Consider the following 123,340-nt stretch of genomic DNA (forward strand, 5'->3'; position numbering starts at 1 on the left):
GACATACCCCAAGCGACTTGCAGCTGTAATCGCAGCAAAAGGTGGTGCAATAAAGTATTACGTTAAAGGGGCCAAATAATATTGCACGGCCCACTTTTCAGTTTTTGAATTTCCACAAAAATGTAAATAACCAATAAATTTAATTCAACTTCACAAGTGTGTTCCACCTGTTGTTCTGTTGTTGATTCTTCACCAAAAATTTACACTTGGTATCTTTATGTTTGAAGCATGATATGTGGGAAAAGGTTGAAAAGTTCCAGGGGGGCAAATACCTTCGCAAGGCACTGTATCAGCTACATTTTTAATGCAGGCACATACAGTCATGGCTGAAAGTGTTGGCACTAATGAAATTGTTCCAGAAAATAAAGTATTTCTCCCATAAAATTATTGCAATTGCATAATTTGTTATACACATGTTTATTTCCTTTGTGTGTATTGGAATAACTAAAAAAACAGCAAATCGACATAATTTCACACAAAAACCTAAAAATGGGTGGACAAAATTCTTGGCACCTTTCCAAAATTGTGGGTAAACAACTTTGTTTCAAGCATGTGATGTTCATTCACACTTTCCTGTTGCAAGGAACAGGTGAGAAATATTAAAATCGCACCTGCAACCAAATAAAAATGGGTAAATTTGACTTAATCTTTTCTTTTTGTGTTTCTGTGTGTGCAACACTAAGCATGGAGAACAGAAAGAGGAGAAGAAAACTGTCTGAGGACTTAAGAACCAAAATTGTTGAAAAATATCAACAATCTCAGGGTTACATGTCCATCTCCAAATATCTTGATGTTCTTTTGTCCATAGTGCACAACATAATCAAGAAGTTTACAACCCATAGCACTGTAGCCAGTCTCCCTGAATGTGGATGGCAAAGAAAAATTGATAAAAGGTTGCAATGAAGGATAGTCCAGATGGCGGATCAACAGCGCCGATCAACTTCCAAAGAAAGTCAAGCTGTCCTGCAGGCTCAGGGTGCATCAGTGTCAGCGTGAACTATCCGCCGACGTTTGAATGAAATTAAATGCTATGGCAAAAGACCCAGGAGTACCTCACTGCTGACACAGAGACATAAAAAAGCTACACACAGTTTGCCAAAATGTACATGTGTAAGCCAAAATCAGACCCAAACTACAATTCACGCTCAACCTCAGTAGCTATAGGCTCCCATTCCTGGATACACTAGTGTACATGGACCATCAAGGACACCTTTAAACAGATCTCTACTCTAAACCCACCGACCATAATAGTCTCCTCCTGTATTCTTTTTGCCATCCCAAATCCACTAGGAACAGCCTACCAAGGTCCCATTACCAAAGAGTAGCCAGGATCATCAGTGACAAAACCATCTTGCCTACCAGACTCCAAGAGATGTCAGACAAATTCCTGGAAAGGGACTACCCACTCGATCTACTCAAAACTGAGACACAGAGGGTATTGAATATACCACCCCACGGACCCTCCCACACACAAACCTGAGCGCTTTCTTTTTGTACATATTCATCACCGTTTTATGTCCAAAATTCACTCCACCATCCATAGACACTGGCCCCTCTTAACTAAGGCTTATCCTTCCATTTAAGCCTTTAAATCTCAGGCAATTAAGTGCAGCAGGAGACCTCAAAACATCAGGGCTGACCTTATCAGGGCTGACATTGGTGGCACTCTTAAAAAACCAACCCAACAATTCCTGAGTACACCAAGACTGTGTACATTTCCCTGCCTCAATTGTGCTGCCTGTTCAAATGTCATTAAATCTGAGATGGTCATTCACCCCAGGCTGGGTAAGTCCTATTGTCACGACTCCTGGTTATTACTGCTGCGGGTAGAGCTGCACACAGCAGCAAGGGAACTGAGTAAAGCGCCTGGTTACTAACCAGGTAACAAACAGGACTTGAACCATGTGACAAAGTGGGAGGTGGTCTGGGGAGAGCTAGATGCCGAGATGCAGAGGAGACGATACACACAGGAGAGTAGTCAAACAAGCTAAGAACAGAACCAGGAGATCACGAGGTATCAAAGGGGAGAGACAGGGGATTATTAGAATAGAAGCCAGAGGTCAGAAATCCAAAAGAACAAATGAGCAGGGTAAAGCACAGAGGGCAAGGAACACAATTGCAAACCGAGCACACTCCAGGGGTCAGGCACACAGACAAGACAAAAGTATAGCTGACAGTGAATCCTAATCTGGAGAGTGAGTATAAATACCCCTCCCAGATCCAAAGGGAGGCCAGCAAAATTAACCCTGAGAGAACAGGACATTAAACATGTCCTAACCATGACACCTATCCAATCAAGGGCTATTACACCTCCAAGTCCAATTTTGTGACTTATGTAGTGAAATGTCCATGTGGTCTATTATATGTGGGGAAGACAATCCAACACACCAGAGATAGAATTGCAAGTTACAAATCCACAATCAGATGTGGTAAGACATGGCTTCCCTTGCCATTCCATTTTCCTAATGCCAGACATACTGTCTCGCAACTCAGATTTCAAATCATTGAACAGGTACCAAGGCCATGACATGGTGGGAACCATATCAAGCTCCTTCAACAAAGAGAGTCCATTTGGATACATACTGTACCCTACAGACACTTTCCCCCAAAGGTCTGAACTGTGAACTCAATTTGTTGATCTAATTTCTCCTTTTCTTCACAGACAAAGTACCGAACTTCTACCCATATTACCTTGCACCCCTCCATTCAGGTGAGTTCCCCTTTCCAATTTTCCCTTCCCCTCTCCCCCTATTCCCTTCTCTCCTTGTTTTGTCTTTACCCCTTCCCTTTGGTGCCTTTGTTTCTACCCCATATCACCACATCACATTTCACAGATACTTGCAACTACATACTCTTATATTACTACCAACAACGTGGGCAATTGATGCCTTTATCTTATCCAACAGTTTTCCCTGAATACCTCTATTTGCCAGGACACTAGTATCCCTGCATTCTACTTTAATGGTTATACTACTGTTCATATGCCACGTTTCTTTTCATTCTTTTTTACAACTTTTTTTTTGTGTTCCAAGCCTCATTCTGGTTATTTCTCCACCCGCCGGCGACAATTTCCGGGAGCATGAACTCACCCGCACACTGCCAGTCAGGTGGCCTCGTCAGCACACTATTTACAGCCACCCTTGCGTCCATACTGCACATTGCAGCCTATAATCCAAGGCGCAGATGTGCCGGACCTCCCCTGGACCCGGGTAATCCACGGCCCCATGACTCTTTATACATATTACTCTGCTTATTTTTTCCTATGAGCACTAAATCCCCTTTCCTACAACAGGTGTCCTTTGCAATCTGAATATCCTATGTCCCGTTCAGTGAACCTTGCCAATAGGTAATATGGGTTACATCTTTCCCTACTCTGCATTAACTTGACATTGATTGGGCACATCTCAGCATATTGATATACTCCCTACCAAGTATTTATGACACTGTCAGTTGGAGCGAATTCCCCTATATTTAAACATATCCAGTCACTTTGATCCTGATAGTCTCTTTAACCTCTTTCCCTTTAAGGGATTGCAATTTTTTCCCTGTTTTGGTTTGCCATGCAATGTTATTTGATTGCTCCTATGGCTTATTCCAGACCTATAGGTGGCATATTCCAGACCTATACATGACTACAATTACGCTTTGAATCACGAGTACTTTGTTTCTTGTAATCTTGTAAGTCCATTGTTTTTACCATGTGTATATTTGTATTTTATTTATCTGTTTTATTGTTTGAAATTGTATTTGTAGTTTATTTGTAATTTTATTTGTAGTTTCTTTTATGTAATTGATCTGTCATACCTTGTTTTTTTCTTCTACAGCGACTATATGAATAAGACCCTGTGAGGGTTGAAACATTACAGTATGTCCTTGTCGCCTCACCACTTTCTCTATCCCTGCACCTGAATTGTGTTATCGCTGCATCTGTATCTGTGCAATAACATTCTCACAAGCATCTATCAAGAGTGTGTGATGACTGAACATTACTACGGGGATTGCAATCCCACATCACCAGCGGAGTTGGGGAAATCACTTTAAAGTATGCACTACATCTGATATATCTGTTATTAGTGGTTCGGATTGATGGAAAAAGAGTATGAGAATTCTAATTATGCCTGCGCTTCAGTTTGGAGAAGTTTATGGGCATCTCTTGTTGTACTTTTATGATCATTTTTGGTCAATGAGTCTTACTTTAATTGGAAATTTAGCTAATGACCAGCATTGCGCCTTTACTTTACCATCCGGAAATGGTTTGTATGTGATGGATCTGAACACTCCAAAAGTCTATATGGCGTCACTTAAACTCCTTTCATGAAACATTAGGTGACTGGGGACGGAAGCGGAATATGATTCTCTCAAATACGTAAAACACATGCGCAGATAATATGTCTTCAAGAACTCTACCTAACACCAGACATTATATCTAGAATGAGTAAACCTTGGATACAATGGCAGAAACATGCTACACACATCCTATTCTAGAGGGGTGGTCATTATGATACATAGGTCTTTGCGATGGTCGGTTCAAATGGTTAAGAGAGACCTTGAAGATAGATTTATTTTTATTTATGCATTTATAGATACGGTGCCTTATGTATTGCTTAATATTTATAACCTGCCTTTGGCTAAAATGGATGTACTTCAGCAGGCTGCGATCTTTGTATGTTATGCATGGGTGATTTTAATATGGTGCTTAACATCTATTTGGATAGATTGAGTGCTGCAAACTCTTGGCCTAGTAGCCAGGACACTAGTATATTGGAGGCTTTTATAACGGAGATGGGCTGGGGAGACAGCAACATCCTTTAAAGAAGGAGTTCTCCTGTTATACGCCAGCTGTTCGTTGTTTGTCCGGAATTGATCATGCATTTGGAAATAATACTGTACTATCGGATCTGCGTGAGATTGAATACCTCCCTAGGGGCGGTGTCAGACCATGCTCCATTGGTGATGTCCCTTCGTTTAGATGGCCCTAACAGATCCAAAAGGTTCCTCATACACCCATTTTGGTCATTCCTTATAGGGGAGCAAGATAGAATAGTAGACCAATTAGAGGTATTTATAACAGACCATGCTAATTTCCCCGATATATTGGTAGTGTGGGATACACTTAAACCATATTTAAGGGGATGTGTTAGGTCTACGATTTCATATATTAAAAGAGAATCCTGTATTGGGGAGCAGAGTTTTGCTGAGGAATGTAAATTGTTGGAAGTTGAATATATGAATAACCCCTCTGATGATTCATTGCATAAATGGCTTGGTGTGTGAAGACACATTTCAAATTACAAAAGCGGCTCAATCCTCATACTGTGATGGTGTGCTAAGCATACCAATAGTCCAGCTACGCGTTTCGATCTCTCACGATCTTTATCACAGCTGATATAATTAGACAGGTGCATAGGTCTTATACTTGCTACGGACCAATCATACTGCACATTTTCATCACATGATTATCTATCTCTAGGTCCTTTTGCTTTAATATATGAATGGGCAGATTCCCTACTACAGCCACTAGTGAAGAGTATGCCGGGATATTTAAAAGATTCAAGAGACGTGTTGGGAGCCATATCAAATAAAGTATGGAGGGATGAATATTCGTGGCTTAGTTGCGATGTCGTCTCATTATACACATGCATTCCGCATGAGATAGCTATGAAAGCATTAGAATATTTCCTGAAGGAGTTTAGTCAATATTCAGATGATTTAATACATTTTTGGTTGCAGGTAATTTTTTATCTATTAAAACATAACATATTTTTATTTGATGAAACAATACACCTGCAAAAGAAAGGAGTCCCTATGGGAGCCAAATATTCACCTTCCCTTGCAAATATTGCGATGGCATTTTGGGAGCATGAATTCATATTTTCACATGACAATCCGTATTTACAGTATATGATCTGGTATGGCAGATACATAGACGATACCCTCCTGTTTATATGTGAATTTTATATTATAATTATTATTGTTGATATAGTTGATGAATTCTGGTATGACAGATACATCCCCCTCACAAATCATAAGGGTATCGTCTATGTATCTGCCATACCAGATCATATACTGTAAATACGGATTGTCATGTGAAAATATGAATTCATGCTCCCAAAATGCCATCGCAATATTTGCAAGGGAAGGTGAATATTTGGCTCCCATAGGGACTCCTTTCTTTTGAAGGTATATTGTTTCATCAAATAAAAATATGTTATGTTTTAATAGATAAAAAATTACCTGTAACAAAAAATTTATTAAATCATCTGAATATTGACTAAACTCCTTCAGGAAATATTCTAATGCTTTCATAGCTATCTCATGCGGAATGCATGTGTATAATGAGACGACATCGCAACTAAGCCATGAATATTCATCCCTCCATACTTTATTTGATATGGCTCCCAACACGTCTCTTGAATCTTTTAAATATCCCGGCATACTCTTCACTAGTGGCTGTAGTAGGGAATCTGCCCATTCATACATTAAAGCAAAAGGACCTAGAGATAGATAATCATGTGATGAAAATGTGCAGTATGATTGGTCCGTAGCAAGTATAAGACCTATGCACCTGTCTAATTATGTCAGCTGTGATAAAGATCGTGAGAGATCGAAACGTGTAGCTGGACTATTGGTATGCTTAGCACACCATCACAGTATGAGGATTGAGCCGCTTTTGTAATTTTAAATGTGTCTTCAATAAAGAAATTCGTTTAAGGAGCTGGGACAACACCATTTTTTTTTCTTCAGTGCTCTTTCTGGATAATATAGAGCAATCTGTTCCAAGAGCAATTGACCTTAACAGTTTGGGGGAATTGTCTGGTCTTAAAATTAATTGGAGTAAATCTGTGATCATGCCGCTAGTAAATAACATAACTGTACCTGTGCTATGTGGTTTACAGGTAGTACAAAAATGTGGATATTAAGGCATCATAATTAATCAAAATCCGATTAGAGACCTTAGGGATAATATATACCCTATTGGAGATATGATGAGTTAAAAGTTTGAGATATGGTCCCCACTTCTCCTATTTGTGGCGGGCACAATTGGATTAAATAAAATGATAATTCTTCCCAATACCTGGCACTGCACCCGGCACTCAGGAGCGGAGCGTGAGGCTGCATGTATTGCTATGCGGTCGCACGCTCCGATCTGAGTGCCGGGTATTGACGTGTGAGACTCATCCGAGTTTCTCGCATGTGAGTATGAGCCCTTACCCTGGCGATAAGCTGCTGCAAGATATTGTGGCTATTCATTAAGGTGCTTATGCCAGAATTCTAGTGTAAACATTTTTAATAACGCGCAATATTTTTGTACAAAAATGATGTTACGTTTACACACCAGTCCCAGCCAGCTATGCCAATATGTATGTGGCATGTGCAGGACGGAGTGTGGTCACACTCGCCTATCAAATTCATCATAAGTTACACCACTAAAGTGCACTACACCAGTCTTAAAGGGGTTGTCCGGTCAAAACCGATAAGTCTGCAGTCACTCTGTGTGACAGCTGACTTATGAATCCCCCCAGTGCACACACTGTGCGCTGTGGGGATTCGCCGGTAAAGGCCTGGGAAAGGAGGGTATGTATGAGATATACATGCTCCCGGCCAGTGGATGCAGACTCACTCTCCATAAACTTGTATGGAGCGAGGCTGCGCCCTCCAGTTGCCCATGCCCACTAGTGGTTTATGACACTGATCAGGCCGTTGCCTCGGCTCATCACAAGTGTATGGATCGAGGCCATGCCCACTAGCCGGGAGTATGTATAGCGCTTACATATCCTCTGGGCCCAGGTCTGAAATACCCACAGTTCACAGTGCGTGCGCTGGGGGAATCATAGTCAGAGTGGCTGCAGACTTATCAGTTTTGACCACAGAATCCCTTTAATGAGTTGCCCCCATTCTCCTAGTATTTGTTAGTGCTCGGAAATTTAGCATTCGTCGCCTCAGCTGCATGATTTATGGCTGCTCGACAGAGTGCATACATGTGGGAATTCCATAACAAAACAGGCATTCCTCACATGTATTCAGCCTATCTAACAGCCGTAAATCATGACGCTGCGTAGAGGAAAACTAAATCTCCGAGCACTAACAAATACTCGGAGACCACTCGAGCATGCTCGGGAAAACCCGAGCAACAAGTACACTCGCTCATCATTAGTACTGATCCTTTCACTACCAGTATCTGTACATTCTGATATCAAAGTAACTCATGGTAGGCAAATAGTCTGAGGAAAAGCAGGGGTTTGGAAGCCACTTACTGTACATGCTGCTTTTTACAGGAGTGAAGACAGATTCCTGAATAAAGTGATTTGCAACATTTCAGAACTTTATATGCTGGACAATAAAATAAAAAAAAATAAAGTTTAGTTCCTCTTGAAATTGTTGAAAAAAATCTGTCCAAGAAAGGACCCAGAATGCTATGACAGGGCTGACCAATTCCGATTTATTACCAAGAGGATAAAGCACAGAGGTTTCCCTTGCAACTGAGACCCTGGGAGAGGGGAATAGAAAAGCTCAGGATGGATATTTTCTTGTTCCCATTGGTTTGTCAGGTTTTAAAGGGAACCTGTCACCCACAAAATCGAAGATGAGCTAAGCCCACCAGCATCAGGGGCTTATCTACATCATTCTGTAATGCTGTAGATAAGCCCCCAATGTATACTGAAAGATGAGAAAAAGAGGTTAGATTATACTCACCCAGGGGCGGCCGATCCAATGGGTGTCGTGGTCCGGTCTGGGGCCTCCCATCTTCAAAGGATGACATCCTCTTCTTGTCTTCACGCTGCGGCTCCGGCGCAGGCATACTTTGTCTGCCCTGTTGAGAGCAGATCAAAGTACTGCAGTGTGCAGGCGCCGGGCCTCTCTGACCTTTCCTGGCACCTGCACACTGCAGTACTGTGCTCTGCCCACAACAGGGCAGACAAAGTACGTCTGTGCCGGAGCCGCAGCGTAAATACAAGAAGAGGACGTCATCGTAAGAAGATAGGAGGCCCCGGACAGCGACGCCCATCGGACCGGACCGCAGCGGGACCGCCCCTGGGTGAGTATAATCTAACCTCTTTTTCTCATCTTTCAGGATACCTCGGGGGCTTATCTACACCCTTACAGAATGCTGTAGATAAGCCCCGGATGATGGTGGGCTTAGCTCATCTTCAATTTTGGGGGTGAGAGGTTCCCTTTAACGTTTGCACAGGTGGAAGACATGGCCACAGTCATTATCCTGCTTCCCTACAGGGGATTCCAAACTAAATGAGCATCAAGTCTTTCATTTCCTAAAAGTAACCCCCTAAAGCGCCCGAGTTAAAAGTCAAAAGTGCATCCAAAGGGGAAGTTGCATTCTGGTAAGTGAAAGACAATGTGGTGCTGAAGTCAAGGACCTATGCTAGCTGCCTTCCCATGTTAAAGGGAGTCTGTCACCACAAAAATCGGACCCGAAACGAACCGGGACCACCCCTGGGTGAGTATAATCTAACCTATTTTTCTTATGTTTCAGGTTACATCGGAGGCTTATCTGCAGCAGTACAGAATGCTGTAGATAAGCCCGATGCCGGTGGCCTTAGCTCATATACGATTTTTGGGGTGACAGATTCCCTTTAAGCGATGCCGAGATTTGTGGCATATCAGGACTTCTCTGCTGTCCCTCTTTGTACCATACTGTTCATGTTTTGGATGAGATACTGTTAGCTGTGCTCACTGATTTCTCCCTGGGGTCACAGCTATGCAAAAATCGCGATCATCACTAAGGCTTCTTTCACACTTCCGTCGGTACGGGGCCGTCACAAAGCGTTGGCGCGACGTACCGACGGACGTTGTTAAAATTCGGCACATTGTGGGCAGCGGATGCAGTTTTTCTACGCATCCGCTGCCCATTCTAAAGTCGCGGGGAGCAGCTAGAGATCTCCGCCCGGGCATGCGCACTCCAAAGTGCAGGATGCGACATACGAAAAAATGTTCCCTTGAACGTTTTTTCGTGACGACGGTCCGCCAAAACACGACGCATCCAGTGCACGACGGACGCGACATATGGCCATACGTCACGATCCATTGGCAATACAAGTCTATGGGAAAAAAAACGCATCCTGCGGGCACATTTGCAGGATGCGTTTTTTTTCCCAAAACGATGCATTGTGACGGATCTAAAAAGACAGAGGTGTTAAAGTAGCCTAACCTGCTCCTCTTATCACCTTGTCATTCCTTGTTTTCTACAGTTCATGGTTAATGTTAAGTAAATATTATCTTATTGGTGAACTTCTTTCTCAGATTACATATAAAGGTTGCATTCTTTACACCCAACATCTGACCTGAGCGCAGTCTAATAGAAGGATCAGAGAGGCTACCGGTGAGTGACATATTCACATCGATTTACTATGTGTGTTTGCGGAGGGCAATATCTGAGAAACAATCTAACATTTTATTGATTTTCTATTATCTATTGACCTATATTTGTTAAACAAAGAACATTCACAGAGATTTTAGTTGGTAAATATTCTCAGCGCTTCGTCCACACTTGCATGTAACCTTGGTAAGGTTTCCATAAAGATTTTACTTCTGTTACTTCATCTTTATTGTGCATATTTGTATTCATATTTTTATATTCCACATATCTTAGATGTCTCTGGGTGTTTTATGTACATATACAGTGCAAAAAAAATTCTTTACAAGTTCAACAAATCCACAAAATTTTAATATACAAGTGCTTTATTGTAGATATGTTGTTCCAATTAGTATGTCGTCATGTCACTCTAACATTTTATCACCTTCTCCAGCCATAGTCCAGTTTAATATTTTTGATCATCTCCCTCATTGTGTACAGTTTAAATAGTGAAATCATTGCGGTGGATTTTACATGTAAAGTTTTTTTGGGTTTTTTTTGCCACACAAGAATAAAGATTTACTTGGCTGGCACTATATATATATATATATATATATATATATATATATATACAGTGGGGCAAAAAAGTATTTAGTCAGTCAGCAATAGTGCAAGTTCCACCACTTAAAAAGATGAGAGGCGTCTGTAATTTACATAATAGGTAGACCTCAACTATGGGAGACAAACTGAGAAAAAAAAATCCAGAAAATCACATTGTCTGTTTTTTTAACATTTTATTTGCATGTTATGGTGGAAAATAAGTATTTGGTCAGAAACAAAATTTCATCTCAATACTTTGTAATATATCCTTTGTTGGCAATGACAGAGGTCAAACGTTTTCTGTAAGTCTTCACAAGGTTGCCACACACTGTTGTTGGTATGTTGGCCCATTCCTCCCTGCAGATCTCCTCTAGAGCAGTGATGTTTTTGGCTTTTCGCTTGGCAACACGGACTTTCAACTCCCTCCAAAGGTTTTCTATAGGGTTGAGATCTGGAGACTGGCTAGGCCACTCCAGGACCTTGAAATGCTTCTTATGAAGCCACTCCTTCGTTGCCCTGGCGGTGTGCTTTGGATCATTTTCATGTTGAAAGACCCAGCCACGTTTCATCTTCAATGCCCTTGCTGATGGAAGGAGGTTTGCACTCAAAATCTCACGATACATGGCCCCATTCATTCTTTCATGTACCCGGATCAGTCGTCCTGGCCTCTTTGCAGAGAAACAGCCCCAAAGCATGATGTTTCCACCACCATGCTTTACAGTAGGTATGGTGTTTGATGGATGCAACTCAGTATTCTTTTTCCTCCAAACACGACAAGTTGTGTTTCTGCCAAACAGTTCCAGTTTGGTTTCATCAGACCATAGGACATTCTCCCAAAACTCCTCTGGATCATCCAAATGCTCTCTAGCAAACTTCAGACGGGCCCGGACATGTACTGGCTTAAGCAGTTGGACACGTCTGGCACTGCAGGATCTGAGTCCATGGTGGCGTAGTGTGTTACTTACGGTAGGCCTTGTTACATTGGTCCCAGCTCTCTGCAGTTCATTCACTAGGTCCCCCCGCGTGGTTCTGGGATTTTTGCTCACCGTTCTTGTGATCATTCTGACCCCACGGGGTGGGATTTTGCGTGGAGCCCCAGATCGAGGGAGATTATCAGTGGTCTTGTATGTCTTCCATTTTCTAAATATTGCTCCCACTGTTGATTTCTTCACTCCAAGCTGGTTGGCTATTGCAGATTCAGTCTTCCCAGCCTGGTGCAGGGCTACAATTTTGTTTCTGGTGTCCTTTGACAGCTCTTTGGTCTTCACCATAGTGGAGTTTGGAGTCAGACTGTTTGAGGGGGTGCACAGGTGTCTTTTTATACTGATAACAAGTTTAAACAGGTGCCATTACTACAGGTAATGAGTGGAGGAAAGAGGAGACTCTTAAAGAAGAACGTACAGGTCTCTGAGAGCCAGAAATCTTGATTGTTTGTTTCTGACCAAATACTTATTTTCCACCATAATATGCAAAAAAAATGATAAAAAAACAGACAATGTGATTTTCTGGATTTTTTTTTCTCAGTTTGTCTCCCATAGTTGAGGTCTACCTATGATGTAAATTACAGACGCCTCTCATCTTTTTAAGTGGTGGAACTTGCACTATTGCTGACTGACTAAATACTTTTTTGGCCCACTGTATGCAAAATGTTCATTTTGTCTGATTTTTCTCTTTATAGGTATATTTTTGAGTAAAATGTAAATTGTTCTTTTATTCTATAAACTTATCATAACATGTCTCCGAATTTCCAAACAATAAATGTTGTATTTTTTTCTGACAAAGAAAAATGGTCAAAATTTAAAATAAAACAGTGCTTTCAGACCTCAAATAATGCAAAGAAATCACGTTCATAATCATTTTAGAAACAACAATACTAACGTTTTAACTCAGGAAGAGTTCAGAAATCAATATTTCAATCAAAAGTCTCTGGTAGACTTTTGATTTAACAGGCTTTAAAATAGATCTCTTTAAGAGTGTGAGAAAGCTCCATCTTCATAAGTTTTTTTCATAAAGATAAAAAACTAATTTCTAGTGTTTCTACCTTTATGACAGAGCTGGATACTCCCCCAATGTTAGAAAATAAGATAGGATCTTTGGGTTTTATGGCGTATCCAGCCCAGGATAATGCAGATAGAGATGATTCAATATTGTTACTAAGCTTAAATGATCCTTCTATGCTGCAATCCACTAGTACAGAAAATATACCCAATTCCCAGATAAAACCATTTAGAGGTGGCATTCAGTCGCGGTTTATGCCCACTGTTTCTCCTGGTAACGTTATCGACCTTTTTCAAGATTTGGTAATAAGGGATGTAGAGGCAATCCTTTATCAAACACCTAATAAAAATTTGAGTAATAAAGAATTACGAGATGAGTGGAGATTTGCAGAGATGGGACGATATTGTTATCAGGAGAGCAGATAAAGGAGGTAATATTGTGATATTGGACAGGGATTATTATATAAAGGAAGCTCTCACACAACTAAATGTTCAAACTACTTATTGTTTATTGCCTAATAACCCTACCCAAAACTACAAAATAAAACTGAGGACTTTGTTAAGAAAATATGTAGAGAAGGGAGTACTACCAAAGAAATGTGCAGAAAGACTTTCACCGGAATATCCGCAATTCCCATATTGGTACAGTATACCTAAGGTCCATAAATGTATGAAGGAACCACCAGGGCGACCTATAATCTCCGGGATTCATTCGGTTACAGAACCTTTATCCCAGTACATTGATTGGTTGCTGAAACCATTGTTACAATCAATTCATTCTTATATTAAAGATTCAGGAGATTTGGTATTAGCCCTAAAAGAGATTGATTGGCAACCCACATTTTCTTTGACATCTATTGATGTGGTAAACTTATATACCCGTATTCCGAAAGAAAAAGGTGTGCTAGCAATTCAAAGAATTCTCTTAAATAGAGATTTAGATTCTGACATAATTTCATTTATTGTAGAAACTTTAGATTTTATCTTATCTAATAATTCCTTCAAATTTATGGACAAATGGTATAAACAATTAATCGGGACTGCAATTGGTACGCCCACCTCCTGTACCTATGCAAATCTTTTTTTGGCAGTCTTTGAAGACACTTACATTAATAACATTAATAATCCTTTCTTGAAACATATTCGTTTCTTCACAAGATTTGTGGATGATATTATGATAATTTGGGATGGAAATGAAGCCGAATTGAATGAATTTATAGAGTATCTTAATGTCTCTAATACAGAGAATATGATGTTCACATCATGTTATGGAGTCAATAATCTTGAATATTTGGACGTAAAAATAGAAATTGCCGAAGGTGAAATAATAACTAAGGTTTTCAGAAAACAAACCGCAAGGAATAATTTGTTACATTTTGATAGCGATCACCCGATTCATACTAAGAGAGGGCTTCCTTATAGCCAAATTGTTAGATTACGAAAAAAATTAATATTAATAATAAAATTTTTGATGAACAAATTAGTGAGTTAAAATCACGCTTCATAAATAGAGGCTATCCGCAAAGTATTTTAAGAGAAGCTGAAAACCGCATTAATAAATTTTCACAAGGAGATTTCTTAAAAAGAAAAAGAAGAGTAAAAGAATCTCTTGTTAAAAGTGATATAGATAAATGTTCTTTTTGTTTTAAACACAGTAACCTAGATAGTACCATACATGCTTCTATTCGTAAAAATTGGCACGTGTTACAAACAGACAAAGATCTTATATCTATACATTCTAGCGCTCCTAAATTTGTATACAAACGTGCTCATAATTTGTCAGATCTGTAGGTACACAAGAGAATCTCAGTGCCTAGAAACACCTGGTTAACCAGTAATGCGCCGGTAGGAAATTATAGATGCGGTAATTGTAGATTCTGCCATCTCCACATAACGCATAACCCTATCCAAATCGCTTCTGTTACGCACAGCATTCGGGACTTTATTTTTTGTAACAGCAAATTTGTCGTGTATGTTCTGTTCTGCCCCTGCCGATATTTTTATATCGGAAAAACAATAAGACCGCTAATAACAAGGTTTAAAGAACATTATAATTCGATTACAACGGGCAAAGGTTGCTTAACCCCTTAGTGACAGAGCCAATTTGGTACTTAATGACCGAGCCAATTTTTGCAATTCTGACCACTGTCACTTTATGAGGTTATAAATCTGGAACGCTTCAACGGATCCCGCTGATTCTGAGATTGTTTTTTCATGACATATTGTACTTCATGTTAGTGGTAACATTTCTTCGATATTACTTGCGATTATTTATGAAAAAAACGGAAATATTGCGAAAAATTTTAAAATTTTGCAATTTTCAAATTTTGTATTTTTATGCCCTTAAATCAGAGAGATATGTCACAAAACAATAGTTAATAAATAACATTTCCCACATGTCGACTTTACATCAGCACAATTTTGGAAACAAAATTTTTTTTGTTAGGGAGTTATAAGGGTTAAAAGTTGACCAGCAATTTCTCATTTTTATAACACCTTTTTTTTAGGGACCACATCACATTTGAAGTCATTTTGAGGGGTCTATATGATAGAAAATAACAAAGTGTGACACCATTCTAAAAACTACACCCCTCAAGGTTCTCAAAACCACATTCAAGAAGTTTATTAACCCTTTACGTGCTTCACAGGAACTGAAACAATGTGGAAGGAAAAAATGAACATTTAACTTTTTTTTGCAAACATTTTAATTCAGAACCATTTTTTTTATTTTCACAAGTGTAAAAACAGAAATGTAACCATAAATTTTGTTATGCAATTTCTCCTGAATACGCCAATACCCCATATGTGGGGGTAAACCACTGTTTGGGCGCACTGCAGAACTTGGAAGTGAAGGAGCGGCGTTTGACTTTTTCAATGCAGAATTGGCTGGAATTGAGATCGGACGCCATGTCGCGTTTGCAGAGCCCCTGATGTGCCTAAACAGTGGAAACTCCCCACAAGTGACACCATTTTGGAAACTAGACCCCTTAAGGAACTTATCTAGATGTGTGGTGAGCACTTTGAACCCCCATGTGCTTAACAGAAGAAAAAACAAAGTCCAGCTCACCATATCGACATTCCCAAGGGCTCGGAGCACGGAACCGCTGTGTCAGGGCGTAGACAAACAGGAAAGAGAAGGAGATCCAGCTCAACGATATAGTGAAAAATCGATAGTTTTATTTCACTTCAAAATATAGTGTAAGGATAAAACATCAGCATACAAAAAAATTAAAAACCAAGGTCAACGCGTTTCCGGTGACTAAGCACCCTTAATCATGATACCTGGTACATGGCATGTCTTATACTTTTATACTAGTATCCGGTCGTCACACCGGTGTTACAATTAGTAAAATTGGTTAATCAAACCAAGTAGACACACATGGTAATAGAAGTAAGACATGCTTGATGGAAAGACTGAAACAAATGTTCTAACTGGACGAAAATATAAAAAAATGACAGAAATTGTATGAAGTATATAGATCACATGTATGTGAAAGGGTTACATGCAGGATGGAAAAATAAACAAAATTGCATTGTAATAATAATAATTAGATAGATCTGAGAATATATTGGCAATATGCAATGTCAAATATAATAAATTCTCATAGCAATATGAAAAAAAGACTATATTGATCCTTAATGGACATTAGATTAGTAAAAGAAAAAAATTTTCGGCCAGAAAGCATATAGCATATTGGGAGGAATGCTATTTCAAAAGGAAAACTATCCATGGTTGGGCACAAACTCGTATGAGTTCTTAATTCAGAAATGTGGCATACATGTGGATCTCGTAATGAGAAGAGCTACAAGCTTCTTCAATTCCAGAGACACCCTTAGAATGTTGCGAGCTCGCAAACAGCTATGGATGGAGGAACAGAACAATAAATGGCAAGTTAAGAGCTGTTAGGGCCAGAATAAATAAGATCAGATAAGAACACAGCTGCAGACGTCGTTACAATGTGCGTCCGGCAACCAAGGGGGAACAGAAGGGCATATCAATAGCTATTTGCCTTGAAAGAGAATATGCGAAATATGTGAACTACACATTCAGTTGCTAAATGTCGGGAAAACAACTTCACTATCCATAAACCAACAAGATACTAATAAAAGAGCATTAGATCTTTCCTTTTGTTTAAACCATGTGGAATTCTTGTTCCGAGTTTAAAGATCCACCATGATTCCCTATTTCTCAGGGTCACCTCAATGTCCCCTCCTCTGAATGGTTTATGAATTTTTTTCAATCGCATAAATTTTGAGTGACTCAAGATTAGATTGATGGTGATTAATGAAATGTTGTGAAACTTGTGATGTGTTTCTATTGGCACTGATGTTCTCAACATCGTAAATATGTTCACGAATACGTGTTTTTAAAGACCGTATAGTACTCCCAACATATTTGAGATGGCATGCCGTACATTCCATGATGTATACCACATTTTTGGTGTTGCAGTTCAGGAAAGTTTTAATGGAATAAACATTCTGGTCACTGACATCAGTAAAATTACAGCATTTTCCCGAATATTTGCAAGTTTTGCATGCCACCGCACCACATTTATAAAAGCCTTTTGTGCTAAGCAAATGGGAAGGCTGTACGGAATGGGCATGAAGAGAACTCGGTGATAAGCTAGAGCCTAAAGAGGGGGCTTTTCTAGACACAATTCTGTATCCGTTATTCAGGATTTCCGCTATGTCAGCATCCTCTTTGAGAATAGTCAAATTATTAGTTAGTATTTTCTTAATTGCATTAAATTGATTACTGTACTGGAAGACCACAGTGATTGGATTTTGAGGAGATAAACTTTGGTTTTGTTTGCTGTGAAAACGAGGTCGTCGTGCGACAATTTTTTCTGCTCTATTTAAATGCCAATCACTGTAGCCTCTCTGCACAAGTCTTTCCTTTATGCCCTCAATCTCTTGAAAATAATCCCTTGATGTACTGCAGTTACGTTTTGCTCTTACCATTTCCCCTACAGGGATACTTTTAATGGTGTGTTTAGGATGGTGACTATCTGCACGCAATATTGTGTTTCCTGCTGTGGTTTTTCGAAAAGTGGAAGTAACAATAGGAGTGTTAGGTATGACCTTTAGTTTTAAATCTAGGAACTCTATACACATGTGGTCTTGACGTGAAATAAATTTAAGATTGAATGGATTACAGTTGAAATAATTTGTTAAATCCTGTGCGGTAGATACATCGGAATTCCAGATAAATATCAAATCATCGATGTATCTACCGTACCATCGTATGCAATCTTTAAAGGGGTTCTCATCGTTATATATGTAAGATTCTTCCCACCAACTCATAACCAAATTGGCGATGGAAGGTGAGTATTTGGCACCCATTGAGACACCGCTAATTTGCATGAAATATATTTGATTAAAGCAAAAAAAGTTTGTGGTCATAAGGAAAGAAGTGACCTCTATGACATAGGACTGAAGGTCTGCCGAAAAATCGCTATATTTTTGCATGTGAAATTTAAGGGCGAATATCGCCACTTCATGTGGTATAGAAGTATATAACGAGGTGACATCTGAAGTGATCCATGAGAAATTCGACTGCCATATAAACCCCTCCATGAAATTAAGAACATCGGTGCTATCCCTTAGGTAACCAGGTGTTCTCTGGACGAGAGGCTGGAGGAGCAGATCCAACCACTCCCCCAGCCTCTCACCCAGAGACCCAATGCCCAATACAATCGGCCTCATAGGTGGTGGATATTTATTTTTGTGGGTTTTAGGTAGGGCATACAAGATTGGGGTCACTGGATTAGCAACCTTCAGATAATCACTTTCTTTTTTATTGAAAAATCCCATACTGAACCCCTCATCTATAAGATTATAGATTATGTTTTGTATTTGTGCAGTGGGGTTGGCAGGCAGACGCTTGTACACAGTCGGATCCAAAAGCATGTCATTAACCCAGGTGATGTAATTAGGCTTATCCATTGCAACAACGGACCCACCCTTGTCAGAGTTTTTAATGACAAGGTCATCATTGTGTTGTAGTTCCCGTAATGCTTTCTGTAACCTAGGTTTAAGATTACTGCTGTGCAAGCGTCTGTCCCGCACACCTTCAAAAAGGCTCCTCAACTGAGATTCTATCACATATAACGTTGAGCCGTGAAAATAAAAAAATCGCATTTTTTCTACAAAAATGATCTTTTTCCCCAAAATTTTTATTTTCACAAGGGTAACAGGAAAAATTAGACCACAAAAGTTGTAGTGCAATTTCTCCTGAGTACGTCGATACCCAATATGTGGGGGTAAACCACTGTTTGGGCGCACCGCAGAGCTTGGAAGAGAAGGAGTGCCGTTTTACTTTTTCAATGTAGAATTGTCTGGAATTGAGATTGGACGCCATGTCGCGTTTGGAGAGCCCCTGATGTGCCTAAACAGTGGAAACCCCCCACAAGTGACCACATTTTGGAAACTAGACCCCCCATGGAACTTATCTAGATGTGTGGTGAGAACTTTGAATGCCCAAGTGCTTCACAGAAGTTTAGAATGCAGAGTCGTAAAAATACAAAATATTTTTTTTTCCACAAAAAAGATTTTTTAGCCCCCAAGTTTTTATTTTCACAAGGGTAACAAGAGAAATCGGACCCCAAAAGTTGTTGTCCAATTTGTCCTGAGTATGCTGGTACCCCATATGTGGGAGTAAACCACTGTTTGGGCGCACGGCAGAGCTCGGAAGGAAGGAGCGCCGTTTTGGAATGCAGACTTTGATAGAATGGTCTGCGGGCGTTATGTTGCGTTTGCAGAGGCCCTGATGTATCTAAACAGTAGAAACCCTCCACAAGTGACCCCATTTTGGAAACTAGACCCCCCAAGGAACTTATCTAGATGTGTGGTGAGCACTTTGAATGCCCAAGTGCTTCACAGAAGTTTAGAATGCAGAGTCGTGAAAATAAAAAATATTTTTTTTCCACAAAAAAGATATTGTAGCCCCCAAGTTTTTATTTTCACAAGGGTAACAGGAGAAATTGGACCGCAATAGTTGTTGTCCAATTTATCCCGAGTACACTGATGTGCCATATGTGGGGGTAAACCACTGTTTGGGCGCACGGCAGAGCTCGGAAGGGAAGGAGCGCTGTTTTGGAATCCAGACTTTGATAGAATGGTCTGTGGGCGTTATGTTGCGATTGCAGAGCCCCTGATGTACCTAAACAGTAGTAACCCCCCACAAGTGACCCCATTTTGGAAACTAGACCCCCCATGGAACTTATCTAGATGTGTGGTGAGAACTTTGAATGCCCAAGTGCTTCACAGAAGTTTATGATGCAGTCGTGAAAATAAAAAAATATTTTTTTACCACAAAAAAGATTTTGTAGACCCCAAGTTTTTATTTTCACAAGGGTAACAGGAGAAATTGGACCCCAAAAGTTGTCCAATTTATCCCGAGTACGCTGATGCCCCATATGTGGGGGTAACCCACTGTTTGGGCGCACGGCAGAGCTCAGAAGGGAGGGAGCACCATTTGACTTTTTGAGCGCAAAATTGGCTGTCATTTTTGGAGACCCCCTGATGTAACTAAACAGTGGAAACCCCCCAATTCTAGCTCCAACCCTAACCCCAACACACCCCTAACCCTAATCCCAACCCGATCCATAATCCTAATCACTAACCCTAACGATAATCACAACCCTTACCCCAAAAAAACCCTAATGTCAACCCTAACCATAACCCTAATCAAAACCCTAAATCCAACACACCCCGAATCCTAATCTCAACCCTAACCTCAAACCTAACCCTAATCCCAATACACCCCTAATCACAACCCTAACCTTAACCCTAATCCCAAACCTAACCCTAATCCCAAGCGTAACCCTAATGCCAACCCTAACCCTAATACCAACTCTAATCCAAACCCTAACCCCAAATCTAACCCTAACTTTAGCCCCAACCCTAGCCCTAACTTTAGCCCCAACCCTAACCCTAGCCCTCGGGCTACTTTCACACTTGCGTCGTTTGGCATCTGTCGCAATCCGTCGTTTTGGACAAAAAACGGATCCTCCAAATGTGCCCGCAGGATGCGTTTTTTTGCCCATAGACTTTTATTGCCGACGGATCGTGACGGATGGCCACACGTCGCGTCCGTCGTGCACTGGATCAGTTGTGTTTTGGCGGACCGTCGGCACAAAAACGTTCAATATAACGTTTTTTTGTATGTCGCGTCCGCCATTTCTGACCGCGCATGCGTGGCCGTAACTCCGCCCCCTCCTCCCCAGGACATAGATTGGGCAGCGGATGCGTTGTGCACGTTGTGCACAATTTTCACAACGTGCGTCGGTATGTCGGGCCGACACATTGCGACGGCCCCGTACCGACGTAAGTGTGAAAGAACCCTAACCCTGAATTTAGCCCCAACCCTAACCCTAAATTTAGCCCCAACCCTAACCCTAGCCCTAACCCTAGCCCTAACCCTAACCCTAACCCTAGCCCTAACTCTAGCCCTAACCCTAGCCCTAACCCTAGCCCTAACCCTAACCCTAATTTTAGCCCCAACTGCTCTTCTCCTGTCGGCCGGCAGATGGCGATAGATGGCGGGCGCACTGCGCATGCGCCCGCCATTTTCTTTTCCCCTGCAGCCAGGAGGAGCAGCAGCAGGATCCAGGGACACCGGTGAGTATGATAGGGTCCCTGAATCCCCCTATTTCTCTGTCCTCTGATGTGCAATCACATCTGAGGACAGAGAATTACACTTTGATTTTTTTTTTTTTTTGCAGTCGCCGGTAAACAGTTAATTACCGGTGATCGCAAAACAGGGGTCGGTAAAACCGACCCCGATCATGTTCTTTGGGGTCTCGGCTACCCCCGGCAGCCAAGACCCCAAAGATTCTCCCGGTGCCGGCCGGCGGGCGCACTGCGCATGTGCCCGCCATTTTGAAGATGGCGGCACCCACCGGGAGCCACGAGGAGCACCGGGGGAGATAGGTGAGTATCGGGGGGCTATCTGGGACCCCTTTTCTCTGTCCTCTGATGTGCGATCACATCGGGGGACAGAGAAATTAAAAAGAGATCGCGTTTTTGTTTTTTTTTGCGATCGCCGGTAAATGGTTAATTACCGGCGATCGCAAATGCGGGGTCGGTAAAAAAAAACCCAAATCATGTTCTCTGGGGTCTTGGCTACCCCCGGCAGCCGAGACCCCGGAGAAAATCTGACTCTGGGGGGCGCTATTTACTTTTTCCACAGCGCCGTTAATTAACGGCGCTGTGGTTTAAGTACCCTTAGCGGCCGCCGTTAAAAGGCATATCGGCGGTCGCTAAGGGGTTAAGACTAATTCAGCACATGAAAGAAAAACATAATGCTAATCCTAATTTACTAAATTTCGCTGGTATAGAGATTGTGAAGCATCCCCCACAGGGAGGTGATCAAAATAGATTATTATTACAAAAAGAAGCCAGATGGATTTTAGATACCAATGCGCAAGGGCCAATCGGCTTAAACGATAAGTTTGATATGTCGGTATTCTTATAGTGAATAATAGAGGTCACAATAAAAGAAATAATGCTATGAAGTTAGTCCGTAATAACTTTTAGAGTTATAGTCTGTAAATTGATTACTATTTATTGCACATTCACTACTGTTTTCACTAATTATTCTTTTTTGTAAAATATGCACTCTTGCAACTTTATATAGGCGGCACGGTGGCTTAGTGGTTAGCTCAGTAGCCTTGCAGCGCTGGAGTCCTGGGTTCGAATCCCACCGAGGACAACATCTGCAAAGAGTTTGTATGTTCTCTCCATGTTTGCGTGGGTTTCCTCCGGGCACTCCGGTTTCCTCCCACATTCCAAAGACATACTGATAGGGAATTTAGATTGTGAGCCCCATCGGGGACAGTGGTGATAATGTGTGAAAAAAAATGTAAAGCGCTGCGGAATATGTTAGCGCTATATAAAAATAAAGATTATTATTTATTATATGCATGTCGGAAATCCTTTAAAAGGAAATGACGTAAGGTAATCTAGTACTTGGACCCGTCGAAGCACACACCGTGCGAAACGGCCGTCGTCCAGACTCCATTCCCGCACCCTCCTGTACACCTGATGTCCTAATGGATGTATTTATAGTGTATGACTATATTACTTCTACAGTTGTGGCCAAAAGTATTGACGCCCCTGCAATTCTGTCAGATAATACTCAGCTTTTTCTTGAAAATGATTGCAATTACAAATTCTTTGGTAATATTATCTTCATTTAATTTGTCTTAAATGAAATAACACAAAAGAGAATGAAGCAAAAAGCAAAACATTGATCATTTCACACAAAACTCCAAAAATGGGCCAGACAAAAGTATTGGCACCCTCAGCCTAATAATTGGTTGCACAACCTTTGGCCAAAATAAATGCGACCAACCGCTTCCAGTAACCATCAATGATTTTCGTACAATGCTCTGCTGGAATTTTAGACCATTCTTCTTTGGCAAACTGCTCCAGGTCCCTGATATTTGAAGGGTGCCTTCTCCAAACTGCCATTTTTAGATCTCTCCACAGGTGTTCTATGGGATTCAGGTCTGGACTCATTGCTGGCCACCTTAGAAGTCTCCAGTGCTTTCTCTCAAACCATTTTCTAGTGCTTTTTGAAGTGTGTCTTGGGTCATTTTCCTGCTGGAAGACCAATGACCTCTGAGGGAGACCCAGCTTTCTCACACTGGGCCCTACATTATGCTGCAAGATTTGTTGGTAGTCTTCAGACTTCAAAAAGCCATGCACATGGTCAAGCAGTCCAGTGCCTGAGGCAGCAAAGCAACCCCAAAACATCAGGGAATCTCCGCCATGTTTGACTGTAGGGACCGTGTTCTTTTCTTTGAATGCCTCTTTTTTTCTCCTGTAAACTCTTATGTTGATGCCTTTGTCCAAAAAGCTCTACTTTTGTCTCATCTGACCAGAGAACATTCTTCCAAAACGTTTTAGGCTTTTTCAGGTAAGTTTTGTCACACTCCAGCCTGGCTTTTTTATGGCTCGGGGTAAGAAGTGGGGTCTTCCTGGGACTCCTACCATACAGTCCCTTTTCATTCAGACGCCGACGGATAGTACGGGTTGACACTGTTGTACCCTCGGACTGCAGGGCAGCTTGAACTTGTTTGGATGTTAGTCGAGGTTCTTTATCCAACATCCGCACAATCTTGCGTTGAAATCTCTTGTCAATTTTTCTTTTCCGTCCACATCTAGGGAGGTTAGCCACAGTGCCATGGGCTTTAAACTTCTTGATGACACTGTGCACGGTAGACACAGGAACATTCAAGTCTTTGGAGATGGACTTGTAGCCTTGAGATTGCTCATGCTTCCTTACAATTTGGTTTCTCAAGTCCTCAGACAGTTCTTTGGTCTTCTTTCTTTTCTCCATGCTCAATGTGGTACACACAAAGACACAGGACAGAGGTTGAGTCAACTTTAATCCATGTCAACTGGCTGCAAGTGTGATTTAGTTATTGCCAACACCTGTTAGGTGCCACAGGTAAGTTACAGGTGCTGTTAATTACACAAATTAGAACAGTGCCAATACTTTTGTCCACCCCCTTTTTTATCTTTGGTGTGGAATTATATCCAATTTGGCTTTAGGACAATTCTTTTTGTGTTTTTTCATTTAAAGGGAACCTGTCACCCCGAAAATTGCGGGTGAGGTAAGCCCACCGGCATCAGGGCTTATCTGCAGCATTCTGTAATGCTGTAAATAAGCCCCCGATGTTACCTGAAAGAGGAGAAAAAGACGTTATATTCTACTCACCCAGGGGCGGTCCCGCTGCTGGTCCGGTCGGATGGGCGTCTCCGGTCCGCTGTGGCGCCTCCCATCTTCATTACAAGACGTCCTCTTCTGATCTTCAACCACGGCTCCGGCACAGGCGTACTTTGCTCTGCCCTGTTGAGGGCAGACAAAGTACTGCAGTGCGCAGGCACCGGGCCTCTGACCTTTCCGGCGCCTGCGCACTGCAGTACTTTGTCTGCCCTCAACAGGGCAGAGCAAAGTACGCCTGCGCCGGAGCCATGGCTGAAGATCAGAAGAGGACGTCTTGTAATGAAGATGGGAGGCGCCGCAGCGGACCGGAGACGCCCATCCGACCTGACCAGCAGCGGGACCGCCCCTGGGTGAGTAGAATATAACGTCTTTTTCTCCTCTTTCAGGTAACATCGGGGGCTTATCTACAGCATTACAGAATGCTTTAGTTAAGCCCCTGATGCCGGTGGGCTTACCTCACCCGTGATTTTCGAGGTGACAGGTTCCCTTTAAGATAAATTAAATGAAGATAATAATAACAAAGAATTTGTGTTTGCAATCATTTTAGGAAAAAAATGAGTATTATCTGACAGAATTGCAGGGGTGTCAATACTTTTGGCCAGAACTGTACTTAAAAAGAACCTATCAGCAGGATTTTAGAATATAAAGTAACGACATGGTACAGATATATCATTAGAAGAAGTCTTTAGAGGCTAATTAAACAATAACCACTAATTGGATTCCTTCACCGCATGTATCAATTTAATCAGCATAACGTCACCATTATGGCAATGCCTTTCCTTTATAGTGCTGAATCATGCTGACAGGTTATCTTTAAGGCCGGCATCACATTAGCGTTTGTGGGCTTTGCGGTACGTCCTCCACTAAGCCCCGCCTACTTCCGCCTACTTCTGCATGCATCCTGCGTACCTACCTTTAACATTGGGTATGCAGGACATGCGCACAGGAATGCAACTTCCCATTTGGTCGGCCGGCGCGTCAAAACAACGCATCCGCATACATCTGCATACATCCGCATGTCGTGCGTAACCAATGTTAAAGATAAAAAAAAGAAAAGATGGAGGCAGCACACCGTTTGTAGTGAAAAAGAGCTTATTTTATCAAGCTTGAGAAAGGTTCCTGTTGGGACCGAAACGTCGCTTTCTGGGCTGATTAAATAAGCTTTTTCACTACAAACGGTGTGCTGCCTCCATCTTTTCTTTTTTATATTGAGGTTTGGTATTTCCCTGGGGGGCTCTGCACCCGGACTTTTTCTTTGTGCTGCTCTAATTCTCTTTTTTCCAATGTTAAAGATAGGTACGCAGGACACATACAGAACTATGCGGAAGTAGGCGGGGCTTAGCGGAGGACGTACGCAGCCCTCTGCAAAGCCCCTGAATACTAATGTGAACTTGGCCTAAAGAAAATCTTTCACCAAATCACTCAATACAAACTACATATATCATGCATTATTAAATCTTTCAGACCTGATGAGGTTGGAGTACTTACTTTGAAAATCAAAGTCAGAGTTGCTATATAATACTGAAAGAAAAATGAGCATTTTATGAGTCAGACAAGGGAAATTTTTAAAAGGATTTTATAGCCATTCTGACATGGAATTTAAAGTAATCTCACAAGCCTCATCAGGTGTAAGAGATCCATTTAATATTCTATGAAGTTTGTATTGTGAAATCTGGTGACAGATGTTCTTTAAAAAGTAAATATTTGAAAAGAATAAAGGATTCCATGTCTGTCTCTTATACATTATCTCAGCAATCTTGTGCCACAATGGAAGATACTGTCATTACTGCCTTGGTCACTGATTGGCTGCAGCAGCCACGTTAGTATGGCGCCAACACTTTTCTGAAACAAAGCGGAGGAATATTTGACCAGAGGCATTGGGGAGGCACAGAAAAAGTAGATGGAATTGAAGTATACCAGGGCGATTATGCTGTTTAATAAGTCTGATGTATTTTTAGACTGTCTGCTCTAAAGGAGAATTTAGACTGCAAGATAATAATGAACGGGTGTTGTAAAAAACGCTTGTTTCACAATTATTTTGCAAGGCTTAAAAAGTATCTAATAATATACATAGTGTAAGTCAAAATCATGAAGGGCAAAATGTTGGTGCAATTTATATGATAATATGACACAATTTGCTTGATAGATATCTCCCACAGTGCATTAGAGAGTTGCAGAACTTTCCATTATGTGGGGATTAAGCTTTATTTACAGAAAATTAAAAGACTTCTTTAAGTACAAGGCTGAAGTGGATTTGTACCGACCATGACACTAATCTATGAGTTCTTTCAGTGTGTGTTTATTTCATATTACCAGTTTTGTTTGTGTTGGCTCACATACTATTGTACGCTATATCAGTTAGGCCAACAAAATATGGTCTCTAAAGAAAAATAGAAGGACATTAACAATATTGTAATGTTACGGTAAATTTGTGTGTGTCTCCACTTACACTCATGTAGCAACTTGTCACTAAGACATTAAAGACATGTCACTTGCGGGGATGGCGCTGGTCTCTGCAAGCTGGGTGTTCATGTTACAACGCACACTGACAGTGCGCTTTGTTGCGGCTCGTTGTTATTGATCTGAGTCAGAGAAAGAGCGCACTGTCTTTGTGCACAGTGACAGAGCAGGGACTAGCCCAGCCCCTGAAATGGGCATCACTGATTATACTACATTTCAGGGAGGGGGATAAAAAGCTTTTGCAGCCTCTGACCTCTGATGTCGTTTAAGTATCCCAGCAAGCACAGGGATTTTCCAAATTCATCAAAAGGGAAGTAGGAAAAAAGGAAGAGCAGTTAGTGCAGTTAGGGAAGGATAGGGAATTTTTAATTAAAGTATATTAGAAAATAGTTTAGATTATGGCATTAACTAAATAGGGATTTAGAATGAAAATTAATATGTATTTTAGATCACATCCTTAAAATAGGTGGCATTATTGGATGTCAATGGGCTTGGACTCCCCCAAATTACTAAAGTATAGAGGCCTGGGGTTCTCCTGAAATCACCAACAACTTGTGGTTGTTAGGACATCCTACTGTCTCTCAAACACCAGAGGCTCCGTCTGCTGACAATTACCATTTTAAAGAATGTCCATTATTAATATTATTGCCGCTCCATTCTTTTAACAAAATGCAAAATTTCAAACAGCATTTTTCTTGATACAGTGATCTTCATTAATAATAGGAATTATTAGTACTACTATCAATCTGAATGTTACTATCAATGGCAAATCCCCAATACAATGTTCTTTATTTCCTCATTTTGTTGTTTCATCTGAAGGAACATTCAAATTGCCATTAGTTTCTTTGCAGCACGTGATTATATATGATTAGTTATGACCTTCATTTAGCTGTCTACGTGTAAATGCGGCTATTTATGCACATAGCAAATGTGGAGTATTTTACGGGGTTGTCTACTTTGGGCAATACCATGAATTAGTACGGTCTTCTGAATAGAAGTTGGTCATAGGTAGTCCCTCTGCCTGGATTCCTAAACATCAGTTGTAATCTGTGCAGAGTCCTTGCAGCAAGTGTTTAGATATCTTATAATGTCACCATAGGGAAACTCAATCTTTACCTGCTAACCCAGGCAAAGAAATGGCACGACCTGTAGTGCTTTCATAGGTCAGGTCATCCCCCCAAAAAAGTATGGCCCTGATTCTCCAAAGTATTTGCGCCAAAATCGGGCTTAAAATACTTTGAAAACAGGCACATTTTTTGTGCATCACAAGGTTGCACAGAAATGTTGCCACTTTTGGCACTTTTTCACTGTAGTTTTGACCAGCTGGGGTAGGACTGGGGCGCAGTGATGCCCGTTTGTCTAATTTATGAAGAGTTATATTCAAGTCGGACGTGCCCCATTCCTTAAGAAGTGTACCCCTGTTAATGAATCAGTCATCTCTGACTCCACCATGTCCCCTCATTAACACTCGAATGAACTACGCTGGTCTTGATGAATCGGGACCTATCTTTTAAGCCACTCTATGTTCCAACTATGGTGTTGACTATGGGTTTCTATCAGACAACCCCTTTCATATTTTCTGTAACATTTCAGAATATTATACAATACTTTTGCAACGAAATTGAGTGGTGTGGTTCTAAATAAAAGCTGTCACTATTAAGTTCTAGAAAGAAAGAACGTCGCCTACTGTATTCTCAGCCGTTCCTTGTAGATTGTGAGCCCTCGTGGGCAGGGTCCTCTCTCCTTCTGTACCATTCATTGCTTCTATTGTTTAAGATTACTGTACTTGTTTTTTATTATGTATACCCCTCCCAACATGTAAAGCGCCATGGAATAAATGTCGCTATAATAATAATAATAATAATAATAATAATAATAATAATAATAATAATGTCATAGAGATACTCCCATGGGAAGTACCTAGGTCTCTGTTATAACTGTAGAAAAAATATTGGACCGTACATCTTACAAAACATTTTTACAAAACTGAACATGAGGACCCTGATTCATCAATGCTGACCTTGTTAACGCCAGTCTTGATTAGATGGCTTGATGGAGTCAGAGTCGCCTGATTCACAAATACAGAGACTGGTGTAAAATGCACCACAACTCATGATGCATTCGATGGATGGTCATCACCACACCATTTTGGAGGTAGCTAGCCAAAACTGGCATGAAAACACTAAAAATCTTGACCAGTGCCAAAGTGATACCGCATCAGCATGGGAGTGACCCGGATGCCCCACAGCACATGTGCTGCAAGGCAAATCCCTCATGGCTGTGACGTGTAAGTGGGTTTCACACCCACTTATATGTTAATTAATAATTTTGTTTTCAGTTTTGGACATTTTTGCTTAGCAATAGATCAATGTATGAGTTTTGGATGTGCGGTCCATGTCTTTTTTTCTGCAATAGTAGTTTTCTTTTACCAGACAACTTTCTAAAGAATATGCCATTCCAACAAAAGATGAGCGGATCGCCTCACACAACACTGGTCCATGGTCTAGGTCAGTGCTCTCTGGCCATGAACAGGAGATGTGCAAATTTCTTGACCTTCCGGGAAACCAGTTTCCTTTTTCGATATGCTATGCTGCTGTGCTGTCACCTCAGTGCACAGATGACATCACCCCAGCTGGGCAAATCAAATGCCGCATCAAGGACGTTCATTAAATTTGTGTAGCTCCTGTGCATGGCCAGAAACCACTGACCTGGACCATGGATCGGGGTTGCGGGAAGTATTCCGTTCATCTCTAATTCCAACCAACATCAGTGATTTCAGGATGTTGTCTCAGATAGGGCAGTGTTGTTAATATGAACCAATATCAAAGCGCATAGATTACACAATGAAGTATAAACCTCAAGGCACTTGGCATACTATTATATTCTCCCTAGAAGTAATGTTTCTAGATTATGGTATCTCTGTAATGTGACATCTTATGTGATTTTTCAAAGGCACAGAATCCTCAATATAAAACCTTCATGTGTCTTTAGTATCACAGCAAACAAAAGAACTAAAACTTTTAATATCACTTACAGTATGTAAAACATATTTTTCAAAAGAGTTCTTCCTTTTTGCTTCATGATATTGTGTATCTATAATATAACGCTGGGAGCGTCACTCTGTCCGAAGCCTTTATAGACTGCGCAAGCGCAAGCGCCGGCGCAGTCTGGCCCCCACAGAGTGACGCTCCCAGGAGATCGCGGTATGCGTAAACACTGAACGCACACCGCGATCTCCACCAGAGAGGCAGGGACCGTGGACGCGCCAGGAGGGTGAGTATATTCACCTGTCCCCCGTTCCAGCGCTGCGTGCCGCTCGGTCTCCCGGGTCCTCTGCTGTGACGTTCACAGTTCAAAGGGCGCGATGACGCGCTTAATGCGCGCCGGCGCAGCCCTCTGACTGACCAGTCACAGCCAGAGGAGCCGGAAGATGGCGGCGCGCAGCGCTGGAACGGGGGACAAGTGAATATAGCAAGTGCTGGGGAGCCCGAGCTAGCGGCGATACCGGCACCTGACCCCCACAGCGCGCCGGTGTCCCCGCCTGCTCAGGCCCCCAGCACTCGGCGCCCAGCGACGATAGGTGAGTATGTTTTTTTTTTTAATATATATCGCTGCAGCATACGGGGGCATACACACTGGAGCGTCTTATGGGGCCATAAACCATAATGGAGCAGTGTACGGGGGCATATATTATGGAGCATCTTATGGGGGCCATAAACCATAATGAAGCAGTGTACGGGGGCATATATTATGGAGCATCTTATGGGGGCCATAAACCATAATGAAGCAGTGTACGGGGGCATACACACTGGAGCGTCTTATGTGGGCCATAAACCTTTATGGAGCAGTGTACGGGGGCATACACACTGGAGCGTCTTATGGGGGCCATAAACCTTTATGGAGCAGTGTATGGGGGCATACACACTGGAGCGTCTTATGGGGGCCATAAACCTTTATGGACCAGTGTACAGGGGCATACACACTGGAGCGTCTTATGGGGGCCATAAACCTTTATGGAGCAGTGTACGGGGGCATACACACTGGAGCATCTTATGGGGGCCATAAACCTTTATGGAGCAGTGTACGGGGGCATACACACTGGAGCGTCTTATGGGGGCCATAAACCTTTATGGAGCAGTGTACGGGGCATACACACTGGAGCAACTTATGGGGGCCATAATCCTTTATGGAGCAGTGTACGGGGGCATACACACTGGAGCGTCTTATGGGCGCCATAAACCTTTATGGAGCAGTGTACGGGGGCATACACACTGGAGCGTCTTATGGGGGCCATAAACCTTTATGGAGCAGTGTACGGGGCATACACACTGGAGGGTCTTATGGGGGCCATAAACCTTTATGGAGCAGTGTACGGGGGGCATACACTATGGAGCATCTTATGAGGGCCATAAACCATAATGGAGCAGTGTACGGGGGCATATACTATGGAGCATCTTATGGGGGCCATCAACCATAATGGAGCAGCGTATGGGGCATATGGATGGGAGAAGCAAATTAAAGAATGGTGGCGCAGGATGGGAGCAGCACATGACAGAACGGAGGCGCAGGATGGGAGCAGCACATGACAGAACGGAGGCGCAGGATGGGAGCAGCACATGACAGAATAGGGCAGCACATGACAGAACGGGGGTGCAGGATGGAAGCAGCACATGACAGAACGGGCGCAGGATGGGAGCAGCACATGACAGAACAGGGGCACAGGATGGGAGCAGCACATGACAGGATGGGGGCGCAGGATGGGTGCAGAACATGTCAGAATGGAGGTGCAGGATGGGTGCAGCACATGTCAGAATGGGGGCGCAGGATGGGAGCAGCACATGTCACAATGGGGGCGCAGGATGGGAGCAGCACATGACAGAATGGGGGCGCAGGATGGGTGCAACACATGACTGAATGGGGGCGCAAGATGGGTGCAACATATGGCAGGATGGGGGCGCAGGATGGGTGCAGCACATGACAGGATGGGGACGCAGGATGGAGCAGCACATGTCAGAATGGGGTTGCAGAATGGGAGCAGCACATGTCAGAATGGGGGTGCAGGATGGGTGCAGGATGGGTGCAGCACATGACAGGATGGGGACGCAGGATGGAGCAGCTCATGACAGGATGGGGACGCAGGATGGAGCAGCACATACCAGGATGGAGACCATATACCAATATAAATGCTTGCCACCCGGGCGTAGAACGAGTTCAATAGCTAGTTTATAATATAATTGGAGGTAGCAGTCAAGATGTTTGAAAGAAGGTTTCCCTGTTATGCCCCTATCTGAAAACAGTATATACCTAATTTGGCCATATTCCTCATAGATAATACTCCACTTAGTAATTCCCAACATGTTTTCCTGTTTCCTAACATCATTGAAGGTACATTAGGGACTTCCATAGGTTGGTAAAGGTAGTGTTGCATAGCTGACCCCTTGGAAATTACATGTCTTTATGTTCTCAGAAGGAGGTCATGATTTCAGTAATTAGAACTGCGTCTTTGCTGAAACTGCATGAATTGTACCGCTGAAGTTCCTCACAGAGTGGAAAAGAAACTGCTATTGCAGATACTGATTATGGCTAGACATTTTCTTTTCCACAGTAATAATAAAGGAGATCATAATTCAGTTTTCTGCCATATTTACTATAATGTAGGGAGAATGACTATGACACTATTCCTGTCATGACTCCTGGGTATTACTGCTGGGGGAGAGCTGCACATAGCAGCAAGGGAGCTGAACAAAGAGACGGGTTACTAACCAGGTAACAAACAGGACCTGAACCATGTGACAGAGTGGGAGATGGTCGGGGGCGGAGCCATACTCCGGGGTGCAGAGGAGATGATACACACAGGAGAGTAGTCAAAAAAGCTAAGATCAGAACCAGGAGATCACAAGGTACCAAAGGGGAGAGACGGGATTGTCAGAAGAGAAGCCAGAAGTCAGAAATCCAAAAGAACAAAAGAGCAGAGTAAAGCACGGAGAGAAACACAATTGGAAACCGAGCACACACTCCAGGAGTCAGGCACACAGACAAGAGGAATGTATAGCTGACAGGGAATCCTAGTCTGGAGTGAGTATAAATACCCCTCCCAGATCCAAATGGAGGCCAACAAAATTAATCCTGAGAGAACAGGACATTAACCATGTCCTAACCATGACAGTTCCCACTTCCCACAGCTGGATGGACCAGGTCTATTTTTGTGAATTCCGCTCTTGGGCTCCCTCCAGTGGTTGTAAGTGGCACTTTTGTGAATTCTGATCTTGGGCTCCCTCTTGTGGTTACTAGTGGTATGGCTGCTCCTTGGAGTTAGCTGTCATCAGCTGCCTCCACTTATCGTCTCTTCTGCTCGGCTATTTAAGTCTGGCTCTATCTTCAGCCAGTGCCACTTGTAAATGGTTCCTGGTTGGATTCACATCTCTTTGGAGTTCCCTGTTAACCTGACCAGTTCAGCTAAGCTAAGTTTTTGCTTGCCCTTTTCTGTCCATAGATTGTGGACTTTCCATTCTGTGCTTTCTATGTTTGTCCAGCTTATCAGTGTTAATTGGTTCTGTCTTGCTGGAAGCTCTGGGAGGCAGATTTGCCCTCCTTTAGTAAGGTGTGGAGATTTTTTGTAAACTCTGCATGGATTTTTGTAGTGTTTTATACTGACCGCACAGTATTCCATCCTGTCCTATCTATTTAGTTAGACTGGCCTCCTGTGCTCATCCTGGTTTCATTCTGTGTATGTCTTTTCCCTCTCCACTCACAGTCATTATTTGTGGGGGTCTAATCTATCCTTTGGGGATTTTCTCTGAGGCAAGCTAGCTTTCCTGCTTCTATCTTTAGGGGTAGTTAGCTCTTAGGCTGTGACGAGATGCCTAGGGAGAGTTAGGAGCATTCCACGGCTACTTCTAGTGTTGTGTTGAGCTTAGGGACTGAGGTCAGTACAGTTACCATTTCCTTTAGAGCTCGTTCCATGTTGCTCCTAGACCACCGTATCATAACAATACAAGTGGCCAAAAATGAATTAAATGCATCTCAAAAGAAGGAAAAGAAAGTTCTGAACCATTTTTTTTTCTGTGCTCTAGTTTGTCTTTTTTTTTTCTCTTTTCCTCTAGATATCTGGGTGGTTCAGGATATATACTTTGGCATGGATGTTCAGGGTTTGTTTTCTCGTGTGGATCAACTTGCTGCAAGAGTACAGAGTATCCAGGACTATGTTGTCCAGACTCCGGCTTTAGAGCCCAGAATTCCTACTCCTGATTTGTTTTTTGGGGACAGATCCAAGTTTTTGAACTTTAAAAATAACTGCAAATTGTTTTTTGCTTTGAAACCCCGTTCTTCTGGTGATCCCATTCAGCAAGTAAAAATCATCATATCCTTGCTGCGTGGTGACCCTCAAGACTGGGCTTTTTCTCTTGAAACAGGGGATCCGGCATTATTGAATGTAGATGCATTTTTTCAAGCGCTCGGATTATTGTATGACGAACCTAATTCTGTGGATCATGCGGAAAAAACCCTGTTGGCCTTGTGTCAAGGTCAGGAAGCTGCAGAGTTATACTGCCAGAAATTTAGAAAATGGTCTGTGCTCACTAAATGGAATGAAGAGGCTCTGGCTGCTATTTTCAGAAAAGGTCTTTCTGAAACCCTTAAAGATGTTATGGTGGGCTTTCCTACGCTTGCCGGTTTGAGCGAATCTATGTCTCTAGCCATTCAGATTGATTGGCGTCTGCGCGAGCGCAAAGCTGTGCACCATATGGCAGTATCCTCTGAGCAAAGTCCTGAACCTATGCAATGTGATAGGATTTTGACTAGAATAGAACGGCAGGAATTCAGACGTCAGAATAGGCTGTGTTTTTACTGTGGTGATTCGGCTCATGTTATCTCTGATTGCCCTAAGCGTACTAAGAGAGTCGCTAGGTCTGTTACCATTAGTACTATACAGCCTAAATTTCTCTTATCTGTGACCCTGATTTGCTCATTGTCGTCCTTTTCTGTCATGGCATTTGTGGATTCAGGCGCTGCCCTGAACTTAATGGACTTAGAATTCGCCAGGCGCTGTGGTTTTTCCTTGCAGCCTTTGCAGAGCCCTATTCCTTTGAGGGGCATTGATGCTACACCCTTGGCCAAGGATAAACCTCAGTACTGGACACAGATGACTATGTACTTGGCTCCTGCACATCAGGAAGATTGCCGTTTTCTGGTGTTGCATAACCTGCATGATGTTGTTGTACTGGGATTTCCATGGTTACAGGAACATAATCCGGTGCTGGATTGGAAAACTATGTCAGTGACTAGTTGGGGTTGTCGAGGAGTACATAGTGACGTTCCTTTGATGTCAATTTCCTCTTCCCCCTCTTCTGAGGTCCCTGAGTTTTTGTCGGATTTCCAGGATGTATTTGATGAGCCCAAGTCCAGTTCCCTTCCTCCGCACAGGGACTGTAATTGTGCTATTAACTTGATTCCTGGTTGTAAGTTCCCTAAGGGCCGACTTTTCAATCTGTCTGTGCCAGAGCATGCTGCCATGCGGAGCTATGTTAAGGAATCTTTGGAGAAAGGGCATATTCGGCCCTCTTCGTCACCATTGGGAGCGGGTTTCTTTTTTGTTGCTAAGAAGGATGGCTCCTTGAGACCCTGTATTGATTATCGTCTTCTTAATAAGATCACGGTCAATTTCCAATACCCCTTGCCTTTGCTTACTGATTTGTTTGCTCAGATTAAGGGGGCTAGTTGGTTTACTAAGATTGACCTCCGAGGGGCATATAATCTTGTTCGTATTAAACAGGGTGACGAATGGAAAACTGCATTTAATACGCCCGAAGGCCATTTTGAATACCTTGTGATGCCATTCGGGCTCTCTAATGCTCCATCTGTGTTCCAGTCTTTCATGCATGATATTTTCCGCAATTATCTTGATAAATTCATGGTCGTATATTTGGATGATATTTTGATTTTTTCCGATGATTGGGAGTCTCATGTGAAGCAGGTCAGGATGGTGTTCCAGATCCTTCGTGTTAATGCTTTATTTGTGAAGGGGTCTAAGTGCCTATTCGGAGTTCAGAAGGTCTCTTTTTTGGGTTTTATTTTTTCTCCCTCGTCTATAGAAATGGATCCTGTTAAGGTCCAAGCTATTCATGACTGGATCCAACCCACATCTGTGAAGGGTCTTCAAAAATTTTTGGGCTTTGCTAATTTCTATCGCCGTTTCATTGCCAACTTTTCCAGTGTGGTTAAGCCCCTTACTGATTTGACAAAGAAAGGCGCTGATGTGACGAATTGGTCCTCTGAGGCTGTTGAGGCCTTTCAGGAGCTTAAACGCCGATTTACTTCTGCCCCTGTGTTGCGTCAACCGGATGTTTCCTTCCTTTTCAGGTTGAGGGCGACGCTTCTGAGATTGGGGCAGGGGCCGTTTTGTCTCAGAGGGAGTCTGATGGTTCTTTGATGAAACCGTGTGCTTTTTTTTCCAGAAAGTTTTCGCCTGCGGAACGCAATTATGATGTCGGCAATCGGGAGTTGTTGGCTATGAAGTGGGCGTTTGAGGAGTGGCGACCAGGGGCGTAACAACTGCGGTCGCAGGGGTCGCGACTGCGACGGGGCCCACAGTGTTTTCAGGGCCCGCCCAGTCCAGCAAACAAGTAGCAGGGGAAGGAGACAAGTCACGCACGCATCCTGCTGGCCACGCCCACAGCTTCCCCAGACTTTCAGCAGTGTGCGGCGAGTGGGCGTGTCCGTGAAGGACATGTGACCTAGCAGAAGGGCTGTGCGTGTCACTGACTGAAGCTGGAGAGATGGCAGGCATTAGCTGGTGAGTGATGTGCTGCTTACACCTGACACACACACACACACACACACACACACACACACACACACACCTACCTGTTCTATGCGCACAGGACCTGTGATGAGGTCACAGGAGGGGAGGAGTCAGGGGTCACATGATCAGTGGCCTCAGTGTATGCACTATGCAGGACTCTGCTGTGCTTGATTGTCATGGTGCTGAATGAGGGGATGTTTATGTAACAGAGCCGTGTGTGTACAAGGTGTACAGAGCGGAGCCGTGTATGTGTGTAGTGGAGCAAGGTGTACGGAGCGGAGTCAGGTGTGTACAAAGCTGAGCCGTGGGTGAAAGAGGTGAGCGGATTCGTGTATGTATGGGGTGTATGGAGCGGAGCCGCGTGTGTAAGAGGTGTATGGAGCGGAGCCGCGTGTGTAAGAGGTGTATGGAGCGGAGCCGCGTGTGTACAAGGTGTAAGGAGTGGAGCCGCATGTGTACAAGGTGTACGGTGCAGAGCCGCGTGTGTACAAGGTGTAAAGAGCGCAGCCGCATGTGTACAAGGTGTAGGGAGCGGAGCCGCGTGTGTACAAGGTGTAGGGAGCGGAGCCACGTGTGTACAAGGTGTACGGAGTTCTCGGAGCGAAGCCGTGTGTTCAAGGTGTAGGGATCGGAGCCGCGTGTGTACAAGGTGTAAGGAGTGGAGCCGCGTGTGTACAAGGTGTACGGTGCAGAGCCGCGTGTGTACAAGGTGTAGAGAGCGCAGCCGCATGTGTACAAGGTGTAGGGATCGGAGCCGCGTGTGTACGAGGTGTACGGAGCAGAGCCACGTGTGTACAAGGTGTAAGGAGTGGAGCCGCGTGTGTACAAGGTGTACGGAGCAGAGCCGCGTGTGTACAAGGTGTAAAGAGCGCAGCCGCATGTGTACAAGGTGTAGGGATCGGAGCCGCGTGTGTACAAGGTGTACGGAGCGGAGCCGTGTGTGTACAAGGTGTACGGAGCGGAGCCACGTGTGTACAAGGTGTACGGTGCAGAGCCGCGTGTGTACAAGGTGTAAAGAGCGCAGCCGCATGTGTACAAGGTGTAGGGAGCGGAGCCGCGTGTGTACAAGGTGTAGGGAGCGGAGCCACGTGTGTACAAGGTGTAGGGAGCGGAGCCGCGTGTGTACAAGGTGTACGGAGTTCTCGGAGCGAAGCCGTGTGTTCAAGGTGTAGGGATCGGAGCCGCGTGTGTACAAGGTGTAAGGAGTGGAGCCGCGTGTGTACAAGGTGTACGGTGCAGAGCCGCGTGTGTACAAGGTGTAAAGAGCGCAGCCGCATGTGTACAAGGTGTAGGGAGCGGAGCCGCGTGTGTACAAGGTGTAGGGAGCGGAGCCACGTGTGTACAAGGTGTAGGGAGCGGAGCCGCGTGTGTACAAGGTGTACGGAGTTCTCGGAGCGAAGCCGTGTGTTCAAGGTGTAGGGATCGGAGCCGCGTGTGTACAAGGTGTAAGGAGTGGAGCCGCGTGTGTACAAGGTGTACGGTGCAGAGCCGCGTGTGTACAAGGTGTAAAGAGCGCAGCCGCATGTGTACAAGGTGTAGGGATCGGAGCCGCGTGTGTACGAGGTGTATGGAGCAGAGCCACGTGTGTACAAGGTGTACAGAGCAGAGCCGCGTGTGTACAAGGTGTAAAGAGCGCAGCCGCATGTGTACAAGGTGTAGGGATCGGAGCCGCGTGTGTACAAGGTGTACGGAGCGGAGCCTTGTGTGTACAAGGTGTACGGAGCGGAGCCGTGTGTGTACAAGGTGTACGGAGCGGAGCCGTGTGTGTACGGGTTCTCGGAGCGAAGCCGTGTGTGTACGGGCTGTACACGGCTGTGGGCAGAGCCCAGCATGTGCACTGTGGGGGAGTATTGCGTGTACTTGCCAGTGTCAGAATGTGCAGTGCGTATGCTCCAGAGCCAACCAGTACACCCAATACACCCCCACACTGCACAGGTCTGGAAATGACGCACTGCAGCGTCATACCAGGAAGAAACAGCACACAGAGTTCAAACGCCGGGAGTGCGCTTGGAATTAGAGCGAGGGAGGACATATTACTATAGGGACATGTTAGTTATAAAATCATTTTTCTCAGCGAGTACAGGGCAGTATTAGGTCAGACTACACAACATTGCAACACGACTATAGTGTGCGAAATGAATAGGGAAAATGTGAATTTCGGTGGGAAATATTTTGGCGCGGGGGGGCCCCATTTGAAAGTTCGCATCGGGGCCCCTCACTTTGTAGTTACGCCACTGGTGGCGACATTGGCTTGAGGGAGCTAAACACCGTGTTGTGGTCCTGACCGATCATAAGAATCTGATTTACCTCGAGTCGGCCAAGCGGCTGAATCCTAGACAGGCTCGATGGTCCCTGTTTTTCTCCCGTTTTGATTTTGTGGTCTCGTATCTTCCGGGATCTAAGAATGTTAAGGCTGATGCCCTCTCTAGGAGTTTTTCGCCTGATTCTCCTGGAGTCCTTGAGCCGGTTGGCATTCTTAAGGAGGGGGTGATTCTTTCTGCTATCTCCCCTGATTTGCGGCGCGTGCTTCAGGAATTTCAGGCTGATAGGCCTGACCGCTGTCCAGTGGGGAAGCTGTTTGTTCCTGATAGATGGACAAGTAAGGTAATTTCTGAGGTTCATTGTTCAGTGTTGGCTGGGCATCCTGGGATTTTTGGTACCAGAGATTTGGTTGCTAGGTCCTTTTGGTGGCCTTCCTTGTTGCGCGATGTGCGTGCTTTTGTGCAGTCCTGTGGGATTTGCGCCTGGGCCAAGCCTTGCTGTTCCCGCGCTAGTGGGTTGCTTTTGCCTTTGCCGGTCCCTGAGAGGCCCTGGACGCATATTTCCATGGATTTTATTTTGGATCTTCCTGTTTCCCAGAAGATGTCTGTTATCTGGGTTGTTTGTGACCGGTTCTCTACAATGGTCCATCTGGTACCTTTGCCTAAGTTGCCTTCCTCCTCAGATCTGGTTCCATTATTTTTTCAGCATGTGGTTCATTTGCATGGCATTCCAGAGAATATTGTGTCTGACAGAGGTTCTCAGTTTGTCTCTAGATTTTGGCGGGCCTTTTGTGCTAGGATGGGCATTGATTTGTCTTTTTCTTCGGCGTTTCATCCTAAGACTAATGGCCAAACTGAGCGAACTAATCAGACCTTGGAGACCTATTTGAGATGCTTTGTGTCTGCTGATCAGGATGATTGGGTGTCTTTCTTGCCGTTGGCCGAGTTTGCCTTTAATAATCGGGCTAGTTCGGCTACTTTGGTTTCACCTTTCTTTTGTAATTTTGGTTTTCATCCTCGTTTTTCTTCTGGGCAGGTTGAGCCTTCTGATTGTCCTGGTGTTGATTCTGTGGTGGACAGGCTGCAGCAGATTTGGACTCATGTGGTGGACAATTTGACGTTGTCTCAGGAAAGGGCTCAACGTTTTGCCAACCGCCGTCGGTGTGTTGGTCCCCGGCTTCGTGTGGGGGATTTGGTTTGGTTGTCTTCTCGTCATGTTCCTATGAAAGTTTCTTCTCCTAAGTTTAAGCCTCGGTTTATTGGTCCTTATAAAATTTCTGAAATTATTAATCCGGTGTCTTTTCGTTTGTCTCTTCCTGCCTCTTTTGCCATTCATAATGTTTTCCATAGATCTTTGTTGTGGAGATATGTGGTGCCCGTTGTTCCCTCGGTTGACCCTCCTGCCCCGGTGTTGGCTGAGGGTGAGTTGGAATATGAGGTTGAGAAGATTTTGGATTCTCGTTTTTCGAGGCGGAGGCTTCAGTATCTTGTCAAGTGGAAGGGTTATGGCCAGGAGGATAATTCTTGGGTTGTTGCCTCCGATGTCCATGCCACCGATTTGGTTCGTGTTTTTCACTTGGCTCGTCCTGATCGGCCTGGGGGCCCTGGTGAGGGTTCGGTGACCCCTCCTCAAGGGGGGGGTAATGTTGTGAATTCCGCTCTTGGGCTCCCTCCGGTGGTTGTAAGTGGCACTTTTGTGAGTTCTGCTCTTGGGCTCCCTCTTGTGGTTTCTAGTGGTATGGCTGCTCCTTGGAGTTAGCTGTCATCAGCTGCCTCCACTTATCGTCTCTTCTGCTCGGTTATTTAAGTCTGGCTCTATCTTCAGCCAGTGCCACTTGTAAATGGTTCCTGGTTGGATTCACATCTCTTTGGAGTTCCCTATTATCCTGACCAGTTCAGCTAAGCTAAGTTTTTGCTTGCCCTTTTCTGTCCATAGATTGTGGACTTATCCATTCTGTGCTTTCTATGTTTGTCCAGCTTATCAGTGTTAATTGGTTCTGTCTTGCTGGAAGCTCTGGGAGGCAGATTTGCCCTCCACACCTTTAGTCAGGTGTGGAGATTTTTTGTAAACTCTGCGTGGATTTTTGTAGTGTATTATACTGACCGCACAGTATTTCATCCTGTCCTATCTATTTAGTTAGACTGGCCTCCTGTGCTCATCCTGGTTTCATTCTGTGTATGTCTTTTCCCTCTCCACTCACAGTCATTATTTGTGGGGGGCTAATCTATCCTTTGGGGATTTTCTCTAAGGCAAGATAGCTTTCCTGCTTCTATCTTTAGGGGTAGTTAGCTCTTAGGCTGTGACGAGATGCCTAGGGAGAGTTAGGAGCATTCCACGGCTACTTCTAGTGTTGTGTTGAGCTTAGGGACTGCGGTCAGTACAGTTACCATTTCCTTTAGAGCTCGTTCCATGTTGCTCCTAGACCACCGTATCATAACAGTCTATCTGCCCAATTGATGCTGTGTTAATGCATCTTGGTATTTATAGCAGAACACAGAGGAATAAAATGCAGGATGTGAGCTATGAATCAAGATGGATTCTGAAGAAAAGAAAATGGAAACTAAACAGACTGTACCAGTCTGTCATTGTAAATTTGTTTACTGTAAACAATATCTATTGCCCTGTATGTAACCCCTTTCTCATGTACAGCACCATGGAATTATTGGTGCTATATAAATAAATAAATTACAGTAATAATAATAATAATAATAAGTACACCATATATAGCATAAGTGTAGAATGTGATAGACAATTAAAAAAAATGTGCAGGGTTGTAAAACAAATAACTGGACTGCTTCTTTGACAATATTGAGTGCCATATTTTAGTTCCATGTTTTATGAAATATAACCATGTGCATGAGCACTAATAATAAAAAGGAAGTAAAACTTCATAAACTTTAGACCATACATTTAAACTCATTTTCTTTGGTTTGATTTGCAGAAATGGCTTTGCGAGCAATAAGAGTGGACTTTCTCAAGCAGGAGAATGCCGGTCAGCACAATACTTCAGAGTATGACAACTCCCATCTCATTGTGAGACGTGGACAGGCTTTCATATTGAAGATTTCTTTTGACAGGGAAGTGACTCAGAGAGATAAAGTAACCTTGCAATTTACAACTGGTGAGTACAGTATAAAAACAATCTAAAATACCCCACACTATCATTATAGACATTGTTGATGATGTATCTATTAGATTCTGGTTAATTGGACCTGATCTGAAACAGGAGTCAGATCCAAATGAACTGATAAAATCCAGTGTGAAACATGAATGACAGTCCTGATGGGCTTAAAAAAATGAGAACTTGAAGCATTATTAAAACTTGAGTAGAGAGACAACTTTGACCCAAAAAAATAAGAGCCTTTGTATATGTATTCAATATATTTTTGGGTTAATTCTAGGGTCCCGACCATCAAAAACAAATGGAACCCTTGTAGCTATTGAGGTCAACTCTTCACATCGTCCCAATGAATGGAGCGCTAAAACACAAGAATGTCATGGGAAAGAGGTGAATAACTTGTAAAATAGTGTACTTTTCATTTCTGCTTAGGCTGTTCTCATTGGCCCAGATATTAAGAATCGCTAACATTAACCCTTTACTTCAGGTATGAAATACGACATGAATCTGTTTAGAATCTCTTACTGTTTGTACCAACAATGTTATTGTTATTCTTAGTGTCTTGTAGCTGTGACTCCTCCAGCCAATGCGATCATCGGAAAATACTTACTAAATATAATAACAGGAAGAGGAATCGTTTTTATGGCAGTAGATTGTCCTATTTATCTCCTGTGCAACCCGTGGTGCAAAGGTAACAAGATTTTACATCATTTTTTTATATGCATTTTTCATGGTGCTCATAATTTCTTATCTGTGGAGTTCAGAAGGTATATGGTCTATTTCTGATGTTTTTCTATTTGTGTTTTGTTTAAAAAAAAATGATGAAGCCTTTTTTAATATAAAACACACTACTGCAGACCTGGGCAAACTGGAGTCCATGGGCCACATCATGTGGTCCATCTGGAAATTGAATTGACCTCCCGTGCTCAACTGGCATTTCTACTCAGTTTTGATGCATTTTTGATCAGTGAGACATGTAAGCTGAGAGAAGAAATAAGTCATGCAGTTTTGTTGCTGGAAGTCGAGAGACGCAGGGTAAATAATCAGGGTGATATAGCCTTAATAAACATGGTTTGTCAGAACAAATAAGCAAGGTTTTGTAGTCTGAGTAAAATACATGATCAGTATGAGCAGAGTTGGGTACATAACGGGTGTAAAAAAAAAATCACTAGTTGTCTGTACGTAAATAGCTAGTGGATGCTTTCCTGAAACGGAAAGTACTTGCAAGCAGCATAATACAAAGAATAGCAGGTTTACCCAGAATCCTTTGCAGTAGGCGGAGCTATGCAAATCATCTCTTTCCACCCCAGTCTAATCCACAGCGCTTGGAACCGCCAAGCGTGCAATGCTGCGGATTAGTTTCTAAATTTACACAGCCACCCAATTCCTACCTGTGGACACGTGTTTCGGGCTTTATGCCCTCATCAGCACAGGGCTGGAATTGGTTGGCTGTATGGAGTGGGAGCCCCCAAAAATAAAATACTCACCTCTCCTCGCTGGCCGCTGCTCTGCTCAGCCATGTTCTGACTCTCTGCACTTCTGGCTCGCTGTGACTGTTCAGAGCAGATGACACGCTGTCTTAACGTCATCATGCCCTCTGACCTTAAATGTCACAGAAAGAAGACGCCGCAGCATAAGAACTGGGAGAGGTAAGTATTGCAAGTACCTGGGACCTGGGCAAGCGGAGGGGGGCCCACTCGCGGGTGCTGGCACCAGGCCCCCATAGCATGCCGGTGTCCAAAACAGCCAGTGGACCATCCCCGCCTGCTCAGGGTCCCAGCACTTGCCCGAGTAAGCCGAGTGCTGACTCCGCCCTGCATGCGCATATATGCAATAGACAAGTTATAGTTAGTTAAACTAAGTGGAATAGTGGCAACGATGTATGATGTACACCCGGTCAAAGTCAAAAAGACTTGTGTGTACAATATGTTGCTCTGTGAATGTTACGAGAGGATGCACCTGCCATAGGAAATTTTGGGCAGCAACACAATATGTTCTTGTGGTGATGAGGGGGCACATATAGTTCAATTCAGTGGGTGAGCCAGAGTGCCTGAATGATATCTAGATGAACACAACAGTCTATGAGATTTCGCCTGTGAGATGACATGACATGTTACATGTCCAATGAAAGGAGTGAATCTAGATGAAGGTAGTATCCATGCACTGGTCCCAGATCTAACATGTCGGTCTATGGCTGCAAAATACTTTGCAGCATTGTGACCTGGGTAATGAGTTCTTGCTGGCTTTCAGATAGCAACTAATATATAGGAAGAGACCATTCCGGTCAATAGGTTTTGTTCATAGATCTGTTGTTATACCTGCTAAATGATCTCTCAGGACTAGGGTCTTTATGAAGCTAATCAATATTGGTCATAGTTGACTGTGATTTGGAGCTAAGTTTTGATACTGTCAAAGTATTCCACAAACATCCACGCTGCCATTCCAAATACAAAAATCATCTATAAATCTATACCAACAAATTAAGAACTGATTGAATTACGAATTGCTGGACACAAAGTCATTCACAAAGCTGGTCATGTATCCATTTGCAAAAGCTGGCGCTACATTTGAGCCCATTGTGTTTCTGCACATAAAAGTTGCCCCAAATAACAAGTGATTTTTATGTAATACAAGGTATAGTAGGTCAAACTGCATGATGCTTGCATAAATATTGGATCATTACAAGATCCTTGGTATGGCTACTAGGTCTGTGTCATGATGGATAGAGGTGTACAACTAGTAACATCTAGTATAACAAATGTATCTTAGGGTTGTAGAATCTTGAAGTACCGTAACTTAGGAAGGTTTTTAGATTCCTAAGAAAAAGAGCCTCTCACTAGCCATATTAGTTCTCATGCTTTGCACTAATGAGGAGCAATGCCCCGAAAAACCGTGTCAGCAAATTGAGATTCTGATTTGGCTTTTATCCTAAGTCATATTGAAAGACTTGTTAAAAGGTTGAAAGTGACTTGTAGGATTGCTGCTTCCAACAGGTGGACCTATAGAGTTCATGTCCTCCTCCTCTCTGAAGAAACAATTTACATTAAAAAAAGTTTGGCATTTAGTATAAATGATCAAAATGTCTTCGATGAAGGAAGTAAAAATTTTTTCCAAAAGGATGGAAAAAGGAGAGATGCTACCTAGGGAGACCAGGGGCTTCAGTAATGACTACTAAATCCCTGATTTCTTGTCTAATATGAGGTTTGGAATCTGTGTTTAGAATACAGTGGCATGCGAAAGTTTGGGCGCCCCTAGTCAAAATTACTGTTATTGTGAACAGTTAAACAAGTTGAAAATGAAATGATATCTGAAAGGCCTAAAGTTTAAGGTGGAACAATACCTTTGTATTTTAGGGGGGAAAAAAACAAATTGTCATTTTTTACAGTTTAAGAATTACAAAAAGGAATTTGGGTTGATGCAAGAGTTTGGGCACCCTGTATACTTAGTACTTAGTAACACCCTCTTTTGCAAAGCATCACAGCTTGTAAACACTTTTTGTAGCCAGCCAAAGATTCTTGTTTGAGGAATTTTCATGCATTCTTACTTGGAAAATTCTTCCAGATTCCTGGGTCGTCTTGCATGCACTGCTAGCTTGAGGTCTACCCACAGATTGTCAATGATGTTCAGATCAGGGGACTGTTAGGGCCATTGTAAAACCTTCAGCTTGTGCATTTTGAGGATGTCTATTTTGGATTTTGATGTGTGTTTAGGATCATTATTCATTTGTATAAGCTATCCTTTTTTCAACTTCAACTATTTTACAGATGGAGTTATGCTTGCATCAAAAATTTGTTGAAGTATAATTGAATCCATTCTTCCCTCTACCAGTGAAATGTTTCCTGTGCCATTGGCTGCAACACAACCCGAAAACATGATTGATCCACCACCATGCCTAATGCTTGTCAAGATGTTCTTTTCCCAAAATTCTGTGCCCTTTTTTCTCCACACTTTTCATCATTGTGCCCAAAGAGTTCTATTTTAACATCATCAATCCACAGGACTTGTTTACAAAATGCATCAGGCTTTGATATTCTTCTGACGCTGAACATTATGTTGAGGTTGCAGGAGAGGTTTTCTTCTGATGACTTTTCCATGAAGACAATATTTGTGCCGGTCTGTGGAGTTGTGGTACATTGTTCTACTGTTCAGAGTGTGGTAAATCTTTTAAAAGGTCTTTTGCAGTCAAGCCTCTCTAGCAATCTTACGAGCAGCTCTCACTGAAATTTTGCTTTGTCTTCAAGACCTTATCTTGACCTCCATTGTTCCTGTTAACTGCCATTTCTTAATTACATTTCGATCCGAGGAAAGGGCAACTTGAAAAAGCTTTGCTATTTTCTTATAGGCTTCTCCTGCTTTGTGGGTCTCCACCTTTTTCATTTTCAGAGTGCTAAGCAGTTCCTTAGAAGAACCCATGGCTGCTGTTTTTTGGCACAAAGTTAGAGAAGGCCGGGTTTTTATAAAGCTGTGAAATTTTCATCACCTGGCCTTTCCTAATGACGATGGTTAACAAGCCTTAACCCTAACTGGCTAATAAAGGTCTGAAACCTTGGTCAAAGTTATCTGAGAAGACAATTCTCCAAAGCTGCCCAAACTTTTACATTGCCTATATTCCTTTTTGTGATTTTTAAAATGTAAAAAATGACAATATATCTATACATATATTTTATTTTTCCCTAAAATACAAAGGAAATGTGTTATCTTTAACTTTAGCCCTTTTAGAGATCATTTCATCTTAAACTTGCTTAACTGTTCACAATAATAGTAATTTTGACCAGGGGTGCCCAAAGTTTTACATGACACTGTAAGTATTTTTTTCTAGACAGATTGCTGTGCTACACTCAGGTTTTTCTTACTTCTTCATCTCTTTCTTAGTTGCCTTACTGATCTTTTAGGGTATGTGCACATGTAGAAAGATCCTCTGTGGATTTTTCCGAGGCGGATTTGATAAATCTGCAGGGCAAAAACTGTGCATTTTTTCTGCGGATTTACCGCGATTTTTGTGCGGATTTCACTGCGGTTTTACACCTGCGGTTTTCTATTATGGAGCAGGTGTAAAACCGCTGCTGATTCCGCACAAAGAATTGACATGCTGTTAAACATACAGTCAAACATAGCCCATACTTTGCAATTATGCAATCATGTTGCAGTGTTTTGCGTTCTCCAGGAACATGCACATGGATGCTGATGTAGCGCCTGTTATGAAGGTGGCGATCTTAGGTCCAGAATGGATAAGAGGGTCAAGGGTCTTTACAAAGATGGTTGCAGTGGTCTTCATCTTCCTGCGGATGGCGTTCTTGCATTTAGAAAAAGTCTTTTGGCCAATGGCCTAAGGACAGGTTCAAACCTTATTTGGGCAGGAGATAAGATATCCATCTCAAGAACATTGTTTTAGATTCCAAACACCACAGAGGTTGTGTACAGATGTACATTACATGAGGCCAGAGACAAGATGTTTATCAACAGAACAAAAAGATACCTATGTAAAACGCCACAGGACACACAATTGCCATCTTGCCTCACAGGTTTTACGACCCCCTACAGCACATGGTCTATCTTTTTCATGCAGACTTCTTGATGACCTTTGGCACTAACCAGACTTCATGGGTCAAATTGTGAGATCAGTGATTCATATTACACATATTATAGGCTTCCAATAATATGTATTTCTCATATTACTTACAGACATCTTGTGGAATTTATTTTAACACATTATGTATTCATTACTGGATATACTTAACATGTATGTCCCTCAGACTACCGTATATACAGGTGTTCCTCACAAAATGAAATTATCATCAAAAAGTTAATTTATTTCAGTTCCTCAATACAAAAAGTGAAACTCATATATTATATATTAGATTGTGAGCCCCATTGGGGACAGTGATGATAATGTCTGTAAAGTGCTGCGTAATATGTTAGCACTATATAAAAATAAAGATTATTATTATTATATAGAGTCATTACAAACAGAGTGATCTATTTCAAGTGTTTATTTCTGTTAATATTGATGATTATGGCTTACAGCCAATGAAAACCCAAAAGTCATTATCTCAGTAAATTAGAATAATTAACAAAAAACACGTGCCAAGGCTTCCTAAGAGTTTAAAAGGTCCCTTAGTCTGTTTTAGTAGGCTCCACAATTCCACAATCATGGGGAAGACTGCTGACTTGACAGATGTCCATAAAGCAGTCATTGACACACTCCACAAGGAGGGTTAGCCACTAAAGGTCATCAGTAAAGAGTTTGTATGTTCTCTCCGTGTTTGCGTGGGTTTCCTCCGGGTACCCTGGTTTCCTCCCACTTTCCAAAGACATACTGATAAGGAATTTAGATTGTGAGCCCCATTGGGGACAGCGATGATAATGTGTGCAAACTGTAAAGCTCTGCGGAATATGTTAGCGCTATATAAAAATAAAGATTTATTTATTTATTGCTAAAGAAGCTGGCTGTTCACAGAGTGCTGTATCAAAGCATATTAATGGAAAGTTTAGTGGAAGGAAAAAGTGTGGTATAAAAAGGTGCACAAGTAACTGGGATAACAGCAGCCTTGCAAGGATTGTTAAGAAAAGGCCATTCAAAAATTTTGGGGAGATTCACAAGGAGTGGACTGCTGCTGGAGTCATTGCTTCAAAAGCCACCGCACATAGACGTATCCAGTACATGGGCTACAAGTGTCACATTCCTTGTGTAAAGCCACTCAAGACTAATAGACAATGCCAGAGCGTCTTACCTGGGCCAAGGAGAAAAAGAACTGGACTGTTGCTCAGTGGTCCAATGTGTTGTTTTCAAATAAAAGTACATTTTGCATTTCATTTGGAAATCAAGGTCCCAGAGTATGGAGGAAAAGTGGAGAGGCCACAATCCAAGCTTCTTGAGGTCTAGTGTGACGTTTCCACAATCAGTGATGGTTTGGGGAGCCATGTCATCTGCTGGTGTAGGTCCACTGTGTATTATCAAGACCAAAGTCAGCGTAGCCATCTACCAGGAAATTTTAGAGCACTTCATGTTTCCCTCTGCTGACAAGCTTTTTGGAGATGGAAATTTCATTCTCCAGCAGGACTTGGCACTTGTCCACACTGCCAAAAGTACCAATACCTGGTTTAAAAACAACAGTATCACTGCTTGATTGGCCAGCAAGCTCTCCTGACCTTAACCCCAGAGAGAATCTATGGGGTATTGTCAAGAGGAAGATGAGAAACACCAGACCCGACAATGCACACGAGCTCAAAGCTGCTATCAAAGCAACCTGGGCTACATGCCACTCCACATTGATGCAGTAATTGATGCAAAAGGACCCCCGACCAAGTATTGAGTGCATTTACTGAGCATACATTTCAGTAAGCCAACATTTCGGATTTTAAAATCATTTTTCAAGCTGGTGTTATAAAGTATTCTAATTTTCTGAGATAATGACTTTTTGGGTTTTCATTCATAATCATCAACATTAACAGAAATAAACACTTGAAATACATCACTCTGTAATGCCTCTATATAGTATATGAGTTTTGCTCTTAGTATCGAAGAACTGAAATAAATTAACTTTTTGATGATATTCTAATTTTGTGAGAGGCATCTGTAACAGGGCTTGTTTATCCTGACATACTGTACATACCATGTATTTACTCAAGATATATCACAATGATGATTAACCCTATTGGTCTTATCGTGGTGAAAAGGAGAAAACCAGCACCGTTGTGACACCTGTGGCTTGCTGAACAGCTGACTGTGATTAACACCTGGCCCCTGGATGACCGGGTGCATACCATGAAGATAACAGCTAAAATAATGCATTTCTCATGGTTCTGAGTGTGCTGAGATTTATGCCTAAAATGTCTTAGGTCTTACCACTTTACCAGCACCAATCATCAACTGACGCAGCTTGCAGTCCATAGTAAAATGCGACTCTCTGTTGATGTTCATAAAAATCTTAAGCCTTCTGAAATCCATCTAGAACAAGGGAAATTGTCTCCAATACCAAGGTACGAACACATATAAATATATCCATAAGGGCTCCTACAGACCTCTGTGCAAATCGGTCTGATCTCAGACCGCAATGCACAGGCTAGTCTCCAGACCAGAGCATGACAGCTTCATGTGTTTCTACGAGGCTGTCACAATCGGGTTGGGAGAGCTGCAGCCAGTCCGTGCATTGCAGTCTGAGATTGGATCAATTGGCACGGATGTCTGCATGAGCCTTAATAGTGTCAGTCACTAGGTCCCTATGACTGACATCCACAGGACCAGCATGACAGTGCCCCAACACCAGCCATAGCGTATGCAACAACAAAGGCCGCAAAACTAATTCATTGTAGGCCACAAGATATAGCTAAGACGTAGTGCCAAATACTTTTTCATGCTTTCCACTCTGAGCACTGGAAGAGGAGCGTGTGGGATGCAGCTGCAGTATATCTCCTCCCAATCTGCAAAGTGAATGGGAGCGGGATCCAATTGGCTCAGAGCCCACAGAGCACTGCCCGACCTGATAATCGCACCAGGAAGCGCCCACGCACTAATTAAGTATGAAGAGAAAAATCTTTATTATCTATAAATATAGGATACTAATAATTGTTTGCAAAACAGAGGCTTCCTACAGATTATATGCTTAGTTCAGTAAAGATGAATTATCAGCGTTTTACATGCATGTTCTTCTGTACTGACCCTGATCACCAATCAAAAAGAAGCTAAAATAGTCCATACTTTTTATTCTATATGTAAAATAAGTGACTAAAAAAACTTTATATTATATTATTTCTCCAACTTCATAAAAATGATCTGTAGGAGCTGATCAGCGGTAATGTCTTTCTCTTCTGTTCCACCTTTCACACCTACTACTATATAAGAATCTGGGCCTAATGGAGGATTAGCTGACACTCTCATGCGCCATCCTGATCCTGGGCATGTGAAGTATTCTCCTGCTTAATCGCTGACAATAAAGTGCTAACATTTTCTCTCAATCAGCCAAACCAGATCTCCACTTTGCACTGACGAGGGGAAGTACCCCGATACACAGTCTCTGCAAATTGAGATTCTGGTCTGGCTATTATCCTAAGTCATGTGACAAGGCTCGTTAAAGGGTCAACATTGACTCCTAGGATTGCTACCTTCCAATAGGTGGCACTAGAGTTCTAGTTCTCTTCCTCTCTGAAGAGACAATTTGCATAATAAACATTTTCTATGTGAGACATTTCTAACTTTGTCTATATCATAACCCTGGTCTAAGTGTCCGGGTGCCATCATTCTGAAAACTTAAAGTCGATTAGTTCTACAATGAAACTAAAACTTAGTCTGGTCTCACAGATCTGTCCCATCCCAACCCAAACGAGTCTCTTGACCTGAGCTCATTGCCTCATGTTCACCTATGAGACAGTTAGTTCAGGTCAGGAGACGCTGTGGTCACAACAGGTCTTCCACTTGGTGTTTTATGACTTTGTGATTTCAAGATTACTCAGATTTAATTTGGCTAATTATGTTTGTTATTAGATGATAACGTATACATGCCAAACGAGGATGAGAGGAAAGAATATGTCCTGAATGACACTGGTTACATTTATGTGGGATCACAAAACAACATCAAAGCAAGGCCATGGAATTTTGGGCAGGTCTGTATCTATAGTTATAGCGGTGTTATAGTATAATAAGTATCACATGGGATCCTTACAGATTAAGCAGGAAAATCTTTTCCTAAAGATTTGTTGCTGCTCTGTTAATACTTAATCTCTTTTCATTCTTGGTAAAAAAAAAGTTAAAAAAGAAGGGTGCAACACAACAAACAGACGTTATGTACACATACCTAAATGGTATAACTGAACCATAGACTGCTTTGTCATGTCTCCTGAAGTTTTCTAGACTTGAATCCAGCGTAGCCATACCTTCCAAAACATTCTTTGTTGCCTCTGATAAGGCTCATTTGGAAATATCAATGAGATTCATCAACCAATCAATAAACGGCAAAAGAGAAAAAAAATAATGATTACATTTCAAAAAGAGGAGTCATAAATCAAGGTGGAGTAGATAAGAAATAATCCCGTAAATGGCATTTCATTGATTTCATTCATTTCATATCACTGCAACTGTGGTGACAAAAAGAATTTATGGAAGTTATTCCATCAGTTGGGAAACTTTTCTGTCAAATTTTCTTGATGTTTACATGTTATGATTACTTAACCCCATAGGCTGGGTTCACACTGCGTTACAGCAGCCCGTTCAACACATACGTTAAACGGGCTGCTGTAACGCAAGTGCCGACTTTGGCACATCGCTAGCAGTGACGGACACGGAAACGCTGCAGCCCGCATCTCAGGATCCGTCACTCAATGACGGCACAAGGCTAGCGCACGCCCATTTCAGGCATGCGCTAGCGATTCGTCCGACATTGGAGTCAATGGCGGCGCTAGCAGACTAAGTTACACCGCGTTATGCCACGGTGTAACGTAGCCCATCTAACGGACTGGGTGAACGCAGTGTGAACCCAGCCTTAAGGAACAGGAGTATTTCCGTTTTTGCGTTTTCATTTTTTGCTCCCCTTCTTCCCACAGCCATAACTTTTTTTATTTTTCTGTCAATATGGCCATGTGAGGGCTTGTTTTTTGTGGGACGAGTTGTACTTTTGAATGGCACCATTGATTTTACCATACCGTGTAATGGAAAATTGAAAAAAAAAATCCAAGTGCGGTGAAATTGCAAAAAAAGTGCAATTCCACAATTGTTTTTTGGACTTTTGTTCACTAAATGCTAAAACTGACCTGCCATTATGATTCTCCAGGTCATTACGAGTTCATAGACACCAAACATGTTTAGGTTCTTTTTTATTTAAAGGGATTGAAGTTCATTCTCTGTCCTCCATAGTACATGCCTGCACAAGGCAACCTTGCGCAGGCGTGTACTATGGAGGACAGAGAATGAACTTCAATCCAATATTGCAGCCAGCATGCAGCCAGCGGGTAAGGAAAGGGTGAATCAAACACCCGAAAACCCCGCCTCTATGGCTGAAAATTGTTCCCTCCAAATTCAGGTGACAGAGTCCCTTTAAGTAGTGAAAAAAAAATCCAAAGTTTGTAAAAAAAAAATGTTGCCATTTTCAAAGCCCCGTAGCATCTCAATTTTTCGAGATCAGGGGCCAGATGAGGGCTTATTTTTGCGTGCCAATCTGATGTTTTTTTTAATATAATTTTGGTGTCAATATGATCTTTTGATCACCCGTTATTGCACTTTATTGCAATGTTGCAGCGACCAAAAAAAGTAATTCTGGTGTTTTGATTTTTTTCTCCCTTATCAATCGGATTAATTCTTTTTATATATTGATAGATCTGGCGATTCTGAAGGCGGCAATACCAAATATGTGTATATTTAATTTTTTGTATTGTCTTATTTTGAAATGGGAGAATGGAGGGTGGTTTGAACACACACACACACACACACACACACACACACACACACACACACACACACACACACACACACATATATATATACATTTTTTTTTTAAAACATATTTTTTTTACTTTTTACTTGCTTCAATAGTCTCCATGGGAGACTAGAAGCTGTGATCATCCGATCACTGCATCACTGCTTTATATAGCAGAAATGCTCACTTGCTATGAGCGCCGACCAATAGCTATCCGGCTGTGACAATCACAGAGGTCTCCTGCTGACCCTGGGTTGTCATGCCAACTCATCGGCGACCCGCGGTTATGTGACACCGGTGCCAATTGGAGGGGTTAATGACGTGCTTCCTGCCTGTGCATGTTAAATGCCACTGTCAGAGTTTGACAGCGGCACTTAACATGTTAACAGCCACGGGTGGATCACGATTCCACCCGCGGCTGTTAGGAACACATGACAGCTGATCAGATCAGCTGTCATGTGTCGGAAAACAGTGGCTTACTGCCGGCTGCAACTGCTGTGCCTGGGGGCCCCTGCAGGGCAGCTAATAATGTGGGCAATCTGGCCTGTTTATCCGGCCCCGAGGCTCCAGGGGACCCCAGCCAGATTACTCTCATGTGCGATGGGCAGGGGGAGACACTGCAGCTCTGCTGCTTACAAGAGAAAATGGCAGCGGAGCTGCAGCTATCCATCCTGCTTCCTGCCCATGCTTTCTACCCTCACTTCCTGTCTCACACAGCTGTCAGCGGCGGATGGATGACATCATCATTCAGTGCCGCGGCCGCTGTGCCAGTGAGAGGAAGCTGCTGGCGAAGCGACAGTGATGCTGTGGCTGCGGGAGAGCGTGCGGAGAGGTGAGAGATGCTGTTTGTGTGTGTAGAGATGAGTGGTGGTGTGTGTTTGTGCGGGCACAGCGCTGCAGGTGAATGTGCAGAGAGGTTAATGGTGCTGTGTGTGTAGGTGGAGAAGAGGACAATGATGGGGAGAAGGCAATGATGGGATGATGGAGAGAAGACAATGATGGTGTGATGGAGAGGGCAATGATGGAGTTGGTGGGGGAGAAAGTAATGATGGGGTGGTGGAAAGAACAATAATGGGGGTGGGAGAAGGAAATAATGGAAGTGGTGGAATGGGCAATGATGGGGGTGGTGGGGGAGAAGGCAATGATGGTGGTAGTGGAAAGGACAATGATGGTGGAAAGGACAATGATGGGGGTGATAGGGGAGAAGGCAATGATAGAGGTAGTGTAATGGGCAATGATGGGGTGGTGGGGAGAAAGCAATGATAGAGGTGGTGGAAAGGGCAATGATGGGGGGCTGGGGAGAAGGCAATGATGGGAGTGGGGGAGAAGACAATAAAGGGATGAGGGGGAGGAGGACAATGAGGCATGTGGAGGATTGGGAAGGGAGGAAGATGGATTTAGGAACAGGGGGAGGTGGAGGAAGATGCTATTATCGCTTATTATGTTTAACACAGTCCTTTAGTATATAGTGTACTCACTAATTATACATAGCACAGCCTCTTAGTATATAGTGCACTCACTTATAATGTATAGCACAGTCACTTAGTATATAGTGTACTTGTTTTTATGTATAGCGCCATCCCTCAGTATATATTGTAGTCCCTTTTTATGTATAGCACAGTCCCTTAGTATATCGTGTACTCACTTATGTATAGCAGAGTCCCTTAGTATATAATGTACTCACTATGTCTAACACAGTCCCTTAGTATATAGTGTACTCACTTATTATGTATAACACCATCCTTAGTTACATAGTTTCCTCTTTTATCATGTATAATACCGTCCCTTATTATATACCATCCTCTCTAGTTATACAGTTAGGTCCATATATATTTGGACAGAGACAACATTTTTCTAATTTTGGTTATAGACATTACCACAATGAATTTTAAACAAAACAATTCAGATGCAGTTGAAGTTCAGACTTTCAGCTTTCATTTGAGGGTATCCACATTAAAATTGGATGAAGGGTTTAGGAGTTTCAGCTCCTTAACATGTGCCACCCTGTTTTAAAGGGACCAAAAGTACTTGGACAGATTCAATAATTTTAAATAAAATGTTAATTTTTAGTACTTGGTTGAAAACCCTTTGTTGGCAACGACTGACTGAAGTGTTGAACTCATGAACATCACCAGACGCTGTGTTTCCTCCTTTTAGATGCTCTGCCAGGCCTTCACTGCGGTGGTTTTCAGTTGCTGTTTGTTTGTGGGCCTTTCTGTCTGAAGTTTAGTCTTTAACAAGTGAAATGCATGCTCAATTGGGTTGAGATCAGGTGACTGACTTGGCCATTCAAGAATATTCCACTTCTTTGCTTTAATAAACTCCTGGGTTGCTTTGGCTTTATGTTTTGGGTCACTGTCCATCTGTAGTATGAAACGACGACCAATCAGTTTGGCTGCATTTGGCTGGATCTGAGCACACGGTATGTCTCTGAATACCTCAGAATTCATTCGGCTGCTTCTGTCCTGTGTCACATCATCAATAAACACTAGTGACCCAGTGCCACTGGCAGCCATGCATGCCCAAGCCATCACACTGCCTCCGACGTGTTTTACTGATGATGTGGTATGCTTTGGATCATGAGCTGTACCACGCCTTCGCCATACTTTTCTCTTTCCATCATTCTGGTAGAGGTTGATCTTGGTTTCATCTGTCCAAAGAATGTTCTTCCAGAACTGTGCTGGATTTTTTAGATGTTTTTTAGCAAAGTCCAGTCTAGCCTTTTTATTCTTGATGCTTATGAGTGGCTTGCACCGTACAGTGAACCCTCTGTATTTACTTTCATGCAGTCTTGTCTTTATGGTAGATTTGGATATTGATACGCCGACCTCCTGGAGAGTGTTGTTCACTTGGTTGGCTGTTGTGAAGGGGTTTCTCTTCACCATGGAGATTATTCTGCGATCATCCACCACTGTTGTCTTCCGTGGGCGCCCAGGACTTTTTGCATTGATGAGTTCAGCAGTGCTTTCTTTCTTTCTCAGGATGTACCAAACTGTAGATTTTGCCACTCCTAATATTGTAGCAATTTCTCGGACGGGTTTTTTTCTGTTTTCGCAGCTTAAGGATGGCTGGTTTCACCTGCATGGAGAGCTCCTTTGACCGCATGTTTACTTCACAGCAAAACCTTCCAAATGCAAGCACCACACCTCAAATCAACTCCAGGCATTTTATCTGCTTAACTGAGAATGACATAACGAAGGGATTGCCCACACCTGTCCATGAAATAGCCTTGGAGTCAATTGTTCAATTACTTTTGGTCCCTTTAAAAACAGGGTGGCACATGTTAAGGAGCTGAAACTCCTAAATCCTTCATCCAATTTTAATGTGGATACCCTCAAATGAAACGTGAAAGTCTGAACTTCAACTGCATCTGAATTGTTTTGTTTAAAATTCATTGTGGTAATGTCTATAACCAAAATTAGAAAAATGTTGTCTCTGTCCAAATATATATGGACCTAACTATATATGGTGCCTTCCCTTATTATATAACTTCCTCTGCTGTTATGTACAGTGCTGTCTCTTACATAGTGTATTTTTGCTATTTTTGTTATTCACATCGCCCTCTTTTATTACATAGTCCGCTCTCTTGTAGATATAAAATGACTGCTGATGGAGGAGCCTGTGACCAGACTATCAGTCCATCAACTCCTCCATTAGAAAAGAAGCTTTCCCATGCTCCATCAGCCATCATTGCATTACATATCCAACAAGAGAGGATTGTAGGTAATAAAAAACAGGGCTCTATATAATCCAATATGTAAGGGACGGTGCTGTACATAGCAAGAGAGGGCACTGTATAAGGGACAGCAATACATAATAAAGGAAACTATGTAATATATATAAATGTGGAGCGCCCCCAGACACAGGGCCACGCGTTTCGGTACCGGGCCTCTCTGGTTCGGTTCTGAGGCAGTCACGGTGGCTAGCCCGGTCCGCGACCCTGCTAAGGGGCGTCCAATGAAAGAGGTAGTACAGTCTGTCAGGAGTTCGTGACGCCACCTGTGGTGTTCGGTCAGGGTGACCAACGCTGCTGTGGGGTCCGCTGGGGTGATGGAGTAGCAGCCGGATGGTATACCTTCCCACAGGTGAAGTAAATCCCCAGGGCTTCCCAGTAAGGTGGATGGTGATGGTGTGAGGTGCAGGCAATAACGAGGACACAGGGTTGCAGTCTCTTTACCTTTTACTGAAGGCTTCAGTACACTCAGTCCAGAGCACGTTCAACCGGGCTATCAGAGACCGGCCGGTCCGATGGGCACATCCAGAGTTTCCCTCGCAGATGGAAATCATTGCCTACCAATAGTGCCTGTGTGTTGTAGTCCTACCCTGCTGAGCATTCGGAATAGTCCTCACAACTGCTGTTCTCTTTCGTTCGTTTTCTACAGCTCTCTCTCTCTCTCTCTCATTCTTTGGTTCCAGATGTTGCTAGTTTCTAACGTCCCCCAGATATGTTATGGCTAGGATGCCACCCGTTTGACGGGAAGGCTTGGAGGTCTTCCGGGACCCTAGAGACGCCCCTCTCCCAATGTTGCCCCCTATGTCTTCGTAGGTGTCGAAGGTAGACAGCCAACCTATAATCAACTGTCCAACGGAATTTGAAGTAAGGCCTGAAGTCAGTTACTCCTACGGTGATCCGGCCACCGACTATGCGCCTCAGTAAGATGTTGCCTTCCTCTCTCGGCACGACTCTTACTGGCTCTCCTTTGTGCTGATCTCGTTTACACTGTTCCACAATATTCTTCCCTTCTTATCTCTTCCTTAGGATACCGCCGCAAGGTGTGCAGGCGCGGTTCCGTAACGTTCTGTTCGCTAGGCACCTGCCAGGTTCCCACGCCTGACAGGGACCCCCCTGTGTCTTCTCCCCACAACACCCCCTGCCACGGGATGTTGCCTGGTTCCAACCCAGTCAGCTTCTGACTAACTTCCTCCCCAGCCCCTAGTTTTACCAGTGTGGGGAGTGGCCCAATAAATGAAGCCTTTTCCTCCCCCTAGTGGCCGGAGTGTGAAGTGTAATGTGTTCTGGTGATACCTGGTCAGGAGAACTCTTTAGTGCCATCGGACGTACCGCTACTCGCCTTGGGGCCATACTGCAACCACCAGGTCTCTGGGGCGCTGCACTCCCCCCCGGTTAAATCCAGTACTCCTGGACTGGGAAGAAGAACAACAATATAATGCAGTGAAAGACATACAAAGTTTTTGAATGCTAGAACAATAAATAGAAAAGGTGCTTCCCTTTATGGGAGGTAAGGACACTTGAACGTTACAAACAAAAATAACAGTTAAATATTTTTAAATAACATTATGACTATAAATAACTCTCTGTACCCAGCCGGGTATTCTACTAAGTGCAAAATTTTCGAACATTAACCTAACTCTTCCTTTAAGGGCGTATAAGCTGAACCCACTAAAGGCCTACTATCAAGTACTACAACAACTCAACTTTCTTTTCCGTTCTCACTTCGCCAATGCAGGACCGCCTAGCTCCTTGGCTGAGCCTACTGCCATTGCGCCGTCTCACTTTCTACATCTTCTCAGGAGGACTCTCTCTCTAACCCCTACGGGCTCACTTCAGCATTCCTGTCCTCAATCTTTATTAACATTATCAAAACTTTCTAAATCCTTCAACATTATTTACGTTTTAGTAAAACAATCATCAAATATTCCCTTTAAGAGGGACCGAAGTCTCTGGTGCAGATTCTCTTTACAGCAAGCAAGTCCTTCTGCAGCAAGTCTTCGCAAAGTCTTCACAAAGTCTTCTTCGACTTATAAAACCAGTAGGGGGCACCTTTAAGAAGGTGCAACTATTTACAAGGCCAGTTTGTGAATCATTCACCGTCCATGATTCGGCAGTCTTTAAACAATGATGAACTTGTGTAACAGTAGAAAAATAGTAAAAGCAATAGAAAACAATAGGGATCCCGGGTCAACAAAGGGATCCCTTGGAATTAACCCTGGACGGGTTGGAAGTTGCAGCAGGAAACAGTTAACTATTTACAAATTCAGGTTTTCGAGGTTTAGTGCTGTAATGGGTGACACGACGTCGGCCGGTGGCGACCCCATCCCATCTGGGGAAAGCCTGGCTCCGTGTCCCCTTCCAGCACCGTCGTATCATTGGTGATCTGGGTGCGAACGTTGATACCGGTGGCAGAATCCGCAAGCAGAGCACCACACGTCGGGGTGGTAGTGCTGGGTCCTATGGGGTCAGGGGTCAGCGGAGTCCCGCCACCAGTTTCAGTCGTGATCGTCGACGGCGCAACCACTAGTGCACAGCGTTTGACTCTCTTGGCATACCACCCTCGCTCACTCCAGTGGCGGGTGTAGGTCACATGGTCCCCTCTGTACAAGTTGCAGAGTGGAGGGACACTGCGGGACTGGGGTTCCACGTTGCAGCTAGTCACATAGACCTTGGTCAGCAGCCCTGGCTCTAGTATGAAGCCGCAACCCCTCCCCCGGTGGAAGGCCAGCACAATCCCCTGTTTTATCAAACTCTCAGGGCAACAATTGACAAGGGGCACCCGTTCCTCGGGTCGGATGGTCTGTTCCATTCTTTCTCGATCTTCCCATTGCGAGATTAGGCTTCGCCTATACTGTTCCCAGGTGAGCCTGATGACGTAGGAGCCCTCCTATCGGGACACGTCTGGCTGAAACCGGGGGGCATTCCACTCAAAGACCACTCCTCTGGGGCTGATGTTGATCGGTATACGCAGCGGTGTCGGTAGTGGGGGCAGGATCCCCTTTATGGCGTACAGGGCTGCCACCACGATCTCAGTAGCGGGACACCAGTCATCAATGGGCTGGGGAGCGGTCGCCGGAGCCGGAGCGGTCGGTGGGGCAGGGGCACTGTTGGTACCTGCATCTGATGTGGTTCCACCGATGTCGGTCGGCTCCGCTGACGAGGACGCTGGAGTCTGCTGTGGCCCTGACCACGGCTTCCCTTGGGCGGCCTTCCAGCGGAGCTCCGACTTCCATTTCCTCGCCGTCGCCGACCCCCCGTCTGGAGTCGGGTGGCCCAAGGCCTCCTCCGGCAACTCCAGGGGATTCGGGTCCCCACACGACGGCAAGCTCTGGGTCGGCTCTGCTGGGCTGCGGTGCTCCGGGGTCACTTCGTCGTCGTTCGGGTACCCGCTGGTCATCAGCTCCGTTCCTGGGTCTGCAGGACACGCACGAGGCTCCATCGCCTTCGGGGGTTTGAACTCCTCCATTCCTGAGCTCGTCCTCCTGCAGCCGTAGTCGGAGGGGGCGGGTTCTGCTGTTCGCGCCGTTCTCTCGATCTCCTCCCATGACACGCCCTCCTTCTCCTGCGCTCCTCGTGGCGCAGCAATGGCGGCGGTTTTGGCGGGAATCATGCGCCAATAGCAATACACAGTTCTTGCAATAAATCACAGTCCAACACGTTTCAATCACAGTTCCAAGGCACACATGACCCAATTCTTCAGGCTTAAGTACGATCCTGTTCGTGACGCCAAGTTGGAGCGCCCCCAGACACAGGGCCATGCGTTTCGGTACCGGGCCTCTCTGGTTCGGTTCTGAGGCAGTCACGGTGGCTAGACCCGGTCCGCGACCCTGCTAAGGGGCGTCCAATGAAAGAGGTAGTACAGTCTGTCAGGAGTTCTTGACGCCACCTGTGGTGTTCGGTCAGGGTGACCGACGCTGCTGTGGGGTCCGCTGGGGTGATGGAGTAGCAGCCGGAGGGTATACCTTCCCACAGGTGAAGTAAATCCCCAGGGCTTCCCAGTAAGGCGGATGGTGATGGTGTGAGGTGCAGGCAATAACGAGGACACAGGGTTGCAGTCTCTTTACCTTTTACTGAAGGCTTCAGTACACTCAGTCCAGAGCACGCTCAACCGGGCTATCAGAGACCGGCCGGTCCGATGGGCACATCCGGAGTTTCCCTCGCAGATGGAAATCGTTGCCTACCAATAGCGCCTGTGTGTTGTAGTCCTACCCTGCTGAGCATTCGGAATAGTCCTCACAACTGCTGTTCTCTTTCGTTCGTTTTCTACAGCTCTCTCTCTCTCTCTCGTTCTTTGGTTCCAGATGTTGCTAGTTTCTAACGTCCCCCAGATATGTTATGGCTAGGATGCCACCCGTTTGAAGGGAAGGCTTGGAGGTCTTCCGGGACCCTAGAGACGCCCCTCTCCCAATGTTGCCCCCTATGTCTTCGTAGGTGTCGAAGGTAGACAGCCAACCTATAATCAACTGTCCAACGGAATTTGAAGTAAGGCCTGAAGTCAGTTACTCCTACGGTGATCCGGCCACTGACTACGCGCCTCAGTAAGATGTTGCCTTCCTCTCTCGGCACGACTCTTACTGGCTCTCCTTTGTGCTGATCTCGTTTACACTGTTCCACAATATTCTTCCCCTCTTATCTCTTCCTTAGGATACCGCCGCAAGGTGTGCAGGCACGGTTCCGTAACGTTCTGTTCTGTTCGCTAGGCACCTGCCAGGTTCCCACGCCTGACAGGGACCCCCCTGTGTCTTCTCCCCGCAACACCCCCTGCCACGGGATGTTGCCTGGTTCCAACCCAGTCAGCTTATGACTAACTTCCTCCCCAGCCCCTAGTTTTACCAGTGTGGGGAGTGGCCCAATAAATGAAGCCTTTTCCTCCCCCTAGTGGCCGGAGTGTAAAGTGTAATGTGTTCTGGTGATACCTGGTCAGGAGAACTCTTTAGTGCCATCGGACGTACCGCTACTCGCCTTGGGGCCATACTGCAACGACCAGGTCTCTGGGGCGCTGCAAATGCATGTGTGTCTGAATATATATATATATATATATATATATATATATATATATATACTGTATATATATATGTAGCTTTGTCGCCATAAAAGGAGAGGGCCCTGACACATTTCTTGCACAGGGGCCCCAAGCTGTCAGTGTCTACCCCTGGGCTGTGCTGTGTGTCTTTAATTAAATGTGTATGCCGCCGTGACTCTGTACCTGGCTCCTCCTAACTACAGTAGTCCTGCACTGTTCCGGACTGAACTCTCTGGCTGGGTTTGCACAAGGATGTCACGCCTCCTGGCTGACATAGCTTTCCAGCCAGAGAGAGCAGTGTATGCTGGGCCCGGCTGGAAGTAGTGGCACATGTGAGGGTGGCTACTGGCTGTTGGATGTGGAGCGTGAGGAGCTAAGGCTGTGTGGAGACGCAAGACGGTGAGCTGGGGCCGGCGGTGAATTTTTTATTTATTTATTTTTTTGGAGGGGGCCCCATTCAGACTTTTGCTATGGGACCCCATGATTTCTATGCACGCCCCTGCCTGAAAAGGTGCGGGCTCATCTCCTGAGCCCGCACCAAACAGGAGGAGGCATCCAATGTCAGATACTGTATATCCGTCATTGGATGCTAAAGGGGTTAAAGGGAGTATTTTAGTAGGATCAAACTTCTGAAGCCATGTATATGGGTATGCAGGTCATAGGAAACTGAATAACATGATACCTTGATATCTGCAACCTGATGTCTTATTCCAGAGAAATCTATGTTTTTATTATATGTAAATGAGCTGTTCAGGATTATGGGCTGCACACTGATCTGCATAAGAATCTGCCTCCAGAGAAATCTAACGCTTCCTTACAATTTCTTCGCTGATTAAAGGGAGTCTGTCCTCAGGTTTTGCTTCGCACCTGAGAGCAGCATGAAATAGGGGCAGAGACTCTGTTTTCAGTGATGTGTCACTGGGCTGATTGCTGCAATTTTGATGAAATCACGGTTTTATCTGCTGCATATCCATGTATAGCCCCACCCACAACACAAATTGTCAGCTTTCTGTATACTCTGTGCATAGGCAGGAAGCTGGCAATCAGTGGTGGGGACGGGGTTATACAGAGCTCAAGAATATGGTGGACTATGTGGCAGCTGGTTTACTAGTTTTCTACAGAAAATCTCCTTCTGATAAAACAATTATTTTATCAAAATTCAAGCAAGCCAGTAAGTGATACATCTCTGGAATGAGGGTCTCTGTCTCTACAATATAGTGCTCTCAGATTACATGGCAGATTGCCATTTAAACTGGATTGTGTAAAACCTAGCAGTGGGACATTGTTATCAGCGTATTAGATTAGGACCCTTATAAAACAAATGGATTGTGCAAAGAGGACAACCTTTAAAAAATCATAAAAGCAACTTTGTAAGATCACATAGTTGTTGGGATTGTGTCCTTTAATGAGAAAGGGATAATAAGCCGAATATCAATTCTTTAGTAATACAAAGCAGCCTCATTCTTTCTATACGCTGCCGATAGAAGCTGCCCTAATGTGCTGACATCTTAATGGCACTGCTTAATTCTTTATCTTAGATCATTTAGAAAAGACTGATTCCTGATTTAACTTGTAGATTTCAGTAATGGTTTGGCAATCTTGTGACGAACATGACAGTGGCTTTTCTCATTATAAAGAAAAACACTGTGCTTTCATTCTATTGGAGCATTGGAGCAGAACATTCTCTATGGATTGTGACGCTAAGAATATGTTTGGACCCTAGGGAAATTATTTAAACAGGAATTTAAATGATGCATTATGTATAAGCCATATTTATTTAAATATCAATTAGGCAAGCTTTGTAATTCAGGTTGAAGAATGATATTATACACCCTACCTCATAACATTATCCCCATATGTCATATATGTCAGCATAGAAAAGGCATAAGGTGAGTTTAGCTACATATTATTATTTATTATTACAGCGCCATTTATTCCTTGGCGCTTTACATGTAAAAAGGGTAAAAAAATAAAAAGCAAGTGCAATTATCATGAACAATACAAGTCCGGTGACTCCGACTGGTACAGGAGGAGAGAGGATCCTGCCCGCTAGGGCTCACAGTCTACACGGGGTGGGTGAGGATACAGTAGATGAGGGTAGAGTTAGTTGTGCCGAGGTATAGTAGAGCGAGGATTGTCGGAAGAGGTGGGTCTTCAGGTTTCTTTTAAAGGATTCCATGGTAGGCTAGAGCCTGATATGTTGGGGGAAGAGAGTTCCAGAGTATGGGAGAAATCTTCCATGCAATTATGGGAAGAGGAGATAAGAGGAAAGTAGAGAAGAAAATCCTGTGAGGATCGGAGATTGCCTTCAGGTATGTACCAGGAGACTAAGTCACAGATATATAGAGGAGACTGGTTGGGGATGGCTTTGTATATTATGGTTAGGGTTTTGTCTCTGGGCATTGGGGAGCCAGTGAAGGGATTGGCAGAGAGAAGAGGCCGGGGAATAGTGGGGGGACAGGTGGATTAGTCAGACAGCAGAGTTTAGAATAGATTGGAGGGGTGTGAGAGTGTTAGAAGAGAGGCCAAAGAGCAGGAGGTTACGGTAGTCAAGGCGGGAGATGATGATGGAATGCACTAGTGTTTTTGCAGATTATTGGTTAAGGAATGTATAAATCTGGGAAATATTTTTGAGTTGGAGTTGGCAGGGGGTGGAAAGGGCTAAAAAACAAAAAGTTGTGTTCCCGTGCAGTCAGCGGGCACTTCAAAACGCCGCATGCGGCCGCATCTGCATACAACGCATGTTCCAATGTTAAAGATAGGTATGCAGGATGGCGCAGGACACATGCAAAAGTAGGCAGCACTTAGGCAGAGCTTAACAGAGGATGTACGCAGCAGACCAGCCAAACGCAAGTGTGAAACCAGCCTTAAATCTATTGACTTGTATTAATGTGTTTTGAAAAGCTGAAAGCTATGTCTCCAGGTAAAACTGGTGGTATCTCTAATGGAGACTCCTAACAGAGTATCCAATGCAAGCAAAGCAGAGCCTCACCCAGTAGGGAGGTCATTAATTGACTTTAAAAGGGTTGTCTAGTACTTGGACAACTCTTATTGAATTCTCCAAATAGAATATAACACTTCTACTCACCTCCCATGCCTGTGCCCTTCCGGAGGTGTTGGAAATAAAGACATCCGAAGGAAGTGAAAGCTGCTGCTGCTCTCTCACTTCCTGTGGATGTCAATTGTGTCCATAGGAAAGGAGAGTAAAGCATGATTGCCACAGGGATCGCATGACATAATGTCAAGTGAGCTTAGGGGGAATCAGTGCCAGCAATGCTAGAATGGCATCGTCACTGGAGGAGAGTGTAAGTGTTATTATTTAACTGGGAGTAAACCTAAGGGTTGTTCGGGCAGTGGACAACTCTCTAAAAAAAAAAAATAATAAAACCGAAAAATTAACAGTGCGTGATGGGAATAGAGTTTTATCCACAACATGTATTCATTATGATTTGCTTTTCTATTTTTAGTATGAAGAAGACGTGTTGGACTGTTGCTTCTTTCTTCTTGACCATAGTGGGCTCAAACCAGCAGCAAGAAGGGACCCTGTCATTTTGTCAAGGAAATTCTCAGCTTTAGTATGTTTTACACCAGATTTAAGATTTTGGAGATCTTCATTGTGTATATAAAAATGAAAAGCTGACATTTATGACATGCCATAAATGTACAGTATGTCACGCGATAACCCTTTAAGAGGCAGTTGTTTTTCCATGTGTTGCCTGCTCGCCACTCAGGATATGAGGGCTATATAAAGGAAACATGAGTTCTCTCTGGAATACTGGGGAAATCTTACTCAGGGTGACCATTACTTATAATTCTTCACAGTAGAGGGAAAGTAATGGTTTACAAGCACACAGCTATGACACAGTTCTGATCTGAAGCTTATCACAGGGGTTTTATTAAAGCTTCTTTTCCTCACACAGAATCCCTTCTCTTCATGCAATACTTCATTATCATACATGAAAGTCTCTTCACATATAACTTCTCTTCTCATATAACTTCTCTACACACAGTGTCACTTCCCTGATAGAACTGGTCTATACAGCTTATCTGAGTTCCGTCTTACAGGAGACTCTCTAAAGGTACCATCACACTGAACGATATCGCTAGCGATCCGTGACGTTGCAGCGTCCTGGCTAGCGATATCGTTCAGTTTGACAGGCAGCAGCGATCAGGATCCTGCTGTGATGTCGTTGGTCGCTGTAGAAAGTCCAGAACTTTATTTCGTCGCTGGACCTCCTGCAGACATCGCTGAATCGGCGTGTGTGACGCCGATTCAGCGATGTCTTCATTGGTAACCAGGGTAAACATCGGGTTACTAAGCGCAGGGCCGTGCTTAGTAACCCGATGTTTACCCTGGTTACCAGCGTAAAAGTAAAAAAAAAAAAAAAACACTACATACTTACCTTCCGCTGTCTGTCCTCGGCGCTGTGCTTCTCTGCACTAGCTGTGAGCGCCGGCCAGCCGCTGTGCTCACAGTCAGTGCAGGAAAGCACAGCGCCGAGGACAGACAGCGGAAGGTAAGTATGTAGTGTTTGTTTTTTAACTTTTACGATGGTAACCAGGGTAAACATCGGGTTACTAAGCGCGGCCCTGCGTTTAGTAACCCGATGTTTACCCTGGTTACCGGCATCGTTGGTCGCTGGAGAGCGGTCTGTGTGACAGCTCTCCAGCGACCAAACAGCGACGCTGCAGCAATCGACATCGTTGTCGGTATCGCTGCAGCGTCGCTGAGTGTGAAGGTACCTTAACACACACCTCACTCTTTGATGTCCAGGACACACTAACAACTTTCCCAGTATCCCCTAGGGCCAAGCTAACCACTCCCTGTCTGCTATAACCATTTTAACCCCTATTGTGAGGGATGATTCTAAATCAACAGTGCAGCTTCTATCTGTCACACATGTAATACAGATGTTGCATGCTTAGCTTTTGAATTATTATTCTATTTATTATTCTATTTATTTAAAGTGCTGTTACGATATTACAGGATTAGTAGGTTGCCCAGTTATTCTAACTCTTTTTATGCATCACTGTAATCTTTACGGACATGCCATGCCAGAACTGACCATCGGTATACTTTCCTTAGGTTAATTCACAAGATGACAATGGAGTACTGACAGGAAATTGGTCAGGAAATTATGCTGCGGGATGTTCTCCCACCTCCTGGACAGGAAGCACTGCCATTCTACAGAATTATTACAAAACTAAAAGGCCTGTTCAGTTTGGCCAGTGTTGGGTATTCTCCGGAGTTGTGACAACAAGTAAGCCAAAAACATGAAAAAACAATTTTATTAATTTTATGTTACTCCTAATCGAGCACACAGGTCCACGATATGAGATAGGTTGGACAATTAGTTATGAGACTTATCCTCCTGCATCCATGTTTTTATGGAGGTTTGAATAAAAATGTTCTCATGGGATTGTGAGTGCAACTATTTCAATCTCTGAATTTTGCACTGCCATTACTCATTTGGTTTAGCACCACGATATCACTCAGTCAGAAGGTGTTAACAAAACGGTCCCCTCTTGAGGAGTTGTTGGATGGCTCCGGATCGATCTACTGCTTTATGATTTAAATATGTTTTAGATATGGGATTTTTTTTTAAAGTAGCATCTCTATCTGTAAGTGGTCCTTTAAAAATATATTCAACATGCATTGTTGATCTCATAGATTAGTTTAGGTAGGACGAAGGCCTCTTTCACACTTCCGTTTTTTACAATCAGTCACAATCCGTCAAAATGTTGAAAAGATGGATCCTGTGCAGTTTGTAAAAAACTGATGCAGTGGATCCGTTTTTTTACGGATCTGTCGAGGCAGTTGTTGTCAGAATTTAAGGCTATGTGCACACGTTGTGTATGCGTCTTTGCCACGTTTTTTTTGCTGCAAAAACGCATACACAGCACAACCCATGTTAAAAATAATTAAAAAATAAAAAATCGTGATATTCTCACCTATGGCGTCCCCCGCAGCTTTCCCGATGATCGCGATGCCCCAGGCAGCTCCCGTTCCCAGTGATGCCTTGCGACAATAACCCGATTGGGTTATTGTCGCAAGGCATCAATGGGAATGGGAGCTGCCGGGAGCATTGCGAGCATCGGGAAGGCTGCGGGGAACGAAAGAAGGTGAGAATATCACAATTTTTTTTTAAATTATTTTTAACATTATATCTTTTTACTATTGATGCTGCATAGGCAGCATCAACAGTAAAAAGAGAGAGAGAATTTCCCTGACTGGAAATTCTTCCAGCTATGCTCAGTTTCAAAAGACGGCATCCGTCACCGGATTCCGTCTTTTGACGGTCAGCGACGGATCCTGCATCCATAGGCTTCCATTACAGCCAACGACGGACAGCGCAGGATCCGTCGCTGGGCGATTTTCCGACGTACACAAAAAAATTTCTTTGTGCGTTGTCTCCGCCCGATGGACAGCAATTTTTACGACGGATCCAGCGCACAACGGATGAAACGGAAGGCCATCCGTCACAATCCGTCGCTAATACAAGTCTATGAGAAAAGAGCGGATCCAGCAGGAACATTTGCTGGATCCGTTTTTTTCACAAAACGACGGATTTTGACTGAAACAAAAAGACAGAAGTCTAAAAGAGGCTTAAAGGGAACCTGTCACCTGAATTTGGCGGGACTGGTTTTGGGTCATATGGGCGGAGTTTTCGGGTGTTTGATTCACCCTTTCCTTACCCGCTTAGTGCATGCTGGCTGCAATATTGGATTGAAGTTCATTCTCTGTCCTCCATAGTACACGCCTGCACAAGGCAAGATTGCTTTGTGCAGGCATGTACTACGGAGGACAGAGAATGAACTTCAATCCAATATTGCAGCCAGCATGCAGCCAGCGGGTAAGGAAAGGGTGAATCAAACACCCGCAAACTCCGCCCATATGACCCAAAACCAGTCCCGCCAAATTCAGGTGACAGAGTCCCTTTAAGGTCGGTTTCACACATCTGTGTCTTACAGACCATGACATACGGACTGACCATAGATTTCCTGGCTCAAACCTAAGTGCCTCATTTATACCTATAAGACTGTGGGGCAATGATCAGAAGCTGGTCTAAAAAAGACTTTATAATATTGAAGGGGATCTGATACCAGGTTTTTACCACCTAATTAGAGATCATCATAATGTAGAGACAGATACCCTGATTCCAGTAATGGGTCTCCCTGCTGTAATTTCAATGAAATCCGTGTTTTATCAACAGGAGATTATAACTAGAGTAAACCTCCTCCTATGTGGTCCTCCATATTCATGACCTCTGTATAAACCCACCCACATAATTGATTGACAGCTTTGTGTACACTGTTCATGGGCATAAAGCTGTCAATCAGTGGTGTGGGCGAGATTATACAGAGCTTAGCAGTCAGGTAACTCATAGATATGCAGCAGGTAAAACAGTGATTTCATCAAAACTGCATATTGCTTGTGATACATCGCTGGAATCAGGGTCTATACCTATAAATTATGCTTCTTTCCAGTTGGGTAGCAAACACCTGTTAACAGACTACCTGTAAGATGGCATGCAGTCATATAGATGCTCATACATAGGAGATTTGCCTGGTGGTACTGTAGCTCAGCTCATTTCAAATGAATGTGACTGAGCTTGCAGTATCATGTATAGCCACATTCACATACAAAACCCAAGATAAAAAACAAAATAAGCAAATCCCTTGCAGTATAAAACCTTACCATATGTCAAGTGACGTCATGTGAATAAGGGCTAAGAAGGACTAAGACCGGGGTAATGGACACCCAGCCATGGGGAACTATATGAATGTAATGTTCAGCTAAAAAAAAGGGTGGTGACACCTTTATTTGAACATAGCACAAAAAACTGAAAGAAAAACATTAAGGTTGCGGTTTTTTCGTGTTTTTTTTTCGCGGTTTTTCCCGATAAAAACGCTATAAAACCGCAAAAAAAACCGCATACAATAAGCATCCCATCATTTAGAATGAATTCCGCATGTTTTGTGCACATGATGCGTTTTTTTCCGCGAAAAAACGCATCGCGGTAAAAAACGCAGCATGTTCATTAATTTTGCGGTTTTTTTGCGGATTTCCCACTACAAAATGCATTGGGAAGTGTCCGCAAAAAAACGCGGCAAAACCGCTGCAAAAACGCATGCGGATTTCTTGCAGAAAATGTCCGGTTTTTCTCAGGAATTTTCTGTGAGAAATCCTGAACGTGTGCACATAGCCTAAAACATGAACTGGAACATTAAGTTATGCTGGCTGGAGGAGGGGTTTCTGTGGTTCAGACCCCTTTGATAAAACATTGATGGGCTCTTCTAAGGATCTTCAATGTAAAGGCTTTGGAAACCCTTATCGAATTTGATATCTAATTTGTTACAATAAATGGTAGCCCATTATTGCTATTATTATTTTCCACCATTTTATTTAACAATCCATCTTAATTATTTCTGGGGCTGGGATGAATTTAACCTGATATGTCCCTTAATTTTTTTATTTTTTTTATTTTTCCCTGAAATAGTTATGCGCTGCGTTGGGATCCCAGCAAGAAGTATCACTAACTTTTCTTCAGCTCATGATACTGAGGAGAATCTTAAGATTGATTTTTACATGAACGAGAATGGAGAAAAGATGGATGAATTCTGCACTGATTCCATTTGGTAAGAGAAATGCTTCCAAAATAATGACACACTGCTCTGGTGTACTGGGACTGAAATTCAGTCCTGGCATTTGAAATCACACAGGACCATGTTGTCCCCGTCCCCAAGCACCAGATGGGACATATTACTAATATTACCCTGGATGGAGGAAAGGAAGATTTACTACAAGACCAATACTTCTAACCATACCCGTGGCACGCTGGGGTGACTGACGGAGTCAGAGACTTTGTGCTCCTACACAACTCTTAACAGTATGGGTGTCTTGAGAACACCAATTCTGTTAACAACGTAGCAGACAAGGCGGCCCATGACCTGACAGGCCAGATGCCAGATGGCCACTCCGGCCCTGCTTAAGGGTATGCTTCCACGGTCCGGATTGGCAGCGCTTTAGACGCAGCTCCGTCCAAAGCGCTGCGGGCTTTTGTACACATGGTGATTCTAGATGTGTTCATTGAACACATCCGGAATCACCGCGTGCAATACATAGGACAGTGATATTTATCTTGCGGAGACTGAGAGTCTCCGCAAGATAAATAGACATTCTGCAGTCTGGAAAGACACGCCACATGTCCGGTTACGCAGGGAAGCTGGATACAGCCCTGCATGCATAGTGGAGACGGTATTTCATAAAATCCCCTCCACTATGCTGTAACATCTGGCCGTTGCGGATTGGATGCTGTGGCTGTATGCAGCGTCCAATCCGCAGCAAATACTGAACATGGAAACATACCCTTATACTTTTATTTTTCTATATTGCATATGGTATCTATGGCAGGTTCACATGATAATATACATTATTGCTTAAACTTTTTTAACAAAGCCTTCTAACTGCCATGGGAATACTTAGAGATGAGCAAGCACTAAAATACTCGGGTGCTCGTTGCTCAAACCGAGCAATTCCTAATACTCGAGTAAAGAATATAATAGGAGTCAATGGGAAATCTGAGCTTTTTTTCGGCTGACCCTACAAAGAGGTCTGGAGGCAGTGAAAATGTTGGAATGGATGGGAAAAGTGCTGAATGCAAGGAGAACAGCATGGGGAAGACCCCTTGAAGATCGCTGCTGAGAACAATGGTGTCACACTGAAAATCCCTCCTAACCTTAACTGCTTCTATTCTGATCATATCTAATTTCCTTCACTACAGTGCCCCCCACTGTAACAAATCCAATCCTTACCCTTCTTACTACATTAACTAATTCCTACACTCACACTCTAGCTTCCTAACTCTTCCCCTAGTCTTATAAAAATACACAACTGTATATTAAATGTATGTCATCAGAGGTGTATCTAGGTATTCTGGCACTCGGGGCAAAAATTCAGTTTGGCGCCTAATCCCCCTAGGTCATATGGGATTTGCACACTTAGGGCTCATTTCCACTTGCGAGAAAAACAGACGAGTGCAATCCGATAAAAAATCGATTGCACTCGTACCAATGTTATTCAATGGGTGACATCTCATCTGCGATTTTTTTCTCAGCTGAAATCGGACTGAGAAAAAAATCGCAGCATGCTGCGTATTGCTGCAATTCTTGGACGAGACTCGCCAATGTAAGTCAATGGGTGCAAGAAAAAAATCACACAGCACTCGGACCATGCGAGTGCTATCCGATTTTTATGCACCGGTGTCCTTTGAAAAGCCGGCATTTCAGTGCGGTGTACAGTAAAATCACACTGACATATCAGAATAGAATAGATAAAATAAATGTCTACACATAGAAGAGGTATATATATATATATATATATATATATATCAGTGAGACACACACACACATATATATATATATATATATATATATACTAGCTATTGAACCCGTTCGTCCCGGGTGGCGAGCATTTATATTGGTATATGGTCTCCATCCTGGTATGTGCTGCTCCATCCTGCGTCCCCATCCTGTCATGTGCTGCTCCATCCTGCGTCCCCATCCTGTCATGTGCTGCTCCATCCTGCGCCCCCATTCTGTCATGTGCTGCTCCATCCTGCATCCCCATCCTGTCATGTGCTGCTCCCATCCTGCACCCCCGTTCTGTCATGTGCTGCTCCCATCTTGCGCCCCCGTTCTGTCATGTGCTGCTCCCATCCTGCGCCTCGATTCTGTCATTTGCTGCTCCCATCCTGTCATGTGCTGCTCCCATCCTGCGCCCCCGTTCTGTCATGTGCTGCACCCATCCTGCGCCCCCGTTCTGTCATGTGCTGCTCCCATCCTGCGCCCCCGTTCTGTCATGTGCTGCTCCCCATCCTGCGCCCCTGTTCTGTCATGTGCTGCTCCCATCCTGCTCCCCTGTTCTGTCATGCGCTGCTCCCATCCTGCGCCCGTTCTGTCATGTGCTGCTGCCATCCTGTGCCCGTTCTGTCATGTGCTGCTCCCATCCTGCGCCCGTTCTGTCATGTGCTGCTGCCATCCTCTGCCCGTTCTGTCATGTGCTGCTGCCATCCTGCGCCCGTTCTGTCATGTGCTGCTCCCATCATGCGCCTCCATTCTCTCATTTGCTGCTCCCATCCTGTCATGTGCTGCACCCATCCTGCGCCCCCGTTCTGTCATGTGCTGCTCCCATCCTGCGCCCCCGTTCTGTCATGTGCTGCTCCCATCCTGCGCCCCCGTTCTGTCATGTGCTGCTCCCATCCTGCTCCCCTGTTCTGTCATGTGCTGCTGACATCCTGCGCCCGTTCTGTCATGTGCTGCTCCCATCCTGCGCCCGTTCTGTCATGTGCTGCTCCCATCCTGCGCCCGTTCTGTCATGTGCTGCTGCCATCCTGCGCCCGTTCTGTCATGTGCTGCTGCCATCCTGCGCCCGTTCTGTCATGTGCTGCTCCCATCCTGCTCCCCTGTTCTGTCATGTGCTGCTCCCATCCTGCGCCCGTTCTGTCATGTGCTGCTGACATCCTGCGCCCGTTCTGTCATGTGCTGCTCCCATCCTGCGCCCGTTCTGTCATGTGCTGCTGCCATCCTGCGCCCGTTCTGTCATGTGCTGCTCCCATCCTGCTCCCCTGTTCTGTCATGTGCTGCTCCCATCCTGCGCCCGTTCTGTCATGTGATATACTAGCTATTGAACCCGTTCGTCCCGGGTGGCGAGCATTTATATTGGTATGTGGTCTCCATCCTGGTATGTGCTGCTCCATCCTGCATCCCCATCCTGTCATGTGCTGCTCCATCCTGCGTCCCCATCCTGTCATGTGCTGCTCCATCCTGCACCCCCATTCTGTCATGTGCTGCTCCATCCTGCATTCCCATCCTGTCATGTGCTGCTCCCATCCTGCGCCCCCGTTCTGTCATGTGCTGCTCCCATCTTGCGCCCCCGTTCTGTCATGTGCTGCTCCCATCCTGCGCCTCCATTCTATCATTTGCTGCTCCCATCCTGTCATGTGCTGCTCCTATCCTGCGCCCCCGTTCTGTCATGTGCTGCACCCATCCTGCGCCCCCGTTCTGTCATGTGCTGCTCCCATCCTGCGCCCGTTCTGTCATGTGCTGCTGCCATCCTGCGCCCGTTCTGTCATGTGCTGCTCCCATCCTGCTCCCCTGTTCTGTCATGTGCTGCTCCCATCCTGCGCCCGTTCTGTCATGTGCTGCTGCCATCCTGTGCCCATTCTGTCATGTGCTGCTGCCATCCTGCGCCCGTTCTGTCATGTGCTGCTCCCATCCTGCTCCCCTGTTCAGTCATGTGCTGCTCCCATCCTGCGCCCGTTCTGTCATGTGCTGCTGCCATCCTGTGCCCATTCTGTCATGTGCTGCTGCCATCCTGCGCCCGTTCTGTCATGTGCTGCTGCCATCCTGCGCCCGTTCTGTCATGTGCTCCTGCCATCCTGCGCCCGTTCTGTCATGTGCTGCTGCCATCCTGCGCCCGTTCTGTCATGTGCTGCTGCCATCCTGCGCCCTTTCTGTCATGTGCTGCTGCCATCCTGCGTCCGTTCTGTCATGTGCTGCTCCCATCATGCGCCTCCATTCTCTCATTTGCTGCTCCCATCCTGTCATGTGCTGCACCCATCCTGCGCCCCCGTTCTGTCATGTGCTGCTCCCATCCTGCGCCCCCGTTCTGTCATGTGCTGCTCCCATCCTGCACCCCCGTTCTGTCATGTGCTGCTCCCATCCTGCTCCCCTGTTCTGTCATGTGCTGCTGCCATCCTGCGCCCGTTCTGTCATGTGCTGCTCCCATCCTGCGCCCGTTCTGTCATGTGCTGCTCCCATCCTGCGCCCGTTCTGTCATGTGCTGCTGACATTCTGCGCCCGTTCTGTCATGTGCTGCTCCCATCCTGCGCCCGTTCTGTCATGTGCTGCTGCCATCCTGCGCCCGTTCTGTCATGTGCTGCTCCCATCCTGCTCCCCTGTTCTGTCATGTGCTGCTCCCATCCTGCGCCCGTTCTGTCATGTGCTGCTGCCATCCTGCACCCGTTCTGTCATGTGCTGCTGCCATCCTGCGCCCGTTCTGTCATGTGCTGCTGCCATCCTGCGCCCGTTCTGTCATGTGCTCCTGCCATCCTGCGCCCGTTCTGTCATGTGCTGCTGCCATCCTGCGCCCGTTCTGTCATGTGCTGCTGCCATCCTGCGCCCGTTCTGTCATGTGCTGCTGCCATCCTGCGCCCGTTCTGTCATGTGCTGCTCCCATCCTGCGCCACCATTGTATTATATGCCCCCCATAAGACGCTCCACTGTGTATGCCCCCGTATGCTGCTGCCATATAAAAAAAAAAATACCATACTCACCTATCGTCCGGCTCCACTGCAGGTGTGTCTTCAAGAAAATGGCGCCGGAAAGCGCGGACTGCGCAGGTGCCGATTCCGGCAGCAGGAATCGGCGCCTGCGCAGTCCGCGCTTTCCGGCACCATTTTCTTGAAGACACACCTGCAGTGGAGCCGGAGTGTGTCTTCAAGAAAATGGCGCCGGAAAGCCCGGACTGCGCATGCGCTGATTCCGGCAGCAGGAATCGGCGCCTGCGCAGTCCGCGCTTTCCGGCGCCATTTTCTTGAAGACACACTCCGGCTCCTCTGCCTGTGACTGGTAAGTCAGAGGGCGGCGCCGGTGCGCATTAAGCGCGTCATCGCACCCTCTGAACTGTCACAGCAGAGGAGCCGGGAGACGGAGCCGCACGCAGCGCTGGAACGGGGAAAGGTGAATATACTTACCCTCCTGGCGGTCCCTGACTCTCCGGTGGAGAGTGCTTACGCATACCGCGATCTCCTGGGAGCGTCACTCTGTGGGGGCCAGACTGCGCCGGCGCTTGCGCCTGTGCAGTCTATAAAGGCTTCGGACAGAGTGACGCTCCCAGCGTTATATTATAGATATATATATATATTTAATACAGAGCTAGAAAGCAGAAAAGCCGATAATTCAATTCCCGGCTTTTGCTATCTCCTTCCCAAACCCGACAGGATATGAGACATGGTTACATACAGTAAACCATTTCATATCCCTTCTTTTTTTACATATTCCTCATTACTAATGTAAGAAGTGTCTGTGTGTAAAAATTTGGGGGCTCTAGGTGTTAAAATAAAGGGTTAATTCAAGGAAAAAAATGGCGTGGACTCCCGCGCAATTTTCTCCGCCAGAGTGGGAAAGCCAGTGACTGAGGGCAGATATTAATAGCCTAGAGAGGGACCATGGATATTGCCCCCCCCCCCCAACCCGGCTACAAACATCTGCCCCCAGGCACCCCAGAAAAAGCACATCTGTGAGATGCGCCTATTCTGGCACTTAGCCACTCTCTTCCCGCTCCCCTGTAGTGGTGGGATATGGGGTAATAAAGGGTTAATGTCACCTTGCTATTGTAAGGTGACATTAAGCCACGTTAATAATGGAGAGGCGTCAATAAGACACCTATCCATTATTAATCCTATAGTAATAAAGGGTTAATAATACACACATTAGGAAAAAAGTATTTTAATGAAATAAAAACACATGGTGTTGTAATAGTTTATTATACGCTCAATCCAATTGAAGACCCTTGTCACCTGAAACAAAGTTAAAATAAAAAAGCAACAATATCCCATACCTCTCCGACGTTACAGTCTTGTTACAGCTCATGTTAAAATCGCATTGCACACGGATGTAATATGGATTTCATACGGATGTTGCGATAAAAAATCGCATTACACTCGCATGACAATCGTATGATTTACCTCCGTGTTTTCGGTCCGTAAATCGGACCTTTTTTTCTCTCAAGTGGAAATGAGCCCTTAATCATGTACCCGCGAGCTCCTCTCCCTAATGCTCTCAATGTTCAGTGAAATACTGAGAGAAGCAGGAAGAGAAGCTCGGTGTCACAGGACCACAAGTGTGAACGTCGCATATGAGTGAAGTGTCCATGTGACGACTACTGGAACCTGCAGAGCTGAATCCTGACATCGCAGCTTCTGAATTCTCACAACTAATGCACTGCACACTTTTAGGCTATGTGCACACGTTGCGGATTTCCTGCGGATCCATACCGTTTTTGCAGTGCAGAAACGCTGCAGATCCGCAACTGATTTACAGTACAATGTAAATCAATGAGAAAAAAAAACGCTGTGCAGATGGTGCGGAAAATTCAGTGCGGAAACGCTGCGGAGTAAAAGAAGTAGCATGTCACTTCTTTTTTGCGGATCTGCAGCGCTTTTGTACCCATTCCATTATAGAAATCTGCAGGGGTAAAAAACCGCAGTAAATCCGCAAAAAATCTGCAGCAAATCCGCACAAAAAACGCACAACATCGCACAAAAAACGCGACAAATCCGCACCTGCGTTTTCTGCCAAGAGATGCAGAATCTGCACCAGAAATTTCTAAGCCTAATCTGCAACGTGAATCCCTTAGGATTCTCCCTTGCTGGTGGACAGTCATATCAGCACAAGCATGTGATTTGTATACTTCTGGCTACATTCCGACTAGATGTGTCTGACCTCACTCAGCTCATTTCCATTGAGTGAGTCCACATGTCTAATCATCACATGACCGAATGTATGTAAATCGCCAGCATGAGAGAATCCTGACAGCGTGCAGTGCGCACTGTGAGTCAGAAGTCTGCCGTCACAAAGAATGACTGCAGACACATTACAAACCTGGACAACCCCTTTAATGCTCCTAACATAAAAAAAACATGAGAATTAGTTAGTTTCACAAATAACATTTACATCCAGGTACCTTATAGATGTCGTCGTCTCTGGAGTCGTTCTCCTTCTTTTCTTCATCTTTTCCAGACCCCATGATGAGTTTTCTCATCCACAGCTCGTCTCTGCAGACCTCCATCTTCTCCACTCTTTTGCAGAAAATCTCCACATGATGCCCTTAAAGATACAAGTGTCATTAGAATGTTCCTGAATAAAAAATTGCCACTCGCTATATTCTCTGCACAAAATATGACCCCCTTATGTAACTAAGGGTGGCGCTGTACATAATAAGTACATACACTCTACACTAAGGGACTGTGTTAGACATAATAAGCGATAATAATGTGTTCCTCCACCTCCCCCTGTTCCTAAATCCATTATAAGTCCCCTTTCCTCCCATCCCAATCCCACACACCCCTCATTGTCCTCTTCTCCCTGCATCCCATTATTGTCCTCTCCCCCACCCCATCATTGCCCTCTTCACCACCACTATCATTGCTTTCTCCCCCACCACCCCATCATTGCCTTTTTCCCCACCACTCCCATCATTGCCCATTCCACCACCTCCATCATTTCCTCCTCCCCCACCACCCCCATCATTGTCTCCCCCCACCACTCCCATCATTGCCCATTCCACCACCTCCATCATTTCCTCCCCACCACCCCATTATTTCCCTTTCCACCACCTCCATCATTTCCACCACCCCATTATTGCTCTTTCCACCAGCACCATCATTGCATTCTCCATCCACCACCCCATTATTGTCCTTTCCACCACCTCCATCACAGCCTTCTCCTCCACCATCCCCATTCATTGCCTACTTCCCCACCAGTCCCATCATTGTCTTTTCCATTACCACCATCATTGCCTTTTCTCCCACCACCCCATTATTTCCCATCCCATCACCTCCATCATTTCCTTCTCCCCACCATCCCCATCACTGCCCTTTCTGCCACATCCATCATTTCCTCCTCCCCCACCATCCCCATCATTGCCCATTCTACTACTTCCATAATTTCGTCCTCCCCCATCATCCCCATCATTGCCCATTCCACTACATCCATCATTTCCTCCTCCCCCACCATCCGCTTCATTGCTGTCTCCATCACCCCATCATTGCCTTCTCCCCATCTGCCCCATCATTTACACACACACACTCACTCACTGCTCTGCTGCAGCTTCACCGTCTCCTTCCTCTCTCTGGTACATCCAGCCGCTGAATGATTACATCATCCAGCGGTGCTGCTGTCTGTGTGAGAGGAAGTGTGGGTGGGCTGCAGCTTCTCTGTTCCAGGCTGTCAGCTTGACAGTCGGCACTCGACTGTCAGTCCGGGGGGTGGCAGAATGCAGCCGCCGGGGGAGACACCGCGGACCATTGCAGTAGACGGCCTGACTGTGCCCCCCCCGATGGCTGCACCCAGGCACGTGCCCTGGCTGCCCCCCTAGATATGCCTCTGTATGTCATCACATAATAAACCATGTTACACTTAAAATGTGCCCATTTTATCATGAGGGGATGCAGAGTGTGAATTGATTCCGACACACTCTTACAAGTACCATATATCCGAGCACTGTGATTCTCGAGTGATAACCAAGTATCACTGCGCACATACGCTCATCCCTACATGTGCTGAAGCCTTGAGTCCTCAATGTGCATCTAGTTCTATATACAGAAATAAAACAGGAATGCAGCAATCCAACAGGAGTCGGATCCCCCAACTTATCAAAATGTAATGGACGGTGTATTGTAAGAATAAGCCATTAATATTAGAGCCTTGCAAAATACCTTTAAATGATTTTATTTGATTGGTAAGTTTGCTAGTCATTAGCTATCAAGTTCCTGGCAGAGTGTTTTATATATGTCTATGAAATATACATCTACAGTTACAAAATGAAATATGTAGGAATGGATCATCGTCCATATTACACATATTAATTTAGAATTACTGAATTTATCCGGAACTTGTCTGTTCTAGGAACTTCCATGTGTGGAATGATGTATGGATGAAACGACCAGACCTTCCTAGTGGATATGATGGCTGGCAAGCACTTGATGCAACCCCACAGGAACCAAGTGAAGGTAATCTGAAAAACAACAAAGACTTGCCCAACTAGGTGCTAAGTATGACATCATACCTCTGACTCATGTTTCCCGGGATGTGTGCAGGGCTTGGCTCTCCAGACATTCAGTATTTAGCAGTTGAAGAGTTAAAAAAAATCCTAAAAGCAGTTTTTAAGTATTTTATTTTAAAATGGAAACACTTTTAGGGAGTTTACAATACACACGTGGTCAAAATTGTTGGTACCCCTCGTTTAATGACAGAAAAATGCACAGAAATGGTCACAGAAATAACTTGAACCTGACAAAAGTAATAATAAATAAAAGATCTATAAAAATGAGCAGATGAAAGTCAGACATAGTTTTTCAACCATGCTTCCACAGAATAAAAAAAAAATAAAACTCTGAAATAGGCCTGCAAAGAAATGATGGTACCCTTAACTTAATATTTTGTTGCGCAACCTTTTGCGGCAATCACTGCAATCAAACGATTCCTGTAACTGTCAATGAGACTTCTGCACCTCTCGACAGGTATTTTGGCCTACGCTTCAAGAGCACACTGCTCCAGTTGTCTCATGTTTGAAGGTTACCTTTTCCAGACGGCATGTTTCAGCTCTTTCCAAAGCTGCTCAATAGGATTTAGGTCAGTGCTCATAGAATGCCACTTCAGAATATTCCAATGTTTTCCTCCTAGCCATTCTTTGGTGTTTTTAGCTGTGTGTTTTGGGTAATTATCCTGTTGCAAGACCTATGACCTGTGACTGAGACCAAGCTTTCTAACACTGGGCAGCACATTTCTCTCTAGAATCCCTTGATAGTCTTTAGATTTCATTGTACCCTGCACAGATTCTAGACACCCTGTGCCAGATGCAGCAAAGTAGCCCCAGAACCTAGCACAGCCTCCTCCATGTTTCACAGTAGGGACAGTGTTCTTTTCTTCATATGCTTCATTTTTCCACCTGTGAAAATAGAGCTGATGTGCCTTGCCAAAAAGTTCCATTTTTGTCTCATCTGTCCATAGGACATTCACCCAGAAGCTTTGTGGCTTGTCAACATGTAGTTTGGCAAATTCCAGTCTGGCTTTTCTATGATTTGTTTCCGACAATGATGTCCTCCTTGGTCATCTCCCATGAAGTCCACTTTGGCTCATACAACGACGGATGGTGCGATCTCACACTGATATTAGAAGTTTTTTTGGGCTCTTTTGTTACAATTCGTTTTATCCATCTCTTTGATTTGTCATCAATTTTTCTCCTCCTCCTTTTGTCACATTATTTTCAAGGGTACCATCATTTCTGTACAGGCCTATTTCATGGCTGGAAAGCAATGTCTGACTCTCATTTGTTCATTTTCATTGATCTTTTATTTATTATTACTTTTGTCAGATTCAAGTTATTTCTGTGACAATTGTGGGTTTTTCTGTCATTAAACGAGAGATACCAACAATTTTGACCACGTGTGTATATAGGTCCCTCATTTCCATTTAAATCTGAATAGGTCCCAAAAGAAAGAGGTTTTGTAAATTTGTTGAAAAAATGAGAAATTGCTGCTAAATACTTAACCCCTTTAACATCCTAACAAAATAAAATGACGTTTGAAAAATTATGCGGATGTAAATTAGACATATCAGAAAAGTTATTTAATCATTATTTTGTACAGCAATTTGATAAAAAATTCTCCAAAATTGCGATATTTTCACAAATAAATGCAAAAAATATTGACCAAAATTTACCACTAACATAAAGTACAATGTGTAGCGAAAAAACATTCTCAGAATCTCTGGGATATGTTCAAGCATTCCAGAGTTATTACTACATAAAGTGACATAAAGTAATTGCCAAACAATTACGAAAATTCCAAAACCAATAGGAGGTTACCATCTACTTTATGTACAACCCCACTCTACAATTTTTACCACCAACTTCAAGAATCCCTTTCCCACCACCTGCTGACATGAACCAAACAAACACACATTTACCATATATGAAGTTCATTAACTTGCCCATATTCAAAATGTACAGGGTGATAGAGCTGATCATTTACTTTGGTGACTACATGTATCTTGCCACCACTCCATCCCAATTATATATTTCACCGCTATTTTGCTAACCACCTTTTTCCTCCCCTTGAACTTTTTATCTCAATTAATTCCTACTTCACCTAATCTGTTTTAACCCTTGTCTCGCCCTACAAAGCTGAGTCACTGGGCCCATAGCTACGCTGGGGCTATTTATCCTATAATTGAAAGATTGATACCTGTTCTGTATTTTTGGAGACACTCCTGATTTGGCATACAAAAACTGAAGAAATACTGATCAAAAATACTGATGTGTGTATAAAGCCTAAGGGTATGTGTGCACAACGTGTTTTTCAGGGAGGAGAGCCCGCTGAGTCTATCCAGAGGAAGACACTTCAGGAAATGTCTGTTATTTTTTTCCTGAAGCATCTTTTGGTTTATGGTAATTTTTTTGTACACGTTTCTGGGATGTTTATTTTACGGTTCCCTGAAAAATCCCCACAGGAAAACTGCCCACAGGAAAATTGCCCACAGGAAAATTGCCCACATGGAAAATTGCCCGCACAGAAAATTGCCAATTGCAGCATTACAAAATTACAGATCTATGATATTTGAGGTGCAAGGTGAGGATGTTCACATGATATGTGATCAACTTGTGCTTTACAGTTGACCTAGTGCAAAACTGCAAAAATTATGAAGATCTGTGGTTTGTAGCAGTCTGTCATTATCAGCAATAGATCTAGTCTGCTCTCCTCTCTCACTGATTCTGCCTTACTCCTCCCCTTCCTGGTATATATGTCCCCATCCTGGTTTACATGGTCCCCAATCCTAGTGTACGTGTCCCTGTTCTGCCCCTAATGCATAATTAAAAACACAAACATTCTACTCACTTTTCCTCTGCTTCCACGTCGCCCAGTGTCTTTTGTAGCCACCGCACAGCACGGCAGCTGACATTGGAGTGCGCACCATTGTCATGCCTGTGGCTGCACCTCCGACATCAGCTCACAGCCACTGCAGTGGCAGCATGTATCGCAGTGCAGGGACCCGACAGGTCTCTGCAACACAATGCATGTCATACTTAAGGAGAATAGCTAATTTGCAGTCAAATGGCTAATTTGCAGGTATGCAATGATTGTTTACTAAACCTGAGTTATTGTTGTTATTAGCAGTGATGAACGAATATACTCATTACTTGAGATTTCTCGAGCACGCTCGGGTGTCCTCCGAGTATTTTTTAGCGCTCGGATGTTTTAGTTTTTAGCGCCGCAGCAGAATGATTTACATCTGTTAGCCAGCATAATTACATGTGGGGATTCCCTAGCAACAAGGCAACCCCCACATGTACTTATGCTGGCTAACAGATGTGAATCATTCAGCTGCGGCAATAAAAACTAAATCTCCAAGCACTAAAAAATACTCGGAGCACCCCCAAGCGTGCTCAAGAAATCTCGAGTAACGAGTATACTCGCTCATCACTAGTTATTAGACATCTTTAATAAACTGTCCCTCTTCAGGACGTACACCAGGTGTGTAATGATTGTTTAATAAACTGAAGTTATTGTTGCTATTAGACCTCCTTAAAAAACTGTTCTTAATAAACTCGTGGGTAATTTTCTGTGTGGGTAGTTTTCGCCAACATTCTTCTGTGCTACAGAGCATCTCCCCTATAACTCTATACTATTCTCCTGCCTGGCAGAACATCTTCCCTATATCACTATAGTATTCTCCTGCCCGGCAGAGCATCTCACCTATAACTCTATACTATCCTCCTGCCCAGCAGAGCATCTCACCTATATCTCTATACTATTCTCCTGCCCGGCAGAGCATCTCCCCTATACCTCTATACTATTCTCCTGCCTGGCAGAGCATCTCCCCTATAACTCTATACTATTCTCCTGCCTGGCAGAACATCTCACCTATATCTCTATACTATTCTCCTGCCCGGCAGAGCATCTCCCCTATACCTCTATACTATTCTCCTGCCTGGCAGAGCATCTCACCTATAACTCTACACTATTCTCCTGCCTGGCAGAGCATCTCCCCTATATCTCTATACTATTCTCCTGCCCGCCAGAGCATCTCCCCTATATCTCTATACTATTCTCCTGCCTGGCAGAGCATCTCACCTATAACTCTACACTATTCTCCTGCCCGGCAGAGCATCTCACCTATAACTTTATACTATTCTCCTGCCCGGCAGGGCATCTCCCCTATATCTCTATACTATTCTCCTGCCTGGCAGAGCATCTCACCTATAACTCTACACTATTCTCCTGCCCGGCAGAGCATCTCACCTATAACTTTATACTATTCTCCTGCCCGGCAGAGCATCTCACCTATAACTTTATACTATTCTCCTACCCGGCAGAGCATCTCCCCTATAACTCTATACTATTCTCCTGCCCAGCAGAGCATCTCCCCTATATCTCTTTACTGTTCTCCTGCCCGGCAGAGCATCTCCCCTATATTGCTATACCATTCTCCTGCCCGGCAGAGCATCTCACTTATAACTCTATACTATTCTCCTGCCCGGCAGAGCATCTCACCTATACAGTTAGGGCCAGAAATATTTGGACAGTGACACAAGTTTTGTTATTTTAGCTGTTTACAAAAACATGTTCAGAAATACAATTATATATATAATATGGGCTGAAAGTGCACACTCCCAGCTGCAATATGATAGTTTCCACATCCAAATCGGAGAAAGGGTTTAGGAATCATAGCTCTGTAATGCATAGCGTCCTCTTTTTCAAGGGACCAAAAGTAATTGGACAATGGACTCTAAGGGCTGCAATTAACTCTGAAGGCGTCTCCCTCGTTAACCTGTAATCAATGAAGTAGTTAAAAGGTCAGGGGTGGATTCCAGGTGTGTGGTTTTGCATTTGGAAGCTGTTGCTGTGAGCAGACACCATGCGGTCAAAGGAACTCTCAATTGAGGTGAAGCAGAACATCCTGAGGCTGAAAAAAAAGAAAAAATCCATCAGAGAGATAGCAGACATGCTTGGAGTAGCAAAATCAACAGTTGGGTACATTCTGAGAAAAAAGGAATTGACTGGTGAGCTTGGGAACTCAAAAAGGCCTGGGCGTCCACGGATGACAACAGTGGTGGATGATCGCCGCATACTTAATTGGGGGAAGAAGAACCCGTTCACAACATCAGCTGAAGTCCAGAACACTCTCAGTGAAGTAGGTGTATCTGTCTCTAAGTCAACAGTAAAGAGAAGACTCCATGACAGTAAATACAAAGGGTTCACATCTAGATGCAAACCATTCATCAATACCAAAAATAGACAGGCCAGAGTTAAATTTGCAGAAAAACACCTCAAGAAGCCAGCTCAGTTCTGGAAAAGTATTCTATGGACAGATGAGACAAAGATCAACCTGTACCAGAATGATGGGAAGAAAAAAGTTTGGAGAAGAAAGGGAACGGCACATGATCCAAGGCACACCACATCCTCTGTAAAACATGGTGGAGGCAACGTGATGGCATGGGCATGCATGGCTTTCAATGGCACTGGGTCACTTGTGTTTATTGATGACATAAGAGCAGACAAGAGTAGCCGGATGAATTCTGAAGTGTACCGGGATATACTTTCAGCCCAGATTCAGCCAAATGCTGCAAAGTTGATTGGACGGCGCTTCATAGTACAGATGGACAATGACCCCAAGCATACAGCCAAAGCTACCCAGGAGTTCATGAGTGCCAAAAAGTGGAACATTCTGCAATGGCCAAGTCAATCTCCAGATCTAAACCCAATTGAGCATGCATTTCACTTGCTCAAATCCAGACTTAAGACGGAAAGACCCACAAACAAGCAAGACCTGAAGGCTGCGGCTGTAAAGGCCTGGCAAAGCATTAAGAAGGAGGAAACCCAGCGTTTGGTGATGTCCATGGGTTCCAGACTTAAGGCAGTGATTGCCTCCAAAGGATTTGCAACAAAATATTGAAAATAAAAATATTTTGTTTGGGTTATGTTTATTTGTCCAATTACTTTTGACCTCCTAAAATGTGGAGTGTTTGTAAAGAAATGTGTACAATTCCTACATTTTCTATCAGATATTTTTGTTCAACCCTTCAAATTAAACGTTACAATCTGCACTTGAATTCTGTTGTAGAGGTTTCATTTCAAATCCAATGTGGTGGCATGCAGAGCCCAACTCGCGAAAATTGTGTCACTGTCCAAATATTTCTGGCCCTAACTGTAACTTTATACTATTCTCCTGTCCGGCAGAGCATCTCCCCTCTAACTCTATACTATTCTCCTGCCCGGCAGAGCATCTCACCTATAACTTTATACTATTCTCCTGCCCGGCAGAGCATCTCCCCTATATCTCTATACTGTTCTCCTACCCAGCAGAGCATCTCACCTATAACTCTATACTATTCTCCTGCCTGGCAGAGCATCTCCCCTATATCTCTATACTGTTCTCCTACCCAGCAGAGCATCTCACCTATAACTCTATACTATTCTCCTGCCCGGCAGAGCATCTCCCCTATATCTCTATACTGTTCTCCTACCCAGCAGAGCATCTCCCCTCTAACTCTATACTATTCTCCTACCCGGCAGAGCATCTCCCCTATATCTCTATACTGTTCTCCTGCCCGGCAGGGCATCTCACCTATAACTCTACACTATTCTCCTGCCCTGGAGAACATCTAACCTATAACTCTACACTATTCTCCTGCCTGGCAGAGCATCTCCCCTCTAACTCTATACTATTCTCCTACCCGGCAGAGCATCTCCCCTATATCTCTATACTGTTCTCCTGCCCGGCAGGGCATCTCACCTATAACTCTACACTATTCTCCTGCCCTGGAGAACATCTAACCTATAACTCTACACTATTCTCCTGCCCGGCAGAGCATCTCACCTATAATTTTATACTATTCTCCTGCCCGGCAGAGCATCTCACCTATAACTCTATACTGTTCTCCTGCCCTGAAGAGCATCTCACCTATAACTTTATACTAGTCTCCTGCCCGGCAGAGCATCTCCCCTCTAACTCTATACAATTCTCCTGCCCGGCAGAGCATCTCACCTATAACTTTATACTATTCTCCTGCCCGGCAGAGCATCTCACCTATAACTCTATACTATTCTCCTGCCTGGCAGAGCATCTCACCTATAACTCTATACTGTTCTCCTGCCCTGCAGAGCATCTCACCTATAACTTTATACTATTCTCCTACCCGGCAGAGCATCTCCCCTCTAACTCTATACTATTCTCCTGCCCGGCAGAGCATCTCACCTATAACTCTATACTATTCTCCTGCCCGGCAGGGCATCTCCCCTATAACTTTATACTATTCTCCTGCCCGGCAGAGCATCTCACCTATAACTCTATACTATTCTCCTGCCTGGCAGAGCATCTCACCTATAACTCTATACTGTTCTCCTGCCCTGCAGAGCATCTCACCTATAACTCTATACTATTCTCCTGCCCGGCAGAGCATCTCCCCTCTAACTCTATACTATTCTCCTGCCCGGCAGAGCATCTCACCTATAACTCTATACTATTCTCCTGCCCGGCAGAGCATCTCACCTATAACTCTATACTATTCTCCTGCCCGGCAGAGCATCTCACCTATAACTTTATGCTATTCTCCTGCCCGGCAGAGCATCTCCCCTATAACTCTATACTATTCTCCTGCCTGGCAGAGCATCTCACCTATAACTTTATACTATTCTCCTGCCCGGCAGAGCATCTCCCCTATAACTTTATACTATTCTCCTGCCCGGCAGAGCATCTCACCTATAACTCTATACTATTCTCCTGCCTGGCAGAGCATCTCACCTATAACTCTATACTGTTCTCCTGCCCTGCAGAGCATCTCACCTATAACTCTATACTAGTCTCCTGCCCGGCAGAGCATCTCCCCTCTAACTCTATACTATTCTCCTGCCCGTCAGAGCATCTCACCTATAACTCTATACTATTCTCCTGCCCGGCAGAGCATCTCACCTATAACTTTATACTGAGGAAAACATACTCAGAAGGGAGGTAAGAACATTTCTAAAACAATCCACAGCGAGGAGATTGGAACAAAACAAAATCCTCTAAACTGCATGCTCGCAAACGCCAGAAGCCTGACAAACAAGATGGAAGAACTAGAAGCAGAAATATCTACAGGTAACTTTGACATAGTGGGAATAACCGAGACATGGTTAGATGAAAGCTATGACTGGGCAGTTAACTTACAGGGTTACAGTCTGTTTAGAAAGGATCGTAAAAATCGGAGAGGAGGAGGGGTTTGTCTCTATGTAAAGTCTTGTCTAAAGTCCACTTTAAGGGAGGATATTAGCGAAGGGAATGAGGATGTCGAGTCCATATGGGTTGAAATTCATGGAGGGAAAAATGGTAACAAAATTCTCATTGGGGTCTGTTACAAACCCCCAAATATAACAGAAAGCATGGAAAGTCTACTTCTAAAGCAGATAGATGAAGCTGCAACCCATAATGAGGTCCTGGTTATGGGGGACTTTAACTACCCGGATATTAACTGGGAAACAGAAACCTGTGAAACCCATAAAGGCAACAGGTTTCTGCTAATAACCAAGAAAAATTATCTTTCACAATTGGTGCAGAATCCAACCAGAGGAGCAGCACTTTTAGACCTAATACTATCTAATAGACCTGACAGAATAACAAATCTGCAGGTGGTTGGGCATTTAGGAAATAGCGACCACAATATTGTGCAGTTTCACCTGTCTTTCACTAGGGGGACTTGTCAGGGAGTCACAAAAACATTGAACTTTAGGAAGGCAAAGTTTGACCAGCTTAGAGATGCCCTTAATCTGGTAGACTGGGACAATATCCTCAGAAATGAGAATACAGATAATAAATGGAAAATGTTTAAGAACATCCTAAATAGGCACTGTAAGCGGTTTATACCTTGTGGGAATAAAAGGACTAGAAATAGGAAAAACCCAATGTGGCTAAACAAAGAAGTAAGACAGGCAATTAACAGTAAAAAGAAAGCATTTGCACTACTAAAGCAGGATGGCACCATTGAAGCTCTAAAAAACTATAGGGAGAAAAATACTTTATCTAAAAAACTAATTAAAGCTGCCAAAAAGGAAACAGAGAAGCACATTGCTAAGGAGAGTAAAACTAATCCCAAACTGTTCTTCAACTATATCAATAGTAAAAGAATAAAAACTGAAAATGTAGGCCCCTTAAAAAATAGTGAGGAAAGAATGGTTGTAGATGACGAGGAAAAAGCTAACATATTAAACACCTTCTTCTCCACGGTATTCACGGTGGAAAATGAAATGCTAGGTGAAATCCCAAGAAACAATGAAAACCCTATATTAAGGGTCACCAATCTAACCCAAGAAGAGGTGCGAAACCGGCTAAATAAGATTAAAATAGATAAATCTCCGGGTCCGGATGGCATACACCCACGAGTACTAAGAGAACTAAGTAATGTAATAGATAAACCATTATTTCTTATTTTTAGGAACTCTATAGCGACAGGGTCTGTTCCGCAGGATTGGCGCATAGCAAATGTGGTGCCAATATTCAAAAAGGGCTCTAAAAGTGAACCTGGAAATTATAGGCCAGTAAGTCTAACCTCTATTGTTGGTAAAATATTTGAAGGGTTTCTGAGGGATGTTATTCTGGATTATCTCAATGAGAATAACTGTTTAACTCCATATCAGCATGGGTTTATGAGAAATCGCTCCTGTCAAACCAATCTAATCAGTTTTTATGAAGAGGTAAGCTATAGGCTGGACCACGGTGAGTCATTGGACGTGGTATATCTCGATTTTTCCAAAGCGTTTGATACCGTGCCGCACAAGAGGTTGGTACACAAAATGAGAATGCTTGGTCTGGGGGAAATTGTGTGTAAATGGGTTAGTAACTGGCTTAGTGATAGAAAGCAGAGGGTGGTTATAAATGGTATAGTCTCTAACTGGGTCGCTGTGACCAGTGGGGTACCGCAGGGGTTAGTATTGGGACCTGTTCTCTTCAACATATTCATTAATGATCTGGTAGAAGGTTTACACAGTAAAATATCGATATTTGCAGATGATACAAAACTATGTAAAGCAGTTAATACAAGAGAAGATAGTATTCTGCTACAGATGGATCTGGATAAGTTGGAAACTTGGGCTGAAAGGTGGCAGATGAGGTTTAACAATGATAAATGTAAGGTTATACACATGGGAAGAAGGAATCAATGTCACCATTACACACTGAATGGGAAACCACTGGGTAAATCTGACAGGGAGAAGGACTTGGGGATCCTAGTTAATGATAAACTTACCTGGAGCAGCCAGTGCCAGGCAGCAGCTGCCAAGGCAAACAGGATCATGGGGTGCATTAAAAGAGGTCTGGATACACATGATGAGAGCATTATACTGCCTCTGTACAAATCCCTAGTTAGACCGCACATGGAGTACTGTGTCCAGTTTTGGGCACCGGTGCTCAGGAAGGATATAATGGAACTAGAGAGAGTACAAAGGAGGGCAACAAAATTAATAAAGGGGATGGGAGAACTACAATACCCAGATAGATTAGCGAAATTAGGATTATTTAGTCTAGAAAAAAGACGACTGAGGGGCGATCTAATAACCATGTATAAGTATATAAGGGGACAATACAAATATCTCGCTGAGGTTCTGTTTATACCAAGGAAGGTGACGGGCACAAGGGGGCATTCTTTGCGTCTGGAGGAGAGAAGGTTTTTCCACCAACATAGAAGAGGATTCTTTACTGTTAGGGCAGTGAGAATCTGGAATTGCTTGCCTGAGGAGGTGGTGATGGCGAACTCAGTCGAGGGGTTCAAGAGAGGCCTGGATGTCTTCCTGGAGCAGAACAATATTGTATCATACAATTAGGTTCTGTAGAAGGACGTAGATCTGGGGATTTATTATGATGGAATATAGGCTGAACTGGATGGACAAATGTCTTTTTTCGGCCTTACTAACTATGTTACTATGTTACTATTCTCCTGCCCGGCAGAGCATCTCCCCTATAACTCTATACTATTCTCCTGCCTGGCAGAGCATCTCACCTATAACTTTATACTATTCTCCTGCCCGGCAGAGCATCTCCCCTATAACTTTATACTATTCTCCTGCCCGGCAGAGCATCTCACTTATAACTCTATACTGTTCTCCTGCCCTGCAGAGCATCTCACCTATAACTCTATACTATTCTCCTGCCCGGCAGAGCATCTCCCCTATAACTTTATACTATTCTCCTGCCCTGCAGAGCATCTCACCTATAACTCTATACTAGTCTCCTGACCGGCAGATCATCTCCCCTATAACTTTATACTATTCTCCTGCCCGGCAGAGCATCTCCCCTATAACTTTATACTATTCTCCTGCCCTGCAGAGCATCTCACCTATAACTCTATACTAGTCTCCTGACCGGCAGATCATCTCCCCTATAACTTTATACTATTCTCCTGCCCGGCAGAGCATCTCACTTACAACTCTATACTATTCTCCTGCCCGCCAGAGCATCTCACTTATAACTCTATACTATTCTCCTGCCCGGCAGAGCATCTCACCTATAGGGTAGAGGCACACTAGGGTGTGCGTTATCGGTGTGATTTTGATGCATGACAGTCGCGCGAGTGCTTTCCGTATGGTCATACGAGTGTGGTGCGAGTGTAATGAGATTTTTTTTTTCTCAGCTAACATCAGTGTGACATCCATGTGACATCTGTGTGGTGGCCGTGTGCAATAAGTTTTTAACATGGTCTTTCCCATGCTGTATAAAGTTCGAAAAGAAAAGACAGACAGATAGGATAGATAGAATAGAATGGACAGATAGATAAATTATAGAAAAGTAAATCGGGCTTACCAGTCTCCCATCCATTAAGCCTCATGCATATTCACTGCATTGACTGGCATATTATTCTCCTGCCCTGGGGAGCATCTCACCTATAATTCTATATTATTCTTCTGCCCTGCAGAGCATCTCACGTATACCTGCATACTATCTCCATGCCCTGCAGAGCATTTAGCCTATAGATCTATGCTATTCTCTGACCTGCAGAGCATCTCATCTATCACTATCTACTGTTTTCCTGTGCGTATTCATGTATGTGGACATTTTTCACATATCATGTGAACATCCTCACCTTGCATCTCAAATATCAAAGATCTGAAACTTTGTGATGCTGAAATTGCAATTTTCTGTATGGGCAATTTTCTGTATGGGCAATTTTCCATGTGTGCATATTTCCTGTGGGGATTTTTCTGGTCACCAGAGAACACATGTCTATTTGTATCAATGCTCACTTTCCTCTATATTTCCATCTTTAGGGATCTTCCAGTGCGGCCCGTGTTCTCTGACTGCTCTAAAAAAAGGACTGGTGTACCTGCCATATGATGCCAAGTTTGTGTTTGCTGAAGTAAATGCTGACAGGATAGAATGGATGGTGAAAGACATGTATGGAGATGTGCAGCTCTCCGTGCTAAAGGAAGAGAAAAAGAGCATTGGGAAATTCATCAGTACTAAGGCAGTCAATAAGAACCTGAGAGAAGATATTACACTGGAGTACAAGCACAAGGAGGGTAAGTAGTAGTAATCTTGGACTTGTGTGCTGTGCGCTATACACTCATATACCAAATATATACAGCTTTGGCAAAAATTAAGAGACCACCACATTAAAACCCTGTCATGGGCAGCCCAATCTCCAGACCTGAACCCATTACAACCTCTGGAATGTAGTCAAGAGGATGATGGATAGTCACAAGCCGTCAAACAAAGAAGAACTGCTTACATTTTTGCGCCAGAAGCAGTGTGAAAGACTGCTGGAAAGCATGCCAAGACGCATGAAAGCTGTGAATAAAAATCATGGTTATTCCACAAAATATTGATTTCTGAACTCTTCCTGAGTTAAAACATTAGTATTGTTGTTTATAAATAATTATGAACTTGTTTTCTTGGCATTATTTGAGGTCTGAAAGCACTGGGTTTTTTTAATTTGGAACATTTCTTTTTTTCAGAAAAAAATACAAAATGTATTGCTTGGAAATTCGGAGACATGTTGTCAGAAGTTTATAGACTAAAAGAACAATTTACATTTTACTCAAAAATATACACTACCGTTCAAAAGTTTAGGGTCACCCAGACAATTTTGCGTTTTCCATGAAAACTCATACTTTTATTAATCAAATGAGTTGCCAAATGAATTGAAAATCTAGTCCAGACATTGACAAGGTTCAAAAAAAAGATTTTTATTTGAAATAATAATTTTCTCCTTCAAACTTTCCTTTCGTAAAATAATGCTCCCTTTGCAGCAATTACAGCATTGAAGACCTTTGGCATTCTAGCAGTTAAATTAGTTAAATTACTAAGAACCTGGAGAAATTTCACCCCATGCTTCCAGAAGCCCCTTCCACAAGTTGGCTTGGCTTGATGGGCACTTTTTGCGTACGATACGGTCAGGCTGCTCCCACAACAGCTCAATGGGGTTGAGATCTGGTGACTGCGCTGGCCACTCCATTACAGATAGAATACCAGCTGCCTGCTTCTTCCCTAAACAGTTCTTGCATAATTTGGAGATGTGTTTAGGTCATTGTCCTGTTTTAGGATGAAATTGGCTCCAATCAAGCGCAGTCCTCAGGGTATGGCCTGACATTGAAAAATGGAGTGATAGCCTTTCTTTTTGAAAATCCCTTTTACCTTGTACAAATCTCCCACTTTACCAGCACCAAAGCAACCCCAGATCATCACATTAGCTCCACCATGCTTGACAGATGGCGTCAGGCACTTTTCCAGCATCTTTTCAGTTGTTTTGCATCTCACAAATGTTCTTCTGTGTTATCCAAACACCTCAAACTTGGATTCGTCTGTCCATATCACTTTTTTCCAATCTTCCTCTGTCCAATGTCTGTGTTCTTTTACCCATATTAATATTTTCTGTTGTGAATTCTGTGGTCGAGCTCCCTCCTGTGGTCATGAGTGGTACTTCGGCTGGTTCTGTCCATGAGCTTCCTTTGGTGGATGTGAGTGGGGCTGCGGCTTCTGAGTTTCCTTCCTCAGGTGACGAGGTTAAGTCGTTAGGTGCTGCTCTATTTAACTCCACCTAGTTCTTTGTTCCTGGCCTCCAGTCAATGTTCCAGTGTTGGTCTTGTTCTCTCCTGGATCGTTCTTGTTGCCTGTCTACCCTGCATAAGCTAAGTTTTGCTGGTGTTACTTTTGTTTGCTATTTTTTCTGGCCAGCTTGCTATATTGGTTTTTCTTGCTTGCTGGAAGCTCTGAGACGCAGAGGGAGCACCTCCGTACCGTTAGTCGGTGCGGAGGGTCTTTTTGCGCCCTCTGCGTGGTTGTTTGTAGGTTTTTGTGCTGACTGCAAAGCTATCTTTCCTATCCTCGGTCTATTCAGTAAGTCGGGCCTCACTTTGCTAAAATCTATTTCATCTCTGTGTTTGTATTTTCATCTTTACTCACAGTCATTATATGTGGGGGGCTGCCTTTTCCTTTGGGGAATTTCTCTGAGGCAAGGTAGGCTTATCTTTCTATCTTCAGGGCTAGTTAGTTTCTCAGGCTGTGCCCGAGGCGCCTAGGTCTGGTCAGGAGCGCTCCACGGCTACCTCTAGTGTGGTATTATAGGATTAGGGATTGCGGTCAGCAGAGTTCCCACGTCTCAGAGCTTGTCCTATGTTATTAGTAACTATCAGGTCACCTTGTGTGCTCTTAACCACTAGGTCCATTGTGGTTCTGAATCACCAGTTCATAACAATTTTCCTTTTATTAGCCAGTCTCAGGTATGGCTTTTTTTGCCACTCTGCCCTGAATGCCAGCATCCCGAAGTCGCCTCTTCACTGCAGACGTTGAGACTGGCATTTTGCCTGTACTATTTAATTAAGCTGCCAGTTGAGGATCTGTGAGGCGTTGATTTCTCAAACTACAGACTCTAATGTACGTGTCTTGTTGCTCAGTTGTGCAGCGGGGCCTCCCACTTCTCTTTCTACTCTGGTTAGAGCCTGTTTGTGCTCTCCTCTGAAGGGAGTAGTACACATCGTTGTAGGAAATCTTCAGTTTCTCGCATGGAATGGCCTTCATTTCTAAGAACAAGAATAGACTGTTGAGTTTCACTTGAAAGTTCTTTTTTTTTGGCCATTTTGAGAGTTTAATGGAACCAACAAATGTAATGCTCCAGATTCTCAACTAGCTCAAAGGAACGTCAGGTTTATAGGTTCTCTAATCAGCCAAAATGTTTTCAGCTGTGCTAACATACTTGCACAAGGGTTTTCAAGGGTATTCTAACCATCAATTAGCCTTCTTAAACAGCAAACACAAAGTACCATAAGAACACTGGAGTGATGGTTGTTGGAAATGGGCCTCTATATACCTATGAAGATATTGCATTACAAACTAGACGTTTGCAGCTAGAATAGTCATTACCACATTAACAATGTATAGAGTGCATTTCTGAATCATTTACTGTTAGCTTCTTTGGAAAAAACGGTGCTTTTCTTTTAAAAATAAGGACATTTCTAAGTGACCCTAAACTTTTGAACGGCATTGTACCTATAAATAGAAAAATCAGACAAACTGAACATTTTGCCATGGTCTCTTAAGTTTTGCCAGAGCTGTAAATATAGTAATCACTTATTGTGTGCATTTTTAGGACTGAGGTCTTAGTGGTCATGGATGAGAGCTGCATATCCACATTCGCCATTAATATGATATTGATACAGTAAATAACCAGAGCCAGCATGGATTTGTAGCACACAAGTCATGCCAGACTAATCTAATTTCCTTCTATGATGGAATCACTGACTAGGTAGATCAGGAAAATGTGGTAGATATAGAATAGTATATCTCGACTTCAGCAAAGCATTTGATAAAGTATCTCATACTAACCATATTAAAAAAAATGACCAAGTATGGGATTGGCAAGGCTACGTATGGGATTGATAAGTAGAGTTGAGGGAATTTGTTCAGGTTCTCTCAGTATTCCAGAAGAGGCCTGATCAAGGAGGAGTAGAGGGGGATAATTACTTCACTTGATCTAGACTCTATGCTTCTCTTAATACATTCCAGAACTGTGTTTGCCTTTTTTGCTGCTGCATCACACTGTTGACTCATGTGCAGTCTGTGATCTATTAGTATACCCAAGTCTTTTTCACACATGCTGTTGCTTAGTTTTATTACTCCATTCTATAGATGTAATTTTTGTTTTTCTTGCCCAGATGTAAATCTTGCATTTCTCCCGGTTAAATGCCATTCTGTTAGTTGCTTACCATTTGTTCAAGCTTATCTAGATCCTTCTGAATCCTTTCTCTGTCTTCTCTTGTGCTTAGCTTTGCATCTTCTGCAAATTTGATTACTTTATTTTCAGTTCCCTTATCTCAGGGCTCCCCAACCTGTAGCTCGGGAGCCACATGTGGCTCGCGGCCCCATGAATTGTGGCTCGCGACTGTCTGCCAGCTTGATGCATTAGGTCCAGGTCTAGCAAACAGGTATGAAGACCACATCTCAAAATGGTGAATTTTGTTTATCTAGATCATTTATAAAAATGTTGAACACTCGGGCCAGGAAAGAGCCTTGTGGTACCCCACCAGAAAAAGTTTTAGCCTTATCAATAGAGTTGAGTGAATTTGTTCAGGTTCCCTCTTATTCGGCAAGCTATAGTGCTTACAGAATAAGCTGCAGATGGAACCCAGCTTCCTGGATGATGCAGGGTGATCAGCACCACAGCTCCATGTGTTGCAGCTTTGTGACAGTCACCACATATGCATGAGGAGCCCAACAAACAGGCTCTCCATGCATGTGCTGTGACTGTAACACAGCCGCCACACTTGCAGCTGCGGCGCCGATCAACTGATCAGCCAGCGCGATCCATGAAGCTGGGTTCCGTCTGCAGCTTATTCTGTAAGCAGTATAGCTTACCGAATAAGAGGGAACCCGAACAAATTCACTCAACTCTATTGATAAGGCTAAAACTTTTTCTGGTGGGGTACCACAAGGCTCTGTCCTGGCCCGAGTGTTGTTCAACATTTTTATAAATGATCTAGATAAGGGAACTGAAAATAAAGTAATCAAATTTACAGAAGATGCAAAGCTAAGCACAAGAGAAGACAGAGAAAGGATTCAGAAGGATCTAGATAAGCTTGAACAAATGGTAAGCAACTAACAGAATGGCATTTAACCGGGAGAAATGCAAGATTTACATCTGGGCAAGAAAAACAAAAATTACATCTATAGAATGGAGTAATAGAACTAAGCAACAGCATGTGTGAAAAAGACTTGGGTATACTAATAGATCACAGACTGCACATGAGTCAACAGTGTGATGCAGCAGCAATAAAGGCAAACACAGTTCTGGAATGTATTAAGAGAAGCATAGACTCTAGATCAAGTGAAGTAATTATCCCCCTCTACTCCTCCTTGATCAGGCCTCTTCTGGAATACTGAGTCCAGTCCTGGGCACATTTTAAAAAAGTAATTCAAAAACTGTAATGAAACTGAAAGGGAGAAGATACAGATTAGATATTAGAAAAAAAACTTTTTGACAGTGAAGCTAATCAATGAGTGGAACAGGCTGCTATGAGAGGTGGTGAGTTCTCATTCAATGGAAGTCTTCAAACAGAGGCTGCACAGATATTTGTCTGAGATGGTTTAGTGAATCCTGCATTGAGCAGGGGGTGGGAAACGATGACCCTTGAGGTCCCTTTCAACTCTAACTCTATGATTACCTAAGCAATCAATATAAAAGTGCTGGACAACCCCTTTAAGTGCACATTGCTGGTTTAATTATAAAGTTGGCCACTGAAAAAAAAAGAAACAAAACCCCCTATATCTTTGTTTTCAACATGGCTGTCTGTGCATGATGTATGCATCTGTATACATTTGCACTCTTTGTGAGTTTTCCTGGAGTTTGTGCTGAATGTAAACTATATTTATGATGTAAACCGAGCCTTAGTGCTGCGTTGACTATATTAGGCATGTACATATCAAAAGTTTGGACTTCTTATTTTACTGTAATATCTACTAATTAATTTTTACAAAAATCTGATTCCTTCAGCAGAAATAGAAACTAGCCAGGACTCCCGACCACTGACATTGTTTAGTTTGTATAAGGTGCCTTTGCTCTAGACAACTCTATGAAAGTTACAAAAACAGTTGAGAGCTCTGAATTAACTATGTACTGAGCTGTAATGTCCATGCATGCACATCCTGTACATCAATCATACTCCTTACCGTGGCCTTGATCGGGATAAGTCTACCCTGAGGATCCCAATATTGGGTACTTCTAGCAGTCTAACCTCCTATTCTAAAGAAACATAATAAATATAAAATATGTGTAAAAATATAACATAAGGTGGGCTGTAGAAATCTGACGTTTAACATATAAATTCATCTTTATTTTTCAGGATCGTCAGAAGAAAGGGAGACTTTCAAAAACGCCTGCTCTTACTTGAAGTCAGATGCTAGCTTAGTGTTTGCAGCTCCTCCAGCAGCTCCTCCACGTGGCATCAGAATACAGATCACAGGAGAAAAGGAGTTACCTCCCGGGAATCCCTTGTCCCTTAATATATTGATTGAAAATGAATCAGATCAATCAAAAACAGTGACTGTCACTGCTGGCTGTCAGCTGCAGGCCTATACAGGCAAAAGTGTAGCCTCGCTGGCATCCATTGTTCAGACTGTGGAAGTGGCAGGGAAACAAGGTATTTAAAGCAATAACTTGGCTCCTATATCTTCTATCACTATCCTCGACATAAAAATCTCCTCTTTCATACCATAGCCTCTATTCACTGACTCACTCCCAAACTGGTAGAATTCACATAGGTAGAATAGTATTGCACTAAAATTGCAGGAAAAAAAATCACATAAGGCCTCTTTATTTGTGACATTTTCTAAAAAAGAATTGATGGTCCATTCTTTATGGTGTTATGTCCCTATTAATATACTTTTTAAAATGGGCACATTGTGGTGGTAAATAAGAAAAACCACATACCTGCTGCACGACTGCCGCTCCTCGGTACTGCTGCTGACGTCCCTCACTGGCCTCCTGGCTGCCTTTTCTGGAGAGGGTCATCACATGATCACCGCAGTGACCACCTTTATGTTGGACACCCTTTAACTCTATCTTACTTAAAGATGAACTCCCAACAAAGTACCTAAACGTTTTTCCTCTAACCCTTTCTAATTATATATGTAGTGTGTAGTGACAATTGCATTAATATACTTACCGATTGCCATCTTCACTGGTTTTCATTGCCGTTCCTGTCCTCTTCTCACTTACATGACTGCAGTAACAACTCGCCGGATCACATTGGGTTTTATGTGTAGACCGTAAGTCGCTTTTTCCATAGACCTGCATTGTAGGAGTGACTTCCAATTCACACATAAACCTCAGTGTGATCTGGTGAGTCAGATTTTGAAGTCAGAAGAGGAAGAAAGCGACACTGGGAACCAGGGAAAATGGCAACGGGTACGTGTATTAAAGCACCTATACTATACATACACATATAGTATATAGAAAAGTTTAACATTTTTATTGGGAGTTCGTCTTTAAAGGGCACGATTTCACACCCCAAACTATTTATATTCACAGGTAGCTCTTTCACAAACTAGTCAAGCAATACCTTTATATGGCCAGACCATTCCTCTGTTACACAGAAATCAGCTGTTGAATTGATACAGTATCTTGCGAAAGTATTCGGCTCCCTGGAACTTTTCAACCTTTTCCCACATATCATGCTTCAAACATAAAGATACCAAATGTAAATTTTTGGTGAAGAATCAACAAGTGGAACACAATTGTGAAGTTGAACAAAATTTATTGGTTATTTTAAATTTTTGTGGAAATTCAAAAACTGAAAAGTGGGGCGTGCAATATTATTCGGCCCCTTTACTTTCAGTGCAGCAAACTCACTCCAGAAGTTCATTGTGGATCTCTGAATGATCCAATGTTGTCCTAAATGCCTAATGATGATAAATATAATCCACTTGTGTGTAACCAAGTCTCCGTATAAATGCACCTGCTCTGTGATAGTCTCAGGGTTCTGTTTGAAGCCCAGAGAGCATCATGAAGACCAAGGAATGCAACAGGCAGGTCTGTGATACTGTTGTGGAGAAGTTTAAAGCCGGATTTGGATGCAAAATGATTTCCAAAACTTTAAACATCCCAAGGAGCACTGTACAAGCGATCATATTGAATTGGAGGGAGTATCATACCACTGCAAATCTACCAAGACCTGTCCGTCCCTCTAAACTTTCATCTCAAACAAGGAGAAGACTGACCAGAGATGTAGCCAAGAGGCTCATAATCACTCTGGATGAACTGCAGAGATCTACAGCTGAGTTGGGACAGTCTGTCCATGGGACAACAATCAGTCATACACTGCACAAATCTGGCCTTTATGGAAGAGTGGCAAAAAGAAAGCCATTTCTCAAAGATATCCATAAAAAGTGTAGTTTAAAGTTTGCAACAAGGCACCTGGGAGACACACCAAACGTGTGGAAGAAGGTGCTCTGCTCAGATGAAACCAAAATCGAACTATTTGGCAACAATGCCAAACAATATGTTTGGCGTAAAGGCAACACAGCTCATCACCCTGAACACACCATCCCCACTGTCAAACATGGTGGTGGCAGCATCATGGTTTGGGCCTGCTTTTCTTCAGCAGAGACAGGGAAGATGGTTAAAATTGATGGGAAGATGGATGGAGCCAAATACAGGACCATTCTTGAAGAAAACCTGTTGGAGTCTGCAAAAGACCTGAAACTGGGACAGAGATTTGTCTTCCAACAAGACAATGATCCCACACATAAAGCAAAATCTACAATGGAATGGTTCACAAATAAACGTATCCATCCAGGTGTTAGAATGGCCAAGTCAAAGTCTGGACCTCAACCCAATCGAGAATCTGTGGAAAGAGCTGAAAACTGCTGTTCACAAACGATCTCCATCAAACCTCACTGAGCTCGAGCTGTTTGCCAAGGAAGAATGGGCAAGAATTTCAGTCTCTCGATGTACAAAACTAATAGAGACATACCCCAAGCGACTTGCAGCTGTAAACGCAACAAAAGGTGGCCCAACAAAGTATTAAGTTAAAGGGGCCGAATAATATTGCACGCCCCACTTTCAGTTTTTGAATTTCCACAAAAATGTAATGACCAATAAATTTCGTTCAACTTCACAATTGTGTTCCACTTGCTGTTGATTCTTCACTAAAAATTTACATTTGGTATCTTTGTTTGAAGCATGATATGTTGGAAAAGGTTGAAAAGTTCCAGGGAGCCAAATACTTTTGCAAGGCACTGTATGTGAATAAGGCCTAAGAGCTTTTTGCAGATCTAGGGCTTCTGACACTCCAGCTCTATTTCCCTCCCAGAGCCATCTCCTTCTGCTTGACTGACTGCTCCTTTGCCTGAAGTCAGGCATTACAGAGGCTGTCCATCAAGCAGGAGGATTCAGAGCAGGAAATAAAGCTGGTGTGACAGAGTCTTCAGATCTTCTGCCTCATTTGTATATTAATTCAGGCACTAAGTGAAGGGACCGGACTGGCCATCTAAAGGTATTGCTGGACTTGTCTTTGAAAGAGCTACATGCACATATAAATAGTTTAGGTGGGGAGTCAAATCCTGCTGACAGATTCCCTTTAAATAGGAAATATCTGTCTTAAGTGCCGTATAAGATTTTGTATGCACATTTTATTACATACATATTAAAGTGTATTTTCTGGTGTCACTGACACATCTGTATTAGCAAGTCCTTGTATTCCTCATAAATGTACAAATCTGAAACATCTTATCTTAGAATTCTGCATTGTTCTGCTTCCCTCTGATTCCTTCTGGAAATCTATCAATAAAGGAATAACTGGGTGTTACTCTGCTTCCATCAAGAGTGTGTCCCTGAGCAACCTGACACTGAGTTTAGGGGATATTGCCCCTTGTCAAGAGGAATAGTAGTTCCCTCCCCGGTTGTCAACTTTTTCATTGCCAGGAGAAATAACGGAGGATTGTTATTTTATGGAGATTTAAATTATACACTGCGACATGTCATGCGACCTTACAGCTCCTCATTTATAACAAATGATGTATCAATAATATTCTATGAGCATTAATCTTCCTATTTTGCTTCTTTTGTTGCATCGCAAATGCAGTTGCTACCATTCCCATAAATGTTGCTGCGGACCAATACATGAAGTGGCTGACTACAGTAGATGACGAGCTCATGATCAGACTTAATGTCATAACAGAAACTAAAGAGGGGCACGAAAAAAATAGTGAGTGCCTGGTCATACCATTCCTATACCCACCAATCAAAGTGGAGGTAAGTGTTAACTATAATCCATTATTTGTGGCAATATCCAATAAATAGACACATGGTGACATTTTGTAAAATCTTTCTAATGTGCTCAGTACCCACCGGATACCCACAATTCCCTTTTTTTTTTAAAAGCCCTGCAAGCGAATGAACACACAGAGCCAGTACAGAGTCTGTATGCTATAGGCACTTTATGGGCTGACGTATTAACAATAACAACGTATTAGGCAGGTACTCTTCTCTGGAACTAATGGTTTTTGGGGAGAATATGTCTATCCACACCTGATGGAGAGTTCTAAACTTGTCTATTCCCTCAAATTTATATGGAATATAGTAATATGAAAAAATAATATGAAATATGACAAGTGCATATACCAATAAATATGACATTTCAGCCCGGCAGGCTCCCTGCACCCCGATGTAGGTTTCACTTGTGGTTCTTCCAAGGCTCTAAGGTTTATCCCCCTTGGAAGAAGCACAAGTGAAATGTACGCTGGGGTGCAGTGAACCTGCAGGGGTTGGTACTTCCTTATGATTGGTATATTGTCACTTTATTGTTTAGTATTATGTTTGTTCTATACTCTATGCATCATGCATTTAGTCAGTGCACAATTCATCATAAGTACCCGATGTACTGCGCTGACATTTCTGTTCCAATCAAAGATGAAAATAAATACAGGTCTGGCAAAAATTAAGAGACCGCCACATCAAAACCCTGTCATGGGCAGCCCAATCTCCAGACCTGAACCCATTACAACCTCTGGAATGTAATCAAGAGGATGATGGATAGTCACAAGCCATCAAACAAAGAAGAACTGCTTACATTTTTGCGCCAGAAGCAGTGTGAAAAACTGGTGGAAAGCATGCCAAGACGCATGAAAGCTGTGATTAATATCATGGTTATTCCACAAAATATTGATTTCTGAGCTCTTCCTGAGTTAGAACATTGTTATTTATTGTTGTTTCTAAAGGATTTCTAAAGGATTATGAATGTGTTTTCTTTGCATTATTTGAGGTCTGAAAGCACTGTTTTATTTTTTATTTTGACCATTTTTCTTTGTCAGAAAAAAAATGCAAAATTTATTGCTTGGAAATTCGGAGACATGTTATCAGAAGTTTATAAAATAAAAGGACAATTTTCATTTTACTCAAACATATACCTATAAAGAGAAAAGCTGAACTTAATTTTTGCCAGAGCTGTATATGTACTGTGTATGTGTATATATATATATATATATATATATATATATATATATATATATATATATACCGTATATACTCGAGTATAAGCCGAGAATTTCAGCCCATTTTTTTAGGCTGAAATTGCCCCTCTCGGCTTATACTCGAGTCATACCCAGGGTTCGGCAGGTGAGGGGGAGCGGAGCTGTGTAATAATACTCACCTGCTCCTGACGCGGTCCCTGCACGTCCCTGGTTCTCTGGGTGCTGGCAGCTTCTTCCTGTAGTGAGCGGTCACATGGTACCGCTCATTACAGCAACGAATATGGACCTGACTCCACTCCCATAGGGGTGGAGCCGCATATTCATTACTGTAATGAGCGGTACCATGTGATCGCTCACTACAGGAAGAAGCTGCTGGCATCGGGGAACAGACGTGAAGGGACAGCGCCAGAAGCAGGTGAGTATGACGGGGGGCAGTGCGCGATATTCACCTGCTCCCGTTCCACCATTGGTGCTGCTGCGTCTTCCCCATCCCCTGCACTGATGCTCAGGTCAGAGGGCGTGATGACGCGATTAGTGCGCACCGCCCTCTGCCTGAAGTCAGTGCAGAGGACGGGGAAGACACAGCGGCGGTCGGCGCTGGAACGGGGAGCAGGTGAATATAGCAAGTGCCGGGGGCCTGAGCGACGAGAGGGGAGTATGTAAATTTTTATTTTTTTAATCACAGCAACAGCATATGGGGCAAATATCTGTATGGAGCATCTTATGGGGCCATGTGCAGCATTATATGGGGCAAATATCTGTATGGGGCCATGTGCAGCATTATATGGGGCAAATATCTGTATGGAGCATCTTATGGGGCCATGTGCAGCATTATATGGGGCAATTATATGTATGGAGCATCTTATGGGGCCATGTGCAGCATTATATGGGGAAAATATCTGTATGGGGCCATGTGCAACATTATATGGGGCAAATATCTGTATGGAGCATCTTATGGGGCCATGTGCAGCATTATATGGGGAAAATATCTGTATGGGGCCATGTGCATCATTATATGGGGCAAATATCTGTATGGAGCATCTTATGGGGTCATGTGCAGCATGATATGGAGCAAATATCTGTATGGAGCATGTTATGGGGCCATGTGCAGCATTATATGGGGCAAATATCTGTATGGGGCCATGTGCAGCATGATACGGGGGCAAATATCTGTATGGGGCCATGTGCAGCATTATATGGGGCAAATATCTGTATGGAGCATCTTATGGGGCCATGTGCAGCATTATATGGGGCAAATATCTGTATGGGGCCATGTGCAGCATTATATGGGGCAAATATCTGTATGGAGCATCTTATGGGGTAATGTGCAACATTATATGGAGCAAATATCTGTATGGGGCCATGTGCAGCATTATATGGGGCAAATATCTGTATGGGGCCATGTGCAGCATTATATGGGGCAAATATCTGTATGGGGCCATGTGCAGCATTATATGGGGCAAATATCTGTATGGAGCATCTTATGGGGTCATGTGCAGCATTGTATGGAGCAAATATCTGTATGGCGCATCTTATGGGGCTATGTGCAGCATTATATGGGGCAAATATCTGTATGGGGCCATGTGCAGCATTATATGGGGCAAATATCTGTATGGGGCCATGTGCAGCATTATAGGGGGCAAATATCTGTATGGGGCCATGTGCAGCAATATATGGGGCAAATATCTGTATGGGGCCATGTGCAGCATTATATGGGGCAACTATCTGTATGGAGCATCTTATGGGTCACGTGCAGCATTATAATGGGGCAAATATCTGTATGGAGCATCTTATGGGGCCACGTGCAGCATTATATGGGGCAAATATCTGTATGGGGCCATGTGCAGCATTATATGGGGCAAATATCTGTATGGAGCATCTTATGGGGTCATGTGCAGCATTATATGGAGCAAATATCTGTATGGAGCATCTTATGGGGCCATGTGCAGCATTATATGGGGCAAATATCTGTATGGACCATGTGCAGCATTATATGGGGCAAATATCTGTATGGAGCATCTTATGGGGCAACTATCTGTATGGAGCATCTTATGGGGCCATGTGCAGCATTATATGGGGCAAATATCTGTATGGGCCATGTGCAGCATTATATGGAGCAAATATCTGTATGGAGCATCTTATGGGGCCATGTGCAGCATTATATGGGGCAAATATCTGTATGGGGCCATGTGCAGCATTATATGGGGCAAATATCTCTATGGAGCATCTTATGGGGCCATAATCAGCATTTGTGGAACATTATTCGGGGCAAATGTGTCTATGGAGCATCTTATGGAGCCATAATCAGGATTTGTGCAGCATTGTATGGGGCAAATGTCTGTATGGAGCATCTTAAGGGGCCATAATCAACATTTGTGCAGCATTATATGAGGCATATTTTAATATGGAGCATCTTATGGAGCCCATCATAAACTTTTTGGAGCATTATATGGGGCATATTTTGTATGGAGCTTCTTATGGGGCCATCATGAACTGTATGGAGCATTATATGGGGCTCCTGATTCAATATGGATATTCAAAAACACTTAAACTACTCATGTCTCAATTAATTTTACTTTTATTGGTATCTATTTTTATTTTTGAAACTTACCAGTAGCTGCTGCATTTTCCACCCTAGGCTTATACTCGAGTCTAAGTTTTCCCAGTTTTTTGTGGCAAAATTAGGGGGTCGGCTTATACTTGGGTCGGCTTATACTCGAGTATATACGGTATATATATTGCATGTTCCAAATTATTATGTAAATATTTTTCTCTGATTTTCCTAAATGGTCGGTGCAAATGACAGTCAGTCTAATAAATGTCATCACCCGTTAGAGTATACATCGAATTTTATTGGAGAAACCTCCCAATGATAACAGTATAATCTCCAAAATGAATAAAAACTCAAAATGCATTGTTCCAAATTATTAGACAGTAAAATTTCTAAACATTTGATATGTTTTAAAGAACTGAAAATGCTCATTTGTGGAATTTGCAGCATTAGGAGGTCACATTCACTGAACAAAAAAAGCTATTTTTCTCCAAAATATCCTAACAGGCCAAGTTACATGTTAACATAGGACCCCTTCTTTGATATCCCCTTCAGAATTCTTGCATCCATTGAACTTTTGAGTTTTTGGAGAGTTTCTGCTTGTATTTCTTTGCATGAAGTCAGAATAGCCTCCCAGAGCTGCTGTTTTGATGTGAACTGCCTCCCACCCTCATAGATCTTCTTTTTCTTGATGATACTCCAAAGGTTCTCTATAGGGTTGAGCTCAGGGGAAGATGGTGGCCACATCATGAGTTTATCTCCTTTTATGCCCATAGCAGCCAATGACTCAGAGGTATTCTTTGCAGCATGAGATGGGGCATTGTCATGCATGAAGATGATTTTGCTCCTGAAGGCACGTTTCTGCTTTTTATACCATGGAAGAAAGTTGTCAGTCCGAAACTCTATATACTTTGCAGAGGTCATTTTCACACCTTCAGGAACCTTAAAGGGCCCTACCAGCTGCTTCCCTATGATTTCGGCCCAAAACATGACTCCTCCACCTCCTTGCTGATGTCGCAGCCTTGTTGGGACATGGTGGCCATCCAACAACCATCCACTACTCCATCCAGCTGGACCATCCAGGGTTGCTCGACACTCATCTACTATATAATTGTCTAAGGGTCACTTCCGTCTGTCCTTCTGTCTTTCTGTCTGGCTCGGATATTCATTGGTTGCGGCCTCTGTCTGCCATGGAAATGCAAGTCGCTGATTGGTCTCGCCAGCTGCCTGTCATGGCTGCCGCGACCAATCAGCGATGGCCACAGTCCGATTAGTCCCTCCCTACTCCCCTGCAGTCAGTGCCTGGCGCCCGCTCCATACTCCCTGCAGTCAGCGCCCGCACCATACTCCCCTCCAGTCACAGCTCACACAAGGGTTAATGCCAGCGGTAACGGACCGCGTTATGCCGCGGGTAACTCACTCCGTTACCGCCGCTATTAACCCTGTGTGACCAAGTTTTTATTATTGATGCTGCGTATGCCATGTTGTCACTTAGCATAAACACTACGATTTTCAATTGCAGTTCTTTTTGCAGAAAATCTAATGTGTTTAACTGTCTAAGGAAAGAAAACTTCTGCCCACTGTGTGTTTAAAGACACAGTTGAATTGTGCATTTTCTCTCTCTAGGCTTCCATTGGGAGCTTGAAAAATGACTAAAAATGCAATTACATTTTTAAATACAGAATCAAAGCTTTTCTAAACTAATGAACCACATAAAAAACTCAGCTTCAAATCTGCACCAATAATGCATTAAAGAAGTAAATGCATTAAAAAAAAACACTGCAAAACACAATCAGAGAGGATGGTTATCGCATATTTTGGTGCAAACAACTGCAGGAAACATGCAGATAAAAAGCAGCCGAAAAACGTATCATTTACGTTTTGTGTGATCTTGGCCTATTTTCTCCTGTTGCAGTAAAAATGACTTTAGCTCTGATACTGATGCAATGGTCACTTGGTGCAGTGAATGCCTATGACCAATGACACTGTATGTTTTATCCTTTGATTACAGATGCCAGACACAGGAAAGATCAATGAAGATTTTACTTGTACCTTTACCTTTAAGAACACTCTAAGCATTCCCTTAGAAAAGTGTGAGCTGCACGTGGAAGGACTTGGCATCTTCAAACTGGAAAAGTTTGACCAAGGGTAAGTAAAGGTGGCCATACACATTAGATAGAAGTAGGCCGATGGCTGAACAATTGTTGAGTGAATGGTCTGCTGGTAAAAGATCACGGTAAAACATGAAGTATGTGCATAGACTTAGGGGTATGTGCAGATGACATCATTTAACATCATTTAAAAGCATAAGTTTTTCAAGCAGAAATCGCTTCAGGAAATCCTGTTTTTTTTTTTTTAATGAAGCATCTTTTGTATCATTTTGTGTCATTTTTTTGTAATTTCTTGAGCATTTTTCAGATGTTTTTGGGTGCCAGTAGAGCTTTTTTGTGAAGTCTTTTTCAGTGTTTTCTGGTCAATGTTTCAAATGTATTAAGCCAAAACGATGGCAAAACATTCCAAAGGAAGTCTGGGTGACTTCTGAGCTTTGCTATTGACTGGTATAGTAATGTATAGTGCGTCGTCCAAGCGGAAAACGCCGGAAGAATGGCCAACTCACTTCTATTAACTACCTTTCAGCCTTTGGAAGCCTGAAGTGGTAAAAAGATGTTCAAAAGCCTAAACGTGTGCAAGGCAAAGGGATCTTACATTCTTTTGAGTGTATTCCATTTTTTCAGGAGGCTTTCATGTGTGCACATAGCCTTAGGCTCCAAGAGTGACTGTCCTTCCTGAGTATATAGATATGGACACTGGAGGACCCACATTTTATAGATATTAGTGATGAGCGAATGTGCTCGGATATGGTATTATCCTGTTTGTTAGGCAATCTCCACATTTAATAGCCGTGAGACATGCAGCCGTGGAGACTCAAACATGTTATTTGAACACTCCCAAGATACTCAGATAACACCTTATCCCAACGCGTTCTCTCATCACTAATAGTTATCTTGCTACTGGTACAAAATACAATCCCTAGAAACAAACAGAAAGTAGGAAGACCTTGAGGTATTTCTATATGAATTTTAAGGTTTGTATTTTTGTGCATGTTTCAATATCGGTTTTCTCACTTCATACATAGGGATGTTGGACCAGGACGAATCTTTCGTTGCAAGATTATATGTGCCCCTAAGAAAGCTGGAGAAAAGAAAATTGTAGCGGAGCTCATTTCCAAGCAAATTAAAGGAATTCATGCAGAGAAGATTATCAACATCACTAATTAATTCGTAACAAGATGTATTTTAATGCATGGTAACATGAATGCCTTGTAGCCTTTGGTGCACCAGGTCTTGACAACAGTTTGACAACCATGAATATAAAATAAAATCATAAGAAGAACACAAAATAAAACTATAAGAATTGTGGTTAACCATCTGGTTTTCATGACATTTTTTTTCCCTAGATGACTTTTGTGCTGCGTCTGATGAGGAAAATTTCTAAAGAGCCCCATAAACAATAGATAGGTGTCAGACATTTGATGGCTCGATTAATTTTTTCGGCCATCAGCTATCTCTCCCGACTCCTCCATAAATATATACTGTACAAGCTGTTCATATGCAATGGCAAATTTATGACTTATCAATCAGTAGCAAAAGTGTTCTTCACACATCGGGGTAAACTTTTTTTATGGTATTATATTGGTATGCGAATTAGTCAGCTGCTAGGGCACTTATAGGAGAATGGTGCAATTTATGGGTAAAACAACAATACTGTTTTTTTTTTGTATACCAGGATCCAATAGGCATCAAAATTGCAGGTATTTCATCAAAGAAATGGTGAGATGAAGAATTCAAAATCACAAAGCACAAATGATGGTACATACAGTGCCTTGCGAAAGTATTCGGCTCACTGGAACTTTTCAACCTTTTCCCACATATCATGCTTCAAACATAAAGATACCAAATGTAAATTTTTGGTGAAGAATCAACAACAAGTGGAACACAATTGTGAAGTTGAACAAAATGTATTGTTTTTTTAAATTTTTGTGGAAAATCGAAAACGGAAAAGTGGGGCGTGCAATATTATTTGGCCCCTTTAACTTAATACTTTGTTGTGCCACCTTTTGCTGCGATTACAGCTGCAAGTCGCTTGGGGTATGTCTCTATCAGTTTTGTACATCGAGAGATTGAAATTCTTACCCATTCCTCCTTGGCAAACAGCTCGAGCTCAGTGAGGTTGATGGAGATCGTTTGTGAACAGCAGTTTTCAGCTCTTTCCACAGATTCTCAATTGGATTGAGGTCTGGACTTTGACTTGGCCATTCTAACACCTGGATACGTTTATTGTGAACCATTCCACTGTAGATTTTGCTTTATGTTTGGGATCATTGTCTTGTTGGAAGACAAATCTGTGTCCCAGTCTCAGGTCTTTTGCAGACTCCAACAGGTTTTCTTCAAGAATGGTGCAGTTTTATTGCTTTTAGAAAACTACGCAGAATTCAAAAATAGAAACAACCTCCTCTGGGAACAAAAGTATACCAGCAAATAAACAGTTTATTTAGCAGGGCACATAATCAGTGTGGGCTCACCTGTACAGATTAAAGTCCTTTTCCCCGGATCAAACTTCATACAGAGAATGGGCACGATCCCATAAGCCCGACTTCCAGCCGCTTACAGCACCAAACAGAAGTATTCAACTCTATGCACAGTTCACACTGAACAGGCAGCAGCTTCCACACATTCGTTGCAGCTACAACACACAGACTGCTCAGCTCTCCAAACTGACCCATGCAGTCTTCATTCAGAAAGAGACCCTGACTTGTCTCTCTTCCAGCTGCAGCTCACAATTTGGCTGGTCAATCACCAGCAGCACTCTCAACTGTGCTTCATCAAGCATACTGACCCAGGCCCTGATTCTAGTAAAAAGCTAGGCAGGTGCATCTAATCAAATCCTGCAGAGCTGGGACTTAACCCTGTCCTACCTGGCTACAGTACATAATACCTGGTAGTCAAGAGAAATTTTCAATGTAATTTACTATTTTGTACATGCATTATTTAATGTATGCAACCCTATGGTAATTTCCTTTGTGTAATTGCCACAATTTTATGTCATGTTTTTACTATTAGTATTCATTAATACAGAGAAGATTAATGTAGTCTGAACTGTTTTTTTCAGTATAATAGTCCCGAGTTGGACATGGCAGCCACTGGCCATCTCTCCTATAAGTGCTTGTATATTTATAGGTTGCCTTGAGTCAATTTGACAAATCCCTACATCAATATTCCATATCACTACAAGTAAGTCTAGATAGTGGGTTTCTCAAAAAAGATTTCCAACGGTTTCTTGGTCGGTTTCATGCCCTCTTGTGATGTTGGCCAAATCGGAAGAGTTGGTATGGGACTTCAACAAAATGTTCTTCTTTATTCATTTTCATTAGTTTCTCCAGCGAAGTAATGCCTGACTTTTGCTTCCTCTGCCAGGTAGATTGCCAGCCTTGGTTTATATATCTTGCAATATATAGCATTTTCTTTCCATGTTACCAATAGAGGGAGGGGCAGATATTGGTGCTAATTCTTCCTGTCCTTTTTCTCAATAACTTAGACTATTGGTGGTGAATAGAGTTTTTTTTAATTATACATTAGGCCTGTAAATAGCAATTATGTGTTACTACGAGCCACACAGTTGCTGGGTAATGACACACAGCACACATTGTGTTATGCCGATCTCACATACAGGACAATAAATTAGTCACTCATTAGATCTCATTTCCACGTAGTATTTTTACACTGATGTGGAATATGACATCCATTGGGTCTCTTCCAGCTTTGTTGTAATGTTTTAAAATGTTTTTAAATCAAATGTTCTTTTTTTTTTAATAACGTTTCTAAAATGTTTTATAACCAACCTTAGATACAATAGACAAATTAGCCAAAAAGGGGAAAAAAAGGTTGAAAAACTATTTTAACTTTCTCCTTATGAGTCATTTCGACAAAACCGGTCAATGCTACTGCGCCTCAGTTTATAGTTGATCATATTTCCGCCAGAGAAATGTGATACATCTTCTACCAATGTTCCTAGACTTTCCTTTGAATTATTTAAGCTAAATGTCAACTTGGTAAGAGAAATTTAGATCTTAAGTGCAGTGACTTTTCTGTGGAAGTCTACTCCGCGATAGGAGTTTATATGGCGTATTAATCATGATAGCACAATGCCTCATTACCATTCAAAGCTTTATTGTATCACATACAAAGGATACATCTGAGCAGCTCAACATTAAAATCCGTTAGGAAATGATCAATTATTAAAACACAACTTTTCAGTAGACTATTACCTATATGTAAAAAGGGAATGGGAAAACAAACATAACCAGTACAATTTTATCACAGCTTATAATGTAAAAGATCTCAGAATTAGTGTGGGTTTAGCCACAAGTCCATTACAATGTGTCCAATTTGGGCAGATCCCTAACTGTTAACCATGTTCTCGTTCCCTATTCTTTACACACCATTCTGGCGTTACCTCGCCCTACGGGTCAGGTTATGTTTCAATGCTCTACATACCCTATAATGCACACACAAGAAAACAAAGAACACAAAGAGGGTTGATGGAGATTTTTGAGCTTTGCTCTGGATGACATTTTAACTAATACAAACATATATCATGTAAATATTCACATTTTTCCCAAAGATATTTGGATATACATAGTAAAAAGTTAGCTACTCTTAAAGAGGTTATACTCATATGTCATCGATATCAGATTGGTGGGTGTCCGAAACCCAGTACTCCCACCAATTAGTTACTTTCAGCTCCAGTGGCAGCTGCCTGTAAATAATCATCAGAGACAGAACAGCGCAGCTTCATTTACTGCGCAATGGCCATTGCCGAGAACTGAAGCTCAGCTTCGCTTTAATAGTGAAAGAGCTACAGGATCTGACAATGGCAACCATGCAATGAACCAAGCCATTCTGTTCAGTTCTATTCAGAGATACTTCTGACCACTGCTGGACTTGAAAACAGCTAATCGATGGGAACAGTGACGGACCCCACTGATCTGATATTGATGACCTATCCAAAAGATAGGTCATCAATATCATAAGCCTGGACAACCTCTCTAATGTACTTCTTTGGGCACTGGAATAACCACCAGGGTACGAGGAATAGCCCTTGCTGGACCAGTATCAACTTGAAATTGTTGTGGAGGATGGAAAAGAAGCGCAAAGTGAAGTAAATTTTAAAACACAAGTTAGGGAAGCGAAAAAAAGGCAGAAAAGTGGAGACAAAGAATATCATAAACTTTCATGATAGAAATCATTTGCTGCTGATGGAAGTCCCGGATGAGGGGAGACTCAAGTTTTGCTATATGACCCTACCTGCTAATAGACATTGGTTTCCATGAGTTATGGTCCTGACCTCAGCTAGTGTGATGAACGGGTATGTTCAAAAAGATTGGCCAAACTAGATAAAACTTCAACTATTGTACTGTCAGATATTGCAATACACAGAAGATGACGTAGCCAAGAAATGAGTCAGTTATCACGATATTAACCCTCTCAATGTCAATTTCTATTATTCACATGATTTTAATTGAAAGCATGTTAATATTTATTGGGTTTTAAATCTGCTACAACTGCTGAGAAAAAACATTTGCCTCTTCCCTGCTTCTTCAGATTTTGCAACACTTAAAAATTTCAGATCATTAAATTACGGTACTTGTAATAAAGATAACCCAAGTAAGCACAAAATGCTATGTATAAAAATATATATATCATTAGAAGGAAGAATTGGCAGCACTCACCGATCTTCAAAGCAGATGAATCTTTATTGCATTAAAACCTTCACGGCTCGGGGGTGCATATACAAGGAGTGTACAAGCTCAAACGACGGCCGTTTCGCGCTGCTTGAGTGCTTCAACGGGTTTGTGAATCACAAACCCGTTGAAGCACTCATGCAGCCGTCATTTGAGCTTGTACACTCCTTGTATATGCACCCCCAAGCCGTGAAGATTTTAATGCAATAAAGATTCATCTGCTTTAAAGATCGGTGAGTGCTGCCACTTCTTCCTTCTAATGATTTACAACAGTGTGTCTTCTGGGCTTAGCACCCGAGATCAGCTGGCCAGTGTCTGCTGACAGCCGGCGTTTTCACAGAGCCTAAAATTAGATGGTGCGGTCAGCTGTTTTCTCATTCAGTAAAAATATATATATGTTGTTCAGCTCTATATGGGCCTATGAGAACAATGAATTGTCCCCAAACTACTAAATCAACCAGTTAAGAAAATTCAATTGACAATTCAGTAGCCACACTCAGTCATGATGACTACCAGACCAGGCTGAATCTTCGCACCAATTAAGCTGAACCTGATGCCATGTTATAAAGAGATTCAACTACAGAGACAAAACAAAGTAATTAAAATCTATCAGTCTGCAAAGTCTTACAAAACCATTGTTTAGGTCCTGGAATTCTAGTGAACCACAGTAAGAGGCACTATCCACAAACAGAGGAAATCTGGAACAGTGGTAAAGTTTCCCAGGATAGGTCATATTACCAGAATTTCAGCAAAAGCACATTGATGACGCATCCAGGAAGTCCAAAAAGAACCCAGATGAACACCTAAATAACTTCAGTACTCATTTGCCTCAATTAAGGCTAATCACTTAATTTCGCAATAAGAAAGACACTAGCCAAAAATTACATCCATTGAAAAAATTGCAGAGTACCAACCACAGCTGGCAAAAAAACAAACACAAAAAACACAAAGGCTCATCTTACTTTTGCCAAGAAGGATCTAGATGACTCCCAAATCTTTTAGCATAAAATTCCGTGGACTTATTAGTCAAAGGTGGAAATTTTTGGAAGACCTTGGTCCCATTACATATGACATAAAGTGAACACATAGTTCCACCATAAGAACATAACACCAACAATGTGGGTGGTTGTGAGATGGTGCAGGGCTCCTTTGCTTCTGTAGGACCAGGATTACTTGTCATAAAACTGAAGGAACCATGAATTTTTCTCGCTATCAGAAAATCCAGAAGGAAAATGTGCCTAAATAAAGAGTAAATTCTTGAAAACATTCCAACACAGGAGAATTAAAACAATTTTGCAAAGAAGGTTTGGCTAAATCCCTTCCACAATGACTTAAAAGACTCAACAGAAATTATCACAAACGTTTGATTGCAATGTTATTGCCAAAGAAGGCACAAACAGTTATTATGCCTAGGGGGCAATTATTTCCTTTTTACATGTGTGATATAGATTTTGAATAAATCTATGTTTTCAATAAATTGAAAGATCGATTTTAAAGCTGCATTTTGTGATTACTTGTCTTTTTATAATCAACTACAAATTAAAATCAGTTGGACAAAGTGAAACACCTAAATGTTACAGAAACTCTCCAACAAAAACTTGGCGGTTTTAAATTCCTTGTGGTTTTTAGAGAATTTCTGAGCAAAAAAGTCAGCAAAAAAGTGTGAACACACCCTTAATCTTTAAAATATCAGATGTACAGTACAGACCAAAAGTTTGGACACACCTTCTCATTTAAAGATTTTTCTATATTTTCATGACTATGAAAATTGTAAATTCACACTGAAGGCATCAAAACTATGAATTAACACATGTGGAATTATATACTTAACAAAAAAGTGTGAAACAACTGAAACTATGTCTTACATTCTAGGTTCTTCAAAGTAGCCACCTTTTGCTTTGATGACTGCTTTGCACACTCTTGGCATTCTCTTGAGGAGCTTCAAAAGGTAGTCACCGGGAATGGTTTTCAATTCACAGGTGTGCCCCGTCAGGTTTAATAAGTGGGATTTATTGCCTTATAAATAGGATTGGGATCATCTGTTGTGTTGTGCAGAAGTCTGGTGGATACACAGCTGATAGTCCTACTGAATAGACTGTTAGAATTTGTATTATGGCAAGAAAAAAAGCAACTAAGTAAAAAAAAACGAGTGGCCATCACTACTTTAGGAAATGACGGTCACTCAGTCCAAAAAATTGGGCAAACTTTGAAAGTATCCCCAAGTGCAGTGGCAAAAACCATCAAGTGCTACAAAGAAACTGGCTCACATGAGGACCGCCAAAGGAAAGGAAGACCAAGAGCCACCTCTGCTTCTGAGGATAAGTTTATCCGAGTCACCAGCCTCATAAATCACAGGTTAACAGCAGCTCAGATTAGAGACCAGGTCAATGCCACACAGAGGTCTAGCAGCAGACACATCTCTACAACAACTGTTAAGAGGAGACTTTGTGCAGCAGGCCTTCATGGTAAAATAGCTGCTAGGAAACCACTGCTAAGGACAGGCAACAAGCAGAAGAGACTTGTTTGGGCTAAAGAACACAAGAAATGGACATTAGACCAGTGGAAATCTGTGCTTTGGTCTGATGAGTCCAAATTTGAGATTTTTGGTTCCAACCACCGTGTCTTTGTGCGACGCAGAAAAGGTGAACGGATGGACTCTACATGCCTGGTTGCCACAGTGAAGCATGGAGGACGAGTGTTGTGAATTCTGTGGCAGAGCTCCCTCCTGTGGTCACAAGTGGTACTTCGGCTGATTCTCTCTGTGAGCTTCTGTTGGTGGAGGGAAGTGGTACTGCGGCTTCTGAGTTTCCTTCCTCAGGTGATCTGGTGAGGTCGTTAGGTGCTTCTCTACTTAACTCCACCTAATGCTTTGACCCTGGCTTCCTGTCAATGTTCCAGTGTTGGACTTGCTTTTCCCTGGATCATTCCTGTGGCCTGCTGCTCTGCATAGCTAAGTTCTTCTTTGCTATTTGTTTGCTATTTTTTCTGTCCAACTTGTCTAATTTGTTGCTGGAAGCTCTGGGACGCAAAGGGTGTACCTCCGTGCCGTTAGTTCGGTACGGAGGGTCTTTTTGCCCCCTTTGCGTGGTTTTCTTTAGGGTTTTGTGTAGACCGCAAAGTTGCCTTTTCTATCCTCGCTCTGTTAAGAAAGTCGGGCCTCACTTTGCTGAATCTATTTCATCTCTACATTTGTCTTTTCATCTTAACTCACAGTCATTATATGTGGGGGGCTGCCTTTTCCTTTGGGGTATTTCTCTGAGGCAAGGTAGGCTTATTTTCTATCTTCAGGCTAGTTAGTTTCTCAGGCTGTGCCGAGTTGCATAGGCAGAGTTAGGCGCAATCCACGGCTGCCTCTAGTGTTGTTTTGAGAGGATTAGGGATTGCGGTCTGCAGAGTTCCCACGTCTCAGAGCTCGTTCTATGATTTTGGGTTATTGTCAGATCACTGTATGTGCTCTGACCGCTATGTCCATTGTGGTACTGAATTGCCTTTCATAACAGTACAGGAAGCCCAAAAGTACTAATGATTCTCAATAGAGGGAAAAAAGAAGTTCTGAGACCATTTTTTTTTCTTTGCACTGTGTTTTGCCTTTTTTTTCCCCTAGACATTTGGGTCGTTCAGTACACAGGTGTAGCGATGGACATTAGAAGTCTGTCTTCATTTGTGGATCAGCTCTCGGCAAGAGTACAAAAGATTCAAGACACTATTGATCAGAAATCTATGTTAGAACCAAGAATTCCTATTCCTGATTTGTTTTTTGGAGATACAACTAAGTTTCTGAGTTTCAAAAATAATTGTAAATTGTTTCTGGCCTTGAAACCTCGCTCCTCTGGTGATCCAGTTCAACAGGTTTTGATTGTTATTTCTTTTTTGCGCGGCGACCCTCAGGACTGGGCATTTTCTCTTGCGCCAGGAGATCCTGCATTGAGTAATATCGATGTGTTTTTCCTGGCGCTCGGATTGCTGTACGATGAACCTAATTCAGTGGATCAGGCAGAGAAAAATTTGCTGGCTCTTTGTCAGGGTCAGGATGAGATAGAGGTATATTGTCAGAAATTTAGAAAGTGGTCCGTGCTCACTCAATGGAATGAATCTGCGCTGGCAGCTATGTTCAGAAAGGGTCTCTCTGAAGCCCTTAAGGATGTCATGGTGGGATTTCCTATGCCTGCTGGTTTGAATGAGTCTATGTCTTTGGCCATTCAGATTGGTCGACGCTTGCGTGAGCGTAAATCTGTGCACCATTTGGCGGTATTACCTGAGCTTAAACCTGAGCCTATGCAGTGCGATAGGACGTTGACCAGAGTTGAACGGCAAGAACACAGACGTTTGAATGGGCTGTGTTTCTACTGTGGTGATTCCACTCATGCTATCTCTGATTGTCCTAGGCGCACTGGGCGGTTCGCTGGGTCTGCCACCATTGGTATGGTACAGTCAAAATTTCTTCTGTCCGTTACCTTGATCTGTTCTTTGTCATCGTATTCTGTCATGGCATTTGGGGATTCAGGCGCTGCCCTGAATTTGATGGACTTGGAGTATGCTAAGCGTTGTGGGTTTCTCTTGGAGACCTTGCAGTGTCCTATTCCATTGAGAGGAATTGATGCCACGCCTTTGGCCAAGAATAAGCCTCAATACTGGACCCAGCTGACCATGTGCATGGCTCCTGCACATCAGGAGGTTATTCGCTTTCTGGTGTTGCATAATCTGCATGATGTGGTCGTGTTGGGGTTGCCATGGCTACAAGCCCATAATCCAGTATTAGATTGGAAATCCATGTCGGTGTCCAGCTGGGGTTGTCAGGGGGTACATGGTGATGTTCCATTTCTGTCAATTTCGTCATCCACCCCTTCTGAGGTTCCAGAGTTCTTGTCTGATTACCGGGATGTATTTGATGAGCCCAAGTCCGATGCCCTACCTCCGCATAGGGATTGTGATTGTGCTATCAATTTGATTCCTGGTAGTAAATTCCCAAAAGGTCGACTGTTTAATTTATCCGTGCCTGAGCACGCCGCTATGCGCAGTTATGTGAAGGAATCCCTGGAGAAGGGGCATATTCGCCCGTCATCGTCACCATTAGGAGCAGGGTTCTTTTTTGTAGCCAAGAAGGATGGTTCGCTGAGACCTTGTATAGATTACCGCCTTCTAAATAAGATCACGGTTAAATTTCAGTACCCCTTGCCATTGTTATCTGATTTGTTTGCTCGGATTAAGGGGGCTAGTTGGTTCACCAAGATAGATCTTCGTGGTGCGTATAATCTGGTGCGAATCAGGCAAGGAGATGAATGGAAAACTGCATTTAATACGCCCGAGGGTCATTTTGAGTATCTAGTGATGCCATTCGGACTTGCCAATGCTCCATCAGTGTTTCAGTCCTTTATGCATGACATCTTCCGAGAGTACCTGGATAAATTCCTGATTGTGTACTTGGATGACATTTTGATCTTCTCGGATGATTGGGAGTCTCATGTGAAGCAGGTCAGAACAGTTTTTCAGGTCCTGCGTGCTAATTCTTTGTTTGTGAAGGGATCAAAGTGTCTCTTTGCTGTGCAGAAGGTTTCATTTTTGGGGTTCATCTTTTCCCCTTCTACTATCGAGATGGATCCTGTTAAGGTCCAAGCCATCCATGATTGGACTCAGCCGACATCTCTGAAAAGTCTGCAAAAGTTCCTGGGCTTTGCTAATTTTTATCGTCGCTTCATCTGCAATTTTTCTAGTATTGCCAAACCGTTGACCGATTTGACCAAGAAGGGTGCTGATTTGGTCAATTGGTCTTCTGCTGCTGTGGAAGCTTTTCAGGAGTTGAAGCGTCGTTTTTCTTCTGCCCCTGTGTTGTGTCAACCAGATGTTTCTCTTCCGTTCCAGGTCGAGGTTGATGCTTCTGAGATTGGAGCAGGGGCTGTGTTGTCGCAGAGAGGTTCTGATTGCTCAGTGATGAAACCATGCGCTTTTTTTTCCAGGAAGTTTTCACCTGCTGAGCGAAATTATGATGGGGCAACCGAGAGTTGCTGGCCATGAAGTGGGCATTCGAGGAGTGGCGTCACTGGCTTGAAGGAGCTAAGCATCGCGTGGTGGTATTGACTGATCATAAGAACTTGACTTATCTTGAGTCTGCTAAGCGGTTGAATCCTAGACAGGCTCGTTGGTCGCTGTTTTTTGCCCGTTTTGACTTTGTGATTTCGTACCTTCCGGGCTCTAAAAATGTGAAGGCGGATGCTCTGTCTAGGAGTTTTGTGCCCGACTCTCCGGGTTTGTCTGAGCCGGCAGGTATCCTCAAGGAAGGAGTCATTGTGTCTGCCATCTCCCCTGATTTGCGGCGGGTGCTGCAAAAATTTCAGGCTAATAAACCTGATCGTTGTCCAGCGGAGAGACTGTTTGTCCCTGATAGGTGGACCAATAAAGTTATCTCTGAGGTTCATTGTTTGGTGTTGGCTGGTCATCCTGGAATTTTTGGTACCAGAGAGTTAGTGGCTAGATCCTTTTGGTGGCCGTCTCTGTCGCGGGATGTGCGTGCTTTTGTGCAGTCCTGTGGGATTTGTGCTCGGGCTAAGCCCTGCTGTTCTCGTGCCAGTGGGTTGCTTTTGCCCTTGCCGGTCCCGAAGAGGCCTTGGACACATATCTCTATGGATTTTATTTCTGATCTTCCTGTTTCTCAAAAGATGTCAGTCATTTGGGTGGTCTGTGATCGCTTTTCTAAGATGGTCCATCTGGTACCCTTGTCTAAATTGCCTTCCTCCTCTGATTTGGTACCATTGTTCTTCCAGCATGTGGTTCGTTTACATGGCATTCCAGAGAATATCGTTTCTGACAGAGGTTCCCAGTTTGTTTCAAGGTTTTGGCGAGCTTTTTGTGGTAGGATGGGCATTGACTTGTCTTTTTCCTCGGCTTTCCATCCTCAGACTAATGGCCAGACCGAACGAACCAATCAGACCTTGGAAACATATCTGAGATGCTTTGTTTCTGCCGATCAGGATGACTGGGTGTCCTTTTTGCCTTTGGCTGAGTTCGCCCTTAATAATCGGGCCAGCTCGGCTACATTGGTTTCGCCATTTTTCTGCAATTCTGGGTTCCATCCTCGTTTTTCTTCAGGACAGGTTGAGTCTTCGGACTGTCCTGGTGTGGATACTGTGGTGGACAGGTTGCAGCAGATTTGGACTCATGTAGTGGACAATTTGACCTTGTCCCAGGAGAAGGCTCAACGTTTCGCTAATCGCAGACGCCGTGTGGGTCCCCGACTTCGTGTTGGGGATCTGGTTTGGTTATCTTCTCGTCATATTCCTATGAAGGTTTCATCTCCTAAGTTTAAACCTCGTTTCATTGGTCCGTATAGGATTTCTGAGGTTCTTAATCCTGTGTCTTTTCGTCTGACCCTTCCAGATTCTTTTTCCATACATAACGTATTCCATAGGTCATTGTTGCGGAGATACGTGGCACCTATGGTTCCATCTGTTGATCCTCCTGCCCCGGTTTTGGTGGAGGGGGAATTGGAGTATATTGTGGAGAAGATTTTGGATTCTCGTGTTTCTAGACGGAAACTCCAGTATGGAAGGGTTATGCTCAGGAAGATAATTCCTGGGTTTTTGCCTCTGATGTCCATGCTCCCGATCTTGTTCGTGCCTTTCATGTGGCTCATCCTGGTCGGCCTGGGGGCTCTGGTGAGGGTTCGGTGACCCCTCCTCAAGGGGGGGGTACTGTTGTGAATTCTGTGGCAGAGCTCCCTCCTGTGGTCACAAGTGGTACTTCGGCTGATTCTCTCTGTGAGCTTCTGTTGGTGGAGGGAAGTGGTACTGCGGCTTCTGAGTTTCCTCCCTCAGGTGATCTGGTGAGGTCGTTAGGTGCTTCTCTACTTAACTCCACCTAATGCTTTGATCCTGGCTTCCTGTCAATGTTCCAGTGTTGGACTTGCTTTTCCCTGGATCATTCCTGTGGCCTGCTGCTCTGCATAGCTAAGTTCTTCTTTGCTATTTGTTTGCTATTTTTTCTGTCCAGCTTGTCTAATTTGTTGCTGGAAGCTCTGGGACGCAAAGGGTGTACCTCCGTGCCGTTAGTTCGGTACGGAGGGTCTTTTTGCCCCCTTTGCGTGGTTTTCTTTAGGGTTTTGTGTAGACCGCAAAGTTGCCTTTTCTATCCTCGCTCTGTTAAGAAAGTCGGGCCTCACTTTGCTGAATCTATTTCATCTCTACGTTTGTCTTTTCATCTTAACTCACAGTCATTATATGTGGGGGGCTGCCTTTTCCTTTGGGGTATTTCTCTGAGGCAAGGTAGGCTTATTTTCTATCTTCAGGCTAGTTGGTTTCTCAGGCTGTGCCGAGTTGCATAGGCAGAGTTAGGCGCAATCCACGGCTGCCTCTAGTGTTGTTTGGAGAGGATTAGGGATTGCGGTCTGCAGAGTTCCCACGTCTCAGAGCTCGTTCTATGATTTTGGGTTATTGTCAGATCACTGTATGTGCTCTGACCGCTATGTCCATTGTGGTACTGAATTGCCTTTCATAACAGACGAGTTGTGATGGTATGGAGGTGCTTTGCTGGTGACGCTGTCGGGGATTTATTCAAAATTGAATAAAAACTGAACCAGCATGGCTTCCACAGCATCTTGCAGCGGCATGCTCTTCCATCCGGTTTGCGTTTAGTTGTACCATCATTTATTTTTCAACAGGACAGTGACCCCAAACACACCTCCAGGCTGTGAAAGGGCTATTTGACCAAGAAGGAGAGTGATGGGGTGCTACGCCAGATGACCTGGACTCCACAGTCACCGGACCTGAACCCAATAAAGATGGTTTGGGGTGAGCTGGACCACAGAGTGAAGGCAAAAGGGCCAACAAGTGCTAAGCATCTCTGGGAACTCCTTCAAGATTGTTGGAAGACCATTCCCGTTGACTACCTCTTGAAGCTCATCAAGAGAATGCAAAGAGTGTGCAAAGCAGTCATCAAAGCAAAAGGTGGCTACTTTGAAGAACCAATAATATAAGACATAATTTCAGTTGTTTCACACTTTTTTGTTAAATATATAATTCCACGTGTTAATTCATAGTTTTGATGCCTTCAGTGTGAATGTACAATTTTCATAGTCATGAAAATACAGAAAAATCTTTAAATGAGAAAGTGTGTCCAAACTTTTGGTCTGTACTGTATATACTGTCACTAGTATTCATTATGTGCACATTCATGAATGCAGTTTTTGGTTAAGGGTTAACCGATTCTTTGGCATTATTTAGCTTTAGTCCTATGTACATAAGAAAAAGTGGTGAAAGCACAGGATTTTCCAAACTAAAAAGAT

The 123,340-nt window shown here is 43.3% G+C and overlaps 1 protein-coding gene across 1 annotated transcript; it reads left to right on the forward strand.

The window, feature by feature from the left end:
* The first annotated feature begins 10,277 nt into the window (after positions 1-10,277).
* TGM4 (transglutaminase 4) lies at positions 10,278-109,689 on the forward strand. Its single transcript, XM_069730145.1, has 14 exons — positions 10,278-10,336; positions 42,106-42,285; positions 42,566-42,672; positions 42,841-42,973; positions 51,764-51,882; positions 65,911-66,018; positions 67,530-67,704; positions 70,945-71,083; positions 80,135-80,238; positions 92,521-92,772; positions 98,587-98,883; positions 102,328-102,497; positions 108,277-108,413; positions 109,402-109,689. The coding sequence occupies exons 2-14, from the start codon at positions 42,108-42,110 to the stop codon at positions 109,541-109,543; spliced, it is 2,061 nt and encodes a 686-aa protein (XP_069586246.1). The 5' UTR covers positions 10,278-10,336; positions 42,106-42,107; the 3' UTR covers positions 109,544-109,689.
* The last annotated feature ends 13,651 nt before the right edge of the window (positions 109,690-123,340 follow it).

Source organism: Ranitomeya imitator, chromosome 6 (genome assembly GCF_032444005.1).
Source record: "Ranitomeya imitator isolate aRanImi1 chromosome 6, aRanImi1.pri, whole genome shotgun sequence".
In the NCBI taxonomy this organism is placed as follows: Eukaryota; Metazoa; Chordata; class Amphibia; order Anura; family Dendrobatidae; genus Ranitomeya; species Ranitomeya imitator.

Bases quoted from the DNA above. Each gene is read 5' to 3' on its own strand.
- TGM4 (XM_069730145.1), top strand. From the start codon at position 42,108: ATGGCTTTGCGAGCAATAAGAGTGGACTTTCTCAAGCAGGAGAATGCC. The intron at 51,883-65,910 runs GTCTGTATCTAT...TTCTATTTTTAG, and splicing joins GGCCATGGAATTTTGGGCAG to TATGAAGAAGACGTGTTGGA. The intron at 102,498-108,276 runs GTAAGTGTTAAC...CTTTGATTACAG, and splicing joins ACCCACCAATCAAAGTGGAG to ATGCCAGACACAGGAAAGAT.